This window comes from Syzygium oleosum, unplaced genomic scaffold (genome assembly GCF_021117445.2).
Source record: "Syzygium oleosum isolate NSW1041296 unplaced genomic scaffold, Sole_v2.1 Sole_v2.14, whole genome shotgun sequence".
NCBI lineage: Eukaryota > Viridiplantae > Streptophyta > Magnoliopsida > Myrtales > Myrtaceae > Syzygium > Syzygium oleosum.
This window is the reverse complement of record NW_026607498.1, coordinates 8,848,189-8,990,396: the sequence shown is the minus strand read 5'-3', so window position 1 is coordinate 8,990,396 and position 142,208 is coordinate 8,848,189. Positions and strand designations below refer to the sequence as shown.

At 40.9% G+C, this 142,208-nt stretch overlaps 19 protein-coding genes and 3 pseudogenes across 19 annotated transcripts; all 22 read left to right on the top strand.

Moving 5' to 3' along the window:
- The first annotated feature begins 4,940 nt into the window (after positions 1–4,940).
- On the top strand, positions 4,941–5,525 carry LOC115692285 (late embryogenesis abundant protein At1g64065-like). The gene has a single exon (XM_030619087.2). It carries the CDS (start codon positions 4,941–4,943, stop codon positions 5,523–5,525), a length of 585 nt encoding a protein of 194 aa, XP_030474947.2.
- A 2,706-nt stretch (positions 5,526–8,231) lies between these two features.
- LOC115692284 (uncharacterized) lies at positions 8,232–9,141 on the top strand. The gene has a single exon (XM_030619086.2). The coding sequence runs from the start codon at positions 8,391–8,393 to the stop codon at positions 8,985–8,987; it is 597 nt and encodes a 198-aa protein (XP_030474946.1). The 5' UTR covers positions 8,232–8,390; the 3' UTR covers positions 8,988–9,141.
- A 20,766-nt stretch (positions 9,142–29,907) lies between these two features.
- Positions 29,908–30,834, top strand: LOC115664269 (uncharacterized). Its single transcript, XM_030586221.2, has one exon. It carries the CDS (start codon positions 30,090–30,092, stop codon positions 30,684–30,686), a length of 597 nt encoding a protein of 198 aa, XP_030442081.2. The 5' UTR covers positions 29,908–30,089; the 3' UTR covers positions 30,687–30,834.
- Positions 30,835–32,552: 1,718 nt separating this feature from the next.
- Positions 32,553–33,555, top strand: LOC115692316 (late embryogenesis abundant protein At1g64065-like). The gene has a single exon (XM_030619124.2). It carries the CDS (start codon positions 32,723–32,725, stop codon positions 33,359–33,361), a length of 639 nt encoding a protein of 212 aa, XP_030474984.2. The 5' UTR covers positions 32,553–32,722; the 3' UTR covers positions 33,362–33,555.
- A 2,142-nt stretch (positions 33,556–35,697) lies between these two features.
- On the top strand, positions 35,698–36,621 carry LOC115692315 (late embryogenesis abundant protein At1g64065-like). The gene has a single exon (XM_030619123.2). It carries the CDS (start codon positions 35,809–35,811, stop codon positions 36,457–36,459), a length of 651 nt encoding a protein of 216 aa, XP_030474983.2. The 5' UTR covers positions 35,698–35,808; the 3' UTR covers positions 36,460–36,621.
- A 3,656-nt stretch (positions 36,622–40,277) lies between these two features.
- Positions 40,278–40,953, top strand: LOC115692271 (uncharacterized; annotated as a pseudogene).
- Positions 40,954–45,865: 4,912 nt separating this feature from the next.
- On the top strand, positions 45,866–46,758 carry LOC115692270 (uncharacterized). The gene has a single exon (XM_030619070.2). It carries the CDS (start codon positions 45,972–45,974, stop codon positions 46,620–46,622), a length of 651 nt encoding a protein of 216 aa, XP_030474930.1. The 5' UTR covers positions 45,866–45,971; the 3' UTR covers positions 46,623–46,758.
- A 6,220-nt stretch (positions 46,759–52,978) lies between these two features.
- On the top strand, positions 52,979–53,873 carry LOC115692291 (uncharacterized). Its single transcript, XM_030619094.2, has one exon. The coding sequence runs from the start codon at positions 53,097–53,099 to the stop codon at positions 53,745–53,747; it is 651 nt and encodes a 216-aa protein (XP_030474954.2). The 5' UTR covers positions 52,979–53,096; the 3' UTR covers positions 53,748–53,873.
- Positions 53,874–57,440: 3,567 nt separating this feature from the next.
- LOC115692294 (uncharacterized) lies at positions 57,441–58,312 on the top strand. Its single transcript, XM_030619097.2, has one exon. The coding sequence runs from the start codon at positions 57,551–57,553 to the stop codon at positions 58,199–58,201; it is 651 nt and encodes a 216-aa protein (XP_030474957.2). The 5' UTR covers positions 57,441–57,550; the 3' UTR covers positions 58,202–58,312.
- A 15,357-nt stretch (positions 58,313–73,669) lies between these two features.
- LOC130134373 (uncharacterized) lies at positions 73,670–74,583 on the top strand. Its single transcript, XM_030619098.2, has one exon. The coding sequence runs from the start codon at positions 73,781–73,783 to the stop codon at positions 74,423–74,425; it is 645 nt and encodes a 214-aa protein (XP_030474958.2). The 5' UTR covers positions 73,670–73,780; the 3' UTR covers positions 74,426–74,583.
- A 2,633-nt stretch (positions 74,584–77,216) lies between these two features.
- On the top strand, positions 77,217–77,983 carry LOC115692290 (uncharacterized). Its single transcript, XM_030619093.2, has one exon. It carries the CDS (start codon positions 77,314–77,316, stop codon positions 77,962–77,964), a length of 651 nt encoding a protein of 216 aa, XP_030474953.1. The 5' UTR covers positions 77,217–77,313; the 3' UTR covers positions 77,965–77,983.
- Positions 77,984–81,226: 3,243 nt separating this feature from the next.
- Positions 81,227–82,113, top strand: LOC115692295 (uncharacterized). The gene has a single exon (XM_030619099.2). It carries the CDS (start codon positions 81,311–81,313, stop codon positions 81,950–81,952), a length of 642 nt encoding a protein of 213 aa, XP_030474959.1. The 5' UTR covers positions 81,227–81,310; the 3' UTR covers positions 81,953–82,113.
- Positions 82,114–83,887: 1,774 nt separating this feature from the next.
- Positions 83,888–84,779, top strand: LOC115692293 (uncharacterized). The gene has a single exon (XM_030619096.2). The coding sequence runs from the start codon at positions 83,970–83,972 to the stop codon at positions 84,615–84,617; it is 648 nt and encodes a 215-aa protein (XP_030474956.2). The 5' UTR covers positions 83,888–83,969; the 3' UTR covers positions 84,618–84,779.
- A 5,989-nt stretch (positions 84,780–90,768) lies between these two features.
- Positions 90,769–91,642, top strand: LOC115692292 (uncharacterized). The gene has a single exon (XM_030619095.2). The coding sequence runs from the start codon at positions 90,875–90,877 to the stop codon at positions 91,520–91,522; it is 648 nt and encodes a 215-aa protein (XP_030474955.1). The 5' UTR covers positions 90,769–90,874; the 3' UTR covers positions 91,523–91,642.
- A 2,703-nt stretch (positions 91,643–94,345) lies between these two features.
- On the top strand, positions 94,346–95,278 carry LOC115692289 (uncharacterized). Its single transcript, XM_030619092.2, has one exon. The coding sequence runs from the start codon at positions 94,514–94,516 to the stop codon at positions 95,159–95,161; it is 648 nt and encodes a 215-aa protein (XP_030474952.2). The 5' UTR covers positions 94,346–94,513; the 3' UTR covers positions 95,162–95,278.
- A 5,950-nt stretch (positions 95,279–101,228) lies between these two features.
- Positions 101,229–102,025, top strand: LOC115692305 (uncharacterized; annotated as a pseudogene).
- A 10,627-nt stretch (positions 102,026–112,652) lies between these two features.
- LOC115692268 (late embryogenesis abundant protein At1g64065-like) lies at positions 112,653–113,673 on the top strand. The gene has a single exon (XM_030619068.2). It carries the CDS (start codon positions 112,953–112,955, stop codon positions 113,556–113,558), a length of 606 nt encoding a protein of 201 aa, XP_030474928.1. The 5' UTR covers positions 112,653–112,952; the 3' UTR covers positions 113,559–113,673.
- A 3,038-nt stretch (positions 113,674–116,711) lies between these two features.
- On the top strand, positions 116,712–117,622 carry LOC115666738 (uncharacterized). Its single transcript, XM_056317666.1, has 2 exons — positions 116,712–116,851; positions 116,891–117,622. Exons 1-2 carry the CDS (start codon positions 116,736–116,738, stop codon positions 117,477–117,479), a joined length of 705 nt encoding a protein of 234 aa, XP_056173641.1. The 5' UTR covers positions 116,712–116,735; the 3' UTR covers positions 117,480–117,622.
- Positions 117,623–119,962: 2,340 nt separating this feature from the next.
- LOC115666736 (uncharacterized) lies at positions 119,963–120,857 on the top strand. The gene has a single exon (XM_030588407.2). The coding sequence runs from the start codon at positions 120,109–120,111 to the stop codon at positions 120,700–120,702; it is 594 nt and encodes a 197-aa protein (XP_030444267.2). The 5' UTR covers positions 119,963–120,108; the 3' UTR covers positions 120,703–120,857.
- A 5,248-nt stretch (positions 120,858–126,105) lies between these two features.
- On the top strand, positions 126,106–126,953 carry LOC130139838 (uncharacterized). The gene has a single exon (XM_056317599.1). The coding sequence runs from the start codon at positions 126,209–126,211 to the stop codon at positions 126,797–126,799; it is 591 nt and encodes a 196-aa protein (XP_056173574.1). The 5' UTR covers positions 126,106–126,208; the 3' UTR covers positions 126,800–126,953.
- Positions 126,954–132,390: 5,437 nt separating this feature from the next.
- On the top strand, positions 132,391–133,552 carry LOC115666961 (uncharacterized; annotated as a pseudogene).
- A 118-nt stretch (positions 133,553–133,670) lies between these two features.
- On the top strand, positions 133,671–135,068 carry LOC115666960 (uncharacterized). Its single transcript, XM_030588605.2, has 3 exons — positions 133,671–134,201; positions 134,286–134,517; positions 134,605–135,068. The coding sequence occupies exons 1-3, from the start codon at positions 133,671–133,673 to the stop codon at positions 135,066–135,068; spliced, it is 1,227 nt and encodes a 408-aa protein (XP_030444465.2).
- Positions 135,069–142,208: the final 7,140 nt, after the last annotated feature.

Sequence of the window (142,208 nt, the reverse complement as noted above, 5' to 3'; positions counted from 1 at the left end):
TCACCAAATTAAGGTGTGGACCGTTCTTTTCTATATATTTTTTAAACATTTTCGGGGGTCATTACAGACATGGTGGACCAAGTCGTATTGATGGGAATCATAAGCAACGCGTGAAAATGGGGGAGGGGCATCTTATCTTCATCTAGAAGATGGGCTGCTGTTGAGTCCACTCTGGCTGTTGATGGTGGAGTTATACCTCACTCGAAGGCAGTCTTTGTTGACCGCTAAAGTCAAGTCTCTCCTAATTAGTTGCACAAGTTGGGTGTCCGATGTATGTTCGGACAGGGTCCGGTTGGGTTCGCTTTGGATCGGGACGGATTACCTGAAAGGAGGAGAAGCAGTGTTAGGTTGAAGGGAAGCGATTAGGGAAAAAGTATTGTAATCATTGATATCGTGTTAGAAAGAAATCGCAGCGACACTTTTTCAGCGCCTTATTATCAAATGACAATGATGAATCGCTTTTGAATGATATGTTGCTACTGATGTGGGTCTCGTCATGTAATAAAGTGGGATTTGAATAAGTGCAATTTATGTGGGTGTGCCTCCTTAATCAGGTGAAAGTGCATCACTATGTCTCACTTTTATCGAAAAGTTATTGCCGGCTTCTTATCATCTTTACATCATCTTTACATGGATATCAATCTTCCTTGGATTTTCCTAGAAGCTAGGTATATAACTAATTCTTTTACGTGATGGGTTTCATATGAATCCACTAATTTAACCTCCAAATTTAACTATATGCACGCATGACGCTTCAGAATGAGAAAAATCCATCTTAAGTAGGTAAGGTTTATGATCATGAAATACTCCACCACCCTTAGCAATCTCCGCAAAATGAGAGTCGCAGCCCGATTTTGTGATTGTGATTATTTGCGCTGCATCGTGTGATGGATCGAATCTATCGTATAGTCTACCTAATTCACAATTACAAAATTGCTCCTTCCCTAGCAAGTCCAACTACAGTGCGGTGGAGCTGGATTTGCTTGAATTTTATATATTCCGGTGGATTTGTCTGATTGCACGGTGGGTCCAAATTTTGGGACGTTGCGTACATGTTGCGATCCGGAAGAGAACATTCCACGGCGGATGCTTGGCCGAGGCAGCTGTCCATGACATCCATGTGTTTGTCAAAAGTCTCCCTAGACTATATGAATGGACTCATATTATTAAAAAAGATCAGCTTTGAAAATTCAAATCAATCAATCATAGAATAATCGCATTTTCCTCGCACGTTACCTTGTCCCCGCAATTGCACCACTATTCAATTTGTGCTTCTAGATGGAATCTTTACGCAGATTACTTTTTCAATGATGAAGCTAAGATGTTTTGGCCCCTCCCCTCTTACCAAATCTTCGTGGATTGCGTGAGTGGTTGGTGGAATAGTTCGCGAAAATGAGTTCAATATGATTCTTCGCCGCACCAAAATGCACAAACTATCCCGGGCCATACCTTTCGGATGCGATCTACAATCTACGCAATCCACGATGGCTGACGAGGCATGCACGAGTTTTGAGTTTAATTGGCCATCCAAGGGTTTGTTTGTTTGAAAGAAAACGTTTCTTTTTCGACTTTTCGGTATTTACATGACAGAACACCAATTGATATGTGGAAAACGTTTTTCATGGACTAAAAAATAATGAGCTTGGATTGGGAGAAAACGACTTCTCCTTCTAGCAAGAAGGAATCACTTTCTCTAAATCACCAAACGAATGAAAACTAATCATTTTCTTTGAAAGTGATTTTCATGTTTTCTGTAAATTGATTAGTTTTCTCCAAACTTGAGAAAGTTGGAAAACAATTACTCAAAAACAGTTTTACTTCAAACAAACGGTTTTTAAGTTGAAGTTCTTGGTCACTATAAAATAACGACAATGACATGAGATCACACATTTTTGACATAATAAACATTAGTATTGTAACGACATGGTCTGACGAGGGTGGGGACGTGTCGCCGGGTCTAGAGGGTCTGGACAATGAGCGGCTCTTAGTAAGCTCCTAAGATGGCGAATGGGGCAGTAATGAACAGAATTCTGCACCGAACAGGAGGAGTGACACCATTACTTCAAACTTGTACCAGTGTGACAAAAATATTCTAATCTACCACCAAAAACCCTAAAATTTACTTACAGTGACATCAGTAACCCACTTTTTTTTTTCCGTGTCATCAATACACTAAACTCATACCAGTGACAAAAGAAAAGAAGCTTCCGTCATAGTCCTGTCCAAGACGGCTTTCAAAAGCTAACATGCCGGCTCGCGTAAACAATGGTAGCGCATGGAGTTGACACGGATTTGACATCAGAGGCAAATAGCTGAAGGGTTTTTTGTATCACGTTAATATAAGTTTGGGGATTTTGGCAATCCAAAAAAAAGTTGGAGTATTGGTGTCACGATGAGCATAGTTTAGAATTTTTTGTGACACAAATGAAAAGTTTGGGGTACTAGTGTTACAGCGGGCATAATTAGGATTTTTTGTGGAATTAACCGCAGTTATTTGCACACGGAGATTGGCATTTCATGAACATCTAGTGGACATCTAGTGGACCCATATAAAACCAATCCGATTATTATGTTAGAGTAACAAAAAAGGATGTAGGATATAATATATTTGGCATCTTACAAGATCCATTGAATGCTTGAATCCATTCACAAAGGCCATGGTCAAAGCATAAGTATTTGCTTCTAGGCCCTTAAAAACAACACTTGCGATTTTTTCTATTACGAAAATCCGCGAGCAATATAATATTTGTACCCAAATATTTTTTTCCCCTCGTTTCTTGATTTGGGGACTAATTCGCGGAATCTGTCCCTTTCAGACCAAGGGCGGCGATATGCAAACATAGAAAGCCATTATTATAACCACCACTACTTTGTGCTAAACTTGTATAATGGAATTTCGCACGTTTGAAGACCAACAAAATGAAATGATTTGAAAATGTTACTGGACACCTATGTCTTTTAGAACATGTCAAAGCAAACAAGATAAAACAGCTACCGTTGTAACTCAATCGATAGGGACATCTCTTCACTCAAACTTAGGAAAATATTAATACCTTTAGAACATGTCAGAGCAAACGAGATGCACATGATACCCTCGTAACGCAATTGATAGGGACAAACCACACTCAAACTTACGAAAATATCGAATACAACGCATACTCAATTAATCTATTCTGCTTCCAATATTAAACCCCCGAATTTCCGAGCCAAAGCAAGGTTTCATGATTGACAATGCAAAAGTGATTTCACTTTCGGAACTCACATTCTAACCCTAAGGCATGTCGCAAACTTCTTTTAATCAATCAAGAATCGCACCATGTCCACTTGAGAGAACAATTTGAACTTTTGTGACAGAAGATCCATCTGCGACCTCCACTTGACAGCAATCTGGAACGTACCGTGTCCACAACCACATGTATCTGGAGCAAACAACAGTTGCATCTACGAAGAAGAACGCATAGGTCATTTTCATGAGAAGATATTTTCTCAATCGATTGATACATGCTAATTAATGACGCGCGAACCCGGACAAATGAAACCATTGCTTACTCATAGAGCTCATCCACAACTTTTTATATACGTGTCTAGTTTTAGTTTTCGTGTTGGGAAATTCTCGATTTTTCATATTCATTTTCGGTCTTTCAAATCGCGATAAATTAATACTGACAGGAAAATCGATTCGTCGAGTACTCTTTTACGATGGGATAATTGTCTAAAAAGTCCTAAATCTATTGTACGACAGCCAATTAAGTCTTAAACCTTTCAATTGTGTCAATTTAGGGTGCATTAAATTCGGCTTTCAGGGAATGTCTTTGGAAAAATACAAAGGCCTTTAAACTAAAGGGGTATTCCAAAATACAAGTAGTGTTTGGTAAAGTGTATTTTAAAAACACATTACCGCAACCCTAGGTGGTGGTCACTAGGGTTGCATGACCCCCAGGTGGCAATGGACGGGGTCGCGCGACCTCTCAGGCAGCAGTTGTTGGCCTATGTCCAGCTTCTCAGTGCAAATAGGAAAAGATGAACAATGCCAATAAACAGTGCCAAACTTGCATTCCGAGAATGTTATTCTTCAAAGGACCTCCGGACTTGCCTCTTGCTTAAGGCCTTTAGAGGTCTTTGGAAATGCAATTGCATTTTTCCAAAGTTCTCCGAAAAATTTGTCAAATGCCATTTGCATTTACCTAAGGGACTTTAGGACCTCAAAGCTCCTTGAGAATGCTGAACAAAACACACCCTTAATCCTAAACCTCTTGATGATTTGTCAATTTAGTTCTAAAACTTTTTTTGTGTTACTTAGTCTGCCAATTTAATCATAAACCTATTATCTTCTAAACTGGTAAATTATCAAAATGTTTGACTAAATTGCCAAATTTCAAAAGTTTAGAACTAAATTGACAAAATTGAAAAATTTAAAATTGAATTGATTTACGTACAATAGGTTTAAGACTTTTTAGATAATTTTCCATTGGCAGCATTAATTTCCTCTTAATTATTTAGTTTCCACATGGGGTTTCTCCTTTTCCAGCTCACTTAATAAGTAATTTAAGCGTGGCAGGCGGGGACATAAAAGTCACCAAGATATATATATTTTTTGGTCATGCACCAAGATATTTTACGAGGATTTCTACCCAAGATTGTCCCGTTGCTCCAAAAAGTCTTCACGGAAGTCACGACCGTTTACAAGTCAAGCTGGTCCAACCTCTCCGGGCAGTGTCTGGCGGCTCAAGCAAGCATCCTCAAAACCTCCCCGTCCATCCCTCCCTCTTACAAGAAAGACAACCTACGCACATCGCGTTATAAAAAACCAACCCACACAAACCCTAAAAGCACAAACAAGAAACCACCCAAGAGAGATCCCCACAAAAGAAGGAAACCCCATCTTTCAAAACACTATCACTCCCCCAAGTCCACACAAAAGCAAAGGAACCCTCATCTCAATGGCCGACAAGACCCGCAACGACGCCGAATCGCTCCCGACCCACGAGGAGAAGCGCAAGAAGAGGATGAAATGGGCCGTCTACATCGCCGCCTTCGCCGTGTTCCAGGTCGCGGTGATCCTCGTCTTCGTCCTCGTCGTCATGAAGGTGCGGACGCCCAAGTTCCGGGTCGGCGATCTCCAGATCCAGAGCTTGTACACGGCCCAGACGCCGTCCTTCAACGCGACCTTCCTCGCGCCCATCCGAGTCAAGAACAACAACTTCGGGCCCTACAAGTACGACGCCACCACCGTCAACTTCATCTGCGGCGGCGTCCATGTGGGCAACGTGACGATCCCCAAGAGCAAGGCCAACTTCATGTCCACCAAGAAGATCGACTTGAACGTGACTCTGAGCTCCGGGGCTTTGCCCAGCAGCGCTAATTCGACTCTGAGCTCCGGAGTCCTGACCCTGATGAGCGAGGCCACGCTGAGCGGGAAGGTGGAGGTGATGATCATCTTCAAGAAGAAGAAGTCGACGAAGATGAACTGCACGATGGAGATCAACGTCTCCGCCAAGACGCTCACGTCCGTGGACTGTAAATGAGGGACGACGACTCGTCTCGCCTAGCGCTCGATCGGGACTCACTGAGTCGCCATCGAGTCGACATGGGCGGAGAGCTCGGAGAATATGGTTGCAGTGAAGACGATGATACGCAAAGGATTTTCGAATTTTTCTTGCTTTTTCTTGTTCTCTGTTGTTTTTTTTTTTACTCGAGTGCGACTTGGTGTGAATGCGATAGGTGTCGGGCCATGTTGGCCTACCAAAGCTTGTGAGTCTCCATTATTGTGCATAAAGCTTTAGGAAAAATCTCAAGGCCAAGGGGGTCAAGATCGGCGGCCGAGAAGACTTCATTTTTTTTTTTCTATTTTTGTATTTTTGTGGGTATTATTATTATTTTTTATTTGGTGTACAATAGCTCGTGCTCTTTGGTCCTGCTTATTACGGCGTTATTATATTTTTAGCATGGGAATAATATGCGGTGATTATTTATTTTTAATACGAATCCTAGTCACGGTTGTCATCCCAAGGGAAAGCCAGTGTCTCGCCCCTTTATTCTCGTTCACTTTCGAAAGTAAATTTGAAAAATCTGCAAGAACGCCGAGGTTGTCATAAAGAATAAGGAAAAGATCTAAAATGACGACCCATCATGTGAACCCAAATCGTATTTATTGTTGGATGAAAGGTGTGCCCCACATGACACGCATCTGATCTAACGGTGCGTGTAAATTGGGTGGAAATGCTTCGAGCGCAGGCGATATCGACTTGGAGAAGTCTTCCTTTTGAATGGCTCCAACTTGTAATAATGATATGTCATTACCAATACACATGGGGCTACACATATTTCAACCATGGTGCATCATTAATTGCTGTAAATTAACTTATAGTTTAGCCACCCTAATTATCAGATAGATGCTTCTAACATGTGAAACCGATGGAGGCCGTCTATCTCATCATAAATATCTCAATAGGGGCTAATTGCTTAGGACAATAATGTATTATTGACTATTTAATAGTACCATTTATGTCTAACAGTATGGGGCAAGTGCGGAGATTCGAAGTATGCTACAGAGATACATGAATTAAAAGGACAGTTGAAGGATACATGCATTTGTAGAGTCTATAATTTTAGAATCAGCAAAAACAATATGCGTGTGTTGAGTTTAGTTAACAATAAAAGAAAAGAAAAGCATGTGAGTGGGGTTGGAGAGGTTTTCGAGACCCAATTAATGCTCGTCCAGCGACCCCTGCAAGCAAAGTTTTCGTCCCGTCGATGGGATCTCACTCCCTGAAGGGGCCCCCACTAACCTGCTTTGCTCGATAGGGGTCAGATTGGGTCCTATGGGGCAAGGACATGTCGTTACATATATCTAGCTCAAATGAAAGAAGAAAAATATTAAAGAAGCTGGAATTGGATAAAGAATAAACCAACTAAGGATATATAGGGGAGAGATATCGTGATTTGAAACTGGTTTCCAATTTGTACCAATATCTGCTCTCTAAGCTATCACAATCATTAATTAACCAAGCATCGTTAATTACTATAAATTAACATAATTTAGCCACCCAACTTAATTATTAGATATATGCTTTTAACATCTAAAACAGATGGAGATCCTCGATCTCGTTATGAGATCCCACTATGGGCTATTCGCTTAGGATGATAATGTATTAGTGACTATTTCAGAGTAACATTTGTGCTTAACATTAAGGGACCGAGCTTCGAGATTGAGTGTACGTTAGACAAGTTGAGATACATTAATCAAAAGGACGATGAAATGATACATGCATTAGTAGAAATTATAATTTTTGAATCAGCAAAAAAGATTTCAAACAATCTATTTTCCACAGCAATGCGCGTATTGAAGCCAATAAACAAAAAATAAAATAAAAAGGAAAATATGTGAGTGGGGCTACGAGGTTTTTCACACGCAATTAATCATTGCGTGGGGGCAAAGTTTTCATCCCCATTGATGGAATCCTACTCCCCATGGGGACCTCTCGAGCCAATGTGAGTGCGAGAGGATCCCTACGGGACAAGGAGATTTCGCTATGTATCTCTAGCTTGCGAATGAGATTCGTGCTGCAAATCACAATACTCAAAAAGAAAAACAGTGTGAACGAGGCCGGAATAAAGATCGATAACAGAGCAAGTAAGGAAATAAGGTGGAGAGATGTACATGATTTGAAACTCCTCCAATTGAGACCAATGACACTATCTCATCTCTAAGCTATCACAATCACCAGATAAAGAATCCAGAAACTCACTACCAATTGGAAGTATAAGCATAGCAGCAAAGAGAGATTTTAGGCATACCTTGGCCGTTGAGGCGTGATGATTGGCCACTGCTTACTCCCATAGGATATGAACTGCGGTTTCACTTTCGCTCTCAGCAAACGATTTTATTAAGAGGGGTGGTTCAATTGAGCAAACAAATTCCAGCCATCTACTCAGACGGTTCAGCTTTTATATTGCAGCCCTCCACCAGATAAAAATAAACATTAAACCGATCGAAGCTTCTATTGCTGACCGTTTATCGTAAATAAGAAAACAATTTCACTATCGAAAAGTCACGAGCATCTAGAAAGTCAATAAAAACCACCCCAAAAAAACTCGCTTTGGTACCGTGTACCAAAATCCTCTGACCGCTGTCCTAGTCCCACTACGATCATTTCCTTGTAAGATCCCTAGATATCTAATAAGATAAGGCAGTAGTACCCCTGAAAATGACTATATATAACCCGACATAGCCACCCAACCAAGCATCAACAATTCCTTCAAACACATCCGAGCACCTCACCCACGAAACGTAGCCGAGAAAATCTTGCTTTCCTGCAGGCAAACCATCGCTGAAACACGAGCTTTCAAGCACAACCAAAACCGAATATCACCCACAAACCAGAATCAAGATGGTGTTCTACAGGAAGGATCAGGAGTCACAGCAACTGACCGACGAGGAGAGGCGCAAGAAGAAGATGAAGTGGACGATCGGCATCACCGCCTTCGTCATCTTCCAGGTAGTCCAGGCCCTCTTCTTTGTCCTGGTCATCATGAAGTTCAAGTCCCCCAAGTTCAGGGTCGGCGAGTTCGACGTCCAGTCCCTGAACGTCGGCACTCAGGCCTCGCCCTCGTTCGACATGACCTTCATTGCCCCGATCCGGATCAAGAACACCAACTGGGGCCCCTTCAAGTACGACGCCACCACCGTTAACTTCGTCTATGGAGGCGTCCAGCTGGGACAGGTGGATATTCCGAAGAGCAAGGCCAACTTCAAGTCCACCAAGAAGATCGACGCCAGCGTGACCTTGAACTCCACGAACTTGCCAAGCGATTCGACTCTCGCGAGCGAGTTGAACTCGGGGGTCATAACGTTGAACAGCCAAGGCGAGCTCAAAGGGAAGGTGACGGTCATGTTCATGTTCAAGAAGAACAAGACCTCGCAAATGAACTGCACCATGGCCATTGATGTGACCGCAAAGGCACTCAAGTCCTTGGAATGCAGATGAGAGTTGAGAGGGTGATCTCTGTATTAGATTGTTCGTGTGGTTGCTTATTTGTTTACCTGAATTGTTTTTGAACTTTGTGTCCTATTATTATTCATTGGGTTCCGGTTGTGTGTATACTTAAAAATTTATACATTTTCTATACGCGTTATTTCCAGTCCCTATCACAATCGTCTATTCAGCTGCTTCGCTCCCATCATACTCTCTTAAAAAAAAATATTTTACCCAAATCAGATAATGAAAGTTTTTTAATTACATTAATAAGAGTATTACTTAAAACAAATATATATTTAGGAATACATTTCAATGTCATCGAGTGAGAAGCTCCAACTTTAGAATACGTCTTTTAAGTTGAATTGTTTCATGCTTGAGTCCTTTGTGCCTATTAAATTTCACCACTATCAATTTCAATGGTCTTTGAATGTGAATTTGATCCAAGATCTTTGCCTTTCAATTACTTGTTCGACTATATGGCCTTAAACCTTACAAGTACCGCATCTTTTCCCCTTTTCAATAATCTCAAATGCAAAAGGATCACATCATGTGGAAGTTGCTTCTACTTTAGTTTTTGAATTGGAGAGACGACCTTTAGAAGATGTAGCTAGGGGCTCATATAAGAAAGGATCACTTGCTTATACAAATTGCTCATTTTGCTTTCGAACAACTTCCTTTTTGGAAATTGGCCATTCTTGATTACCTTCTTTCTTCTTTTATTGGCAACAATTGACAACTCCTTTCCAACTCGTGAAGTAGCTGTGAAAATGAATTTTTTTCATTATTTTGCACAATATCATGACCCAAGAAAGGACCTTACATCAAGCCTCCATTGTTGATTAATTATATCTAGAGGTAAACCATCAGAAAACCTAAAATCTTATTTCATGTGCACATGGAAGGCCCATGGATTGCATAAAATGTGTGGTACAAGCAGGTAACTCTACTCTACTTTTAGCAATCTCATATTTCTTGTAGATCTTATTTGAAACAAATACTATCACCCCAGTAATCAAGTTCCTAAAAAGACGAGTATTAAGATGACGAGGAACTCTTTACCTTTTCATTTGACAATTTGGTTTTGATTTTTTTAAATTGATTTTCAACTGCAAGGCATATTTACTTTTTAACCTTGACTAAATTCCGCGTTGAAACTTGTAGATATGCTTTCAAAGTCGAAAGTGCCATTTCAGCTCTTGAAGTAACACGGCTCCTAAAATGCATGTACAGGTTTGGGTCTGTCTAAGCAGGCACAAAAAACTCTTTGAAAGGAAGCCATGTATTTTTAATGTAGTTAAGAACCAATGGATTTTCCTTACAACAATATTCAAATTCACTACAAAAAAATACGAAATTTGCGACGGAAATTTGCGACGAATATTTTTCCGTCGCAAATTTGTGACGGATTAATTTTCCGTCGGAAATTTGCGACGGAAAATACAATCCGTCGCAAATTCCGTCGCAAATTTGCGACTGAAAATACAATCCGTCGCAAATTCCGTCGCAAATTTGCGACGGAAAATACAATCCGTCGCAAATTTCCGACGGAAAATAAAACCGTCGCAAAATCCGTCGCAAATTTGCGACGGCATTGTAAGTCCGTCGCAAAAAACATCGTCTGTCGCGAATTTGCGACGGAATCGTAGTTTATCAGCCCATGATATTCCAACCCTATCTCTCTCTCTCGCTCTCTCTCGCTTTTCTCCCTCTTTCATATGTCTGAAATCAGCAAAATCCGCGCACACACATATTAATCTCGGTGAAGCTTTTGTACCGGTAAGTGTCATAGCTAGCTTCGTAACTATTCGTCGTTGCATTGTAATTTCTTTTTTTTAATATATGTTTATGTTTGTTTTTTTTGGTATCTGCATCACCGGTTTAACGATCGGCGACCGGCGACACCTCGCCGGCCTTTGGATGAGGCCGAACGGCCACGCCGTTTTGCGACGGAAATAGTTTCCGTCGTAAATTTGCGACGAATAAATGAAAATTCTGTTGCAAATTTGCGACGGATACTATGTGTCGTCGCAAATTTGCGACGGATACCTGATTCCGTCGCAAATTTGCGACGAATAAATGAAAATTTTGCGACGGAGTTCAGTATCCGTCGCAAATTTGCGACGGCACATAGTATCCGTCGCAAATTTGCGACGGATACCTGATTCCGTCGCAAATTTGCGACGAATAAATGAAAATTCCGTCGCAAAATTTGCGACGGATACTATTTTCCGTCGCAAATTTGCGACGGATACTTTCCGTTTCCATCGCACATTAAAAATTATTAAAAATGATTCTTAGGTGATTATTCTTTTTTGGGTATGTGCCTAATTGAAGGTCTCGCAATCCAAGTGGACGTTGCAATTCTCATCAAATTGATCACTTTCTCCTACAAATATTTCGGTCAAATATTTGGGTAAGTTTTCTTTACATTGTAATTTTTTCTATTTTTGCAATTTCATATTAATTGTTGCGTGAATAACAAAAATTATAATTTCCAAAATTTTATGGTTTTAATTAAGAACAATAGATATGATATTTTAAATATTTTACCAGAATTTTTTATTTTAATACAGACACAATGCAAAGAAAAAGGGCTTGGATGTATAATAAGAACTTACCTGGACGTCAAGGATTGACAGATGAGTTTCGTACTGGGTTGGAACTATTTTTAGACTTTGCTAGTAGTAAATATGAGTTTATGGATGGAAATAAGTTAAGGTGTCCGTGTAAAAAGTGCGGTAATGGTAAATTTCTTGTGTGTGATCAAGTTAGAGAACACCTTATTAGATTTGGGTTTACTCCGAACTATTATAATTGGACTTCCCATGGTGAACCATTTATATCTGATGAAGGATATGGAAGAAGTGACCAATTTTCAGTTAGGGAAGAATGTGGCTATTATGAGCAATTGAACCCATACGAGAGGATGGTGATTGATGCAGCTAGTTATAATTTTGTCACAGAATCAAATCATGCAAGTACTAGTTTTACTCCTACACGTGAACAAGTGGGTACTAGTCATGCTTCACAATTGGAAGATATAGGAGTAACGGGTTTTGAGGAGAATGTGTATAATGAAACTTTTCAATCTAATCAGTTCTGGGATGTCTTGAAAGCAGCAGATGAACCTCTATGGGCAGGTTGTGAGGACCACTCTCAGTTATCGGTGACAGCCCGACTATTAAATATCAAGGCAGAGTATAATGTGTTCATGGATTGCTTCAACTCTTTTGTTGAAGTAATGCGGGAATCATTGCCTCGTGATAACAACATGCCAAGTGATTTTTATGATATGAAAAAGCTAGTGGATAACTTAGGTCTTCCGGTTGTAAGGATTGATGTATGTAGTAGGGGTTGTATGATATATTGGAGAGATGATGAAAATGCAGAATCTTGCAAATTCTGTAGACAACTTAGGTACAAGATTAACAGGAGGCCGGGTCGTAATCAGAAGCGTAAACCATGCAAGCAAATGTTTTATCTGCCCTTAATCTCCAGATTGCAAAGGCTTTATGCGTCTAAAGCCACTGCTGAACACATGACTTGGCATGCAAATCATGAAACAGAAGAGGGTCTAATGTGTCATCCTTCAGATGCAGAGGCATGGCAACATTTTGATAGAACATACCCTGAGTTTGCAATGGAGCCTCGGAACATCAGGTTAGGTCTCTGTGCCGATGGATTTGCTCCATTTGGGAAAACAGGAAAAAGTTATTCATGCTGGCCAGTTATCTTAACGCCGTACAATCTTCCATCTGGTATGTGCATGAAGACACCTTATATGTTTTTGACATTGATTGTGACAGGGCCGTAAAATCCGAAAAAGTTGATAGATGTTTATATGCAACCATTGATTGAGGAGTTACAACGGCTATGGGTTGAAGGTGTCCCTACGTATGACGTTTCTACCGATCAAACATTTGTTATGAAGGCTGCCATTCTTTGGACGATAAATGACTTTCCAGCTTACGGAATGTTATCTGGATGGAGTACAGCTGAGATCTTAGGATGTTCGATATGTTTGGAGAGGACAAAGTCATTTAGATTAAAACATGGAAAGAAGCCTAGCTATTTTGACTGTCACAGACAATTTTTACCGCCAAGTCATCCTTTCAGAAGGAATAAGAAAGAGTTCAGCAAGAATAGGACTGAAAGAACGCGTCCACCATTGAGGTTGACTGGCAATCAAATTTGGGAGCGTGTGCAGGACTTTCCAACTGTTGTTGAAAATCCGCACGGCATGACTTTTGCGTACGGAAGTACACATAAGTGGACAAAATGTAGTATATTTTGGGAGCTACCATATTGGAAGGCCCATCTTATTCATCATAATCTTGACGTCATGCACATAGAAAAGAATGTTTTCGACAATGTCATAAATACTGTGATGGATGTCGCCGGAAAAACAAAAGACAACTTGAACGCAAGAAAAGATATGAGAGATATTTGCGATCGGCCAATACTAGCTGTGGATGCAAGCAGCAAGGGACCAAAACCGAAAGCAGTTTATACATTAGATAAGGAGCAGAGGCGAGTTGTTTGTCAATGGTTGAAATCTGTGCGGTTTCCTGATGGATATGCTTCGAACCTCGGGAGATGTGTTGATTTGAAGGAATGCAAGTTGACAGGTTTGAAGAGTCATGATTGTCACATCCTGATGGAAAGACTAATTCCAATAGCTTTGAAGGAAGTTTTACCGAACTTTGTATGGGGCGCTATTACAGAATTAAGCAATTTCCTCCATGATATTTGCTTGACAGTGTTAAAAGCATCGCACATGGAAAAACTAGAGAGAGATATTCCAATTATTCTTTGCAACTTAGAAAGGATATTTCCTCCAGCGTTTTTTGATTCGATGGAGCATCTCTTAGTTCACTTGCCTTATGAGGCCAAAGTTGCAGGTCCCGTCCAATTTCGATGGATGTATCCATTTGAGAGGTAATGTTTTCTTTAAAATACAGTTCAAATGAGTTTATCATATAATATGTCCCGATAAGCTTCTTTCTATTTCAACTAGATTCTTATATCATTTGAAGAAAAAAGTGAAGAATAAGGCACATGTTGAAGCTTTAATTTGTAATGCATATATTGTGGAAGAAGTGACGACATTTGCATCACACTATTTTGAGCCGCACGTTCAATGCAAGAGGCGGAGAGCAGGCAGAAATGATGAGGGCCCCATTGATCCCAATTGCACAGCATTCTCTATTTTCAATTATCTGGGTCGACCAAGTGGCGCATGTCAGTTTCGTTACTTATCAGGCGAAGAACTTCATGCAGCCCATACTTATATTTTACTGAACTGTCCAGAAGTCGAGCCATACTTCAAGTAAGTGTAAATTTGTAAATATATGTTTTGCGTGTCAAATATTTGCTAATAATGATATGGTTTTTAATATTAGGATTTTCCAAACTTCAATGTTTGGACTACAACCAAATGAGTTTGACCGTTTGTGCGATGAACAATTTGCAGCATGGTTCAAGACATATGTAAGTTGCCTATGGATCAAAACCAAGTTATTAAAATTATATACATCATTTAGTTAAATATATATTATTAACTTTGCACGTGTAACCTTAGGTTCACAGTAATTATGAACACTTTGGAGGGCAAGGATTGCTATATTATCTGTCATGGGGTCCACAGTTAAGAGTTCGAAGTTGGCCAGCATATTTCATAAATGGATATAATTTTCATACTCAAGAATATGAAATGGGAAAATCCACAATGAATAGTGGTGTGTCTGTTCGGTCATCCAATGGTGACAGTTCGAAAGATAATTTTTATGGCTTGTTGGATGAAATCATAGAGATAGAGTACCCTGGACCATTAATGATGCGGGTTGTGTTATTTAAGTGCACGTGGTTCGACCCCGTCAAAGGAATGAAGGTGCATACGAAGTTCAATTTGGTTGAAATAAATCACAAGAAAATGTATATGAAGTATGAACCATTTGTCTTGGCACAACAAGCAATTCAAGTATGTTATGCATCATATCCTAGTTTGAAACGTGACAAAGCTGATTGGTGGGCTGTATGTAAAATCAAATCATAGAGGCAAATCGAGGAACACTGGAAGGATAGAGCCTACCAACAGGAGGAAGTGTCTAACACGGTTGAAATTGAGGAATATAACATACCAACTTTACGAGATCCGTATGGAGCAATGATAGATGTGGATCCAACTGAAATTTGCGAGTTAAATGTACAAGAATGTTCAGAATCTGGTTTTCAGACAGATGACGAAGACGAGGACGAAGACGAAGATTAAAATTTTTGTCACAAAACACTACACATGTATAATTATTAATACTACAAGTGCTATTTTGGTTGTTATCATTATTGTTCTTGTTATTATTGTTATTGTGCTTTTTTATTATTGTTATTGTCGATTATTCTTTTTATTTTAATTGATCGTCCGAAATTTTGTCCCTAAATGCCGACAAGTCTAATATTATTAACGTGCCCTAACATTTCCGATATTCTAATTTCTATTGCAACATTTGAGATGCCTAAATTTTGGATTGAAAAAAAGATGTAGCAAATTTAGGACCTAAATAAATGAGATGCTAAATTTTTGACCGAAAAAAAAAAGTCACAAATTTACAACGTTCATGTAGTATGTGCATATTTGCGCCGGACTCAAGCTGTCTGTCGCAAATTTTGCGAGAGAATTTGTACCGTTCGAAATTATATACGGATAATTTAATCCGTCGCAAATTTGCAACGGAATTTTTTTTACGTCGCAAATTTGCGACGGATTTTTATGTCTGCTGGAAATTTTTTGTCGATCGCAAAATTTGCGACGGAAAGTTGATTTTGCGATAAGATTTTTACCGCTCGAAATTTTCGGCGTAAAAAAAATCCATTGTAAATTTGCGACGGACTAAGATGTCCGTTGCAAAATTTGTGACGATTATTTTAGTCCGTCGCAAATTTGCGACGGACTCAGCCGTCTGTCGCAAATTTTGCAACGGACTAAGATTTCCGTCGCAAAATTTGCGACGGACTAATATGTCCGTCGCAAATTTGCCGTTCAAATTTTGCCGTTCAAATTTGCGACGGAAAAATTAATCCGTCGCAAATTTTGCGACGGATAGCTGGAGTCCGTCGCAAATTTGCGACGGACAACCACAGTTCGTCGCAAATTTTAGGAGGGAAATTTTGCCGTTCAAATTTGCGACGGAAAAATTAATCCATCGCAAATTTACGACGGATGTTTAATTCCGTCGCAAATTTGCGACGGATTTTTGTTTTTGTCGGGAATTTTTGTCGGTGGAAAATTTGCGACGGACGTGAGCGTCCGTCGCAAATTTTCCACCGACAAAAATTCCCGACGGACCGAGCAAGTCCGTCGCAAATTTGCAATGGACGTCAGCGTTCCGTCGCAAATTTACATCGTTATTACCCCTCCCCCTTCCCCGACGCCGCCCCCTGCTCGATCTGCGCATTCCCCCCCGCTTGTCGCCGTCGCAGCCGTCGCCGTCGCCGTCGCCGGTCGCCCCGCAGGCCCCCGCCGTCGCCGGTCGCCCCCAAGCGAGCCCGCAGCCCCTCCCGCCCGTCGACCGCCCACCCACCGGTCGCGCCCTCGCCCCGCCTCGCCGACCGCCCCCGCCTCGTTCCGCCCTCGCCTTCGCCTCGTCGCCCGCCCCGCCTCACCGCCACCCCACGTCGCCCGTCGCCCGCCCCTGCCGGTCGCCCCTTAGCTCCGCCTTGTTGCCCGCCCCGCCGGTCGCGTCCCAGCGCGGCCGGCCTCCATCGCCGCCATCACCGGGTCCGCCAGGGAGCCGGCCGGCCCGCCGGCGACGCCGTCGTCACTTGTCGCCGCCGCCCGGCCGCCCGGTGCCGCCGTTCCGCCGCCGAACCAGCTGCCACCCGCCTCCCAATCGCCGGCCGAGGCTGCCGCCCGGCCCGCCGCCGCTGCTGCCCGTCGTGCATGTGCCCACGCCGTCGTCGCCCCACAGCGCCGTTGCCGCCGCCCGACACCGTCGCCGTCCACTCGACGCCGTCTCCGCCGAGCTCCGCCGTCGTTCGCCCGGTTGTGGCTGAGCACCTGGCCAACTAGTTACCATTTGAGCTCACGCTTGCGCTGGGACCGCCACTGTTCTATCGGCCGATTTTTATTGTCCTTGAACCAAGTAAGCAACTCTCTAAACCCTAGTTAGTATAATTAGGTAATTAAGGATTATTTAGGATCACTTTTCGTTGGCTAAGTTATGGGTCGATTTCAGGATTGCATGTGGCTTTGATCGATGATCGACTGGTTAATTTGTCTATTATGTAGATAATTAAGCGTTAAATGACGATAATGTGATTGATTAAGCGTTTTTACAGAAAATGCTTGAAAATTGAACAATTCTATAAAAAATCAAGGAAAATTACGGAAAATTAAAACAGCGGTATATGTTGGCAACAAATATGAAATTTGACCGTAAATGTTTTTTAAACTTTTTAAAAAACAAAAATTTCAGAATATCACAAAATGTCAAAAATTAATAGTGACCATCCATTTTCAATGAAATTTAGATTTTTTAACGTTCCGGGGAAAAAAATATTAAAAAATTAAAAATTTCCATAGCCTTATAAAATGGCTTAACATAAATGTGGTCACCCATTGTGAGGGAAATTTTTTTTTTTTGGGTGAAAAAAAATTAAAAAAATATAAAATTTCAATACTGCACAGAATTGCCTAGAAAACATGTGGCCATCAACTTGCAGTGAAATGTAAATTTCTTTAGATGGCCAAAAAAAAAATTAGAATTTAAAAATTTTCAAAACTTCACGGAATGACTTATAATACCTGTGGCCACCCACTTTTAGTTATATTTAATTTTTTTAACGTGTCCTAAAAATTATTAAAATAAATAAGGACAAAAATTTTGGAAACTTTACTTAATAGCTTAGACTACCTGTGGCCACCCAATTTTAGTATGGACAAATTTTTTTATTTCACGAAAAAAATTTATATTAAAAATGCTTAAAATTTTAAAATTTCAAAACTTCACAAAATGTCTTAGAATATCGGTGGCCACTAACTTTTAGTGAAATTTTTTTTTAGGGCCCAAAATTTTTTTTTGCAATAATAATAATTTTTTTCTTACAAAACTGTACAGAATGACTTAGAATACCTGTGGCCACCCACTTTCAGTGAAAGTTAAATTTTTGTACGTTGTCAAAAAAAATTTAATCAAAATGAATGCGATTCATATAGTGATGTTTAATACCTGTAGCCACCCAAATCGTTCTCATACATGGATGTTTCATATCAAAATGAATGGGATTTATAGTATATTTGTTTGTAGGAAATTGCACGTCATAAACACTCGACATTGGCTCATTTCAAGGAAACATTTTCTCAGTCTTTCCATCAAAATGGTAAGCTTCGTCATGTACATCATTATGTGTTCGTAATACGTGTCAATAGTTCTTTACATTTTCGCATAACCTTCCTACTTGTCAGTATAAACGTGGAGGTCACATGCCTAGAAGACAAGGCTCTTCCTCGTCCTCGTCCCCGTCCCTTTCCTCTTCCCCTGTCCCGGCATTTAACCCTCAACCACAGTATGGTCCGTCACAATATGGACACGTTGGCCCTTCCTCCAACACTCAACAACATGTTACGGGACTTGGCCACATGCGAACTGAACGTTCTCCAGTTCAATCTCCTTTAGCTCCCTCTCCTTCCGTTCCACCCCATTATTCGGCGGAACAATCGAATATTGACGGAAACAGAGGTCAAGAAGATAACCGATTCTTCATATGCCCATTTGAAGATTCGTAAGTACTTCATTTTTATTTTAGTATATGTAATATTTAGAGCTTTAGATATTGATGTCAATTGAATTGTCCATGTTGCACAATATTCATATGAATGCAGATTCACGGATGCTCCGTCTGTTGTGAGGGAATTGAACAAAATAGTAAGAAACTTTTGGATGGGAGAGTATATTACTTACAAAAATGTTCCACAAGAAGTGAAAGAAATGTGGTGGAATGAGTTCAAGGTAAGTTTTACATATTTTATTTTCTCACCAATTAAGTGTGGTGTAGTATATTGATGGTCAAGAATGATGTAAATGGATCAGAACAACTCTGTAGTTTTCGATACCTAAAGGACCAGATATTTTCCCCAACATGAACTTTACAAAATCTGTCTATATTTGTCTGGTGCATGGTTATGGATATGTAATCATCATAATAATTTTCAATTTGTGTTTTTATTCATTGCAGCGGAAGTTCAAGTGGGAGGAAGCGGAAGACAATGAAGTGAGAAGAATTTTCGATAAGAAAATAAGTGATTTTATGCGAAATGTCATGAATAGAGCAAAGAGCAAGCAAGCGAAGCCGTCTTTCTTTACAGCTGACAATTGGGAGGCAATTAACACATTTTGGGCATCTGAACAGAGTCGGCAACTCTGTGAGCAGAATAAGAAGAATCGATCTTCTAGTTCTAGTGATGGGTCAGCCACATATGCTGGGGGCTCTATCAACATTACGGAGCATTGCAAACGACTGGTAAGTCTGTTAAATGAGTTATAAGTTAATTTAATTCAATTACTCATGTTTACATTTTGTAGGCACATGAATTGGGGACGGAACCGACATTTGCAGCTACATTTGAACGCACATTTCAAAAGAAAAATAAGATATGGACTGGCGATCGAGCAAAAGCTGTTAAGGTATGTAAGGTTATACTTTGGCTTATATGTAAACTATAATGAAAACCGTGAATGCTTTCAATATTTTTGGTAGATATATATAGTGATTTTATTTTCATCTACATTTTTAATGTAGGAAAAATATGATGAACTTTTAATGAGCAGTGTTAGTGGTAGTGATGATTGTCCTGAGTCCCGGCCACCAGTTGATAATATGGCATTATGGATGGAGGCAACGGGTGGGGCGAAAAAAGGGAAAATATTTGGGATGGGATCATTATCAAGGATGTACATGCCGAATAGTCCTGGAAGTTCATCATCCACTGGGACTGAACGAAGGAGGTCACGAGCAGACGAGCAATTGACCCAAGAAGTGAATCGTCTGAATAATTTACTTGTTAAGAAGGATGAGCGAATACATAACTTGGAACAACAAATGAGAATCGTTATGCAACACCTTAACATCAATCGCTATGACGATCCTCCTGTACCTCCAGCCAATCCAGTAGGTGATGGGTACAATGATGACCAACACATTGATGCCGAGAATGCTGATGATGATGAAGATTTTCTCCGGTCTTTCTAGTTAAAATTCTCAAAATCGGGGGTAAGCTTGCTTCATAATCTTGGTTTTTCATAATTTCACTCATATTCATATGTAAGAACATTTATGTTTGTGATATCCTGAAAATTCGACCAAATTTGGTGATTTATGAAATGGTGATTTCATCGATGCTCTATTAGTTAATTCTCGCTCTGGCCTGATCACCTAGGGAATACTAACCAAAGGGGAAAGGCTATCGAAAAATTTATTTCTAGCAGCCGCCTGTTAGTTCGAGATAAACTATAGTTACGATTGATCTATTTCAGCCACGAATTATGATCCGATTTCGCGTGTCGAGTGCTCAAGGATATCACACCCGAACTATAGGACGTCGCCTCATAACTTTTACGAATTGGCCATCGAAAATTATTTGCTAACTTGCCCTTCTAGAAACCTCTTTGTTAGATTAAATTTTGGCCGTTGGATGGAATTATTATGCGTGTTTATCGCGGAAAACCTTCAGAAAATCTTATGATTAAGTATGGCACGGGTTGTGATTTTTGTGCCAATTGGTATATTTCGTGTAACCCGATTGGCCCGAGTCATTTGCGTGAGAATTCAGCAACGTCAGAAGGTTCTAGGGAGTACACGGTTCGGGAAATATGTAGAGGAATCTAGAGGATAAGGCATTGACCGAGTCAAAGCTTATCCTCCAAGCTTTATTAATTGGCCATTATTGTTCTTGACTTTGGAGGCCACCCTCATAATGGCTTGTATTGATTGCTTGGACTTTGGTGGCCCTTCATGATGTCTTACATTAATGAATCAAGACTTTAGGACCCTTCATCATGACTCGCATTAATGGAAGTTGGACTTTGGAGGCACCGTCATTATGACCAGCATTAAATGTCTTGAGTGGTGACCAAGTAAGGCTTCTATGTATAAATAGGAAGAGAGAGAGAGAAGGAGAGCCTCATGTGAAGGCCCCCTTCTCCTCTCTCACGCCTCTCTCTCCCTTCTCACGCCTTCCTCTCCTCCCTCACGCCACCACCCTTGAGCCCCGTAGATCGCCGTGTGCCGCTCACCGCCGTTTGCCGCTTGCCGTGTCAAGCCGAGGCCGCCACGGACAACTCGTGTTGTTGCCGTCGTCCTCGCGTTGTCGTCGTTTTTAGACGAGTAAGTTAACATCTAATCCTTTGTTTAGGATGTTTAACTTGCATTGGGTAGTTTGGCTAGTTGGTGTTTTAGTGTGTTTGAACTTCTAGAATGAACATTGGCGAGTCTTGATTGCTAGACTAAGTTGAAATAGATGTTGAATGTTGATTTGAACTCTTGGTGTGGTATTTTCATGGCTGAGAAGTGGTGGATCTCAAAGTTGAAGGCGTTTCTTGAAGTTTTTATCTTGATTTCAGAACTGATTTTTACTGTACGTCCCTGGTTTTCCATTTTTATACGGCATTTTGTGGTTAGAATCTTGAAAAGTGTTCTTCATAAAAGTTGTTCACAAGATCTTGATCTATAACATAGTCAAATTTCAGATTTTTCTGAACTCAAATGGGTTACACGAAGGCCCCATTTCTTACCGAATCAGAACTGTTTTATACTGTGGAATCCGTGACCTTCGTGGCTTCTCGAATTTTTATAAAAATTTCCAGTTTGATTTCGGCCATACTTCCTTCACAAGAATTGTAAACGAAATCCATGTCTACATCGTATAAAAATTTCAAAGTGTTTTGAGAGGATTTGGTTTGTAAAACGAGTATTTCTTTTGGTTCAATTCCCCTGTTCCGGCAGACCAGTTCTGGGTTGTTTCCGAGCCATCAAAAGTGATCTTTTTATAACGATTTTGGGATTGTGTTCTTCATGGAAAATATTTGTGAAGGTCTTTTTTTTATAACATATTCGAATTTTATAATTTTTGGAAACCAATTGCTATGCCTTTGAGATTGATTTCCCAAATCATGCAAATCTGTCCAGTTTTACTAGATTTCCATGAATTGCTGGTTCTTACTTGAAAGCATTAGTTTTTGATTTCTGACTTACTGGAAACAGTAACCACACTTATCTATAATAATGTTTATTTGGCATTGATCTGATGTCGAATGCTTTTGTAAATTCATGTTTTAAAATGAGGTTCACAAAGTTGATTGACCGTTTGCATGTGTGACCACTTGGTATAATTGTATGACATCAATGAGAGCACGATTCATGTACGCATGGGCTAATTGAAAAGATAATAATTGGCCGGAATGCTTGTGTGCTCGTGTGGTCACACGTCGGAGCCGTCTTGCTGTAGATCGCTTGACGATGCCTGATTTATCGGGGTCTTGCTGTAGATCGCTTGACAATACTCGATTTATCGGATGCCTGGAGATTATCTGGATTGTCGATACTTTGGATGCCTTGTCGCGGCCCGAGGCCGGACTCGATGCTCCTTGCGGGATACCATCTTACTGTAGATCGTTTGATGTTGCCGTATTGGAATGCCGTCTTACTGTAGATCGTTTGACGTAGCCGTGCCCGATGGGGCGGGACGGAGCCCGGTTATGCCGGAAGACTGCCATCTTGCTGCAGATCGCTTGATGTGTAGTGGCCCGAGGGGCATAATAACTGGAATACGTGTGATGCATAGTGCTTGATTATAGGGTAGAAACTGCTAGGCATGGTATGGGACGTGCCCAAGTGGATTCTGTCTTATAATCGAGACATGCGCGCTTGTGATGCATCGATGCATGGGAAATCTATTTAAATGTTTCAAGTATGTGACATGTTCATTTCATCAACGAGTGTACCAAGGCGAGGTAAGGATGCCTGTGGTTGTTTAATAATGTTGCTGTTGATGCTGTATTGCCTGGTTAGGGACCCCCGAGGTGAGTTGGCCTTCTAAACGGGGCTTAGGCGTTAACTTATTGAGATTTTTATCTCATTCGTGGTTGTTAAACATTTTTCAGGCCCTTAGCATGTTGATGCACCCAGTATGGTTCGGGGTGCGTGGAAGCTGACTTTTGGTGAAGTAGATTGACCCCCAGCCCGACATCTTTTCGTAGACTATGTTTGGAAATGCCTGAAGTGGGCTTGTAAAAAATGTTCCCAGGGGTTAATCAAGTAAATGTTAAAATGATGTTTTGATTTCGATGTTGTAAACCGTTTTCCTATCTATCCTTGTTTACTGTTATTGTCTGGGTGTATCTTTGTTTAGCTTCCGCATGCGTAACCAAAAGATAAAATGTTGGGTCGGCGACGCGTCCTGGGACGTCGCATCATAATGACCATTGCAGGATGTTGCGCGCTCGCGGGGTTCGGGGTGTGACAATGTTCGTCCCGAAACGTATTTTTGTTAACCCTTTTGTTATTTTACACCTAGTTCCACATCCATGCATAAACGCTTTTTTCATATTCTGGACTGATTTATGTATCGACATTTCGTCAGGTCTCGACAAAAGTGACTACTTTTGATGTCCTGCCATCGTACCAAAGCCGCGTCTTCTTCTGTATGGTTTTTTTGCGTCTTCTATGGTTGTCCCGTCTCTTAGTTCATGTTTTGACTGTATTGTAAGATTGGATATCAAATAGTATCATGTCAGACTCTACAACTTTCCTTTTGTTATTTGTTTCAATTATATGTCATTGTGGTTGGTTTGTCAGAATTTATGGTTTGTTCGTTTTTCTGTTTCAATTATATATCATTGTCTCCTTTGATTGATATGGACAAGAATTTATGGTCGAAATGATATAAAAATAGCGACGAATATTTTAAGCCGAATTTTGCTATCATTAAAGTTTGTCACTAATTTGCGACGAATTTTCTGACGAAATTCGCGACGAATTTTACGAAGATTTTGCGACGAAAATTGCGACGAAATTGCGACGGATTTTTGCGACGAATTTTGCGACGGATAGAGTTGTCGCATTTTGCGACGAAATTGCGACGGATTTTTGCGACGAATTTTGCGACGGATTGAGTTCGTCGCAAATTTGCGACGAAATTTGCGACGAATTTGCGACTGATTTTTGCGACGAATTTTGCGACGGATCGAGTTCGTCGCAAATTTGCGATGAAATTTGCGACGAAATTGCGACGGATATTTGCGATGAATTTTGCGACGGATCGAGTTCGTCGCAAATTTGCGACGAAATTGCGACGGATATTTGCGACGAATTTTGCGACGGACTATGTGCCGTCGCAAATTTGCGACGAATTTTTTTTCGTCGCAAATTTGCGACGAACTTGTGAATTTTTCGTCGCAAAATTTTGCGACGACCTAGTAGCGACGGAATTTTTTCCGTCGCAAAATCCGTCGCAAATTTGATTTGCGACGGATTTTTCCACATTTTCCGTCGCAAATTTCGTCGCTAATCCGGTGTTTTTTTGTAGTGATTGACAAATATTTTCACCATATTCCACTTTACTCTTGGTGTTCAGAACCTCGGACCAATCAGACATAAAAGAATCCCAATCCGTTCCTTCTTCAAACTGAAATTTACATTTTACCATAACATTCTTCTCAATGCGCCAAACACACAACAAATTTGCACTTCTACGAAATATGAATCTAACTGCATTCATCAATACCAACTCTCTATTAGTGACGATAGCTGAAGGTTGACAATCGACACCAAATACGTTGCTAAACATCGTCAAAGTCCAAACAAAATCTTCCTCTTCTTCCTTTCTAAAAAATGCAAAGCATGAGTAGAAAGAAGTATTAAAGTTGGGAACCTTCAATAATATCCAACAAAGGCATTTTGTATTAATTAGTGTTTTAAGTACAATCCATTACAAAGACACCTAAGAAGCTCTTCCTTAGTACCATAGAGATAGGATGAGAGAAAAATAAATGCGTCAGGTAACCCTTAGCATCATGTTTAAAATTATAAATGAATGCACCTACACTAAGATCCTCCAATAAAGCTTGGAGCATATTGAGACCATTCAGATATTCATGACAGAATTTTGCTTTCATGTTGTAAACATTTTTAGCAATAGCTTGAACTTTGGGATTACTTTGTCTCAAGGAAGAAAAAATTTGGAGAGGGGGTATGTCGGCTTTAGACATCTCCTTCACACGCGAAGCTTCAACTTCAGAAAAGCAATGACAAGGAGGATGTTCGAACATATCACTCGAATTATCATGATTGTATGATGCATTCAATATTTTGAGTGGCCATGATCCGTTCTTCTTTTTATAACAACGAACTTCAAAAGGACAATCAATCAAACGAGATCCAGTCTTTCTTCTCTAACGTGCAATAAAAATATTACGTTGATCATGATAATTACCTCCACTATCGCAATCAAGAAGAACATATTTGGCTCTTTTTGACCTTTTTATATAGACAACATAACCTTGTGCAAGACAACATAACCTTGAGCCAAAAAATGCTTCCGCACACTACTCAAAAGATCCTCTCATGTTAGAAACTTACTAGGTAAAATTTCTATTGAACTTGATGACATGATTGATTGTCTTTCTCCTTTCGCAGTTTCATTATAAATACATACATTGTAGAAATTTAGGTCCTTTTCAATATTGTCTTCCATAGTGAGTGCACTACAATATATATAATGAAAGATGAGTAAATTATGTATAATGCATATATCAACCACAATATTCAATCTTAGAGTAAATTCTCGTAAATTTGTATCAAAAATTGAATTCAAAAAATTCACAATCATGAAAATAATCTACATAAATAAAGTAAACAATTTACAGATAAAACCAACATTTCTTTACTTAATACATGATTAGTGCTTGCTCATATTACAACAATGGAAATGGTGTGGGTAGTTTTGTTTTTTAATAAATTGAAACAAAAGAAAATGAAGAAAAAAAGGGAAAAAATAATTTCAAACCAATAGTGGGACCCACAATGGATAATGTAGCCAAATCAATGAGATAAAGGGTGTCAAGAGGTGGAAATAGCGCATACCCTTGTTTATTGTATATTTTCCTTGTATATTAAAGGCACTATGTTTTTTTATTGCTAGATATTAGTTCCATAAAAATTTGTTTTGTCGAAAAGAGAAATTTCCAAGAAATCTAGTTCTTTTATACATTGTTGATCAAATTTATAAATATGATGTTAAGTTGATGAAATTTAATTAAATCAAAACATTCCATAGAGTAAGACATTGTTTTTGAAAATGCCAAAAAAATATCATTATTTTGAATTGACAAAAATTAATATCATTAATGAACTGTTTACAAAAAAAATATTAAGTCACCTTATTGTGCATATTGTTTTACTGTATTCCTCTAACGTCTTACATGCTTTGTATAAAAGTATCTCACCAATATAATAAGGAAGAAATATACATTCTTTGATATAGTAAATAAAGAGACTTGATATATATTTTAGACTAATGAAATTAATAAAAAGTTCACCAAGAAAGTGAGCTTTTGAGATAAGAGGGACAAAAAGAGATAAGTTATCACCACCGCCCGCAGCGGCTGCGTTGATTCGCGCTCTCTGCCCCTCACGAAGGGTGGGGAGTTCGAATCCCAGCCTAGTCGTTAGGGATTCTTAAGTGTGGCGCCGTGGTGGTGGATCCTGCGCTAGCGTCACCCCGGGTTTACGTCACCGGCTGTCGGCTGTACGGCGGTTCCCGGGTCATAAAAAAAGAAGAAGATAAGTTATCAATGGTGAAGAAGAGACTTTTCAATTTTATACTATATCAAAGGATGTCTTTTTTCCTTAGTGAGATAATTTTATGCAGAGCAAGTAAAATGTTATAGGAATATCTGAGAATGCACTTTTCTTTAATATGCTAAAAAACAAATATATGAAACGCTTAATTACGGTGATTATCCTAAATAGAAAAAGAAAAAAGATAGAAAAAGAAGAAGGGGGACCATCACTTTAAATTGCAATTGAAAAATTGAGGACGCATCTGCATTTTTAGTGTAAATGGGGGTGGATTTTTTTTGGTCGTAAAATGGGGGTGGATTTAGAAGGTGGAAATGGAGCTACCTTTTTGCCACCTAACTTAATTATTAGATATATGCTTTTAACATCTATAATCGATGTAGATCATCGATCTTGTTATGAGATCCCATTGTGGGCTAATTGCTTAGGATAATAATGGGTAGAAAGACACTAAAAGTGCCAAAAGTCATGTACGGCGCTCATTTTAGTGCAAAAATTTCTGCCGGATCGCTTAAGTGTCAAATCGGATAAAAAACGAATAGTTAAGTGCCAACGGCGAGATATTCTGGCCAAATTGATTACGTGACTTTTTAATTTAAAAACCAAGTCCACATAGAGTACAAAAATGACATCGGATTTCCGGCCTATGGGGCTCATTGAAAAGAAACGACATCACTTTGCCTTTGGCCAAAATGATGTTTCACAAAGCGGATCAAAATTGGGGCTTCGAGTTTCTGTTCCTGCACGATGCTGCGAACTCCTCCTTGTTCACTTGTTGTCGCTTGCCCTTGCTCGCCGTCGCTCTCACTCAGGTTTGTCATCTTTTCTCCCTTGCTTAGTTAGCTAGAAAAATTAGGGCTTCGAGGGCAAACGAAGGGCTCCGAAGGAAAAATTAGGGCTCAAAGGGAGGGAAAAGGGTTCTTGGTAACATCGTGGGGACGATGGTAGTAGAGATTGCAAGATTGAGTTGGTAATTTTGGGGGCAAATCGAAATAGGGAGTGAATTTGGGTTCAATGACCGGTTAGGGTTTGAAATTGTGGGGGTTCTCTTTCAATTTGGGGATTTAGGGTTCTTATTTGGGGAAAGGTACTACATGGCGTCGTTTTAGGGTTTGGATGCTGACTGGACTCTCCGGCGAGCCACATTAGCTTAAGAAACTAATAAAAAAAAGGCCACGTCGGATTTTCGGCTAAACAGGTCGGAGTTGGCACTGAAATGAGCGTTTTTCAAAAAAATTTGGCACTTAAGGGCGCGAATGATAACCATTCTGTTCCAGAAATAATTCCTTGAACATAAATAGATTTTTCTATTTCTGTTCCCAAGACGAGTTTTTGAGAAAAGAAACCCGTTTGATAACAGTATAAAATTTTTATTTCCCGGAACAGAAATCCATTTTTTTAGAACCCTTTTTAGGGTTTTTTAGGAGTTAAAACCCCTTTTAAATCCCTAAACTAAGGAGTCTTCAAAAATACCATTTGAGCACCTCAAAAAATTTAAATTTCACTCAAAGTGGGTGGCCACAGGTATTCTAAGCTATCCTGTGAATTTTTGAAAATTTTGATTTTTTGATTTTTTATTGAAAAAATTCACCAAATTTCCTATTTTCCCGAAATCTGACTTTTTTATTTTCTGGAAATTTTTATGAATTTTTCTGGAATTTTTCAATTTTTATGGATTTTCTAAATTTTTTTTGAGATTTTTAGAAATTTTCCGGATTTTCTAATTTTTTTTTATGAATTTTATGAATTTTTTCTGATTTTTCTGAATCTTCTAATTTTTTCATGATTTTTTAAAGAATTTTTTTAATTTTTCCACCGGGAATGAACCGGACCGAACCGGTTCGAATCGGTCTATCTAGGTTGGATCGAGGCTAAATTTAGGAAGAAATGTGTTTTGAAGTGAGAAGACGGGTTCTTTTAGAAATGATTTTCATTTCTCGTCCAAAAACAGAAAATCTACTTTTTTTTTTGTTCTGATTTTTGGTTCAGAACCAGTTCTGGAACAAAAAGTAGGTTTTCATTTGCACCTTAAGTGTTCCGGATGAAACTTTTGACATTAAAATGAGCGCCGTACACAACTTTTAACACTTTTAATGTCCTTCTCCCGATGATAATGTATTACTGACTATGGCAACATTGCTTAACATTAAAGGGCCGAGTGTTTGAGATTCAATGTATGTCACACATAATTAAAGCGTAATTTTTAAATCAGCAAAAAAGATTTTAAACAATCTATTTTTTGCAGCAATGCGCGTATTGGAGTAGTTAACAAAAAGGAAAAAGAAAAGGAAAAGCATGAAAGCTGAGCTGGGAGATTTTTATAACCCAATTAATCCTCACCCCTCGGCTCGTAGGGGCAAAGTTTTCATCACTATCGATGGAATCCAACTCCACGTAGGGACCCTTTCTAACCCCTACATCCCTTTGGGGCAAGGAGATTTTGCTATATATCTCTAGCTCGCGAATGAAATTCGTGCCGTGAATCAGAATACTCGAAAAGAAAAACACTATGAACGAGGCCGGAATAAGATCGAGAAAAGAGCAAGTACGGAAATAGGGTAAAGAGATGTACATGATATGAAACTCTTCTCCAAGCTGTCACGATCACCCGATAAACTCACTGCTAATTAGAAGTATAAGCACAGCAGCAAAGAGAGATTTTAGGCATACCTTGGCCGTTGAGGCGTGCTTATAGGCCACAAATCACTGGCTTAGCATATGAACTGAGGTGTAACTTTCACTCCTAGCAAATGATTTCATTAGGAGGGGTGATGCAATTGAGCAAGCAACTTCCAGCCAACTGCGTAGACGGTTCACCTTTTATATCAGAGCCCTCCCCCAGATAAACATGAACATTTAACTAAACGAAGCTTCTATTGCTGACCGTTTGTCGTAAATAAGAAAACAATTTCACTATCCAAAAGTCACGAGCATCTAGAAAGTCAATAAAAACGACCCCAAAAAACTCGTTTTGGTACCGTGTACCAAAATTTCTCTGACCGCTGCCCAGGTCCTACTACGATCATTTCCTCGTGAGGTCCCTAAATATCTTATAATATACGGTTAGTAATACCCCAAAATCACTATATATAATCCGACATAGCCACCCAACCAAGCATCAACAATCCCTTCGAACATCCGGGCACTTCACCCACGAAACACAGCCGAGAAAATCTTCCTTTCCTTCAAGCAAACCATCGCTGAAACACCAGCTTTCGAGCGCAACCAAAAACCGAATATCACCCACAAACCAGAATCAAGATGGTGTTCAACAGGAAGGATCAAGAGTCGCAGCAACTGACGGACGAGGAGAGGCGCAAGAAGAAGATGAAGTGGACGATCGGCATCACTGCCTTCGTCATCTTCCAGGTAGTCCAGGCCCTCTTCTTTGTCCTTGTCATCATGAAGTTCAAGTCCCCCAAGTTCAGGGTCGGCGAGTTCGACGTCCAGTCCCTGAACGTCGGGAGTCAGGCCTCACCCTCGTTCGACATGACCTTTGTCGCCCCGATCCGGATCAAGAACACAAACTGGGGCCCCTTCAAGTACGACGCCACCACCGTTAACTTCCTCTATGGAGGCGTCCAGCTGGGACAGGTGGATATTCCGAAGAGCAAGGCCAACTTCAAGTCCACCAAGAAGATCGACGCCAGCGTGATCTTGAACTCCGCGAACTTGCCGAGCGATTCGACTCTCGCGAGCGAGTTGAACTCGGGGGTCATAACGTTGAACAGCCAAGGCGAGCTCAAAGGGAAGGTGACGGTCATGTTCATGTTCAAGAAGAACAAGACCTCGCAAATGAACTGCACCATGGCCATTGATGTGTCCGCAAAGGCACTCAAGTCCTTGGAATGCATATGAGAGTTGAGAGGGTGATCTCTGTATTAGATTTTTCGTGCGGTTGCTTATTTGTTTACCTGAATTTTTTTTGAACTTTGTGTCCTATTATTATTCATTGGGTTCCAGTTGTGTGTATACTTAAAAATTTATACATTTTCTATACGTGTTATTTCCAGTCCCTATCACAATCGTCTATACTCTCTTACAAAAGAATATTTTACCTAAATGAGATAATGCCATTATTAGTTCGAGCTTATTATTCGTTCAGAGTAAGCAGACACCCATTTTAAAGATAAGCTGTTGGAGAGCGGGAAAGATCATACTTTAAGTCTCAAGCATGGACCGATTAATAAATAGTATTTGTAGAGCGTAAGTCGTCATTGACGCAAGTTCTCGGAAAAGAGAACTCCGATTTGGACCACCACATGGGAATCCTATACTCTGATTATGATTGGATGAGAATTGGGGTGGGGGAAGAAAACGAAGTTAGCGCTACGAGGAAAAAGGAGGAAAACGATTTCTGGGGTGTTGCTTGGATGGTAAACTGTCGGAAAAGCCCTAAACTTATCGTACGACGGATAATTCAGTCATAAGCTTTTTCAATTTTGTCAATTTTATCCTAAATCCTTTGACTATTTGTCAATGTAGTCATTTCGATTAATTTTGATTAAAAAAGTTTATGATTGAATTGGCTTCTGTGCAGTAAATGTGGGACTTTTTCGGACAACTATCCCATTGTTTGGAAATGGTAGAAATTTCGGGTGATGAAAGTATGCAAATTTTTTTTATCGTGTAATCGGGATTGGAAAATGAAAAGATATGTTAGCTAAAAGACCCTTTTGCCATTCTCATCATAGTATTCAAAATGAAAGGAAAAGACGGAGGGCATGTTAGGGGATTTCACAAAAAGGATAAGGGGTAAATTTGACCAAAAAAAAGTCGGTGCGAAAATGTCTCCATTTCCACCAATTTCTCCAAGTCCTCTTCCCATTTCGGGAGAGAACCCAATACGGCGGGCCCCTCCTTTTCTTTCGTTTTACAATTCTTCCCCTAGGCTTCTAGAAACCCCATCCTTTCCCGTCAATCAACCCATGATAAAAATCTCATAAATAATTTCTTCACCACGGTAAGATCTGAAATCGGACAAGCCCGCGGTGGATGGATTCCCTGTATACAAGTTGATATCATTTTTTTTTTCCTAATTTTCAAATTAGGAAAAAATAAGAGGGTATCGAGATCTCCCCCTAATTTAAGGACGTGCGTTTTTGCCTGTATTGGCTATAACGCTTTGTTTAACGATCCGATGGCCGGTCTACCAATACATCTCTTATTTCTCTCGTGTTATTTTTTTTTTCAGGAAGAAGTATGGAATATCCTCTTTTTTTGACATCCCCAGATTTGCATGGAGCCTTTTTAGGACCTACTCAGATACATGGTTGATTTCCTATGGACACATTGATATCATTTTTTTGCCCAATTTTCAAATTCCGCTCAAGAAAAAAAAAAATCACGAGCCCCACACAAAAGCACAAAATAGCCGAACAACGAGCAGAACCTATCAAATATCTAAATCAGTTCAAACCTTCACCGCCGGAGCCCCGGTTTGAAAAATCAGCGCGCCATGTATGACCAAGACCGAAGCTTCCGCTGGCGACCGTTGATGGCACACCATCGCCATGCAATTTCCTCCCCCACCCAAAAAAGTCACTACCATCTAGAAGTCAAGAAACACCCACCTTCATTATTAAAGTTTATTTGGGGTTTTTGCCGTGTAACAAAGGCTGCTGACCGCTGTCCTAAGCACGAATCGTTTTCCTAGGAAAAATCACTCCATGCCCCGACGCGCAAACTTCAATCGGGTTCCCCACTAGGACTATATATACGAACCACCCATCTTCAGTCCGTAGTACAAAGCATCAGCAGTTCCTCCCATATCTCCACCACTTTCCCAGGAAAGAAACCCAGAAATTCTCTCTCTCTCTCTCTGTTTTTTCTCGGGAAAGAAAGGAAGAAAGAAAGAATCGAAGAGAAACCCTCACCATAGAAACTGAGCATCCATGGCGGACAAGAACCAGAACCAGTACCACCCGACGGAGGTGAACGGCTACCACCGGAGCGACCAGGAGTCGCTCGAGGAGATCGAGGAGGCGAGGCGCAAGAAGAAGATGAAGTGGACCATCGGCATCATCGCCTTCGTCATCTTCCAGGTCGTCCAAGGTCTGTTTTTTGTGCTGGTCATCATGAAGTTCAAGTCCCCCAAGTTCCGGGTCACCGCGTTCGAAGCCCCGGACCTGAACTTCGGGACTCAGGCCTCGCCCTCGTTCAACATGTCCTTCTACGCCCCGATCCGGGTCAAGAACACCAACTGGGGTCCCTTCAAGTACGGCGCCTCCAACGTGAGCTTCACCTACGGGGGTGTCGAGGTGGGACGAGGGAACATTCCCAAGGGCAAGGCCAACTTCAAGTCCACCAAGAAGATCGATGTGAGCGTGGCCGTGAACTATCCTGGTTTGCCCACGACATCGGCTCTGGGGGACGAATTGAAAGCGGGAAATATAACATTGAACAGTCAGGGCGAGCTTAAAGGAAAGGTCACAGTCATGTTCATGTTCAAGAAGACCAAGATCTCACAAATGAATTGCACCATGGTGATCAGTACCTCGGCAAAGGCGGTCACATCCGTGCAATGCAGCTGAGGCCGTAGAGAGTCGAGAAGGGTGGTTCTCGGTCTAGAGCGCTTGTATGCTTTGCTTATCATATGGTTCCGCATGCTACAGAATCATATACATATACTCTATTTTTCTGGGGTTTCTTAACCCTTTTGGCTAAGTGATGATGTATTCTATTTTTTGTTGAATCTACGTACCATCCAAATCGTTTTTTCGTATTACCCACATGTTCGTCCCATGTTCATTCGTTCTGAAATCTTGAAATGATGAGCACAAATGAATGACACGACACCAAGAGAAACAGACCTACGGGGCACACGTAGGTAAGGGAAATATGTGCGATTGTGATTTGCGTCGATGCCGTTCTTGGGACTCTTGTTTCATATCAAAAGCAAAGGCCAAGTCAAGTCCACCGAGGCGGGCGGAGGTGGTCATGCTCCACTCCAAAAGTCATCCCACCTCAAATAAACCAAGCGCTTATTTTCTTCGATGTAGAGCAACCGTAGGTGCACGGGATTGATACACGTGAAGTCAACATCCTCCCTCAAATAGAGCCCCTTAGGCCTTAGGTTTTCAAGATCGAAAATGAAGATCTCTAGCTAGTAAAGGAGTCTATGCACATGAGCTTAGCAATGAAGGGAAACTTGAGCACAAGCCAAAATCATAAATCATGGTTAATTAAAGACCCCACGATACACACAGTCAATTTGTGCTTAAATGCCTTCTTTTGACGCTCTTCAGTTCTAACAATTTTCGTGGTGCCCCTCTAGTGCCTCCATACTAACATTGCGTTGGTCGATGTAGATGTCTCACTTGCTTTGGGCAGGGCCGCCTTGTAACTGTGATCCGTCGTGAGTTGTACCGGTATATTGTTCATTTTCCACCCGAGGAGAAATCTCGAAGTATAAACGCGAGAGCAAAAATTAAAGTTAGGCAAATGTGATTGGGAGGAAAACAAAGTTTTAGAAAGAGAATGAGAGTGCTCATGTAATTGAATGTCAGTTAGAGATACAATTTCAAAAGATTATTTGAAAGAGGGAAAAATGAGACACTGCCTACAAATAGAATTCGCTATGATTGGTCGTAGTATTTTTAGTATGGGATGATGACATCATATACTTTTGCCCTTTTTACAATCAAGTACATCATTTTTTCAAATGTGAAACAATATGAGACATCCGTTGAAATGACGGACGGAAAATGCCAACGTGGATACTAACATTGTCAAATAACCATAATTTTATCTATATTATCGTTTAGTGCAGGCTGTGTAACCCCTTGAAATGACACCATGCCGACATAAAAATATTGGACGGCTAAAATCATCCAAGTTGGCCCGCGCGTGCACACACTCTCTCTCTCTCCTCATCACTAGACTCCTAAATGGAGATCGCACAACTTTTGTTGAGTCGAGAGCTACTTTACCGGTCGTGCTTAACTTTTCCGAATAAGCGAGTCACATCTGTAAAATCACATAAAATGACTACATATTTAATGAAGGCCTCATTTTGAGCTAAATTTGAAAAGTTTAGGTACAATATTATATTCTCGAATTTGAAACAAGCAAAAGTTCTGGTATTTACTGTATAATTACTCATTTTAATTGTCCATTTAACAAAAATCTCTTAAATAGAAAGGCCCAAGGCCCATACAAAGAAAAAGCTTGCAGTTTGAGCTTTGCCAATCAACCCGGCCCTTAGCGACTCACAAACAGCTTTGCTGGATCACATTTCGATGATTTTTTTTTTGCGATCAACTCGTCAAATTTTGAGCCGAGCCCGAGTTATTCGAGTATCTTATCTAGCTCGAGCTTGTCAATATTTAGCCCGTGGGTTCGCGAGTAAAATCATGCTTGCTTTTACTTTCACGTTGAAAACTATTTATTTAGACATAGTATTCCTAAAGTTACACGATACACCCATATTAGTTGGGCAATTTCAAGATCAAGATCGTGCTCAAGTTCCTTCATCAATCGATCGTTGTCGAGTCGAGCCGCGCTCGAGTCTTTCGAGCATCAAGCAGGTGAGGCAAGTCGAGCTCGAGCTGCGCTCTGTATCGGCACGGCTCGGACCCGATTATACCCCTAATTGGGAAGTATTTACATGGGGGAAAAGATCAGTAATGGAAGCTTCTATCGGAATATATAATAAACCAAGATATCTCTTGCGTATCGCAGAAATTCCGTCCGGAAAGGTTTGCTCTAGAAGCCCATGTAATTTTCAAGGGGCAACACGGGACGCGCTTTGGCATCTTAAACATCGCCGTCAACCAAAGTAGGCTCATCTCCACTGTAGCTCCTTTGACAATACTCCATTGCAGGACTTAGCATACTGTATATAAACCTTCGCAGCACCCTCTCATTTCCATCACTCGCAGCTTCTCTCGCATCCAACTTGTTCAGAGAGAAAAGAAACTCGAAATCTCAAACACAAAAGAGAGAAGAAAAGGGTGGTTTTGCTACCAAAGATTAGCAAATGATGGCAGAGAAGAACGAGAACCAGTCCCAGCCCCGAGAATTGTCGAACGGCCACCACCGTACCGACGAGGAGTCACTGCTGACCATGGAGGAGGAGGAGGCCAAGCGCAAGAAGAAGATGAAGTGGACCATCGGCATCATCGCCTTCGTCATCTTCCAGGTCGTCCAAGGTCTGTTTTTTGTGCTGGTCATCATGAAATTCAAGTCCCCCAAGTTCCGGGTCACCGAGTTCGAAGTCCCGAACCTGAACGTCGGGACTCAGGCCTCGCCCTCGTTCAACATGTCCTTCGACGCCCCGATCCGGATCAAGAACACCAACTGGGGTCCCTTCAAGTACGGCGCCTCCACCGTGAACTTCACCTACGGGGGTGTCGAGGTGGGACAAGGGATCATTCCCAAGGGCAAAGCCAACTTCAAGTCCACCAAGAAGATCGATGTGAACGTGGCCGTGAGCTCTGCTGGTTTGCCCCTGACATCGGCTCTGGGGAACGAATTGAACGCGGGAAATATAACATTGAACAGTCAGGGCGAGCTTAAAGGAAAGGTCACAGTCATGTTCATGTTCAAGAAGACCAAGATCTCACAAATGAATTGCACCATGGTGATCAGTACCTCGACAAAGGCGGTCCAAACCTTGTCGTGTAAATGAGAGATGCGAGTGTGATTCCACGTTAGATGGACCGTGCTTCTTTCCTTTTTTTTTTCTTTTTGATTTTATACTTTTGGGTGGTACGCTTGTTTGTTTATTCGTTTTTCACATTGCTTCTTATCATTGTGATTTTTTCTTTATATTAAAGAGCGATTCTACAAATCACACGATTTACTATATTTACATATGAATGAATTGCTTCGAAATTCATGATGCGTACGTGATTAGATTTATCCAAAACTTCCTCAATTGCGTCTCATGTCGAAAATTATGGATCTTAATTTGCGGTGTGTCAATTGCTTTGAATGAATGGAGAAGTTGGGTGATGATGACTCTCACGAGAATGGACTTAAAGCAACAATTTCGCAAGTGGACGTGGGCCGGTGAGAAGAGTCAATATTTCCATGCCTATATTTATAAGAAGTTGTGCCTACGTTCAGACTATCCTTGACGAAAATTATATTCTTACTCAGCAAACCTAAGTAGATGACTAGGTCACAAAACATGCTTTTGCCATAAATTATGGTACTTACAAGGAAAAGCATACCAAGTTACAAACGCTCAGACTTTTTACATTAATTTTTTGTTGTTAACTCCTAAATCTTTTTACGGTTGTTATTAGTGCATTTTCTTTTGGGAAAACACAAAAACCCCAAACTTTGCCATATGTGAGACATTTACTTTTGTGACACCAAAAACCCAGACTTTTTACATTAATTTTTTGTTGTTAACTCCTAAATCTTTTTACGGTTGTTATTAGTGCATTTTCTTTTACATGTCCAAGCTTTCACGGCATGTTAAAAAAAGAAACAAGATTTTTTAGATTTGATAAATGCAATAATCGTTACGTTTATGATTGTACTTTGCTACCGCATGATTTGATTTGGACTATATTTGCAAAAGAGAAGAGGAGAGAAAAAGGAGAGAGTTATGTGACCGGCGGTGGCTTCATCATGGGGTAGCAGAGCCGGCATGGTTGACGACCGGGTACCGGCAGGTCCTCCACTACGGTTCATACTATCATACCACAAACACATTAAATCGCTCAAAAACAGGACCTAACCCAATTCAACAGGTCAACGGACCAATCCGTGCCGGATTGAACCGGGTGTGGACCATTTTATATATTAAACATATTAAGTTGCGTGTGTTTAATCCATTTAACTTGCTCTTTTTTTCCTTGAAAAGGCGTTTGCCTTTTTTCTTAGGGGGGCGTTTTAAGAAAGTCAAACTCGCGACTTCTTAGTGAGAGGACAGCAACCTCGCCATCTCAGCTGTGCATCACATATGTTACCATGTCGTTTACAACGATACATGATTCTCAAACATAAACGGGCCGATTCCACCACGCACATGTTGACGAGTAATCCGGTACGTTCTCCGGTGCGGTTTTCAAGACATTGCTTTTATCGGGTTGTGCCTCGAGCTTGGGCTAACACCGTGGTTGAACGCGTCCGGCCGTAAAAGAATTGGGGAGACAACTCATTGTCACCGAAGCTTCGTATTGTCAAGTCTTTGCATTCTCCTATCAAGAAAGGAGAGTTATCTCTCTTGCTTGTATTTGAGAGATGTTCCCACTAAACTGGCGTCCCTTAGAAGAGATGATTCGAACGCGGGACGCGCTTGGCGGCTGAGTTCCCACTTCATTTTCAGGGAAGCAGTCTCATATCACGTCTCCAGCACCAAGAATCGTCTATGTAAACGTTTGAGCCACCCCTCTTGGCAAATTACTCACTGAGGAAACAAACCGAAACATCAAAAACAAGTTCACGAAGAGTGTGTCAGAGTATGAGGTGATGGAAAGCTTGGTTGAGAATATGAATCAAAATTGTGTATTGCTTTGTCATAATAAAACTGTACGAGTACAATCCTATTTATAATTCATAGAGTCTATCTAATCCAAGTAAGAAATATTCAGAAAAAGGAAAAGAATGATTCTCTAATATACAATATTATAATTTCCTATCAATGAATCAATTGGTGGCAACCGTATCAATTAGACGATATCAATTACGTATCTTCAAACTACCCCTAAGCTCGTATCAATTAGACAATATTAATTACGTATCTCCAACACTCCCCCTCAAGCTGGTGGTCTACATACATCAAAGATGCCTAACTTACTTAGTAGATACGTATGTCGCCTCTGACATAAAGGTCTGGTGAAGATATTTGTAGGTTGCTCTGTTGTTCATATTCCTCTCATCTTGATCACTCCATCCTGAATCTTGTCTCTGATCAAATGACAATCAACTTCTATATGCTTTATTCTTTCATGAAAAATTGAATTCACTGCAAGTTTGAGCGTAGCATCATTATTGCAAAATAAAATAGTTGGTTCTCTTACCCATACACCGAGATCTCGAAGCAAACCTCTTATGCAGACTATTTCACAGCTAGTCTTTGTCATTGGCCGATATTCTGCTTCAGCGAATGATAATGAAACTGTTAATTGTTTCTTCGTTTTCCACGAAAGTAGTGAGTCTCCCAATTTGACACAAGATCTTGTAACTGATTTTCTACTCATAGAACAAATAGCGTAACCTGTGTCGCAATATGCCGTCATTTCCATGTTGCTATCCCAAGATAGTAATATTCATAATCCCGGACATCCTTTCAAGTACTTCACTACTTTCAATGCGGCATTCATGTTTTCTTTGTAGGTTAAAGGTTGGCATGTAGAAGCTAGATTGAGAAAAAGAGCTCTGATACCATGTTAGAATATGAGGTGATGGAAAGCTAGGTTAAAAATAGGAATCATAATTGTATATTGCTTTTTCATAATGAAATTGTATGAGTACAATCCTATTTATAATACAAGAGTCTATCTAATCCAAGTAAGAAATATTCAGAAAAAGGAAAAGAATGATTCTCTAATATACGATATTCTAATTTCCCATCAATGAATCAATCAGTGGAAACCGTATCAAGTATACAATAACAATTACGTATCTCCAACACTCCCTCTCAAGCTGGCGGTCTATACACTCCAAAGACGCCTTGCTTGCTAAGTAGAAACGTATGTTGCCTCTGACATAAATGTTTGGTGAAGATGTCTGTAGGTTGCTCTGTTGTTCTATTTCTCTCAACTTGATCACTCCATTCCGGATCTTGTCTTTGATGAAATGACAATTAACTTCTATATGCTTCGTTCTTTCATGAAAAAAGTGAATTCACTACAAGTTTGAGCACAGCATCATTGTCACAAAATAAGATAGTTGGTTCTCTTACCCATACACGAGATCTCGGTCTTTGCCATTGCCTGATATTCTGTTTTAGCGAATGATAATGAAACAGCTGATTGTTTCTTCGTTTTTCATGAAAGTAGTGAGTCTCCCAATTTGATGCAGAATCCTATAACCGATTTTCTACTCATAGGACAAATAGCATAATCTATGTCTTAATATGCCATCATATCCATGTTGCTATCGCGAGACAATTGTATTCCTAATCTCGGACATCCTTTCAAGTACTTCAGTAATTTCAATGCGGTATTCATGTTTTCTCTGCAGGTTAAAGGTTGGTGTGCAGAAGCTAGATTGAGAAAAGAATCTCTAATACCATGTCAGAGTATGAGGTGATGGAAAGCTAGGTTGATAATAGGATTCAGAATTGTATATTGCTTTCTCATAACGAAACTGTATGAGTACAATCCTATTTATAATACATAGACTCTATCTAATCCAAGTAAGAAATATTAAGAAAAAGGAAAATAGTGCTTCTCTAATATACAATATTCTAATTTCTCATCAATGAATCAATAAGTGGCAATCAATTAGATGATATCAATTATGTATCTCCAACAGAGAGTAGCAGCAATGGCAGAGAAAAACCAGAACCAGTACCACCCACCAGAATCGAACGACTATCACCAGAGTGATCAAGAATCGCTTCCAGCCATGGAGGACGAGGAGCCCAAGCGCAAGAAGCAGATGAAGTGGACCATCAACATCATCGCCTTCGTCATCTTTCAAGTTGTCCAAGCTCTGTTTTTTGTGCTGGTCATCATGAAGTTCAAGTCCCCCAAGTTCAGGGTTGCCGAGTTCAGCGTCCAGACCCTAACCTTCGGGACTCAGGCCTCACCGTCGTTCGACATGAGTTATATCGCTCTGATCCAGGTCAAGAACACCAACTAGGGTCCCTTCAAGTATGACGCCTCCACCGTTGCTTTCACCTTGGAGGTGTTCAGGTGGGACAAGCGATCCTCCCGAAGAGCAAGGCCAACATCAAGTTCACCAAGAAGATCAATGTGAACGTGACTCTGAGCTCTGCCAATCTACCTAGCGATGTTAATCGAATCTCGGGAGCGATTTGAGCTCTGGGGTCATAAACTTGAGCAGTCAAGGCGAGCTGAGAGGGAGGGTGACAGTCATGTTCATGTCCAAGAAGAGGAAGAGCTCCTTGATGAACTGCACAATGGCAATCAATACATCAACAAAGGCGGTCCAATCCATTGTTGGCCGTGAATATAGCACCCAAGATTTCCATAATTAGAATATTTATATCTTACTTTATTAGACTAATCCCGTAAAACGGTAAATTACAATCTCAATTAATGTAGTCCATATCAGAAAAACTCTTATATCCTTGTCACGTAAATGAGGGACACGAGAGTGTGATTTCCCATTAGATGGCTTGCATGCTTGCTTATTATTATTATTTTTGTTACCAATATGAAGTATTGATTCTGCATTACGGATTTGCTCAGAATGGAGAATCTTTTCTTTTGATGTTTTAAACCGTCTTCAACTACATGTTGTGCAAAGCACCAACCAAGCCCATATATGGAGAATTTACACACAATCACTATGGCAAGAAAAACATTTCCTTGACAGTGATATTTTGTTTCATTTCTTCTTTCTTGTCTTAAACGAACCAATTTCATCCGACGTCTTTGAGAACAAATTTTAATGAATATTATATATTATTTCTTGAGTTTGAGCTCACATATGAAATCCAACTGAATAAAAGTCTTGCCTATATTTTGGATGTCTTCAGACTTGGACTTTATCTTCAAGCAAATTCAGTGGAGTCTGATCTTAGATTCACAATACGAAGAAGACAACGGAATTCTACTCGAATACAACACATTAGGGCAAACAAGAGGAGTGTACGATTTTTTCTTAAAGTTAGCCAACTAGGCTAGCGCGTATGAGAGATAGTGAGATAACACTTGTAGGTTGGCTATGAGTGTCGTCTCAACCTAAGAAGCATTTGAGCGATTGTAACTTTGTTCTCCGAATATTTTTGCGGTTGGTTTTTCCCGTGAAGAAGGTACCAACACTCATATTGAGCCACATAAATCTCTAATCCTCATTGTTTTTTTGGGATTCATGACAAATTTTAGGACTTCCAATGTAATTGAGTCCTAAAACTTGCAAAAAATGCAATTAAGACCTAAAACTTATCTAATGGGTGCAATTGAGTCCTTCTGTTAACTTCGTCCAACTTGGCTAATAGAAAATGCTGACGTGGCTCTTTTTTAATATATTCTTTCTCCTACATGGCGATGACGCCGTTGTGGTCTAATTTTTATTTTTATTACAATTTTTATTTAATATAAATTAAAAAATAAGCTAATTTTTTTTAAAACGACGAAGAACCATGTGGCTGCTACCGCCCCACCATCGCCAAGAAGGGTCAACGATGGTGGGGGGATGGTCGGCTAGGGTCGCCAGCCCTCGTCCAATTTTGGCGGCCCTCGGCCAAAACACTCTCACTTGATTTGGGAGAGGGCCACCAAGCCCTCGCCTGCCTTTGGCGTGGGTCGCCGGGCTCCGGCAACCCCTACCGACCATTCCCCCACCATCGCCGGCCCTTCCCTTGCCGCCTGGTTCATCCCTTTTTTTCTAGCTTATTTTTTAATTAAAAATCATATTTGGATCAAAACGATGTCGTTTTAGTCACATCATTGTCACATAAGAGAGAAAAAATATTAAAAAAATCATATTAGCATTTTCCGTTAGCAAGTTGGACATAGTTAACGAAAGAACTTTTTTTTTTGGTCGGAAACGAAAGAACTTGATAAGTTTTAGGACTTAATTACACTTTTTGCAAGTTTTAGGACTGAATTGCTCTTTCGTAAGAAGTTTTAGAACTTCCAGTGAACATATCCCTTATTTTTTTGGTAATTTTTTCTTCTCTTGTTAAACTTGATTTTTGGGATTCGTGAGTTCCGCATCATTTCGCATTAGTATGGACGTCTCTCGGTCAATCAAGCTCCTAACTCCAGATTAACTTTGACTAGTTTCTCGGGTCGACATTCCTTTCACGTAATTTGCGGTATATACAAAGAGAGAGCATTCCCTAAGAAGCGGGACTCATATATATAACAAAGACATCTGCCAAATTACAGAATGCTACTGTAACATCTACGGAACATGTGGAATCAGTACAGGGAAGCAGCATGTGATAATTGACTTGGGCTCACGCGTACAGCCGGACAGAACAGGGGAGACGATTCACGTCGTCGAAGCTTCCAATGACAGAAGTAATTCAATCTTCTTATCAGAAGAAGGGCCAACGATCTCTCTCCTTTGCTTATCCAGAAATGTTCACACTAAGCTCGCCTTCTTATAGAACAGACTAATCAGACATCGGGACGCGTTTGGCGGCCGAGTTCTGGATATCATTTTCCTGGAAAGTGATTTCACTGTTTGCAATTGATCTTTGTTTTTCACCACAAGCTGTAATTTTAACTTACGCAAAACAATATGCATACAACTTTCCAACTTCAAAGGGCCCCATAAGTTTTGAAAAAACAAAAGGAGCACTGTTTTCCAAAATTAATTATTCATCTATATCTGGAAATAGCGGTGGATTCCAAAAAAAATTAGCTACATGAACAATGTACTTCAAATAAATCCAAGAAGAAACATACATCATTAGTCATATTATCTCAAGGCACATTTGTCATTTTAGCAATTAAATTGTTGGGTGTATGCAATAGAAACTCGATATCTTCGTGTGAAGAGATTGCTAAGAGAGAGTCTAAGTCCGAACTCATCAATATATCCAGTTAGATTCACTTTACTCAAAATTTAAACCAATAAGTTATGGGCCTAGATTTCTTCTCCCTTAATTTAGGTATCCTTCTATGTAAACATGTCTCAACTTGAATCTTCACTTTGTGGTTTTGTGAGGACCGTAACAACTGTTGGGCAGTGCGCAGCAGAAGTTCGATACATTCATTCAAAGAGATCACCAACAGAGAACTCAAGTATGAGCCCGTTAACATATTCAGTTGAACCCACATTCACTCAAAAGTTTAAGCCAATGAGTTTTGGACCAACTTAGATATAATGATTGTTATATACCACATCAATTCATCGATGTGAGACTTTTTTAATACAACTTACATGTGTATCTCAACAATCTATTCTTCACATGTAACTTATATGTGCATCTCAATAATCTCCTATTCACGTGTGAGCTCAGTGTTAGGTCTACTCCCCTATAATCTGGGTATCCTTTTGTATCGAGATATCTCAACTTAAATCTCCATCAACATCCAACTTCATCACTAATCTCTTCATCAACGCCCAAGTTCATCCCTAGTCTCTTTCTCCAGACTGAATTATGAAGTCTACCATCGAGCCCGCGTTGATGAGGGCGCACCAATTGACCATCGACTCTTATAACATTTGTTGAGAGCTCGCAGCAAAAGTCCGCTACCTTCGCTCAGGGAGATTGCCAAGAGAGAACCCAAGTATGAGCTTGTCAATATATCTAGTTGGACCCTTCTTCACTAAAAAAATTAAGCTAATGAGTTATGAGCCAACTTGGATATATTAACTACTGCATACCACACAAATTTTTCGATGTGAGACTTTTTTAATACAACTCATACGTGCATATCAACAATCTCTCCCTAACGTGTAACTCAAACGTGCATCTCAACAACAACAAAGCCCAAATTCACACTGTCTCGTTTACCGGGCCAAATTATGAAGGCTACCCTAGGTCTTTTTTGCAAAATCGAAGTGGGAAGATTGCTTGGAAATTGTGTTTGTCACGATATTCATTTCCTGAAATATTCACCAAACACCAATCTACCTTGAGAGTGGGATACTAATTAACCTTTGTCTTTGATAGCATTTTGTTGAGAGCACGCATCAAAAGCCGAATATTTTTCCTTAGGGAGATCGTCAAGAGAGGGCATAAGTCCGAGCACGTCAACTTATTAAATTAAATCCACATTTACTCAAAAAGTTAAGCCAATCATTATGGGCTAACTTGAATATATTAATTGTTTCACACATCACCAATTGTCTGATGTACGACTTTTCTAACACCATTCACAAATTCATCTCAATAGAAATGTTGCACATTTATTTTTCATAGTAATGAACCCGCCAAAATCTAGATCTCCAAGCGGCAAATATCCTTAACATTTTGTTTTACATGGAGTTAATGACGTAAATATCGAAGTGAATTTTCAATTGATTCATTGTCCGGCAAAAAAAATCATTTCATAAGTAAGGTTGAGGCATTGACATATATCCAATTTCTAAATTTTGTAACTGTATTCGTTGTATTAGTAAATGAAAATTTCCATTTCTCATATGCTTGTGTACTAATATTTCATTGCGGCGTTGTTGTGATATTTATGTAGACGGCCATCTGCAATGTTACTATCTAATAGTAACGAGACCTGATGATATAAATGGAACTTCATCTAGAAGAAGTACAATAAAGCAATATTATGAAATTGGACTTCGTATGGTAGTATGAATAGTGATGATAGGAGTTATTAAATATTGTCCAAAACTAAGATTAATTAAGGTAGGGAACATCGTGGAATACTTCATATAAGCAATCAAATGATTCGGTCATACCGAACTGCAGTCAAATATGTCCAGCCTTGATCTCTAATTAACGATTTTGTTTTTTAATTTCATGCTATCCGATCATCGACATTCCAAATAAATCATGTCAATTTATTTAGCGATATATTCTGCATGTATCACATGAACCGATATTTAATTTTGCCGTAAATATCGTCTGGATAATGATATTTTAGAAGTCAAAAGACACATGCTCTTGACGGGGCTTGCTTCTGTCCCCATTGTGCCTTAACCTTAAACTTTGGTTAGTATTCAGTGGGAAAACAAAAATGAGGAAAATAAGAATATGGTCAAGCACCCAGGGAGGCCAATCAATTCATGTGATCGAAGCTTCTATTGATAGAATAACATTGTCCAACCATAAAAAGGTGTGCTGCTTTATTGAAAAAGGCAATGTGCGAAGGTCATACTCACACCAAGTCGCGTACCTCTAGAACAACATGATGATTCCAACGTTCGGACGCGTTGGCGTCTCAAAGCAATCGCAGCTTCCTGGAAATTGAGTCTCATATCCACTTGGGTCGTGTCCCAAACATTGTATATATACCTCAGCACAACCAGGACTTCTCAACATTCTCAGCCTTCTCAGTTCTCACATATACAATTCCTTTAGCAAAGCAAAAACTCAAAAATCACAAACCAGCTCCCCTACAAGACCATCTAGCAATGGCAGAGAAGAACCAGAACCAATACCAACCATCCGAATCGAACGGCTATCGCCGGAACGATCAAGAATCGCTTCATACCATGGAGGATGAGGAGGCCAAGCGCAAGAAGAGGATGAAGTGGACGATTGGCATCGTCGCCTTCGTCATCTTTCAGGTAGTCCAAGCTCTCTTCTTCGTCCTGGTCATCATGAAGTTCAAGTCCCCCAAGTTCAGGGTCAGCGACTTTGCCATCCAGACTCTGAACGTTGGGACTCAAGCCTCGCCTTCGTTCGACATGAGCTTCGTTGCTCCGATCCGAGTCAAGAACACCAACTGGGGTCCCTTCAAGTACGACGCCTCCACCGTTGACTTCACCTATGGAGGTGTCCAGGTGGGACAAGTGATCATTCCAAAAAGCAAGGCCAACTTCAAGTCCACCAAGAAGATCGACGTGAATGTGGCTTTGAGCTCTGCCAATTTATCCAGCAGTGTTAAATCTAATCTAGGGAGCGACTTGAACTCGGGGGTCATAACATTGAACAGCCAAGGCGAGCTTAAAGGAAAGATCACAATCATGTTCATGTTCAAGAAGACGAAGATCTCGCAAATGAATTGCACCATGGCAATCAATACCTCGACAAAGGCAGTCCAATCCTTGTCGTGTAAATGAGGATAGTGAGCGTGATTCTCGGTGATTCATGCTTTGTGAGCCCGCTCATATATGCTCTTCCCACAAACTTTCGTGGATTAAATAGCGAAATTCATGTATTTCTATCTTATAGTTGATTGGGTTATTCGTTTGTTTATTCTTTATTTGTTGTGTATACATGTCACATAACGTACCAGCACTGTGTGCTTTGGATTTTTCTTCTTTTTTCCCGTAGAGAATACTGTTTTCATCATGAGGACGACTGGTCCACTGTATTTCTTTCATTTGCCTTGCCATGGTTTAGAATTTGTGCGGCCATCTTGGGCTGAATCTCTTAACAATGAAGTGGACGGAGAGCTCCACATGTTTTCCGCTTAGGGACCACAGGGACGAATTGACGGTGCTTGATGATGGGCTTTGCCGACGGATCATTGTCCGTCCGTAATGGTTCCTACTAGCTACAGCCTACAGTCATATCCCGTCGCCAAGGGTCACTGGTGATAGTTTTTCAGCTTCCCATAATAGCTTTAGCCGTCGTCTGAGATTTTTACTAGTGGAAAGTCAATTAGTTTTTCAGCTTCTAGGGGCTAATTCAAAAAAAAAAAACACCAATTTTACTTTGAATATTAATTATGGTCAGAACTTTTTGGATACCTACTATGTCTTCGAATGACAATGCTGGAAGTAAAATTAAAAACTAGATGTTCTTTGATTGACCGACGATGTCTTCTACAAACTACGATTCAAATATTTATACCTACTATTGTCACTTCACAACGCTCATAAAAAAATCAAACACATTCTACGGGACTCCTACAACCAAACAATTCCTATCTACAAGTGGTTACTTAGAGATAATTGTTGAGAGTGTGCAACAAAAGCACGATACCTTCATCCAGGAAGATCATCGAGAGGGAGCCTAAGTCCGAATCCATTAACATTTTAAGTTGGACCCACCTTCATTCAAAAACTTAAGCTAATGAGTTATGAGGCAATTATAATATATTAACTGTTGAGCACCACATCAATTTTTCGATGTGTGACTTCTATAACACAACTCACATTTATATTTCAATAATCTTTCCCTCATATGTGAGCTCAGTGTTAGGTATGCTCTCATTTAATTTAGGTATCCTTTTTCATTAACTTATCTTAATTTGAATCTCCAAGTCATTGCAATGCACTCGCAAATATGCAAAACAACCATCATCAAGTCATTGTAATGCACTCACAATTATGGACAACAACTATCATAAACTCTGCTAACTTGGAATTGCATTATCCATGGTCTTTATCTCGCGTCACTAGACCCACTGTCCATGAACTCTTCTTGTCAACTTGCATTACGGACTAACTGTCCATGGTCTCTTCTCGCCAGACAAGCCGTGATGGCAATTTCCACCTAAAACAAGTGTCGATCATGAGTATTCTTTCTTGAGATATTCACCAAACACCAAAAAACAAATTGGGTTGGAGCATCAATCAAATCAACCATCGGTTCTAATACCACATTGGGAGTTTGGGAGTTGGGGTGTGCAAAACGGACTGCCCAAACTGGGAACCACTCGGACTGGATAGGAATGACCTGTTTGGTCCGGTTCTCGGGAGTGTCGGTCCCGTTCCCGGTTCCTAAAAGCGGAACCAGTGTCCGGATGGTCCGGTTTCCGGTTCCAAAAGAAACCAGACTAGACCGATTACATATATATATTTTATTTCTTCAAAAAAATTAGTAAAATGTGAACTAAATCTTAAGTGAAGCATTTTTTTTATGTGTCTTTTCAATTTGAGGATCATTGCATATATATCACTTAATTCAATACGAAAAGATGGCATCAAGTAGTAGGAAAAAAAAGTGATCGATTCCATTGGACTGGACAGGAACCGGACCGGACCGGTGGTCTGATCCGATTCTCGGTTCTAGGACTAACCGGTCTAGTCCTTGGTTCCCAAATTGGGAACCGATCGTCCCAGTCTGGTTACCGATCCACCTCGGAACCTCGGAACCGGACCGCATCGAGAACCGATCACCCCTAATTGGGAGTACGCAGTAAAAGCACAATACCTTCATCTAGGGAGATCATCAAGAGGGAGCCCATGTTAGAGCAAATTAACATATTCGGTTGGATTCATATTTACTAAAAAATTTAAGCCAATGAGTTATGAGTCAATTATAATATACTAACTGCTCAACACTACACTAATTCTCCGATGTTGGACTTCTCTAACACAACTCACATGTATATTTCAACATTAATAAACTCTACTACTCGATGGTTGTGTCTTCTCCACTTCTTCACCGTTGCCATTACAAATTTCTTCGGGATGTTCGCCTCCTTGACGGTTGCGCCAGATCTACTTCTTCATGGACGCCTCTCTGACGGTTACTTCTAAAATAGTTAGCTCCATCACTTGATAGTTATTTCATTTCTACTCCGCCGACGATTATGTGGATCATCGCCCTTCAGTTGCTCAAGCTGATCTTCATTTATTGACGTTGTGCTTTAAGACATGGCCATTTTCATCCATATCCTCTGTCGGCTAAAACCGTATTCTTTTGTCGACCAATTAGCTTTGTCGACCAAAGGCTCCAAACACTTTGGTGATTTGTTGTCTGTGTATCGTCTTACTCGGCCTTGCTAGCTGAGTCGTTGATTGGAGACTTGACATTTTTTGGTGTTAGGAGCGGAAAACTTTAATACATGCGAACATAATCACCTCGCAATATTTTTGTGCAAAAAGTGTTCTATAGATAGTTTCTTCCCACAAGGCACTCTATGCCACATCTAATTTTACAATCTCTTTTGTTAATTAAAATTTAGAAAAGTAATGAAGCTGTTATGGTTTAAGCTTTTTCTCTTTTAGCGGCCTTTCCTTCTTCCTGACAACCTGCCAAGTCTGCCAAGGTGGGCGGAAGACTCGATCTGTATTTTAGATTAGCTTGGAGTCAACTGATAAGTCATCAAGTTTGGTGCATATTCTAAACTGGCACGTCAACATTTTTGAGGCATTATTTGGGCTATGAGGTGGTGATTCTGCTTGTGATCAATTCAATACGTTCTTAAAAGAAATACTTAAATACCAATCTGATTCATGTTATCAATTCAAGAACGCAAGATGCCTTGCTTTTCCAGGGTAAGAAAGGATAGAGAAAATACCCCGATTCAATGCTCGAGTACCAAGGGCTACGACATGAATTTACAAAGAAGAGAATATGACTCACATGTATAAGAGGGCAAGAGAAAATCTACACTATTATGCTTATGTAGCTTGGAATACAAATACAGCATAGTCTAACTTATTAAATGTGTCATCCTTACTATGTATGCTAAAAAAACGAATGCTCGATTAGATATTCGGTATAATATCACGATAATATGTTAGGTGATATAAGTATTGATTAAGATATTTGCTCAAGAAATGCACCCTAGCCATTGTATTTGTGGTGGCAAAGGTATAATGACGTGTGCAATAGGACCCATTTAAGGGGTATATTTGTTGCCTCCTCAGAGAATGACACATCAGCACAACATTTTGGACGGTCCAAGTTAATTGATTCGCCATTTCCTTTATGTGCCTTTCATTTTCATTCTTTTCGACCCTTTTCTGGTTTTCCCAGTATGACCTTCTTCCTTCCACAACTTAACACCGTGCACGCTGAGGTCGACGAGTTCTTCTTAGGCTAGACATCGAACTGCATAAGATACATATTTACTTACCATATTAGACTTTCAGACTTACCCTTTTAAATAAGCATAAAGCAATATAACTTGACTAATTTCAAATGATTTCTAAGCATCTTCAATAATTTAAGCATATAAACGGATAATTTGTGAAAAGGCAACAAAGAATGGCTCTTGGACCTTAACTAATCAAAAAAGATATGTAAGCAATATGCACTTGAAATGAAACATATAATAATAATGCACAAAGAATCAAAACTTGATTGGGACGTCACGTTAAGATTTAAAAATTATAAATTCTAAAAATTTAAGTTATTAAGTGATAAAGTAACATTGATAAAAGGTCGATAAATCAATAAAGAAGCCTAGCTATGAGATAACTGTACGCTTGTTATCCTTCAGAATCAAAAGTCAAAACAATCAAGCTCTAGGAGACGCCTCTGTTCTTGTTGCTGAAATATTCCCGCTAAAGTCGCGTTCCCCTATGAGTGAAAATTTTGGATGACGCGTTTGACATTGATTTCCAAGAAAGTGGCTCTCTTTGTCCACTGGATGCTTCTTTCCTTTGGACATACTCTCTCTCCGAACTCTTTTTATAAAGAGAAAATGACATAAATAATTCATAAATTTTGACTTAATATGTAATATGGTCACTGAATTTTTAATTTGTTCAATATAACTCATGAAATTTATTCCAATGTATCCCGAATTTTTAATCATTTTTAAGGAAAAAGTAATCATGATATTATGATAAATCCCTCGATGGTATCCCCTTTAGAATCATTAATTTTTCTCTTTAATGTCCTCTTTATAAATAATAATTTAAAAATCAGATTTTTTCAGCATAAAATATTTGACTCAAAAATCATTTTCTTAAACATATATGTCTAGATATTTCGTTGACGATGAAATATTTTTTATTCATTCATTTTTGTTTTTGAGTATAAAAATGTTGCACAATCATATTTTATGGCAATTGTTAGAGTAATAAAATATTAAACCACACATTTATCTACAACCTTAAACTTGTAGAATAATTGGCAGTGGCTACATGAAATTTTACATGAATTAGAGCATGAGGTCCTGACAGAAAGTCCAGACTTGCCTCCTCATTATATAAAGTTCAACCTATGCATGAGAGGGGCTCTTTATAGTATTTAAATATAAGACCATGCCTTAATCTACAAGTTTAAATTTTTTGAACAGTTGGTAATGATTTCTAAAAATTTTTACTGCAATGACCCACAAAATCGGGATCTCCAAGTGAAACATATCCACAATATTTTTTTTATGTCGAGGATAATTGTCCAAGAAATCCTAAACCTATTATACGACGGCTAACTCAATCTTAAACTTTTCAATTTGGCCAATTAATATGCCAATATAGTCTTTCCGACCAAAATTGGTAGGAAATTGCTGACGTGGTCGTTTGCCGTCTTATGTGGCGACATCGGCACTAACATGGACTATTTTTATTTTTTTTAATAATTCATAAATTTTTTATATTTTAATTTTTCACCGCTCTTCTTCCCAGAAGGGACACCGTAGGATGGCCCGCAGCCATGTCAACGATTTCCGGTCATATAACAGGTTTATGATTTTTTGGACAATTTTCCCTAATGACGTAACTATCCAATTTGCTTAATAGATTTTTATTTGATACACTAGCGGTCAAAATAATAATTTCATAAGTAGGGTTGAGACATTGCCATGTATACAATTTTTTTTTGGTAGTTATATTCATGTCTTTAGCAGATGAAAATTTCCATTTCTCATATTCTTTAGTAATCTGGCGTAGTTTTAATTTTTGTTTATGTAGACGGCCCTCTGCAATGTTACAATCTAATATTAAGGAGACCTCGTGATATAAATGAAACATCATCTAGGAGAAGTACAATAAACTAATATTGTGAAATTGGACCGTGTATGGTAGCATGAATAATAATGATAGGATATTGAGTTATAAAATATGGTCCAAAACTAAGGTCAATTAAGGTAGGGAACCTCGTGGAATACTTCATATAAGCAATCACACGACTCCTCCACACCTAATTGCAGTCAATTATGTCCAGCCTTGATCTCCAATTAAGGTGTTTTTTTTTTTTTGTGTGGTTATATAGCGACGAGGTATCTTAAGTTAAACTTGACATATCACACCAAGTCCTCAAATATAATCTTTGTAAATGGGCTTGAAGATTAATTTGGGTAGGGCTAAAAAAGGATGTTTAGTTCTTGGGTAATATTTCAGTTAAACTTAAGATCACAAGATGTGCAAAACTCTCTAGCTAATTAAGCCAACTTTACAAGTAAAATTTTATTTCAAGCTATCGGATTATCGACGGTCTCCAAATAAACCATCTAAAAACTTTTTGCAGTATATCCCGTATGAACCTAATGTATTCAGATTTAATTATTAGATAGTAACGCGGGAATAAGGATATTTTGGAAGTCAAAAGACACATGCTCTGCAATAAGGATATTTTGGAAGTCAAAAGACACATGCTCTGGACTGGGCTTGCTTCAACGAAGTATTGAAAAGCAATGTCCGAAGGTCATACTCACACCAGGTCGCATTCCTCTAGAAGAACATGATGATTCCAACGTTCGCACGCGTTTGCGTCTCAAATCAATTGCAGCTTCCTGGAAATTGAGTCTCATATCCACTTGGGTCGTGTCCCAAACATCGTATATCTACCTCAGCACAACCAGGACTTCTCAACATTCTCAGCCTTCTCAGTTCTCACATCTCCAATTCCTTTAGCAAAGCAAAAAACTCAAAAATCACAAACCAGCTCCCCTACAAGACCATCTAGCAATGGCAGAGAAGAACCAGAACCAATACCAACCACCCGAATCGAACGGCTTTCGCCGGAACGATCAAGAATCGCTTCATACCATGGAGGATGTGGAGGCCAAGCGCAAGAAGAGGATGAAATGGACGATCGGCATCATCGCCTTCGTCATCTTTCAGGTAGTCCAAGCTCTCTTCTTTGTCCTGGTCATCATGAAGTTCAAGTCCCCCAAGTTCAGAGTCAGCGACTTTGCCGTCCAGACTCTGAACGTTGGGACTCAGGCATCACCTTCGTTCGATATGAGCTTCGTTGCTCCGATCCGAGTCAAGAACACCAATTGGGGTCCCTTCAAGTACGACGCCTCCACCGTTGACTTCACTTATGGAGGTGTCCAGGTGGGACAAGTGATCATTCCAAAAAGCAAGGCCAACTTCAAGTCCACCAAGAAGATCGACATGAATGTGGCTTTGAGCTCTGCCAATTTACCCAGCAGTATTAATTTGAATCTAGGGAGCGACTTGAACTCGGGGGTCATAACATTGAACAGTCAAGGCGAGCTTAAAGGAAAGATCACAGTCATGTTCATATTCAAGAAGACGAAGATCTCGCAAATGAATTGCACCATGGCAATCAGTACCTCGACAAAGGCGGTCCAATCCTTGTCGTGTAAATGAGGATAGTGAGTGTGATTCTCCGTGATTCATGCTTTGTGAGCCCGCTCAAATATTTTCTTTCCACAAATTTTCCGTGGATTAAATAGCGAAATTCATTTATTTCTATCTTATAGTTGATTGGGGTTATTTGTTTGTTTATTATTTATTTGTTGTGTATACTTTTCACATGATGTACCAGCACTACGTGCTTTGGATTTTTCTTCTTTTTTTCCCACAGAGATTACTGTTTTCATCATGAGGACGACTGGCCCACTGTGTTTCTTTCATTTGCCTGGCCACGGTTTTGAATTTGTGCAGCCTATCTTGGATTGGATCTCTTAAATGTGAGTGGACAGAGAGCTCCCCATGTTGTGTCTTTGGGACCCCTCGGGACGAATTGACGGTCCTACATGATGAGCTTTGGCCATGGCTCATTTGCCATCCCTAATGTCTCTCGACATCAAGGTATACGCATACGTACCATCCCATCGGTGGCTAGCCTAGATACACGCCACGGACATGTCCCGTCCCTAAAGCTCGCTCGCTCGCTCGTGAGTTTTTCAGCTTCTAGCAACAGTATTAGCCGTTGCTTGAGAGTTATATTTGTGATAAGTGTATTGGAAGTCGTAAAATTTATCACAAAAGTGCAATTGAGTCCTAAAATTTCAAAAAGTTTTACTAAATCTTAAAATTTATCAAATTGGTGCAATCAAGTCCTAAAACTTGTGAAGTTGGAGTAATCAAGTTCTAAAGCTTGTGAGTCAAGTTGGACGAAGTTAATGAAAAATTGATAAATTTTAGAACTTGATTCCACTTTTTTAAAGTTTTAGGACTCAATTGTACTTTCGTGACAAGTTTTAGGACTTTTATTACACTAATCCCTTGTTTTTTTTATTAGTGGAAGGTCAATTAATATGTAATTAAATCGAATCGTCACATTTTACACTGTATAACTATGATAGTATACACAAATGAACTTGTCCTAGAATTCTGCTCGATTGAACCATAAGATTGGTTCTTAACACTCTAATCAAAATACATTTGTACGTTTGTATTTATAGCAAAAACCTTTAAAGCCTACAAACACAATCAACTCGTAATAGTTGAAAGGCATGCAACGTAACATCTAATTTTACAATCTCTTGTAGTAATTAAAAATTGAAAACTAGACTTGTCAAAATGTGTCATGAAACTATTTTTTAACCAATATTTGATGGATTAAATTGATATTTTCAGTAAATGAGTCATAAATGAGTTTAGTATGGTAAAGCTCAAAATAATGAGTATTAAATGTGTTCACAACTTTCTTAAATTCAATCCACTTTTATGACTCTTTTGATCTTGCTCTCACTAGCTCTACACTCTCACGTCAGTTAATTTAGTTTAAATATAGAAGTGTTTTAGCAGTATAGATCAGGTCGGGAGTGAGTCACTAAATTTATAATATGAAAATAAATCAAAACGGATTAAATGTTTTAATTTAGATCAAATTATTTTTTATTCGACTCACCCGTTCGGTGGGTTTATTCAGAAGTAATGTACTGTTATGGTTCAAGCCTTTTCCCCTTTTAGCGGCCTCTTCTTTGTCCCGACATCCTGCCAAGTCTGCCAAGGTGGGCGGAAGACTCAATCCTGTCCTCCAGATTCGCTTTGAGTCAAGTCAACTGATGAGTCATGAGTCATCAAGTTTGTGCGTCAATATTCTCGAGGCATTACTTGGGGGATTGACAAAGAGGAGAGTATGCCCCACATGTATCAGAGGGCCGAGAGAAAATCTGTACTATTATGCTTGTACAACATGGTATGCAAATATGGCATTATATATCTTATTAGATGTGTTATCCTTTCTATATGTGCAAGAAAAAAGAAAGAAAAAATACTCAATTGAATATCCTGTACAATATCACGGCTGGATGTTAGGTGATACTAGGATTGAATAACATATTTGCTTGAGAAATGCAATCTAGTCATTGTACCAGTGGTGGCAAAGGTATAGTCAATGTTCGGAATAGGATCCATTCAGGGGAATATTTACCTCCTCAGAGAATAACACATCGGCACAGCACTTTGGACAGTCCAAGTTAAATGATTCTCCATTTCCTTTCTTTGCCTTTTATTTTCGGTCTTTTTGACCCTTTTCTGGTTTTCCCTATATTCCTTTCTTCCTTCCACAATTTAACATTGTGCACGCTGCACAGATTGCGGGCCAGCCACTATTGACCAGGGTCGCTACCCAATTATGACATGAAAGAAGTGGTGATATTATGATAACTCCCCCCATGGTATCCCGTTTATAATCTTTAATTTTTCTCTTTGCGGACCACTTCCATATAAAACAGTGAATTAAAGATTTAGATTTTTTGAAAAATGAATAATTCGAAAATTATTATTTTAAAGTGATTGTTGGCATCATTCATTTAGGTCAATAAAAAATGTATTCATTATTAGCAATATACATTTAAAATTTCATTGATGGTGAAAATATTTTTCGTTTATTCTTTTTTCGTTGTTTGAGCACGGAAATGTTGCACAATCATATTTCAGGCGCACCCCACCTAAATTTGGATCTCCATGCGGCAAATGTCCATAACATTTTGTTTTATGTCGAGTTAATGGCGGAAATATCAAATCTGTTTAATGAAATTTTATTTTACACATCGGGGGTGGTCGAAATAATCATTTAATAAGTAAGATTGAGACAATGCCATGCATACAATTTTTTATTTTCGAAGACGCTTTCATTTCTTTAGTTAATAAAAGCTTATGTGGTTATATGCTTTTGTAAACAATATTTAATACTAGCATTGTTTCAACTTTTAATATTTATCTAATATTAATGAGACCTCATGATATAAACGGAACATCATCTAGGAGAAGTACAATAAAGCAATATTATGAAATTTGACTGTGTAGGGTAGTATGAATAGTGACGATAGGTGTGATTAAATATTGTCCAAAGCTAAGATCAATTAAGGTAGGGAACATCGTGGAATAGTCCATATGAGAAATCATAAGATTCCTCCATACCTAACTGCGGTCAAATATGTCCAGCAATAATCTCTAATTGAGAATTTTTTTATAGTTGTTCTGTAGTGATGAGGTATCTTGCAATCTTCACACATCACGCTAAGCATTTTTACTTGAATTCAACAGCACGAGAATATATGCAAATGCTTTTGCCAGTTAAGCCGACACCTTATTGGTTTCTAGATTTCATTTGATTTCATGCGATCTGATCATTGATGGTCTTCAAATAATCCATGTCATTCCCTCATGTATCACATGAATTGACGTTTAACTGTAGGATCAAGTAACCTGTGATTAAGTAATTGGGGTCGGCATCGTGGGGATAATGATATTTTAGAAGTCAAAAGATACATGCTCTTGACTGGGTTTGCTTCTTGTCCCCATTGTGCCTTATCCTCTAGTTTAGCACCCAGTTGGACAATTATATATGTTAAAAGCACTCGGGGAGGCCAATCAATTCATGTGATCGAAGCTTCTGTTGATAGAATAATATCGTCCAACCATAAAAACGTGTCCTACTTTTTTGAAAAAGCAATGTCCGAAGGCCATATTCAAATTAAGTCGCATTCCTCTAGAAATACATGAAGATTCCGACGTTCGGACGCGTTGGCGTCTCACAGTTTCCCGCAAATTGAGTCCCGTATCCACTTTTGCTGTGTCCCAAACATTGTATAAATACCTCAGCATAACCAGGACTTCTCAAACATTCTCAACCTTCTCAATTCTCGCATCTCCAATACCTTCAGAGAAGCAAAAACTCAAAAATCACAAACCAGCTCCCCTACAACCATCTAGCAATGGCAGAGAAGAACCAGAGCCAATACCAACCACCCGAATCGAACGGCTATCGCCGGAACGATCAAGAATCGCTTCATGCCATGGAGGACGAGGAGGCCAAGCGCAAGAAGAGGATGAAGTGGACGATCGGCATCATCGCCTTCATCATCTTTCAGGTAGTCCAAGCTCTCTTCTTCGTCCTGGTCATCATGAAGTTCAAGTCCCCCAAGTTCAGGGTCGGCGACTTTGCCGTCCAGACCGTGACCGTCGGGACTCAGGCCTCACCTTCGTTCGACATGAGCTTCGTTGCCCCGATCCGAGTCAAGAACACCAACTGGGGTCCCTTCAAGTACGACACCTCCACCGTTTACTTCTCTTATGGAGGTGTTCAGGTGGGACAAGCAATCATCCCCAAGAGCAAGGCCAACTTCAAGTCCACTAAGAAGATCGACGTGGACGTGACTCTGAGCTCTGCTAATTTGCCCAGCAGTATAAATTCGAGTCTTGGGAATGATCTGAGCTCTAGGGTCATAACGTTGACCAGTCAAGGCGAGCTTCGAGGAAAGATCACAGTCATGTTCATGTTCAAGAAGAAAAAGACCTCACAAATGAATTGCACCATGGCGATCAATACCACAACAAAGGCTGTCCAATCCCTGTCGTGTAAATGAGCATGCCGAGTGTGATTCTCGGCGATCGATAGTTTGTGTGCTCGCTTCTATGTTTTCTTTCCATGAGTTTTTCATGGATTAAATAGAGAAATTTATGTATTTCTATCTTAATCTTGATTGGGTCGTTCGTTTGTAAATTCTTTATTTGTTCTGTATACACGTCATGTAGCGTACCGACCCCAGGTACTTTTGATTTTTTCTTTCTTCTTTCCTCATAGAGAATACTGCTTTCATCCTTTGGCCCAAAAAACGTATCATGAGAATGACTGGTCCACTGTATTTTTTCCATTTGGTTTGCCATGGTCTAGAATCAGTGCAGACATCTTGAATTGGATCTCTTAACTATGAAGTGGACAGAGAGCTCCACACATATTGTGTACTTCGGACCCCTAGGAACAAATTGACAAATCCTTGATGATGGGCTTCGGCCATGGTTCGTTTCCCGTGCCTAATGGCTCGACAGAAGGGTACAAGTATGCGTATCGTCCCCATTGGCATCTAAGCGTAAGGGTGACTAGTCGCCCATGTCTAGTTGTTGAAGCTCACTGGTGATAGTTTTTCAGCTTGCAGTTACAGTAGTCTCATTTATCGCTTGAGAATTTTTTTTTAGTAGTGGAAGGTCAATTAGTATAAAAATACATAACTATGATAGTATTTACAAATGAATTATCATAAAGTTCTGCTCGTTGGACCGTAAGATCAGTTCGAAGCACTCAACCAAAACCAATTTCTACCTTTGTATTTACAGTGGAGAACTTTAATGCATCCTAACACAATCATCTCGCAATAATTTGGGCAAAAAGTGTTCAATATACTGTTTGTTCACACAAGGCACTCTATGTGACATCTCATTTTACAATTTCCTGTGTGAATTAATAATGGAACTGTTATGGTTTAAGCTTTTTTCTCTTTTAGCGGCCTCTTAGGGTGCGCATGAATACCATTCTGTGCCCGGGAACTATTTCTGAACAGAAATGATTTTTTTTTATTCTGTGCCCGGAAACAATTTCTGAGTATTTTAAGGCGTTTGATAAACTGTCCAAAATTTCTATTCCTAGAGTAGAAAAGAACAGAAATGCGTTTGGTAACTACACAAAATTTATGTTCCCAAATAATATTTTAATAATATTTTGAATTGTTTAATTTTTTTTTTCTTTTTACCCATTTTCTTCTTTGGCCATGGCCGGTCGCCGGCGACCGGCGGCCGGCAACCGGCCACAGCCCAGGGCCGGCGAGGGCGTCACGGCCCTCGCCGGCCGCCGCAGAGGCGAGGGTTGCCCTCGCCGGCGAGGGCGAGGGCCGGACCTCGCCGCCCGGGCGAGGCGACCTCGCCCGAGACGGCGAGGCCGAGCCTCGCCATCGCGACCCACGGCGAGGTCGGCTCGCCAGGTCACGACGGCGAGGCTCGGCCTCGCCGATCCGGGCAAGGCCGAGCCTCGCCGTCTCGGGCGAGGCCGACCTCGCCGTCGCGACCGACGGCGAGGCTCGGCCTCGCCCAGGCGGCGAGGGTCCAGCCCTCGCCCTCGCCGGCCCTGGGCTATGGCCGATCGCCGGCCCAGCCCAGGGAAGAACAGCACAAAAATAAGAAAAGAAAAAAAAAAGAAGAAAAAAAACTGATTCTCAAAATTGTGCCGAGAAACAAGAAGCAACTTTTTTTTACTTTTTGTTTCTCTTCCAAAACTGTTTCTCGGCACAAATTTTTGCAAAAATGTGCCCAGGAACAAAAAGTTTACCAAACGCATTTCTGTTCCCAAACTATTTCTGGGAACAAAAGAACAGAAATTTTCACTATTTGGTACGTTACCAAACGGGCCCTTATTTGTCCTGATATTCTGCCAAGTGTGCCAAGGTGGGCCGAGGACTCAATCCTGTTTTTCAGATTAGCTTTTAGTCAATGGATTTTTAGTTATCAAGTTTGGTGCATACTCTGAAGTGGCGTGTTAGGGTGCATTTGATAATCATTCTGTTCTCGAAAATAATTTATACTCAGAAATGATTATTTTTTATTTCATTCCCGGAAATAATTTTTAAGCATTTGAAGGCGTTTGATAACTACCCAAAATTTCTATTCTTGAAATATAAAAAGAATAGAAATGCGTTTGGTAACTGCACAAAATTTCCTTTTATTAATAATATTTTAAATATTTTAATATTTCTTTCTTTTTATTTTTCCTTTTAATTTTTCTTTTTCTTCCCCTTCCTTGGCCCATGGCTAGGTCGCCGGCGTCGACGACCGGCCACAGGCCAAGGCCGGGGAGGGTTGGACCCTCGTCGCCGCCCCCGCCGCCGCTCTTGCCAAATCAGGTGAGGGCGGTAGCGAGGGTCGCCTATGCTAGATCCGACGAGGGCGGCCCTCGTCTAGGTGGTGAGGGTCTAGCCCTCGCCCTTGCCGGCGAGGGTTGCGACTCCCTCGCCGGCCTTGGCCTGTGGTCGGTCGCCGGTGGCCGGCAATCGGCCACAGGCTAGGAAGAAAACGAAGAAGAAGAATAAGAAAAAAAAATTCTTTACCATTTATGATTTTTGTTCCCAAAATCAAGAAGTAACTTTTTTTTGCTTCTTGATTCTGTTCCAAAATTGATTTTGAGAACAAATTTTTGCCCAGGAACAAAAAATTTACTAAACGGATTTCTGTTCCAAAACTGATTCTAGGAACAAAAGAATATAATCAGTTACTATTTGACCAGTTATTGTGACATTCCGAATTTTGACCCATTTTTGGGATTTATAGAACGTTTAATTCGTCAGTGCGCTTATAATAGAATCTCGCCTGGGAACTGATCACTCTCGGGTTCTTGTTTTAAAAATAGAGATTTTGCTAGAATCGCACTCGATCGAATTTGGCCGTTATTTAGAGCCCAAACTTTGGTGTCGAATTTCTTGGAGTTCCGGGACGAATTTAATTGGACGGTGTCGATATTATTGTGGCCAGCGTCGGTATTACCCGGAGTATGTGAAAAGTGGATTTTTGACCGGGTGCGAATTTAGACTGGTAGACCTCTCTCGTGGTGTTTTGGCTTATTTTATTTTGGCCATTTTCCTATATTATTAATTAGGATTATTGGGGACCGTTATATCATTTTCGGATTCGAACCGTGTCCGTTGGATCGCACTCGAGTAAGAGGTTTGACTTTGAGTCTCTCTCTCTCCTCTCTCCTCTCCTTCTGTCGCGCCGAGACTCCCTCTGCCCGCACGTCTTCTCTTCTTTCTTCCCCGTGCGTCTGTCCCATCTCTCCTTCCTTCTCTCTTCTCTCTCTCTCTCTCTCTCTTCCCCTGCATGCAACGTCCATCACGCACGCACACTTCCCCCCCTCTGACACACCCCATTCTCCCTCTCTCTCCTTCTTTTTCTTCTTTCTTTCTTCTTCTCTCTCTTCTCTCTTCTCTTTCTTCTTCCTCCCCCAGCCGACTGGTTCTGCGTCGTTTCTGCCCATGCTCGCCGGCTGCCATTCGACCGCCCATCCACCTCCGCCCGACGCCGACCCCACCAGCCGCCGATGCAGCCGTCCTCCCCGCGCCGTCGTCGCGCCGCCGCGTCGCCTGGTAGCCCCGCCCGACTCTGCCTTCTCCTCCTCCCGAGCGCGTGAGCTCGGCTCGCCGCCGTTCCCGCTGCCGCGAGTCGCCGCCGCGTCGCCTAGCCGCCCCCGTCGTCGCTGCTCGCCGGCCAGCTCGCCCGTCGCCAGCTCGTCCGGCCAGCTCGCCGCCGGTCCGCCACCCCCCCTCAGCCCCAGCCTCTTCTCTCTCTCCCTCTCGCCCCCACCCCCGGCCGACCTCCACCCTCCTGCAGCTCGCCGTCGCCGTCGCCATAGTCGCCGCCGCCGCCGATCGTCGCCCTGACCAGCTAGCCAGCCAGCCCCGGCCAGCCAGCCAGGCTGTGGCCAAGCAGCTCGGGCCAGCCCCGGGCCGTAGCCAAGCAGCCCAGGCCAGCCCGGGCCGTGGCCGAGCTCGCCCGGCGCCGTGCCCGTCCGACCAGGCGCGTCGCCCATCCGACCAGGCGCGTCGCCCGTCCGTTCGCCCGTGCGCCCCCTGGCACGCCGCACGGCCATCGCGCCCGCGCGCCAGGCACGCCGATCGGCCATTGTGCCCGCGTTGGCCGGCCACCGCGCCTGTTGGCCCGCGCCCGCGCCCAGTCCGGTACTGTTCACCCGGGCCATTTTGGGCCCGAGCCGACTTTTCCCGGGCCAAACTTAGGTAAGTGACTTCCTAAACCCTACCTAGTACTTTGGGTATTTTTAGACTTGTTTAGGGTGAAATTTAGTACCGGCTTAGGACTTTAATTAGGCGTGGGCTAATTAGACTGATTGTGCTTAATTGGTGAATTATTGTGGCGATAATTGTGCGGCTGATTTAGTGATTGACTGAGATAAATATGCCTGACTGAATTGTCGTGGCGCTTGTGGGTGAATTGGATTAATTGAATGTGCCGACATGAATGTCGGGTCGGTGGACCGATGTGGGGAGTGTGAATTAAAGTGGTTGTTAGAGTGTGTCAGATTGACATTGGTGTGAGCTTGGTAATTTGATTGTGAAATGTATGACGTGTTAGATGACAGATTGTGTGGTGGTGCATGTGCATGAGAGAAATGTCCCGAGGCGTGGTTACGCGGACCGAGCCCGGCTTGATCTCGAGGCCGCCAACCCGAGGCGTGGTTACGCGGGTGTGGCTAGAAAGGCAAGTAATGACCTGAGGCGTGGTTACGCGGGTCGAGAGAAATGTCCTGAGGCGTGGTTACGTGGGACTGGGCCCTGCTTGATCTGAGGGCTGCTAACCTGAGGCGTGGTTACGCGGGTGTGGCTAGAAAGGCAAGTAATGACCTGAGGCGTGGTTACGCGGGTCGAGAGAAATGTCCTGAGGCGTGGTTACGCGGGACTGAGCCCGGCTTGATCTGAGGGCTGGCTTGAGGCGTGTTGACGCGGGCCGTGTGAAAGGACCTGGGAGGTCGTGAGAAAGTTGCTCGGCCACGTATGCGAATTGAGTGTGATTGAATTGGCTGGTTGAATTAGTTGGATTGATTGAGTGAAAGCGTGGTTGGTGTTTGAGCGATTGTGATGTGTTATTTAATTACTATTATTGCATTATCACGTGACGACTAACGTGTAGAGTTGGCATGGGCTTGATGACGAGGTAAGTACAATGATGCGAATTTTATATGTTATGGGGTAGATTGCATGTATGATTTGTCTGGGTACGCATTGGCCTACGTGGGGTTTAGGAGGTTGCTTATTGAGACTCGTTCTCATGGTTATTATATAACCATTTCAGATCCACGACCGTAATCGATTCGGAGATGCCGCCAGAGCACTACAGGGATTGAAGAATAGATCATTTACCCTGTCTTTTGAGTACCTTTTGTAGAGGAGATAAGCTTGTCAACCACCGCCCCCTTTTGAAAATTGTGGTTCTAAATTGGTAGCCCGAGTTATCGTTTTGTATAGTGACTACTTTATGATGGTATGCAATTATTGTTTCGTGCTATCCCTTTGTCATTGTTTATTGTCTGGGTTAATTAATTTCGCTTCCGCTTGCCTTTATTGTTGGGTGTTTCGTTTGGGTCGGCGACGCGTCCTGGGACGTCGCGTTCAATGATCGACCATCGAGGGATGACCGCGCGCTCGTAGGGTGCGGGGCGTAACATCCCTGTTGATTTGGTATCAAAGCAAGGTCAGCTCGATCCAAGTGGTCGAAACCTGGAGTGATAAGGAGCGATGACTTTGGGGTAGTCAGTTAGGGAGTCTTGTGTGTCATGCGTATCCCAGACTGTATGATTGTGATTGCTGAGTGGTTTTTATGCAATATTATGTGAGGTGCAGGTACGTCAGGACTTGAGGTAAGTGCACGAACTCTGTTGGTTGTGATTGGTTGTCGGTTGTGATTGGCTGCCTGCTTAGTGAATTGTGTTGTGATTCACTGCCTAGGGCTTTAGACTGGTATAGTTGGCCTAGGTCTTTAATTCCCGAGGGGAATTATAGCAGGTAAGTGGGTGGTGTGAATCTTGTGAGTAAGAGTAGCCGAGGAAGAGGTCGAGGTCGAGGTCGTGTAGGTCCGCAAGTTGGAGTTGTGGGGGATCCCAGATGGGATGAGATTTTGAGGGCACTCGAGGAAGTTGGAGTTTTAATGGGAAGGCAGACTGAGCAGTAAAATGCGACTATTGCTACTAATGCTGAGGCCGCTGTTGTCGCTGCCAATGGAAATAACGGGAATCATGGGCATAATAGAAATGTTGGGAATCAAGGTCAAGGGCAAGTTAATGCAATCATAAAGATGCGTCAGCTGGTTGGAAAATATTTGAAATTGAAACCTCTGAAGTTCGATGGTAAATGTGACCCTGAGGCTACATTGCTTTTGAGGTATTCGGGTGCACTGGTGAGGAGAAAGTGACCATGGCCATATATCAACTCTAAGGAAATGCAAAGGATTGGTAAGAGGGCCCCCGAAGTGGGATATTTCAGAGGGCATATTTCCAAGCTGGGGTGTCGTTATCGAGGCCTTCAATGGGAGGCACTTTCAGAGAGTGCGTGAGGACAGAAAATGACAGAGTTTCTTTGGCTTCGCTAAAATTGAATGTCAGTCGATCAGTACGAGGTCGAGTTTGTAAGGTTGCCTAAGTATGCACCAAGGATAATCAATGATTGTGTGGATAGGACAATAAGGTTCCGGGATGGACTGAAACTGAATCTCCGCAGTCAGTTGATGCTAATGAACTTAAGGGATTGTAATGAGCCGTATGACAAAGCTTAAACGGTTGAAAGGGATATGAATGAGAGGGTTACCGTATAGGGATTGCGGTACACGCCAGCTTGGGAAGAAGTCTATGACAGAGAATATGAGACTTGTCCCTCCGGTAAGGAAGAACTCTCGAAAGCTGAACTATTGCTCCAACGCCGCATGTAGGAATGGCCATTGCCAAGGTAGAGGTGGAGCATGTTGTGGATGTGGACAGTAAGGTCACCAAGTGAGAAATTGTTAAACCGACAGGTTAGGTCACTAATGCAATCGCAGCGACCGCAGGTAGGACATTAAGCGAGAGCTGCCCCGCAGATTAATCAGAGTCGGCTAAGGACGTAAGGAAAAGTGTATGTTGTGGCTGAGAAGGAAGTGAGTGATGTGCCTTGAAAGTCTAGATGCGTTATGAGATGGTATTAGGTACAATAGGAGATGATTTTGAAGTTATCGCTTGAGTGGTCAGGTAAGACTTATAATCAATTTTATAGTAGATAGGCGCAATCGGCTTAAGGATTTCTAAATTACTGACGATATTCTTGGACGAGTTTGGAATGATGAGTTATGCTTGGAAATTTCGGATTTTATAAAGAACATGGGTGATTTGTTTTGGGAGACTGTTGGATTGAAATTGGATGGATTGAGCTTGTCTTTGAGGTGTATAAAGATAATTATTTTGTGGTTGACTAGTTGGTTGAGGAACCAAGGCTAAAGGACATAGCCGAGGTGTGTAATCTTCCCGATGTCTTTCCTCGGGGATTGCCGGGATTGTCACCTGATCGAGAAGTGGAAATTGTAATCGAGTTAGCCATTGGGACGGAACCAATCTAGCGAGCACCCTTTTTGGATGTCGCTGTCAGAATTGAAGGAATTGGATGTTCAAATGCAGGAGTTATTGGATAAAATTTTTATTCGTCCGAGTGCGTCTCCATGGGGAGCGCTAGTGTTGTTCGTGAGGAAAAAGGACTGGTCCTTGAGATTGTGCATCGACTATAGACAGTTGAATCGGGTGACCATTAAGAATAAGTACCCACTACCAATGATTGATGACCGGTTTGACCAGTTACACGGGGCGTCAATGTTTTCTAAGATCGATTTGAGGACTGGCTATTACTAATTAAGGATTAAGAAGGAGGATGTGTCGAAGATGGCATTTAGGACGAGATATGGGCACTATGAGTTTACAGTGATACCATTTGGATTGATTGACGCCCCAGCTACATTCATGGATTTGCTGAATCGGGTGTTTAGGGAATTCTTGGATCAGTCGTTATTGTATTCATCGACGACATCTTAGTGTATTCAAGGAGCCTTGACGAATACGAACAACATCTACGGATGGTTCTATGGATTTTGAGAGAACACGCACTTTATGCCAAGTTTAGTAAGTGCGAGTTCTTGCTAAATTGGGTAGCATTTCTTGGACATGTGACTTCTGGGAATGGAGTTTCAGTGGACCCGACAAAGATTGAGGCAGTTACGAATTAGCCCAGATCGACGACAGTGATAGAGGTTCGAAGTTTCTTAGGTCTGGCAAGATATTACAAATGTTTCATGAAAAGGTTTTCGACAGTAGCGACACCGTTGACGCGGTTATAAAAGAAGGAGACGAGGTTTGAATGGACGGACAAGTGTGAAAAGAGTTTTCAAGAGTTAAAGCGGAGGTTGATGACCGCACCAGTGTTGATAATCTCGTCAAGACTGGGAGGATATGAGATTTACAGTGACGCGTCGTTAAGAGGATTGGGATGCGTGCTAATGCAACACGGGAAAGTAGTGGCATACGCATCGCGACAGTTGAGGCCACACGAGCAGAACTATCCGACGCATGACTTAGAATTGGGCGCGATTATTTTCGCTCTTAAGATTTGGAGACACTACCTGTGTGGGGAGAAATTTCAGATTTATACGGACCATCAAAGTTTAAGGTACTTGTTCTCCCAAAAGGAATTAAATATGAGACAGCGCCGTTGGATGGAACTCCTTAAGGATTACAACTGCGAGATTATGTATCACCCCTCAAAAGCTAATAAGGTAGCGGATGCACTGAGTCGGAAATCGAGCATCGCGCATATGATGGTCAAGGAGTGGACTCTGTTGGAGGGAGTTCGGGATTCGGAATTTAAGTTTGAAGTGAGTCATGTCTCGAGTCTACTTGCAGCGTTGAGGATTGAACCAGAAATACAGACTAAGATTAAGGCTTTACAATCGACGGACCCGGAGACTGAGAAGATTTTGAGTATGGATGCCACAAAAAGGAAATCGGATTTTCAGGTATTCGAGGATGGAATTCTAAAGTTCCGTGGACGGTTATGTGTACCCAGTGATACAGAACTGAAGGAAGAGATTTTGTCTGAAGCACACCGTAGCAATTACAGTATTCACCCGGGTAGTACGAAAATGTATCAGAACTTGCGACAGCATTATTGGTGGAACGGCATGAAAGTGGACGTAGCCAAGCACGTTGCCAAGTGTTTAACATGTCAGCAAGTGAAGACACAACATTGTAAGCCGGGTGGAATGTTGCAGCCATTGGAAATCCCTGAGTGGAAATGGGAACACATCACAACGGACTTTGTAATGGGATTGCCGAGAAGTCAGAGGGGTCATGATTCGATCTGGGTGATAGTTGATCGGTTGACAAAATCAGCACATTTTCTACCGGTGCAAAAAGATTTCGCCTTGGAAAGGTATGCCGATTTGTATGTGCGACATATAGTCCGTCTCCATGGAGTACCAGTGACGATCACTTCGGACCGTGATCCTAAATTTACTACCGCCTTTTGGAAAAGTCTTCATATGGCACTAGGAACGAAGTTGCAGTTTAGCACGGCCTACCATCCCCGGACGGATGGCCAGTCTGAAAGGACGATTCAGACTTTGGAGGATATGTTGCGAGCATGTGTTTTAGATTTTAAGGGTGGTTGGGAGGAACAGCTACATTTGGTTGAATTCGCCTACGATAATAGCTATCAGCAGAGTATCAGAATGGCACTATTCAAAGCACTATATGACAGAGTTTACATAACACCGGTTTGATGGGATGAAGTGGGTGAGAGGAGCATCACGGGTTCCGAGTTGGTTCGGCAGTCAATCGGAACAGTTAAGGTGATTTGGGAATATCATGGGACTGAAGGTTCGACACGGAAATGCGAAGAGTTGATGCGACACCAATACCCCCCATTTGTTTGAATAGTTGGGTTGGATTGTAAATTTCGAGGATGAAATTTTTGTAAGGGGGGAAGAGTTGTGACATTCCGAATTTTGACCCATTTTTGGGATTTATAGAACGTTTAATTCGTCAGTGCGCTTATAATAGAATCTCGCCTGGGAACTGATCACTCTCGGGTTCTTGTTTTAAAAATAGAGATTTTGCTAGAATCGCACTCGATCGAATTTGGCCGTTATTTAGAGCCCAAACTTTGGTGTCGAATTTCTTGGAGTTCCGGGACGAATTTAATTGGACGGTGTCGATATTATTGTGGCCAGCGTCGGTATTATCCGGAGTATGTGAAAAGTGGATTTTTGACCGGGTGCGGATTTGGACTGGTAGACCTCCCTCGTGGTGTGTTTTGGCTTATTTTATTTTGGCCATTTTCCTATATTATTAATTAGGATTATTGGGGACCGTTATATCATTTTCGGATTCGAACCGTGTCCGTTGGATCGCACTCGAGTAAGAGGTTTGACTTTGAGTCTCTCTCTCTCCTCTCTCCTCTCCTTCTGTAGCGCCGAGACTCCCTCTGCCCGCACGTCTTCACTTCTCTCTTCCCCGTGCGTCTGTCCCATCTCTCCTTCCTTCTCTCTTCTCTCTCTCTCTCTCTCTCTCTCTCTCTCTCTCTCTCTCTCTCTCTCTCTTCCCCTGCATGCAACGTCCATCACGCACGCACACTTCCCCCCCTCTGACGCACCCCATTCTCCCTCTCTCTCCTTCTTTTTCTTCTTTCTTTCTTCTTCTCTCTCTCTCTCTCTTCTCTTTCTTCTTCCTCCTCCAAACCGACCGGGTTCTCGTCGTTTCGCCCATGCTCGCCGGCGCCATTCGATCGCCCATCCACCTCCGCCCGACGCCGCCCCACCACCCGCCGATGCCGCCGTCGTCCCTCGCCGTCGTCGCGCGCCGCCGCGTCGCCCGTAGCCCCGCCCGACTCGCGCCTTCTCCTCCTCCGAGCGTGTGAGCTCGGCTCGCCGCCGTTCCGCTACCGCGAGTCGCCGCCGCGTCGCTTAGCCGCCCGTCGTCGCGATCGCCGGCCACTCGCTGTCGCCCGGCTCGTCCGGCCACTCGCCGCGGCCGCCACCCCTAAGCCCTAGCCTCCTCTCTTTCTCCCCTCTCGCCCCACCCCGGCGACCTCCACCCTCCCGCGGCTCGCCGTCGCCATCGCCATAGTAGGCCGCCGCCGGGTCGTCGCCCGACCAGCTAGCCGGCCACGGCCCACCCACCCGGCCGGGCCGTGGCCAAGCGCTGGGCCGCCCCGGCCGTAGCTGCGGCCCAGCCAGCCCGGCCGTGGCCGAGCTCGCCCGCGCCGTGCCCGTTCGACCAGACGCGTTGCCCATCCGACCCGGGCGCGTCGCCCGTCCGTTCGCCCGTGCGCCCCGGCACACCGCACGGCCATCGCGCCAGCGCGCTGCACGCCGATCGGCCATTGTGCCCGCATTGGCCGGCCACCGCGCTGTTGGCCCGCGCCTCGCCCGGTCCCAGATCTTGTTCACCCGGGCCATTTTGAGCCCGAGCCGACTTTTCCCGGGCCAAACTTAGGTAAGTGACTTCCTAAACCCTACCTAGTACTTTGGGTATTTTTAGACTTGTTTAGGGTGAAATTTAGTACCGGCTTAGGACTTTAATTAGGCGTGGGCTAATTAGACTGATTGTGCTTAATTGGTGAATTATTGTGGCGATAATTGTGCGGCTGATTTAGTGATTAACTGAGATAAATATGCCTGACTGAATTGTCGTGGCGCTTGTGGGTGAATTGGATTAATTGAATGTGCCGACATGAATGTCGGGTCGGTGGACCGATGTGGGGAGTGTGAATTAAAGTGGTTGTTAGAGTGTGTCAGATTGACATTGGTGTGAGCTTGGTAATTTGATTGTGAAATGTATGACGTGTTAGATGACAGATTGTGTGGTGGTGCATGTGCATGAGAGAAATGTCCTGAGGCGTGGTTACGCGGGACTGAGCCCGGCTTGATCTGAGGGCTGCCAACCTGAGGCGTGGTTACGCGGGTGTGGCTAGAAAGGCAAGTAATGACCTGAGGCGTGGTTACGCGGGTCGAGAGAAATGTCCTGAGGCGTGGTACGCGGACCGGGCCCGCTTGATCTCGGGGCCGCAACCCGAGGCGTGGTTCGCGGGGTGGCTAGAAAGGCAAGTAATGACCCGAGGCGTGGTTACGCGGGTCGAGAGAAATGTCCCGAGGCGTGGTTACGCGGACCGAGCCCGGCTTGATCTCGAGGGCTGGCTTGAGGCGTGTTGACGCGGGCCGTGTGAAAGGACCTGGGAGGTCGTGAGAAAGTTGCTCGGCCACGTATGCGAATTGAGTGTGATTGAATTGGCTGGTTGAATTAGTTGGATTGATTGAGTGAAAGCGTGGTTGGTGTTTGAGCGATTGTGATGTGTTATTTAATTACTATTATTGCATTATCACGTGACGACTAACGTGTAGAGTTGGCATGGGCTTGATGACGAGGTAAGTACAATGATGCGAATTTTATATGTTATGGGGTAGATTGCATGTATGACTTGTCTGGGTACGCATTGGCCTACGTGGGGTTTAGGAGGTTGCTTATTGAGACTCGTTCTCACGGTTATTATATAACCATTTCAGATCCACGACCGTAATCGATTCGGAGATGCCGCCAGAGCACTACAGGGATTGAAGAATAGATCATTTACCCTGTCTTTTGAGTACCTTTTGTAGAGGAGATAAGCTTGTCAACCACCGCCCCCTTTTGAAAATTGTGGTTCTAAATTGGTAGCCCGAGTTATCGTTTTGTATAGTGACTACTTTATGATGGTATGCAATTATTGTTTCGTGCTATCCCTTTGTCATTGTTTATTGTCTGGGTTAATTAATTTCGCTTCCGCTTGCCTTTATTGTTGGGTGTTTCGTTTGGGTCGGCGACGCGTCCTGGGACGTCGCGTTCAATGATCGACCATCGAGGGATGACCGCGCGCTCGTAGGGTGCGGGGTGTAACAGTTATCAAACGCAATCTTAATGTCCCCGAGGCATTATTTGAGTGATGTACAAAGAAAGGAGTGGAGAAAACATTCATAGGTTTCATAGAGCCACGTATGCGATCGATGAGATAGGCATTATTTTACTTACCACCACTCATAAATTAACAAGTGTCAAAAAAAAATTTCCCCTTGTCCAGCCATGGAAGTCCTTTCACTTGTAGCACCTCCCCTCATTGTCGCCACCAGCAAAGTTGCCAGAGCTACGTCCTGTGTGTCCAAGCCGAGCCACCCCTTTTGGTGTCGCTCGCGGTCAGCTTGAGCCACCCCCTCCACCGAGCCATCCCTTCGGCTCCGTCCATAGCTGAACACTGAATCTCTAGATCTGGTCATCCATGGCTGAACGCATTTAATCTAGCCATCCCTTCCAGCGTTGCTCATGGTCTGCCAGAGCTACCCCCTCCGGCTCCGTTATGGCTGAATGTCAAATCTCCAGATCGTACATAGCCGAACACATTTAGGCATTGCGTCACGTCGCTTGTCCATGGACCAATGCTTTCAGGCGTCATCGGGCATTGCTCGTCCATGGTTATCATCGGCGTTGTTTATCCATGACCGTCGAGATGTCGAGCTCGCCATCAAGGCTTGTGCCCATGGATGATCCACGATCGCCGGAGAGGTAGAAAATGAGAAGTTGATGGTTGAGGAGAGATGGAAATGGAGGAATTGCTTGCCAGGGAAATCTCTGTGTGTAGATGAAGAAGTTAGAGTGCGTTTGGTTCGGCTTTGCCAAAGCTCTTTGGGACCTCAAAGCTCCTTGGCCAAATGCAAATGACATTTGGCAAAATTTTTGGAGAGCTGCACTTTAGCTTAAGGGAAGTCCCGAGGTACTTTGGAATTGTGATGCCTCATAACGTTACCCGCGACACATATCCTTTTTAATTTATCTTCTTGTTATTAATAGAATGCAGAAGCTCAACAAAATTTTCACAACATCCCTTACAAGAATTTGATAGAGTTTAATAAATATAAATACGATTCTTTATATTAACACAACTAGTTACCAACTTGATATAGTATTAAAGCAAATGCAATACATCAGATAAGTCTTGGGAAGGGTTAGGTCACCTAAAACCATCACACCACTCCTCCACCAAAAACTTGCCTATACAAAAGTCACATACTAAATTACGGATCGATAACCACGCCCTTAGACATGCTATCGCTGTCGAAACCAAAGGGACAATCGAAACCCCTAAGTGGTGCAACAAACTCCTTATCGATTCATATGGTGGAACTACACTTAGTATATATTATTGCCGATTCATGTATAAGCACAACTTGGCATTCACAATCAAAATATATAGGAACTCCAAACCGTAGTGGTGGAGGGTGATCCATCCTACAAAAGTGAAAAATAAGGGGTGAGCCGAAGTCTAGTAAGTGATCATCTTACCACTCAACCTTGTATCAACAAAAAAATTTATCGTGTATGACAAATGCATAAGCAAATGCTTTATCTTTACTATTATGATATGCCAATAGAAACTATTAATAACATTGTATAAAATCATTCACTCAAATGCAAGCAGATGACATAACATATAGTGTCGCATGATTATCACCAATTAATTCATTAATAGACATATATGAATATATGCATTTATACATAAACATAGACATGCATCATATTCATTATTAGCTTATCATCTCATCCTGACACCTAGGGCATCCCAACTTTATTCGGTGTGCAATTCGGTTTATTTTAGCCCCTTTTGTGATCTTAGAAGCCTACCATGAGCCATTCCTTGTTCAAGCTCTCTGGCCCCGACGATCACTCCCTGCCCTTATCAGACTAGGTTGTTACAAGCCCACCAGCTTCCGCCCGGTTCGTCGAAAATCGTTGATGTGGCGGTGTGTCATGATGGGCGGTTACTGGATTGTCACATTAGTAATTTTCAGCGAAAATTGACCGGAATGACTATATTGAAATTTAGCGCAAAAATTTAGGACTAAATTGAAAAGATTGAATAGTTTAGGACTTAATTGGTGATCACATAGTAAATCTAGGACTGATTGGTAATTTTCCTTCAATCATTTTATAACATAAATGAATTATCCATCAACAGACGAAAAGGAATGCTCGCGAGCCGGCGTAACGCGCAGGCATTTAACTAACATAAAATAAATATATAAGAACTATACACATGGAAAACACATTTAATATTATTATACGAAGCACCATAACTTAACGCTCGCGTCACGTTAAGAATTAAAAGTATCGATTTTAAAAGTTTTGGTTATTAAGTCGATAAAGTAACATAGATAAAGGGGTCTGTAAATCAATCTTAAGCGTCGCTACGACATAACTACACGCTTGCGATTCTTCAAAAGTCAAACATTCAAGCTCTAGAAACGTAGGAGAAAGGATCCTCTACTCGGGTTGCCGAAATATTCCCACTAAACTCGCGTTCCTCTAGAAGTGAAAATTTCGACAACGCGTTAGACAATAATTCCAGGAAAGTGGCTCTCTGTTGTCCACCGGATGCTTCTTTGGACAAACTCTCTCTCTAAACACTATATAAACCTGAACCACCCACCTCTCTTCTCCATCCTCACCGCGTTCTCACATATCCAATTTCTTCACAGAAACACCTGAATTCATTCCTAGTTTTACGGAATATTACCAAATGGCGGAGAAGAGCCAGAACCCATACCAACCACCAGCATCGAATGGCCATCACCGGGGTGATCAAGAGTCGCTTCATACCATGGAGGACGAGGAGGCGAAGCGCAAGAAGAGGATGAAGTGGACGATTGCCATCATCGCCTTCGTCATCTTTCAGGTCGTCCAAGCTCTCTTCTTTGTCCTCGTCATCATGAAGTTCAAGTCCCCCAAGTTCAGGGTCGCTGAGTTCGACGTCCAGAGCCTGTCCGTTGGGACTCAGGCCTCGCCCTCATTTGACATGAGCTTTGTCGCTCCAATCAGAATCAAGAACACTAATTGGGGTCCATTCAAGTACGATGCTTCTACTGTGAACTTCACCTATGGGGGTGTCCAAGTGGGACAAGCGATCATTCCGAAGAGCAAGGCCAACTTCAAGAGCACCAAGAAGATCGATGTGAATGTGACTCTGAGCTCTGCTAATTTGCCTGGTGATTCGAATCTCGGGAGCGATTTGAGCTCTGGTTTCATAAACTTGAACAGTCAAGGTGAGCTCAGAGGAAAGGTAACAGTCATGTTCATGTTTAAGAAGAGGAAGACCTCCCAGATGAATTGCACCATGGCCATCAACACAGCCACGAAGGCGGTCCAATCCTTATCATGCAAATGAGAATGAGGACGGTGATTCTCCATTAGATGGTTCCGGAAGCTTTCCCCGGATTATGTGAAATTATGTATTATATATGCCTTGTCATTCTTTTGCGAGTTCTTTCATTCTTTTGTACAGATTGCGTATTGTTGTGCGAAATTTTTTTCTGTTGGTTTTCACGGATCATTGTTGTGCAGTAGTTTCATCATTTGACAGGTTTATGCAATGTGATTTATAGATGAAAAGATGTGTGGTAGATTCACAAATTTTCATAAACAAACTCACGAATTTGTAAATTCATCAAAAAGAGGCCATTACTCTAGCCATGCCAGTCGCGTTATAGATTCCGCTTAGTTGAATGATAAGATGAGTTCATATCACTCGGTCAAAAAGAAAAATCTTTGACTGATTATTTGTGTTGTAGATTCAGACCCCTTTTCATTAATTGAAATGCAAAAGTAGCGGTGATGTTGTGATTACTCCGTCGACAGTATCCCTCTATAGTCATTGATTTCTGTCTCTAACGACCTCTTTCGTATGAGAAACTAATTTAAGGATCCGAATGTTTTGGAAAAATGGATGTTTCGGAAAACTTTTTTTCCAAGAATGATTATTTGTATCACTCAGAAAAATTGGTCAACGGAAAATATTTTTACCATTAACAAAAATATGTCCAAATATTTCATTTATGGTAAAAAAAAAAATCGTTTGTTCATTTTCGTCGGAAATGTTGCACAATTATGTTTCGTTGCAATGAATTCGTGAAAATCAGGATCTCCGAGCAGAAATGGCCATAGATTTTTAGTTTTATGTGGAGTTAATAACGTAAATATTCAATTTGTTTAATGAATTTTTGTTTGATACACCAACGGCAAGAAAAAGTACATTTCATAAGTAGCGTTGAGGCATTGACATGTATACCCTTTTTAACTTGTATAGGTGCGTTCATTTCATTAGTAGATGAAAGTTTCTATTTCTTATATGCTTGTGGAAACATTATCTTATACTTGGATTATGGGAAAAGTGCCAAAAAAGTCCTAAACCTTTGGCATTGGTGCCAATTCAGTCCTAAACCTTTTGCATTGGTGCCAATTTAGTCATAAATCTTTTTTTGGTGCTAATTCAGTCCTAAACCTTATACATTGGTGCCAATTCAGTCTTAAACCTTTTGTTTTTGTGCCAATTCAATCATTTTGGCTAATTTTGGCCGGATTTTGCTGACATGGACGCTGACCAACCGGCGGCCGATCACCGGCGCTGACGTGGACAACTTTAATAATATTTTAATATTTTTTGAATTTTTTTTCTTTTATTTTTTGTTCTCCCTCCCCTTCCTCCTTCCTCCAGCCGGTCGTCGGACCGGCGACCGGCCAGAGGCCGGCGAGGTCGATCTCACCGGCCACGGGCGAGGTCGTGCCTCGCCCAGCTGCCGGCGAGGCTCGACCTCGCCAAATTCGACGAGGTCGGGCCTCACCATGGCTGGGCGAGGCCCAACCTCGCCGGTGGCTGGGTTAGGCACGACCTTGCCAGATCTAGCGAGGTCAAGCCTCGCCTTTGCCGTCGCTGGCCAGGGTGAGCCTCGCCAGCAGTTGGGCCAGGCCCGACCTCACCGGATTTGGCGAGGTCGAGCCTCGTCGGCGGCTAGGCGAGGCACGACCTCGCTGGATCTAGCGAGGTCGGGCCTCGCCTTCACTGTCGCTGGCGAGGTTGTGCCTCGCCCAGCGCGAGGCCACCCTTGCCAGTGGCCGGTCGCTGGTCCGGCGACCGGCTAGAGGAAGGAGGGAGGGGAGGAAAAGAAAAGAAAATAAATATTCAAAAAATATTAAAATATTATTAAAGTTGTCCACATCAACGCTGGTGACCGGTTGTCGGCCAGTGGGCGTCCACGTCAGCAAAATCCGGCCAAAATTAGCCGGAAGGACTGAATTGGCATAAAAACAAAATGTTTATAACTGAATTGGCACAAATGCAAAAGGTTTAGGAATGAATTGACACCAAAAAAATGTTTATGACTGAATTGGCACAAATGCAAAAGATTTATGACTAAATTGACACCAAAAAATGGTTTATGACTAAATTGGTATCAATGTCAAAGGTTTAAGATTTTTTTGGTACTTTTCCCCTTGGATTGTTTTAGTATTTGTTTATGTAGGTGGTCATCTGCAATGTTACTATATAATATTGATGAGACCTCGTGATATAGAAGGAACATCATCTACGAGAAGTACAATAAAGCAATGTTATAAAATTGGATTGTGTATGATAGCATGAATAATGATGATAGGATATTGAATTATAAAATTTTGTCCAAAACTAAGATAGGTAGGGAACATCATCGAGTACTCCGGAAAAGCAATCACACGATTCCGCCATGCCTAAATGCAGTCAAATAAGTCCAGCCTTGATCTCTAATTAAGGAGGTTTTTCTTTATTTCTTGTGATCTGATCATCGTGGGGATGATGAAATTTTGGAAGTCAAAAGACACGTGCTATGGACTGGGCTTGCTTCTTTCCCCATTGTCCCTTAAGCTTTGGTTTAGCACCCTGTTGAAAAAAGAAAAAAAAAAGAAGAAAAAAGGAAAATAGAATATGGTAAAGCACTCAGCATGTGATCGAAGCATCTATTGATAGAACAATAAAGTCGCAATGTACGAATGTCAGACTCATCCAAAGTCGCATTCCTCTAGAAGAACATGATGATTCCAATGTTCGGACGCGTTGGCGTCTCAAATTTATTGCAGTTTCTTGGAAATTGAGTCTCGTATCCACTCGTCTTGTGTCCCAAACATAGTATATATGCCTCAGCATAACCAGGACTTCTCAACATTCTCTGCCTTCTCAGTTCTCACATCTCCAATAAGCAAAAACGCAATAATCACAAACCAGCTCCCCTACAAGATCATCTAGCAATGGCAGAGAAGAACCAGAACCAATACCAACCACCTGAATCGAACGGCTATAGCCGGAACGATCAAGAATCGCTTCATACCATGGAGGATGAGGAGGCCAAGCACAAGAAGAGGATGAAATGGACGATCGGCATCATCGCCTTCGTCATCTTTCAGGTAATCCAAGCTCTCTTCTTCGTCCTGGTCATCATGAAGTTCAAGTCCCCCAAGTTCAGGGTTGGTGACTTTGCCGTCCAGACTCTGAACGTCGGGACTCAGGCCTCCCCTTCGTTCGATATGAGCTTCGTTGCCCCTATCCGAGTCAAGAACACCAACTGGGGTCCCTTTAAGTACGACGCCTCCACTGTTTACTTCACTTATGGAGGTGTCCAGGTTGGACAAGCAATCATCCCCAAGAGCAAGGCCAACTTCAAGTCCACTAAGAAGATTGATATGAACGTTTCTCTGCGCTCTGCTAATTTGCCTGGCAATATTAATTCGAATCTTGGGAATGAATTGAGCTCTGGAGTTATTACATTGGCTAGTCAGGGTGAGCTTAAAGGAAAGATTACAGTCATGTTCATGTTCAAGAAGAAGAAGACCTCACAAATGAATTGCACCATGGCAATCAATACGGCAACGAAGGAAATCCAATTCGTGTCGTGTAAATGAGGATGCTGAGTGTGATTCTCGATGACAAAGATATATGAAATTACAATTAAGATACGCATTGGAATTTAATCGACAACGAAATATCTGAAACTACGACTAAAGTATAGGAATTTAAATTGCAAAAAAAAGTAAATTGCAGAAAAGTAAAGATAAAGATAAATTTGCAAAAAAGTTGAGTTCTTTGATTGATTGACAAGGTTTACATAGAGTACATTTGGGATATTTATTACTTTTACAAACGGCAGTTACACATGGTAGTTACTAAATTTGAAAGAACAAATAACTCAATACTTCGCAAATGGATATGCCATAACCAACCAACGGTTATCTTTATGTTGATTGCTCGCCGTCGATATCGATAACTTTGTTGAGAAACTTTAAGACTCTCGTTGATAACTTCATGTTGTGTTGTCGATGACTTCACTGGCGAGTTGTTGCTTCCCTTTAAGTTATTGGTAATTTTGTTCATAAATAATCAAACTTTACTCTCATGGACTAAGTCTATCACTGGTCGATAATGACCAAAAGTTGGTCATTTTTTGGTGTAAATAATATGTGCACAAAACGATTAATCGATGGGATCTTGAATAATATCATGTCCGCATGTTAGGTGATATAATGTATATGCTTAAGAAATGCAATCTTGTCATTTTACTAGTGGTGGCAAATGTATAAACATGTGCGAAGTTGGATCCATTCCTCCTCAAGAGAGCAACGCATTAGCACAGGGAAAAGTGTCAGAAAAGCAGTAAACCTATGTGTCAATGTAGTCCTAAATCCCTTTTTGTTGCAATTTAGTCGTAAGCATTTTGAACTGGTGCAAATTAAGTCTTTTTAGCTAATTTTGGCTAGATTTTGCTGACGTGGACACCGGTCGGCCTACATGGCACCGCTGGCACTAGCATAAATAATTTTTAATTTTTTTCTATTTTTTAATTATTTTTGTTAATTATTTTTTTTCTTTCTTCCTCCCTTTGCCGGTGATCGGCCACTGGCCATCGGCCAAGGCCGGGTGGGCTACCTGACGTGGCCTGGGCGAGCCCTGGCAAGGGTTCCCCTAGTAAGATCTAGCGAGGTTGGCCCTTGCGTACGCCACGGCGGCCTCGCTGGGCGTTGCCTTGGCGCGGGCGACGTCGCCCTGACCTGCGCGAGGGTTGGCCTCGCCAGATCTAGCCTGGGCGAGGCCGACCCCTGCCTGCACAAGGGGGAGTCTCGCGCTGACCTGGGTTAGGCTCGCCCTTGTCGGATCTGGCGAGGGTCGAGTCTCGCCAGCCATGGCGAGGGCTCGAGCCTCATGTTGGCCAGCGGGGCTCGCCAGAGGCCCCCTGGCCTCCAACGAGCCTTGCGCTGGCGGGCGAGGCTCGACCCTCGCCAGTGACCAGCGGGGCTTTCTAGAGGCCCCCTGACCTCCAGCTGGTTGCCGGTTCGGTGACCGGCTGGAGGAAGAAGAAAGGGGAAAAAAATAGAAAAATATTATAATATTATTAAAAGTTGTCCATGTCATCGCCGGTGGTGCCATGTAGACCAACCGGCGTCCACGTCAACAAAATCCTGCTAAAATTAGCCGGAATGACTAAATTGGCACAAAAACAAAATGTTTATAACTGAATTGGCACAAAAAAAATGCTTAGGACTAATTGACACTAATGCAAAATGTTTAGAACTGAATTGGCACCAAAAAAATGTTTAGGACTAAATTGACACTAATGCAAAAGGTTTAGGACTTTTCTATCACTTTTCCCCATTAGCACATCATACAGTCCAAGTTAATTGGTTCTCTATTTCCTTTTTTCTTCTTTTATTTTCGGTCTTTTTTACCCTTTTCAAATTAGGATAATGACACAAATGGTTCATGAACTTTGGTCCAATGTACAATGTGGTATCTGAATTTTTAATTTATTTAATGTGGTCCCTAAACTTTATCCCAATGTTCAATGTGATTCCTGAATTTTTAATTTGTCCAATGTGATCCTTAAAGTTTTGGTACATGTTCAATATAGTTTCTGAACTATATAAAAATATCTAATGTAGTCCTTGATCTTCAATTAGAGGAAATGACTACATTGAATATGTACCAGTTCAGAGATTACATTGAATATGTACCATTCAGGGATTACATTAAATATGTACCATTCAGGGATTACATTGAACAAACTAAAAGTTCATGGACCACATTTCACATTGGTTAAAGTTCATGAATCATATTGCACATTATGCTAAATTTCAAGGACTATTTGTGTCATTTCCTTTTCTGGTTTTTCCAAAATGCCCTTGCTCCTTCCACAATCCAACGTTGTAGACGAAGCACGGATAGCGCGAACCACCGTAAGATGTCGCTACCAACCCGCACAAAAAGGCATTGAAAACTTTGCCTGCCATCCTTGACCCCGTCGTATACTCTCCTTTGATTCGTGGATAGAGATGCAGAGGTGGAGAGATAGTTGGAGGGAGGGGGATGCGAAGGGTAAGGGCCACCAAGAGGCGACAACTGTGAGTGCCGAGCAGTCACAAAGACGTAGCACAGCGGTTGCAGCCTCGGAAATGGCAAAGGTAGGGCGGCAGAGATATAGATAAGAGTGGTTCTCAAGGTTCAGATGAAAATTAAAAGGTTAAAAAAATTTGTCAGTCGAAGCACATTAGAGCCGGTTTTATGTCAATTACTGTTCAAAATTTTGTGACTTTTAGGCTCCCCTTTTAAAAAAGCATAATCCAAATTTAACTTGACTAATTTCGAATAATTTTCAAACATCTTCAATAATTTATGTATATAAATGAATTATATGTGAGAAGCCAAAAGCGAATGCTCCTGGACCTGTGTAAAGCACGAGCATTTAACTAGTACATAATAAATATAAGAATATAAACTTGAAATGAAACATTTAATAATAAAATTTAATGTCAACAGCAAAACTTGACTCAAAACTCATGTTGAGATTTGAATTACCGATTCTTAAAGTTTAAGTAATTATGTAGATAAAGAAACATGATAAAAGGTTGCAATAAATCAGAAAACAAGCCTTGCAATGAGAAAAAACCATAAGCTCGTGATACTTCAAAAGTCAAAACAATCAAGCTCTAGGAGACGCCTCTATTCTTGTTGCAGAAATATTCCCGCTAAACTCGCGTTCCTCTAGAAGTGAAGATTTCGATGACGCGTTTCACATTGATTTCCAGGAAAGTGGCTCTCCTTGTCCACGGGATGCTTCTTTGGACATACTCTCTCTCCGAACGCTCTATATAAATCTGACCCACACACCTCTCTTCTCCATCCTGACTATATTCTCACATATCCAATTCCTTCACAGAAACACCTGAATTCATTCCTGATTTTGTAGAATATTACCAAATGGCAGAGAAGAACCAGAACCAATACCAACCACCTGAGTCAAACGGCTATCACAGGAGCGATCAAGAATCGCTCCATACCATGGAGGACGAGGAGGCGAAGCGCAAGAAGAGGATGAAGTGGACGATTGGCATCATCACCTTCGTCATCTTTCAAGTCGTCCAAGCTCTCTTCTTTGTCCTGGTCATTATGAAGTTCAAGTCCCCCAAGTTCAGAGTTGCCGAGTTCGATATCCAGAGCCTGTCCGTTGGGACTCAGGCCTCGCCCTCATTCGATATGAGCTTTGTCGCTCCTATCAGAATCAGGAACACCAACTGGGGTCCCTTCAAGTACGATGCTTCTTTTGTGAACTTCACCTATGGAGGTTTCCAAGTGGGACAAGCGGTCATTCCGAAGAGCAAGGCCAACTTCAAGAGCACCAAGAAAATGGATGTGAACGTGACTCTGAGTTCTGCTAATTTGCCTAGTGATTCGAATCTCGGGAGCGATTTGAGCTCTGGGGTCATAAACTTGAACAGTCAAGGTGAGCTCAGAGGGAAAGTGACAGTCATGTTCATGTTTAAGAAGAGGAAGACCTCCCAGATGAATTGCACCATGGCCATCAACACGGTGACAAAGGCGGTCCAATCCTTATCGTGTTAATGAGAATGAGGATGGTGATTCTCCATTAGATGGTTCCGCAAGCTTTCCACGGATTATGTAAAATTATGTAAATCTGCCTTGTCATTCTGTTGCGAGTTCTTTCATTCTTTTTGTATGCACTGCGTATTGTTGTAAGAGAATGTATTTTGTACGTTTTTTGCTGATTATTGTCGTGGTGGAGTTTGATCATTTGATATGTTTATGCATTGTGATTCATTGTATAGTTGAAAAGATGTGCGGTAAATTTACTCTAGTCAAAGCAGTCGCGTCATAGATCCAGCTTGGACGAACCGTAAGATGTTAATGTAAAAACTGGATTATATTGCGGAAAATTAATTATTCAGAAAACATTATATTAAAATTGATTTTTTATATCACTAAATATTTAACAATTAATATATGTCTAAATATTTTGTTTATGATGAAATATTTTTGGTACATTCATTTTTTATCGTTTGAGCAAAACAATGAGGCTTAATTGTATTTCATGGCAATGCCCCCACCAAAATTTGGATCTCCAAGCGGCAAACATCTTAACATTTTGTTTGATGTCAGTTTAATGACGTAAGTATCCAATTTGCTTAATGAATTCCCTTTGATACACTAGGTGTCAAAATAATCTTTCCATAAGTAGAGTTGAGACATTGCCATGTATACAATTTTTAATTTTTGCAGTTGGATTCATTTCATTAATAGATGAAAGTTTCGATTTCTCGTATACTTGTGTAAACATTATTTTATACTGGCATTGTTCTAATATTTGTTTACGTAGGAGGCCATCTGCAATGTTACTATCAAATAGTAATGAGACCCCATGATATAAAAGGAACATCATCTAGGAGAAGGACAATAGAACAATATTATGAAATTGGACCGTGTAAGTTAGTATGAATAATGATGATGGTATATTAAGTTCTAAAATATTATCTTTTTATTTATTTATTGAAAGTTGTAAAATTTTGTCCAAAAGTAAGATTTATTAAAGGTAGGGAACATCATGGGGTACTCCATATAAGCAATCACACGTTTTCTCCATTACTAAATGTAGTCAAATATGTCCGACCTTGATCTTTAATTAAGGGCCCTTTTTTGTAGTTATATAGTGATGAGGTATCTTTAGTCGACCTTGACATATCACATCAAGCCCCAATAAATAATCTTTGTACCTAAAATCTCAAAACATTCACCTGGTCATTTACATCTCATGGGTCTGATCGACTAGGGTTGCGCTCGGGCCAAATGAGGTTGAAGATCAATTTGGGTAGGGCTAAAAATAGCACATTTAGTTTTTAAATTAATTTTTTACTTGAGCCTAAGATCAGAAGAAGATGTATAAAACTATTTTGCTAATTAGGCCAACACCTTTATGGTTTTACATGTTTCGTTTTATTTTATAAGATCTTGATTGAGGGTCTCCAAATATATCATGTCAATTTTTTTAGCCATATATCCCATATGTATCACATGAATTGACATTTAATTATTGGATATTGTACCTGTGATTAAACAAGTGGGGTCAGCAGCACGGAGATAATGATATCTTTTGGAAGTTAAAAGAAACATGCTCTGGACTGGGTTTGCTTCTGTCCCCATTGTGCCTTAACCTCTGGTTTAGCACCCAGCTGGAGGAAAGAATATGTTAAAAGCAATCAGGGAGGCCAATCAATTAATGTGATCGAAGCTTCCATTGATAGAATAACATGTTCATCCGTAAAAGGGTATCATTCTTTATCAAAAAAAGCAATGTCCGAATATCATACTAATGCTAAGTCGCATTCCTCTAGAAAAACACGATGATTCCAAGGTTCGGATGCGTTTGGCCTCTCTAATCAATTTACACTTTCTAGGAAACTGAGTCTCGTATTCCCTTGGGTTGTGTTCCAAACACTGTATATAAAGTGGAGCATAACCAGGACTTCTCAACAGTCACAGCCTTCTCAGTTCTTACATCTCCGATTCCATCAGAGAAGAAAAAACTCAAAAATCACAAACAAGCTCCCCACAAGACCATCTAGCAATGGCAGAGAAGAACCAGAACCAATACTACCCACCCGAATTGAACGGCTATCGCCGGAATGATCAAGAATCGCTTCATACCTTGGAGGATGAGGAGGCTAAGCGCAAGAAGAGGATGAAGTGGACGATCGGCATCATTGCCTTCGTCATCTTTCAGGTAGTCCAAGGTCTCTTCTTCATCCTGGTCATCATGAAGTTCAAGTCCCCCAAGTTTAGGGTTGGCGACTTTGCCGTCCAGACTCTGAACGTGGGAACTCAGGCATCGCCTTCGTTCGACATGAGCTTTGTTGTCCCGATCCGAGTCAAGAACGCCAACTGGGGTCCCTTCAAGTATGACGCCTCCACTGTTAGCTTCACTTACGGAGGTTTCCAGGTAGGACAAGCAATCATCCCCAAGAGCAAGGCAAATTTCAAGTCCACCAAGAAGATCGACGTGGATGTGACTCTGAGCTCTGCTAATTTGCCTAGCACTATCAATGCGAATCTCGGGAGCGAATTGAGCTCTGGGGTCATAACTTTGAAAAGTCAGGGCGTGCTCAAAGGAAAGATTACAGTCATGTTCATGTTCAAGAAAACGAAGATCTCCCAAATGAATTGCACCATGGCGATCGATACCTCGACAAAGGCGGTCCAATCCTTGTCGTGTTAATGAGGATGCTGAGTGTGATTCTCGGCGATGCATAGTTTATGAGCTCGCTTGTATATCTCCCTTCCACGAGTTTTCCGTGGATTGAATTGAGAAATTTATGTATTTCTATCTTCTTGTTGATTGGGTGGGTCACTCGTTTGTAAATTCTTTCATTGTTTTGTAGACATGTCCCATAATGTGCCTGACACTATGCGCTTTGGATTTTTTGTTTCTTTTTCCCCACAGAGAATACCGTTTTCATAGTGAGGATAACTTTTGGCCGGAAAAAAAATCACGAGAATGACCGGTTACTGTATTTCTTATATATGGATTGCAATGGTTTAGAGTTAGTGCAGACATCTTGGATCAGATCTCTTAGCTATGAAGTGGATAGAGAACATTACGTGTGGTATAGTTAGGAAACCGAGGGACGAATGGACGGTCCCCGACCATGGGCTCTGGCCATGGCTCATTTCCGTTCACCCAATATTTTCTCCACTAGTGATAGTTTTTCAGCTTTTAGTGACAGTCTTAGCCATCGCCTGACAATTTTTTTTTTTAAGTGGTGGAAGGTCAATTAGTATGAAAGTGGAACCGCAACATTTTATGCTATACAACTACGATATAGTATTGACAAATAAATCTGCTCGGTTGAACCATAAGATCAGTTCATAGCACTGAATCTAAATTTATTTCTAGTATTGACAGCACAAAACTTTCATGCATGCCAACAAAATCGCCTCACAATATTTTTTGTGCAAAAACATATAGTTATTCCTGGAAACTGAGTCTCATATCCACTTGGGTTCTATATGTCTAGTTTGCTCGCACAAGCACTTTATGTGACATCTAATTTTACAATCTCTTGTGTTAAGTAAAAGATGAAAAGTAATGAAACTGTTATGCCTTAAGCTTTTTCTCTTTTAGCAGCCTTTCATTGAGGAAGAAAATATTAGGTAGTCTCAGCCTGCTCCATCATTATGCTCCCCTGCCCTTGAAAATGCGACACGTATCAAGTGGGGCCCACTTTTTAGATCTACCCCCTCTCTCTATCTCTCTCTCTCCTTCGTTAATAATTTGCTTCTTCTCCTTCCTTTACACGCCGGGGTTCAATTGCGTGACGGAATCAGAGCTCGTCCATAGCCATCGCAATTTGTTAACATCTGTTTACAATGCGTGCTTGTGTGCTTACTCTGTTTCATTTTCATAGGAGAGAGAGAGAGAGTAAATCTGTAAAGCGGACCCCACTTGAAACATATTGCATTCTCAATGACATGGCAGTCTAGGACTAACTAATATTTTCTCCCTCTCCTAGATCTACAAAGCTTGATTGTTTTGACTTTGAATTATCATAAGCGCATAGTTGTCTCATAGCTAGGAATTTTTCTTGATTTATTGTAACCTTTTATCCATGTTGTTTTATCTATTTTAAGAACTTAAAATTTCTGAATTGATACTTTTTAATCCTAACATGATGTCCAAGTCAAGTTTTGATTTTTTATGCATTATTATGAAATGTTTCATATCAAGTGTATATTTCTGACATTTATTTATACTAGTTTCGTGCTCATGTGTTTAAACTAGAGGTGACCATGGTCTAGGTGAGGGATCCCACCTTGGAACCGGAAATCGCCCATTAAGGACCGATTCCAAAAAATTAGAACCGGGAATTGCCCGTTGATTCCATGGACCCACCCGGGAACAGGACAGTCCGATTCCTGAGTGGGTCCATGGAACCGGTCCTACCAAGCTTCCTTGGACAAATCAAAAAATGGGTCAATCTAAGTCTCACGGCTCATGGAAGAAAGCATCTTTGTGGGTTGTGTTCATCACATAATTTTCACTATGGTTAAGATGCATAACAAGAATGAAAGACATGTACAGAGTGAGAGAGAGAAAGAGTCAGAGATGGAGAAAAGGGAAAAATTTGCCTGCTTTGCTTGTTCTAGTACTTCCAACCCATGTGGGCTATTCTTCACATTTCCCTGGTCCCATGTTTATGTTGTATGTGTGATAAGAGAAAGAAGCCCGTTATATTGATCTTTTCTCGCCCTTTGCAACTTTTCAAGCTTTTGCACAATCTGCTGCAAGCCTAAAGAGGCACTCATTTAAGCTAACAAGTTAAATCAGCCTAAGACCCTTAGAAACAATGATGCAACACACAAGTAAGTTTTTCGAAACCCAATAAATTAGTATTCTCATAGGCATTCTATCAAACACGTTATATGCCGGTGAGCTGTCCGATTCGGGTGAGCGGTTCCACACCTAGCACCGGACCGGTACTCACCGGTTTCGGTAAATTGAAATCGGGAACCGTCGGTTCTAGGCTGATTCGATCTTGTTCCAAGCAGTCTGGGTGATTCTCGGTTCTTTTGCACACCCCTAGTTTACACAGGTCAAAGAGCATTCTTTTTTGCCTTTTCACAAGTTATTCGTTTATATACATAAATTTTTGAAGATGTTAGAAAGTTATATGAAATTAGTCAAGTAGATATCTAACATATAGACTTGTCAAAATGATTCATAAACACAATTCTTAACCCATATTTGATGGGTTGAATCCTTTTATGGGATAGCTATGTTCAATAAATGGGTTTAGAATGGCACAACCAAAAAATATAGGGATAAGTGCATTAGAAGTCCTAAAACTTATCACAAAAGTGCAATTGAGTCCAAAAACTATCAAAAAGTGTAATTAAGTTCTAAAACCTGTCAGAAAGTACAATTGAATCCTAAAACTTTCAAAAAGTGCAATCAATAAAATAACTTGATTTCATCAATTTGATAAGTTTTATCACTTGATTGCACTTTCGCGACAAGTTTTACTTTATTGCATCTTTTAAAAGTTTTAGGATTTGATTGCACTTTTGTGACAAGTTTTAAGAATTGATTGCATTTTTGTGACAAGTTTTAAGAATTGATTGCACTTTTTGAAAGTTTTATAACTCAATTGCACTTTCATGACAAGTTTTAGGACTTTCAATGCACTTATCCAAAAAATATATGGATGTTAAATGGATTCACAGGTTACCTAAACCCAACACACATTTGTGACCCCCTCTTCACCCTCTATAAGAAAACAATGGACTCTTTGGACTATTCCAAGTTCAAAGAAGTCTTGATGGAGCCGACTACACCCTTATTAAAAGTATTAAGATGGCTTCTTTTTTTCTCCATCATTTTTACTTTTATTTATATTAATCTTGTAAGTTTCTTCTCTTAGTTATTAGAATATATATATTTCTTTGGTTGCATTTAGCATTGTTATTTTTATTTAATATTATAATCTTAGTTCTTGTCATTGCTAATCCATGGTCAGAATAAATATCTTCTTCGGTATCTTACATTTCATTAAATTAAAATTTCAATACCTCCATGTTATTCGTTGGCGTAATTTCATAAATCAACTACCAAATACTAAATTTCTCTTATTCATCATCATGAATCAATACAAAATTGAAAATTCTATGCAATGTCGAATGTCAATTCTTTAACATCTTACCGTCAAAATAGTAATTTTACCCACATGAAGAGCTTAAACTGGGTTAACAAAGTGGATATGGTTTTTCCTGGGTTGGATTAAATATAGAAGTACTTTAGTAAATAGGTTGAGTCGAGTATATATTGAATATGAGTCACTAAATTTGTATTGAATATAAATGGGTTAAAACGGGTTAAATGGGTCAATCTAAGTAGGATCATTTTCTACCCAAACCAAACCCGACTCGACCCACCCATTTGACGGCCCTACTAGCATCCTAAGGTGATATTACACAAGATATCCAATTGGGTGTTCTTTCTTCTTTTTTTTTTCTTGCATATATAGAAAGGATAACACATTTAATAAGATGGATAATGCCATATTTTTATTCCATGTGTATAAGAGAATAGTATCTGATACATGTGTGGCATACTCTCCTCTTTGCAAATCCCCCAAATAATGCCTCGAGCCACTTTAGAATATGCAAAAACTCGATAACTCGTCAGTTGACTCAAAGCCAATCTGGAAAATAGGATCGAGTCTTCCGCCCACCTTGGCAGACTTGGCAGGCTATCAGGACAAAGAAAAGAGAGACTACTCTTGTTGCTGCCATATGCCCACCAAACTCGCGTTCCTCTAGAAGTGAAAATTTCGATGACGCGTTTGACATTGATTTGCAGGAAAGTGGCTCTCTTTGTCCAATGGATGCTTCTTTGGACATACTTTCTCCCCGAACACTTTGTATAAACCTGATCCGCACAAGCTTATAGCAACACTCTGTTTTTACCCGGCCAAGCTTACGTCTTCTCGACGCTTTTAATTCTGCAATTTATTGTCAAGATTTATTGAAATCACCTATAAACCCCCCTTTAGGTGATCATTAGCCAACTTCACATTTCATAAATAAGATTGACGCATTGACATAAATACAATTTTTAACTTTTATAGGTGTATTCATTTTCATAAGTCGAGGAAAGTTTCTATTTCTTATATGCTCGTGTAAACATTATTTTACACTGGCATTGTAGATTATTTGTTTATGTAGGTGGACATGAACATTGCTACTATCTAATATTATTGAGACCTCATGATATATATGGAACATCATCTAGGAGAAGTACAATAAAGCAATATTGTGAAATTGGACTTCGTATGGTAGCATGAATAGTGATGACAGGAATGATTGAATATTTCTCCAAAACTAAGATTAATTTAGGTGGGGAACCTCATGGAGTACTCCATATAAGCAATCACACGATTCCTCCGTACCTAACCGTAGCCAAATAGGGAAAAGTGCCAAAAAAGTCATAAATATTTTGTATTGGTGCCAATGTAGTCCTAAATCTTTTTTTGTTACCAATTCAGTCCTAAACCTTTTGCATTTGTGCCAATTTAGTCCTAAACTCTTTTTTGGTGCCAATTCAATCCTAAACCTTTTGTTTTTGTGCCAATTCAGTCATTTTTATCAATTTTGGCCGGATTTTGCTGACATGGACGCCGGTTGGTCACTAGCGCTGATGTTGACAACTTTAATAATATTTTAATAATTTTTTTGAAATTTTATTTATTTTTTTCTTTTTTTCTTCCCCTCCCCTCCCTCCTTCCTCCCTCTAGCCGGTCGCCGGACTGGCGACCGGCCGGAGGCCAGAGGCCGGCGCTGGTGAGCCTCGCCCTCGCCGGCCACTGGCGAGGTCATGCCAGCCGCCGGCGAGGCTTGCCTTCGCCGTCACAGGCCTATGGCCTCTGGTCGGTCGCCAGTCCGGCGACTGGCTAGAGGAAGGAGGGAGGAGAGGGGGAAAATAAAAAATTCAAAAAATTCAAAAAAAATTAAAATATTATGAAAGCTGTCCACGTCAGTGCCGATGACCAGCCGCAGGCCGATTGGCGTCCACGTCAGCAAAATCCGGTTAAAATTGGCCGAAAGGACTGAATTAGCACAAAAACAAAAGGTTTAGGACTGAATTGGCACCAATACAAAAAGATTAGGATTGAATTGACACCATAAAAGAGTTTAGGACTGAATTGGCAACAATGCAAAAGGTTTAGGACTGAATTGGCACCAAAAAAAGGTTTAGGACTAAATTGGCACAAATGCAAGAGGTTTAGGACTTTTTTGGCACTTTTCCCTAGTCAAATATGTCCGGCCTTGATCTCATAATAAGTGTTTTTTTGTGATTATTATTTCATACTATGTAATCATCCACGATCTCCAAATAAACCATGTCAGATATTTTTAGCCATATATCCCATATGTATCACATGAACCGATATCAAATTGTTGGATCTAGTACGGTGACTAAAACTTGGGTTTAGCATCGTGGGGATAATGACATTCTAGAAGTCAAAAGGAAACATGCCCTGGACTGGGTTCGCTTCTGTCCCCATTGTTCCTTAAGCTTTGGTTTAGCACCCAGTTGCAAAAAACCAAAAAATAAAATAAAATAGAAAATTGAATATGATTCGGATAGGAATTCATGTGGTCGAAGCTTCTATTGATAGAACAATACGTCCAACCCTACAAGCACTGTCCGAAGGTCATACTCGACCAAAGTCGCATTCCTCTAGAACAACATGATGATACCAACGTTCGGACGCGTTGGCGTGTCAAATCAATTGCAGTTTCCTGGAAATTGAGTCTCAGATCCACTCGTCTTATGTCCCAAACATCGTATAAATACCTCAGCATAACCCGGACTTCTCAACATCCTCAGCCTTCTCAGTTCTCACATCTCCAATTCCTTCAGCGAAGCAAAAACTCGGGAATCACCAAACCAGCTCCCCACAAGAGCATATAGCAATGGCAGAGAAGAACCAGGACCAATACCACCCACCCGGATCGAACGGCTATGGCCGGAATGATCAAGAATCGCTTCATACAATGGAGGATGAGGAGGCCAAGCGCAAGAAGAGAATGAAGTGGACGATCGGCATCATCGCCTTCATCATCTTTCAGGTAGTCCAAGGTCTCTTCTTCGTCCTGGTCATCATGAAGTTCAAGTCCCCCAAGTTTAGGGTTGGCGACTTTGCCGTCCAGACTCTGAACGTGGGGACTCAGGCATCGCCTTCGTTCGACATGAGCTTTGTTGCCCCGATCCGAGTCAAGAACGCCAACTGGGGTCCCTTCAAGTATGACGCCTCCACTGTTAGCTTCACTTACGGAGGTTTCCAGGTAGGACAAGCAATCATCCCCAAGAGCAAGGCCAATTTCAAGTCCACCAAGAAGATCGACGTGGATGTGACTCTGAGCTCTGCTAATTTGCCTAGCACAATCAATGCGAATCTCGGGAGCGAATTGAGCTCTGGGGTCATAACTTTGAAAAGTCAGGGCGTGCTCAAAGGAAAGATTACAGTCATGTTCATGTTCAAGAAAACGAAGATCTCCCAAATGAATTGCACCATGGCGATCGATACCTCGACAAAGGCGGTCCAATCCTTGTCGTGTTAATGAGGATGCTGAGTGTGATTCTCGGCGATCCATAGTTTATGAGCTCGCTTGTATATTTCCCTTCCACGAGTTTTCCGTGGATTGAATCAAAAAATTTATGTATTTCTATCTTGTTGTCAATTTGGTGGGTCACTCGTTTGTAAATTCTTTCATTGATCTGTAGACATGTCCCATAATGTGCCAACACTACGTGCTTTGGATTTTTTCTTTCTTTTTCCCCACAGAGAATACCGTTTTCATCGTGAGGATGTCTTTCGGCCGGAAAGAAAAATCATGATGATGGGCTCTAGCCATGGCTCGTTCCGGTCGTAATGACTCTTGACTGCAAGGTATAGCCTAACGGTGACTAGTCGCCATATGCCTCGTCACCGAACCTCTCCAGTGATAGTTTTTCAGCTTCTAGTGACAGTCTTAGGCGTCGCTTAAGATTTTTTATGGTAACGAAAGGTCGATTAGTATAAGAGTGGAACTGCCACATTTTATAAACTATATAGTTGTGATATAGCATTGACAATTGAATTGATCATTAAATTCTGCTTGGTTGAACCATAAGATGAGTTCACAGCACTGAATCTAAATTTATTCATCGAGAGAAGTGCACAAGAAGTCCTAAAACTTATCACGAAGGTGCAATTGAACCTAAAATTTTCAAAAAGTGCAATCAAGTCATAAAACTTGTCAAGTTGGTGCAATCAAGTCCAAAAACTTGTCAGCATTTTCCGTTTGTCAAGTTGGACGAAGTTAATACAAGGACTTGATTGCACCAATTTAACAAGGTTTAGGACTCGATTGCACTTCTCAAAAGTTTTAGGACTCAATTGCACTTTCGTGACAAGTTTTAAACATCCATTATACTTATCACATTTATTTATAGTATTTACAACGCAAAACTTTAATTCATGCGAACACAATCACCTCGCGATAAAAGTGTTCTATATATAATTTGTTTGCACGAGGCAATCTGTGTTAGGGGTGAGCATGGTTCCAGTTTCTACCTGGAACCTGAGAACCTAACTGGTGGGAACATGTAGGTTCCAGATTTCAAGGTATGTAGGGTAGGTTTCAGGTTCCAAAAATTGGGGAACCTATTTCAACAGGTAGGTGGAACCTGAAACCTAAACAAGTTTTTTGTGCTTTTTCTTGGTCTAGGCATTCGCACGATCTTGTGGTGTTTCATGACGTTAGATGATGAGTGTACAATCTAGAATCACTAGTCTACACTTTCATTTTACGACTTGTTAATGTTTCATATTCTTCGTGTGTCTAAATATAAGTTGTGGTCAGTGGATCTTAGTAACAAGTGGTGATCATTAAAGGTGATGATTCATTGCAATTGTTCAATTAATAATATATGTGGAACCTAAGTAGACCCTGAAACGACTTGAAATCTGTGATAGGGTATGCTCTAGATTCAAAAAAATGAAGAACCATAATTCTCATGGGTAAGTTCCAGGTAGAACTCGTACGGAACATAGAACCACTTACCCCTAGTATTGATTCACGCAATGACTTCTCATTTTAATTGTATTTATTTGAACCGTAATGGCATGAAAACTAGTCTTTTGTATTATCTTTGGTTAATGACAAACATGTTCCGTATTGTTGATCATTTTTCATTTTGTTTAACTAAAAATGAAATAAATAAATAAATAAGAACCTATTAAACCCTGGAACCTACCCTAAAATTAGGTTCCAGGTTTTGACGAGTAGGTTTCAGATTTTAGGTAAAATTTGTAAGAAATCTGCAACCGCTCATCCATAATCCGTGTGACATCAAATTTTACAATCTCTTGTGTTAAGTAAAAGTTTAAAAAGTAATGGAACTGTTACAGTTTAAGCATTTTCTCTTTTAGCGGCCTTTTCCTTGTCCTGACCGACTGCCAAGTCCGCCAAGGTGGGCGGAAGACTCGATCCTGTCTTCGAGTCGATATTTGGGGGATTTACAAAGAGGAGAGTATGCCCCCACATGTATCAGAGGGCCACGAGAAAATCTATATTATTATGCTTATACAACACGGAAAACAAATGCGGCATCATCTATCTTATTAACTGTGTTATACTTTCCATATATGCAAGAAAATAAAAAGAGATGAATACTCAATTTGATATCTTGTATAATAGCAGGTCGGTATCTTAGGTAATACGAGTATTGAATAAGACATTTGCTTGAGAAACGTAGCCATTTTACCAATGGTGGCAAAAGTATAATCATGTGCGGCAGATTAAAAAAAGCAAAGAAAAACGGAAATAAAAATAAAAATAATTATAAAAATTATAAAAAATATTCATGTCAGCGTCAGTGTTTCCACATAGGACGACTGGCATCCACCTTATTGATTTTGAGGTTTCATTTTCTTCATGCTATCTGAGCATCGACGGTCTCCAAATAATCCATATCAATTTTTTTTAGCCACATTTTCCTCATGTATCAATGAATTGAAATTTAATTATGAGATCAAGTACCTGTGATTAAACAATCGGGGTCATCATCGTGGGGATAATGATATTTTAGAAGTCAAAAGACACATGCTGTTTGCTGTGGACTGGGTTTGCTTTCTGTCGCCATTGTGCCTCAACCTCTGGTTTGGCACCCGGTTGGAAGAAAGAATATGTTAAAGCAAGCACTCAGCGAGGCCAACCAACTGATTTGATCGAAGCTTCTATTGATAGAATAATATTGTCCGACCATAAAAAGGTGTCCTTTATTGAGAAAGCAATGTCCGAAGGTCATACTAATAATAAGTCGCATTCCTCTAGAATTACATGATGATTCCAACGGTCTGGACGCGTTTGGCCTGTCTAATCAATTGCAGTTTCCTGGAAATTGAGTCTCCTATCCACTCGTGTTGTGTCCCAAACATCGTATATATACCTCAGCATTTCCAGGACTTCTCACCATTCTCAGCCTTCTCAGTTCTCACATCTCCAATTCCTACAGAGAAGCAAAAACTCAAGAATCCCAAACCAGCTCACCTACAAGACCATCTAGCAATGGCAGAGAAGAACCAGAACCAATACCACCCATCCAGATCGAACGGCTATCGCCGGAATGATCGAGAATCGCTTCACACCATGGAGGATGAGGAGGCCAGCCGCAAGAAGAGGATGAAGTGGACGATCGGCATCATCGCCTTCGTCTTCTTTCAGGTAGTCCAAGGTCTCTTCTTCGTCCTGGTCATCATGAAGTTCAAGTCCCCCAAGTTCAGGGTCGGCGACTTTGGCGTCCAGACTCTGAACGTTAGGACTCAGGCATCGCCTTCATTCGACATGAGCTTTGTTGCCCCGATCCGAGTCAAGAACACCAACTGGGGTCCCTTCAAGTATGACGCCTCTACTGTTAGCTTCACTTATGGAGGTTTCCAGGTAGGACAAGCAATCGTCCCCAAGAGCAAGGTCAATTTCAAGTCTACCAAGAAGATCGACGTGGATGTGACTCTGAGCTCTGCTAATTTGCCTAGCAATATCAATGCAAATCTCGGGAGCGAATTGAGCTCTGGGGTCATAACTTTGAAAAGTCAGGGCGTGCTTAAAGGAAAGATTACAGTCATGCTCATGCTCAAGAAGACGAAGATCTCCCAAATGAATTGCACCATGGCAATCGATTCCTCGACAAAGGCGGTCCAATCCTTGTCGTGTTAACGAGGATCCTGAGTGTAATTCTCGGCGATCCATAGTTTGTGAGATCGCTGTTATATTTCCCTTCCACAGTTTTCCTTGGATTGAATAGAGAAATTTATGTATTTCTTTGGTACTGTTGATTGGGTCATTCCTTTGTAAATTCTTTATTTGTTCTGTATACATGTCACATAATGTGCGGGACACCATGTGCTTTAGTTTTTCTTTACCTTTTCCCCACAGAGAATACCGTTTTCATCGTGAGGATGACTTTTGGCTGGAAAAAAAATCATGAGAATGACCGGTTACTGTATTTCTTTCATATGGATTGCCATGGTTTTGAGTTAGTGCAGACATCTTGGATCGGATCTCTTAGCTATGAGGTGGATAGAGAACATTACGTGTGGTATGGTTAGGACACCGAGGGACGAAGGGACGGTCCCTGACGTTGGGCTTTGGCCATGGCTCATTTCCATTCCTAAGGGTGACTAGTCACCACATGTCTCGTCTCTGAACCTCACTGTTAACAAAATAGATCCACCCAATATTTTCTCCACTAGTGATAATTTTTCAGCTTTTAGTGAGAGTCTTAGCCATCGCCTCACAATTTTTTTTTTAAGTAGTGGAAGGTCAATTAGTATGAAAGTGGAACCGCCACATTCTATGCTATATGACTACGATATAGTATTGACAAATGAATCTGCTCGGTTGAACCACAAGATCAGCTCATAGCACTGAATCTAAATTTATTTCCAGTATTTACAACACAAAACTCTCATGCATGCCAAGAAAATCACCTCACAATATTTTTGTGCAAAAATATATAGTTATTCCTGGAAACTGAGTCTCATCCACTTGGGGTCTATATGTCTAGTTTGTTTGCACGAGCACTCTATGTGACATCGAATTTTACAGTCTCTTGCGTTAAGTAAAAGATGAAAAGTAATAAAACTGTTACGATTTAAGCTTTTTCTCTTTTAGCGGCCTTTCCTTTAGGGAGAAAAAATTTGGTAGTGTAGCCCTGCTATAATATTGTGCTCCCGTGCCATTGAGAATGTGACACATATCAACTGAAATCCACTTTTCAAATTTACTCTCTCTCTCTCCTCTCTGAACTTCTTAGCAGTCTCTCTCTCTCCTTGGTTATTAATTTGCTTCTTCTTCTTTTACACATCGGGGTCTCAATTGCGTGACAAAATCAGAGTCCGTCCATGGCCATCGCAATTTGTTAACATTTGTTAACGAAGCATGCTTGTGGGCTTTACTCTGTTTCATTTTCAGAGGAGAGAGAGAGTAAATTTGTAAAGTGAACCCCACTCCACACATGTCGTAGTGTCAATGGTGCGAATAGTCAGATTCTTCCGAAATCAAATTCTTGCGAAATTGATTTAGGAATTCTTGCGAAATTGATTTACGGAGGAGAAATCTGTTTGGTAAAATATGACTAATTCTGCTCGAAATTGATTTGGAATAGAAATCTATTTTGATTTGTTGATTCTTTTTGCACCTAAAAAAATTTAAATTTTACTCAAAGTGGGTGGCCACATGTATTATAAGTCATTCTCAGTAAAGTTTTGAAATTTTTGATTTTTTAAATTTTTTGGGCACCTAAAAAATTTAAATTTCACTCAAAGTGGGTGGCCACGCGGTATTCTAAGCCATTTTGTGAAGTTTTGAATTTTTAATTTTTTAATTTTTAATTTTTTAATTTTTTTGGCACCTCAAAAATTTAAATTTTACTCAAAGTGGGTGGCTACGGATATTCTAAGCCATTCTGTGAAGTTTTGAAATTTTTTATTTTTTTTATTTATTTTTGCATCTCAAAAATTTAAATTTCACTCAAAGTGGGTGGCGCGTATTTTAAGCCATTTTGTGAAGTTTTGAAATTTTTTATTTTTTTATTATTTTTCTTTTTTGGGGCACCTCAAAAATTTAAATTTCACTCAAAGTCAGCTGTAGGTACATGTATTTTAAGCCATTTTGTGAAGTTTTGAAAATTTTTGATTTTTTGGCACCTCAAAAATTTAAATTTCACTCAAAGTGGGTGGCCACATGTGTTTTAAGCTATTCTCAGTAAAGTTTTGAAATTTTTGATTTTTTTATTTTTTAAAAAAAAATTCACCAAATTTCATATTTTCCCTAAATCTGACTTTTTTTTATTTTCTGGAAATTTTTATGAATTTTTCTAGAATTTTTCAATTATTATGCATTTTCTGAAAAAAAAATTGTGAGAAAATAGGGAGAATGCATTCGAATCAAGAAGCTACAAAAAGTAGCTTCTCTTTTCTTGCCAAAAACTCATTCCGGAATCAAAAATGCATTCTGGAATCAAGAATGCATTCGGAATCAAGTATTTTTAACAAACGCATTTTTATTCCGAATGCAAAAATCGCTCCGTAGAATTCCGTTAAATTTTTAACAAACGCCATTACTTCGGAATGCATTCCGAACAAATTTTTATTCCGAATGCATTCCATGCGCACCCTCAATGGCGCGGGAGCATAATGATATGGCAAGCTAGGCCTAACTAATATTTTCTCTGTAAAATACGGGTTATAAAGTCAAAAGGTCAAACGAAAAAAAAAAAACAAGAGAAAAAGGAAAAAGTGGAAAAAGTCAATAAAGAAGCTATAGTTGACTTCTGTTCTTTTTATCATGAGACGGAGAGCTCGTGGGGAGAGAGAAGAAAACAAAGAGAAAGAAAGGAAAGAAAGAAAAAGAAAAGGGATTTCGCGCTATTCATCACGGGAGCCTTGCCAAATCTGAGTTACTTCGTATGGCAACGCCCCGTAAGTATTCGCACCTCTCGTTCGTCCAATTGGAGTATTTTTCGGAATTATGACACAATTTCAGAGTTTTGTGAAAATCAAGCCGCGAAATCCGATTTTTGAGTCGTTGAGCTATATATATAGAATTGGTAGTTTAGGATGTTGTGGAGCCGTGGGATTTTATAGAACTCGATTAGGATTTACCATTTGCCTAGAAAATTTTTTTGAAGTTGAGCGCACGTGAACAGTGCACGACCGGCAGCTTTTAGGCCAATTTTCATAGGTTTTCGGCTCGATTTTGGGACTGCCAAGTTGAGGGTCTTGTAGTTGTTTGAATGAGCTTTCTTTTGACTATAAACTCGCTTGGAACGGAGTTCGATGGAAAGAGTTTTGGTGCAACCAAGTTTCACACTCAAACTCCGCGTTGCAGACGGTTTGGATAATCGCTTGGAATGAGCGATTTGTGGGCGCATTTGAGTTATCTTGTTAACGTTTAAGCGTCGTTTAGCCGTTTCATAGTTATCGTAGTATTTTACTTGGTTTTAACGTCGATTCTCATTTACTTGTTAGGATTACGAGATCGTCGGTTTGAGTGATCGTCGTTATTTGATTTTTGGGGATTCAAGGTAAGTGGTGCTATCTCTTCTTTAGTTTTGTAAAACTAATGCCTTGAAAACTTAAAATAACATTGTTATTGTATAAAAGCCTGGATCGGGCATTTACTACTCCTTAGTCATTTGATAATGGTTTTAAGAAAGATATTGCGTGTGGATATATATGTATAATATTGCGAACTGATTTAAGGAATGAGTTTTAAGATGATTTGAGAAATGTTTTATGAAAAACGTTACAAAATGTTATACATATCGATTTGTGAAATTGATTTATGAATGATTTGAGAAATGGTTTGAGAAATGGCGGATGAGCTATGTTGTGAAAAGTTAATTGTTTGGTTTATGGATTTGCATTATGGATTATTGAAGAATGATTGTTTGATACTCAATATCATTATGAGCCAATTGAGGGGCTTGGGAGTATGCATACCGGGTTAAGATATCCTTATGGGCCGAGCCACCGGCTTTGTAGGTGGAGACCTTGCCAAGGGGGAATCTTGGTTGTCTTGTCACAAGACGTTGTGTCGTGATCATGGTTTGATATTGAGCAGTAAATTTGTCAATGGAATGGACATCGACGTGTTATGTGATATGAGATTCATCAATGGAATTGACCATTGATGTGTGATTTGAGATTAGTCAATGGAATGGACCATTAACGTGGTTTTTAATAGAGATTAATCAATGGACTTGACCATTGATGTTTGTCTTGTAATGGTGATTAAATGAATATTTATTATTGATATAAAGCCTTATTGAAATGAAACAATTCGTATTTGATTTGATATGTATTTAAAGAGTTGGTTTGAAGTATGAGTTTCTGGTATTGCTTCATGTATACAAACATAGTGGTTACTCGATCTGCTTGGAAGAGATACGCACTGCTTACTGAACTGTGGTTGCTCACCCTTCTCTTTCCCAATTCTTTTTAGGTTCCTTGGTTAGTAGCCATTAAAGCAAGAGCGATATCAACGGGAATCTTTTGAGAGTTTGTTCTTTGATTGTGATTTCGGACTGCGTCCTTCAAGTGGAAGGACAGCGAAGGACGGTCGTGTCTCCTCCCGTTCTGGTAGGTTTCAGGGTGTGACATTCTCCCTCTCCTAGATCTCTAAAGCTTGATTGTTTTGACTTTTGAAGTTTCATAAGCGCATAGTTGTCTCATAGCTAGGTTTTTTTCTTGATTTATCACGACCTTTTATCCATGTTACCTTATCTATTTAAGAATTTAAAATTTTAGAATTGTTACTTTTATATCTTAACATGATGTCGAATTCAAGTTTTGATTCTTTATGCATTGTTATGAAATGTTTCATATCAAGTGTATATTTATGACATTTATTTTATACTAGTTTTGTGCCCGTGCGTTTACACAAGTCCAAGAGCATTCTTTTGTGCCTTTTCACAAATTATTCGCTTATATACATAAATTTTCAAAGATGTTAGAGAGTTATATGAAATTAGTCGAGCAGATATATAACATAGTAACATACTAAGGTGATATTATACAGGATATCCAACGGGAGTGAGCATAATTCCAAAGTAGAACCTGAAACTTAAGGACCGAACCGTGGGTTCCGGGTTCCAAGGTATGCAAGGTGAGTTCCAGATTTCAAAAATTAAAAAAACCTATTTTGACGGTAGGTTACTGGTTAGGTTTCAGGTTCGAGGTTGGTGGAACCTGAAACCTGAAACTTATAATAAGTTTTGTATTTTTTTTTTGTCTATATCTTCGTGCGATCCTGCGGCATTTCATGGTGTCCACTGATGAGTGTGTAATTAGAAACTACTAGTCTGAACTTCCATTTTATGACTAAGATTTTTACTTTGTTAATGTTTTATATTCTTCATATGTCTAAATATAAGTTATGGTCAATGGATTGTAGCAACAAGTGATAGTCATGAAAAGTGATGATTCACTGCAATCGTTATCGTTAATTAATAATACAAGCAGAACCTGAGTATACCTTAGAACCAATCCTGAAACTTGTGACAAGGTAGGTTCGAGTTAAAAGGCATGCAAGGAAGGTTTCAGGTTCCAAAAAATGAAGAACATGTTTCACTCCTAATTGTTGCGTTCATTTTTGTTTTGCTTAACTAAAATGAAAAAAAAAAAAAGAATCTGTTAGACCTTGGAACCTATGACAGGGTAGGCTGCAGGCTCTCAGGTTCCGACAAGTATGTTTCAAGTTCCAAAATGTGAGGAACTTGTACCCGCGGGTAGGTTCCAGGTTCTAGGTATAACTTATAAGGAACCTGGAAGAATCTGAAACCGCTCACCCCTTATATCCATTTGAGTATTATTTTTTTTTCTTGCATATATAGAAAGGATAACACATTTGATAAGACAGATAATGCCATATTTGTATTCCATGTTGTATAAGCATAATAGTACAGATTTTCTCTTGGCCCGCTGATACATGTGTGGCATACTTTCCTCTTTGTAAATCCCCCAAATAATGCCTCGTGCCACTCTAGAATATGCACAAACTTGATAACTCCTCGGTTGACTCAAAGCTAATCTGGAAAACAGGATCGAGTCTTCCGCCCACCTTGGCAGACTTGGCAGACTTATCAGGACAAAAAAAAGAGAGAGACTCTTCAACTCTTGCCGCTGACATATTCCCACGAAACTCGCGTTCCTCTAGAAGTGAAAATTTCGATGACACTTTTGACATTGATTTCCAGGAAAGTGGCTCTCTTTGTCCACCGGATGATTCTTTGGACATACTCTCTCTCCAAACACTTTATATAAACCTGACCCATTCACCTCTCTTCTCGATCCTAATTACATTCTCACATATCCAGTTCCTTCACAGAAACATTCCTGGTTTTGCAGAATCTTACCAAATGGCAGAGAAGAACCAGAACCAATACCAACCACCTGCTTCGAACGGCTATCACCGGAGCGATCAAGAATTGCTTCATACCATGAAGGACGAGGAGGCAAAGCACAAGAAGAGGATGAAGTGGACGATCGGCATCATCGCCTTCGTCATCTTTCAGGTCATCCAAGCTCTCTTTTTTGTCCTGGTCATCATGAAGTTTAAGTCCCCCAAGTTCAGGGTCGCTGAGTTCGACGTCCAGAGCCTGACCATTGGGACTTAAGCCTTGCCCTCATTCGATATGAGCTTTGTCGCTCCGGTCAGAATCAAGAACACCGACTGGGGTCCTTTCAAGTATGATGCTTCTACCGTGAACTTCATCTATGGGGTTGTCCAAGTTCGACAAGTGATCATTCCCAAGGGCAAGGCCAACTTCAAGAGCACCAAGAAGTTCAATGTGAACGTTACTCTGAGCTCTGCTAATTTGCCTAGTGATTCGAATCTCTGGAGCGATTTGAGTTGTGGGTCATAAACTTGAACAGTCAAGGCGAGCTCAAAGGAAAGGTGACAGTGATGTTCATGTTCAAGAAGAGGAAGACCTCCCAGATGAATTGCACCATGGCCATCAACACCACTATCGCGACCTACCCGTCTCGATCGGGGGATCTAAAATTGATTGAATAGGTCAAGAGGTATTTGACCTACCCGTCTCGATCGGGGATCTAAAATTGATTGAATAGGTCAAGAGGTATTTGTCGATGAATGTGAACATTGATTGATTCGTTTGAAGGACAAACCAAACAGTTCATTAATCCAAGGACCGAGGCACTCCCAAGCCTCATACCTCATGCAACGAGAATTGTCTAAACTATGCATTCAATTGGAGTCGCCACTAACCATGATTAACGGTTGGCTAGAAACCTAATCAAGATGCGGGAGTGTTATCTCGATACATGTGAAAATCAGAGATTCTAAAGATCAAGGATTTGATTACACTAGTGATCTAACTAGTATCCTTTCGGTACCTAAACTTGAACGTTCGTAAACTAACATACCGGGCAACCTATCGAAAAAACTTAAGATTCGACTTAACTGTTCTAAAATTGAAAAATAACAACCAATGTATTAAAAGTGCGCAACCAGATAATCATGAAGAAAATAAACAACCAGCAACCTAACATCGTCTCTAAAAAAGAAGAGGCAATCAAAAGCCCTAAAGTAAATCCCTAATGGCTTGTTCAAATTTTTGGGAAATTTTTTAAAGTTTTTCTCAATTTTTATAAGTTTTAAACTAAGTCTAGAATGAGATAAACGCTAATATCTAGTGAAATTAAGCCAAAAACTGATTTCTGAACATTTCCTTATTTTCTGGGTTTTTTGGAATTTTTCTGATTTTTTAATTTTTTATTTATTTTTTAAATTTTTTATTAATAAAATAACCATTCCGGACCGGGTCCCCTGACCCGATCCGACCAGGCTCTCTGACCCATCCGAATTTTCAAATTTTGATTTTTTTCCATTCTTTTCTCTCTCTTTTTCCCTTTGGCTTTTTCTAATTTTCTTTTTCCCCTATTTCTTTTTCACTTTTCCCCTTTTCTGGCCTTCTTCCCTGCACGTGATCTTCTTCCTGAACTTCTTCACCGAGACTTCATCACCGAGGCCACGCCGGAGACATCTCTTCACCTCCGACCGTCCTTACCGGCAGGCTCCTTCGCCAAGAGTCTGCCATGCCAGACAAGCTCTCGCCAAGGCCCCGGCCACTCCAACGTTGGGCACCACGTCGCCCCCGACGGCCACCACTCCAAACATTACCGGATTACTTCCGGCGACATTAACGCCACCGAAAACACACACAGGAAACGAACTCCATCCCAGCAAATCAATCACACACACGCGTATTAATGCAAGGTAAAGGACTGACCGTGGCGGCCTCTAACCGCGGGCACACCTCCAGAGAGGAGAGACGGATTTTCTGGCGAGGAGACGTTCGTCCATAGCCGACTCGGGAAGACGATTTTCGTGCCACAAAATCACACGAAAGCACGGAGCAGTACAAATCAGTCTCGGTTTACAATGAAACACTAACACTCATCACAGCCAAATTCGACTCCAAGCCTATGTTGTTTCATCGAGACATTTTATCGAGAAGGTGCTGTGCGGCTAGAGTAAGGGCTTCAGATTCGAGTTCTATGCAATTTTCCATTTAGACGTGTTGTGTTACGCTCTAAATAAACCTTGTTAGTCACAAAATAGCCTTGGTTTCAAACAGACTCGTCGGCGGAGCTCGGCACCCTAAACTCGGCCAAAACCGGGTTAAAAAAAAGGGACATTGAGGAGGAGAATTACCAGTCAGAAATGGAGCGAGAATCGTAGTCGGCGTCAACAGGAACGATAGCGACTGGACTCCTCAACGAAGGCTCTTTCGTGTTGTGCGCGACGGACGCGTGTACCGTCCTTTTGAAGAACTAAGAAGCTCGTACACAAAAGTTTCAGATTTCTGGCTCAGCCTCCGGCGTTGATGGACGGCTCAGTGCGCCGAGAAGAGGGAGGTGATTTGCCGGCACTCCTGATCTCAGGAGCCGGAGCGCTTCCCTCTGAAAAACCTCTTCCGGCTCCGGTCCCTCTCTGCCCGAAAACGAGTTCTCTCCTCTTCAGCCAAGAGCTCCTCCATCGCGAGGTCTCTCCCCTTTCTTTCTTTTTCAGTGAAACATTTGCTGCCATTGCAGCTACTGTAAGCGAAGAACCGCCACCACGGCAAAGGCGGTCCAATCCTTGTCGTGCAAATGAGAACGAGCACGGGGATTCTCCATTAGATGGTTCCACAAGCTTTCCATGGATTGTGTGAAATTATGTATTTCTGCCTTTGTCGTTCTTGTACAATTTCTGTCATTCTTTTTGTACACGTTGCTTTTTGTTGTACGAGAATATTTTCGGCTAGTTTTTTGCGGATCATTGTTGCGCAGTAGTTCGATCATTTGATACGTCTATGCATTTTATTCATTGTATAGATAAAGAGGTTTGTAGATATACAAATCTACGAAAAGAAACTTACAAATTTATTGGAGGAGATTAGATCAATTTGTAAATTCATAAAAAAGATGCTCTTACTCTTGTCATAGCAGTCGCGTTATGAATTCAACTTAGTTGAACCTTAAGATGAGTTCATGTGAGTCTATCAAAAAGGAAATCCTTTAAGTGATTTTTCATGTGTAGTCGTATTTCAGGCCTAGAAAATGTTTACAATTTTGCTAATTGCAAGGCACTGTGTGTGACGTAGTAATATTTCTGACCCCTTTTCGGTATTCAAGTCAAAAAGTGATAGTGATACTATGATAACTCCCTCGTATTAGGAGTACGCAGTAGAAATCCGATACCTTCATCCGAGGGGATCGCCAAGAAAGAGCTCAAGTCTGAGCCCGTCAACATGTCTCGTTGGACCTACCTTCACTCAAAAATTTAAGTCAATGAGTTATGGGCCAATTTGGATATATTAACTACTCCACACTACACCACTTATCTGATGTGGGACTTTTCTAATACAACTTACATGTGTATTCACCAAACACCGAAACAGATTGGAGGCCCATCAATCAATTATTAGCTATGATATAATTTGTTGGAAGCACGTAGTAGAAGTATGATACCTTCATCGGGGAAAATCGCAAAGAGGAAGCCTAAGTTTAAGACCCACCTTCACTCAAAAGTTTAAGTCAATGAGTTATGGACCAACTTGGATATATTAACAGCTCCACATCACACCACTTATCTAATGTTGGATTTTTTTAACATAACTCACACGTGTACTTCAACACCTCGATGGAGTCCCCTTTATAATCATTATATTTTCTATGCAATGATTTTATTCCTACAAAATATAAATTTAACGAGCAGATTGTTTTACGAAAAATGAATGATTCGGAAAATATTTTCCTAAAAGTGATTGTCAATATCACTCTGAAAAAATAGTTAATGGAAAAAGCTATCATTATTAAAAACAATACATGTCTAAAAATTTTTGACGATAAACATATTTTTTATTCATTTAATTTTTTAAATGATACAAACGATCTTTATTAAGAAAATATGTTTTGAAATAATTGATTTTCTTGCAAGTGCCCGGCTACAAGGCGAGCGCAAGTCATACTTGCAATGAGGGTAATTCAGACTTTCTACGTTCACAGAAAAGAAGTCAGAGTTGCTACATTTCACGGTAGCTTGTTGACTTGACTCATAGTCACTTTGAGTTCATATGTGCGTGGAAGATATTAGCAAGAAGAAAGGGAAAAGTGAAGGTGATATTAGTTATGTGAATTCAAGAAAGACAAAAAGGTAGGAGAGGTGGAGTTGCAAATAATCCTCTCTTTGGATATGTTTGGAAAATGAGGGAAAAGGGAGGATATAAGAATTTGGGAAGGAAACGATGAAAAAAAAAAAAAACTTTGTGGGAAGGGAGATGAGAGAAGAAAGTTTGAAGTTCTTGTGAAGCCTTATGGGAGTAATGCCAAGACTTAAGTGCGAAACAATGTGATAATAGAGGTGAACAAAGAAATTTGGAAAGATTGGACTCGGGATTTTCTGCTCCGCGAAGTTTTGTAGAACTACTGTCAACTAATTTAAAAGCTTAATTCTTTGTATAGAGGTCTAGTTTATTATTTAGATTTCGACGATTTCAAATACCAATTATGGGTGGTTCTCGATTTTGGTCCACGATTTCTCAAGTTATAATTGAATATATCTCATGCCTAGAAGATCTCCAATAATTATACTGCTCGATGAAGGTTATTGTACATAAAATCAGGTAAATTCCTTTGATAAAAAATGTGCAATCAATTTAACATATGTATTTTTTTTTTATGAAAAAGAGTATTTCAAATTGAAGAATGTCGCGACTGCCTCCCCATGGAGTGCGCGTAGCCTGGATGCAATAAGTCTAGGTCTGAGACTTAACTTGGGATCTACCAAGCCCATATCATATCGCGACTTGTGGTTTAGGTTTTTAACATGCAAGTGATTTTTACCTAGGAGTCGCTACTAATCAGTTTATGGTGGGTCAATTAGATATCCAAGTAAGGCAATGGGAGAATTGTCTTACTTCTGCTAACCAGAGATTTAATGAGTTCGGGGACTTGGTTACACTAGTTAAGTGATTAATGTCCTTTTGGTACATTTTATCCTGTTCATTTCAAAAAATATTTATCAAGCAGTTTGGATTGATTTTATGACCTATCTCTTAATATGTGAGGTGATCGAATGAGTGCACAATCATTAAATTAAGGGTTAATACCATGAAAACTCCAAATTGATACATCTGTGATAAATTTACCCCAAACTATTTTTTTTACCACAAAAAACCCAAAACCGGTACATCTATAACAATTTTACCCCGAACTATTTTCTTACTACCAAAAACCTCACACTGGTACACCTGTGACAATTTTATCCCGAACTAATTTTTTGACTACCAAAAACCACAAACTGGTACACCTGTGATAAATTTATCCTCCGTTAGTTTCCGTTAAATTTTACCGTCAAATTACTAAGTTTGATGACACGTGGTAGTTGACAGGTGTATCAGTTTGGAGTTTTACCCATCTGTTTGTCACAAGTTTACCAATTTGTGATTTTTCGTGATATTAATCCAATTTAATGGACACTAACGGAGGGTAAATTTGTCGCAAATGTACCAGTTTGAGGTTTTTAGTGGTCAAAAAATTAGTTTGGGGTAAAATTGTCACAAGTGTACCAATGTGGGGTTTTTAGTAGTCAAAAAAATAGTTCGGGATAAATTTATCACAGGTGTACTAATTTGGGGTTTTTTGTGATCAAAAAATTAGTTCAGGATAAAATTGTCACAGGTGTACCATGGTTTTTCGTGGTATTAACCCTTAAATTAACGATCAGCAGTCAAGATAGATATGCAGCTTAGGGTTCTAATCCTAACTAAGGAGACGGCATTCAACATATCGAAATTATGCAATTAAATTGTTGACACCTAAATTTTGATTTTCCCACGTTGTCTTTTATCACATATAACTTAGGGGTTGAAGCCAACCGTCAAAAAAAAAAAGGAAAAGAAAGAAACATTGATACCGCATTGTTTCAATTTGTTGTATTTATTTGCATTAGGCACTTATAGTATTTTAGATTAACATATTTAGCATTATGCATATTTGCATCAAGTCAGCCATGGGTGCTCGTATTAAATTCCAAAATTGCTGAAATTTGAATGAAACCTTGATCAAAGATTTCAATCAAATTGAGCTGGCTGAATTTGGGGATTTTGAGAAATACTTGGATTCTAAAGATCCATCAGTGAAGCTTTCAAGGAAAAAGAATTTGGAAATGAGGATAGAGATTGGCCGAGGGATCTTGCAAAGCGTGATTGGAGAAAGAGAGTGTATATCCTTGGATGCTCTTATTCTAGCAATGAAAAAAGACCATCATGAAGGCAGTAGCCTCACGCCATTTTGGGAAGGGGATTTTCTTGCTACAAATCAATCGGAGAGATCTTCTCTCTGGCCAGCTAAACGGAAGAATTCTTGGGATATTTTTCCATGAATGTTAAGTTCACGGCTGAAGACAAAGGAAAGTGCGGCAATTGAGAGGCAAAATCGGTGAAACGGACATCAATAAAAGGATGAAATCAAAGTAAGGAGCTGATTGGAATGTGCAAATGGGCTGGCCAAAATCGTGGAATGTCGTGAATCAAGGGAAGAGAAAAGGAAACTTAAAAGATTTGCAAAGAAAGGGAGGTGTCTAGAGCCACTATAAAAGGGTACTTCTCTCAAGAACCAAAAAAAAGAACGGTGAGGTCTTTATCATGGTCATCAGCTTTCCTCTAGGAGTCCAGATTGTGGGAGAGAAGCGATCGTTAAACAAGTGAGGAGACAATCGTGAAGACAGAAAATTGGAGAGAGGCCAAAAATTCCTTCTTGCTGAAGGTCACCTCCACCACTAGAGAAGCCCATCAACCCCATTTCCGTTTTTCACCGTCTCCTACAGAGCTCAATGTGGAGCACGCGAGACGTTAACTCCAAACCACACTTGCTCTGACCTTCCACACGCTCCCGAAGTGGAAATTGGCGAAACAAAGTTCCAGTCACTTTGGCCGTCGGTGACTCTTTTTCAGTGACGATGTTGCGATCGTGAAGGAGCCTTGACGTCCATATTGTCTTGCCGCAAGTCATCACCATCCATAGCACTCACCAAACTCCGCCGTTCTAGCATTTTTTTCCCAGCGACGCTGAACTCTCAGCCCCTGCTCATCCGCGGTCCCTATCACAATCCAGCTTGATTATCACCGGCCCTGACGTCGTACCTGACAAGCACCCAATAGTCCTTCCGTGCCTCGGTAGCAAGCCCCGCTGCCGTGTTCCGCGTTCGCCAAGAAAGTCCAACCTTCTCGTTTTGTTGCAGGTCTCTTGGACGAAACCTTCATCACGTTAGTAGGCCATCGAGCCCACCAATCTGTCGTGGTCTCAGTCCAATTGCTCTTCAATCATCGCCTAGTGTTCTTCCAGTTTCGCTAGTTCCAGTAATCCTCAGGGAAGCTTCGCCATTGGCCAGCATTGAACCGCCGTTATAGTGTTCCTCACGTTGCTTGGGATTCCTCTTCATCGGTCTCGTTTGGTTTTGTGCAGGTAAGTGGAGTTGTGTTCAACTTTCTATGATAATTCTTAATTGCATGTTATTAGTTGACAGAGCCTTAGGTTATCATGATTTGGTTAGGTTATCATGATTTGGTTATTTTCCCGTGTTATGTAAGGCATATTACGCCTCCAAACCTTTAGACACTTAGGTCGGATCCTAATATTGTCTCGCATGACTTGTTATGATTGATCTTGATATGATGTGTGTTTCATTACACCACAATATTATCAATCGTCATTGCAAGTCGTTTGCATTTTGGGATTTTCATATTTAGGGCATGCATAATTAGTCTTAAAATGCACAAATATTTTGAAAAAAAAAATGTCCTTAGAATCATTTAGATCGCAAGTAGACCTCTAAGGTTAATTAGGCTCACATCATAAAATGCATGTAATTTAGAACTAAGTTTTAATAATAGTATTATGTAGATAGTTTTAATTATTACGTTACTTGCATCGATTGTATAATTCAATAATAGTGGATAGGTCACTAGGTCACATTAGAGTCTTAGGTTTTAAACTTGCTATTTTCATAAAATAAAAAATATATATAAAAATATATAGCTTGCATTATAGAATAAAAACATGGTTTCTTTTAGGTCATTCATACATATTAACTAACTTAGAATTACATGCATGTATTATCTTATAAATAAAACTATGTCATCTCACACGTAGGATTTAGATTGCATTTTCATTAATCATATAGATGCAGGGTTAGGAATCATTTAAGTTGTAGACTTTTAGGATAATTTGTCTTTAATGATGAATAATATCAAAAATTAAAATTAGAGAGTCGCATGTAGATTGCATATTAGTTAGTCATTATCCCGTGCACGATCATGCATAATATTCATGCATTCTGTTTGCATATTTTTCTAAAGTAAAAGTTTGCAGAAATCTCGTGGTGATGGGTAGTGATACGCTTTGCTTGCTTAGTGCGTCTAGGTTTTTAAAATCGTATGCAATCTTTTAAATGTTTTGATCATTGGGTTTTACTTTCTTGAGTGCGCACGTGCAAGATCACTCCTTATATGTTAGTGGCATAGGTTAAAAATGGATAAAGACTGCATGCAAAATATTTTCGAAATAAAGAGAAAAGTTACCGAAATGGCGTTAGATTAATCTAGCGTAACATAGTCCCCGAATTCATGAGTTTCTGGTTTGCATAAGTAAACTGTATTCCCACATTTTACTTGGGTGTCTAATCGATCCAAAATCGGTTAGTGGCGGCTAAAAAAAAGTAAGTTTAATCATGATTGAATTGAGTACCAATTTGCGGTCAGATGGGCTTGGGAGAGTCCGCACTAAACGCGAGTGATAGCCTCATGAAAGGAACTTTCGTTACCGTTAGTAAATCAGTTAGCCATCCCCTTGTGGTTTACCTCCGGAAGGGTCGCAACATAGATAATGATCAAAATGAATTGCACAAATAATGACATGACATTCATTTTTAGGACATTCAAAATCCTATGGTATAGCCCTAAAGGCTTGTTCAATTTAAGCACAAATTTTTTCGAAATATTTTCACATATTTTTAAAGAAAATTACTCAAAATCTAGCTATTTAAACTATTTCCTATTTTTTAAAAAATAATATTAAAATATTAAAATAATCATATTTGGGTCGGGTTGTCAGATCCTGGTCAAGTCAAAATTGACCCGGGCCCATAAAATCGACCAGAATTGGCTGACCCAGGTTGTCGACCCGGCTTCCCCATTGGGCCAAACCCGGTTAGGGTCCAGTCTGATGGAAAAGGACAAAAAAAGGCTGGCCCAAAGGAGTCGAATCGGTCGAATAGGGTTTGCAGATTAGTTCAACCGGGACTGCGGACCCGATTTGACCGGGCATCTTGTGCTCCTCAAGCACGGGGCATGACTAGCCGAGCAAAATTTCGACGATTTGCTGGCTATTTTACTCGGCTTTAGGCACCAGCCTCCTCGGCACTTCAAGTCGAGGAAGTTGCAGCCTGGCTGGCCACTGGATGACTGCCCAGGATGGTGGTCGGTCGAGCTCTGGCCGGGGCTCTTCAAGCGCAAAAGTCGGTCGGAGTTTGGCCGGACGACCCAGGCCAGTCTTTGACCTCCTCAGGCTTTCGATGGCCACTACTAAACTTCCCTAAACTACCCAACTCTTCAGCTAGTCTCGACATCGCCGACCGAAGATCAAATAAAACAAGCTTCTTTTGGTCATTTTATCGAACAGTTGCCATTCATGGCCAAAACGGGGGAACTCCAACCTATTTCAAGGCCCAACCTCCTTCAATGACCTATACTCACCTTCAACAGTGACGTGTAGACTATGGGAAAGATTGGTATGGGCCGGGATTCACGCGAAATGGTCGGTGCAAGTCCCGCCCAACCTGTGAAGCAAAACAAGGGATATTAGAGGCCGGAGAAAGCTTACCAGTCAAGTTGCTTCTGGGGAACCTTCGGCCGGCTTGCTGATGACAGCGAGGTTGACTGGCTTCCCTTTGCAACCTGCAAACACTCAAAGCTCGTTCTTTTACTCTTTATTACTCTCAAACTCTCTTAAAATCTCTCGATCTCTCTTTTGCTCTGTTTTGGCCGACCATTTCTCTCTTTTCTTTGCTGGCTTATATAGCGGCCGTCGGCCACTTCCTAACCGCACACCGCTCTACTCTCTCTACTATGCTTCCTCCTTCGCTTGTTTTTTACTTGGTGGAGTAGTGCTCTACCACACCATCGGCCTTTGGCTGCCACAACGTTCACCAAGGGAAGGAGAGAGGGAGCTCAGGGATAGGAAGGCATTCAATGCCCTGTACTGGGTGCTCCCCCTCTGTTTGCTCTTGCTTGGGCGGAACGGCGAGGACGTTCCACTGTTTGTTCGGTCAACGGCAACGTAGGGGAAGGAGAGAGGAAGGAGAGTTGACTCGAACGGGGGAAAGAAAGAGATCGGGCCGGGCTTGGCTCACGCGGGTGAGTGGGCTGGGCCCAGTTCGCGAGGAAGGGGAAAAAAGGAAAAGAAAAGAGAGGGGGCCCGGGCCCGGGCCCGGGGGAAAGGAAAGAGAGGGCCTGGTCGACCTGGCCCCAACCTAGCCCAATCCCAATTTTTTTGCAATTTTTCTTCTTTTCTTTTAATTAATAAAAAAAGTTAATTAGTGCAATTAATACTAATTTATCTAATGTCTACATGCAATGCAATTGAATAAAAGTATTTTTTTTGTGGGTTTAGGAATTGAAGAAAATCAACTCCCAAATTTTGTGCAATTTAATTGGACAATTAAAAAAAAAAGGTGTCAATAAAGAATTCAGGAATCCTATTGAATAAGTTAAAAGTTCAAGGACAACATTTCATAATAAATAAATGTTCAGATACCATTTTTGTCATTTTCCGTTGTGAGAAAATAAAAATCCAATCTTTATACAGGGTCAAGCTAAACCGTAAACATCGGACACGAGACACATACTTTGAAAGTTCAAAACCTTCAAGAAGTTTTTGATCTGCTTCGTCCAATTGGTCGTCCTCCAGTGGCGACGTGGCTGAAATTGTACGGTGATGACTTTGGAGCCGACTCACGTAATCGAAACTTCTATTTGACCATAAACAGGCCAAAGAAAGGAACAAAAGAAAATCCTATCAGCCGAATATGAATTTCACATTATGAAACAAAACATCTCTCTTGTTGCTGGTTCTTTTTCTCCGTAAACTCGCGTCCATCTAGAAGTGAAATTTCCAACGTCTGACAGACGCGTTTAACCTAGTAGTCCCAATACCATTTTCCACGAAGGTGGTCTCATTTCTGCTCTTCCTGGTTCGACACACTCTTGTCCGATCTCCGAGAGACTTTACATATAAAAAACCTCATACTGACCCCCGCTTCTTCAAATCCTCCCAGACACTTCTCACTGATACTCAACCCAACAATCATTCCTATCCTATCTAGAGAAAATTTTAACGAGAACCTCGAATCAGCTACTGAGTTTTCCAAGTCGTCGTCGATGGCGGAATCCAACCACAATGGCAGGATGGATGAAGAGGCGTTGCTAATGATGGAGGAGGCGAAGCGCAAGAAGAGGATGAAGTGGACGATTGGCATCATCGCCTTCGTCATCTTTCAGGTAGTGCAGGGTCTCTTCTTTGTGCTGGTCATTATGAAGTTCAAGTCCCCCAAGTTCAGGATCAGCGACTTCAATGTCTCGACTTTGGACTCTGATCAATCGTCGCCCTCATTCAACATGAGCTTCATGGCTCCGATCCGTGTCAAGAACACCAACTGGGGTCCCTTCAAGTATGATGCTTCTACCGTTGATTTCACCTACGGAGGCTTCCGAGTGGGACAAGCGATCATTCCCAAGAGCAAGGCCAACTTCAAGTCCACCAAGAAGATTAATGTGAACGTGACTCTGAACTCTGCTAATTTGCCTAGCAATTCGAACCTCGGGAGCGATTTGAGCTCTGAGATCATAAAATTGAACAGTCAAGGCGAGCTTAGAGGGAAGGTAACGGTCATGTTCATGTTCAAGAAGAAGAAGACCTCGATGATGAATTGCACCATGGCAATCAGTACCTCAACAAAGATGGTACAGTCCTTGTCATGCAAATGAGCATGCCTGGGAAAGGTGGTTCGGCATCATATTATGGCTTTGTATTCTCGGTTTTATTTGTTTTCAATACATTTTCCGTGGATCAAAATCAAACTAAGTATTCTATCTTGTTAAATTTGCCCTACTTTTTTGTACACCTCACATGTGTACTGCACTCGGATCGAAGCTTTAGCTTGGTGTTCTTAATTATGTTTCTCCCCTAAACAAAAAAACTACTACTGTTTATCATATCGATCGTCATTCTTGTGTCGGTTCGCTTCACATGCATGTACGAAGAAGGCATACCGATCTGTCAAAGATCGCATACAGACGGAATAAGTTATGTAGTTTGGTGTAGCATTGATCTGATTACTTAGTAATCTGCATTTCTTGCACTTGTGTCCTCCGTTCATCTGGGGGGGGGTTGGGGGTTGTAGTGAATGTTGTTTTACCCGCACTGCATTTTCTGGAGGACTAAAAGAGAAATAAGACAAACATAGTTCACACGACCAATTCACAGCACATTGATGCCTAGATTTTTACATTTCGTACTTTGACTTATAGCCTTGTCGGGACTTAGTCATCTAGTGCGCCATTATCGCCGGCATTATACATCTGTAATTTGTCCGTTTCGAGGGACAATCCCAACTTTTGGGTAAATTATTCAATTTAATCCCAGAAATTTTTATTCGATTTAGTCCTAATTGTATTTCTTCGTAATAGCAGAATTTAGGCATCCTGTTGATTTTGCTATCGGAAATTGCCGATATGATCGTCCACAGTTGTCGTGGCTGTTAACTCGCTATTATGGTCGCCACATCAAATGAGTGGGGCCCACAACTGTCGACATGTTGAACCACATTAGCAAAATAAAAGGAAAACTCCAAGTGAAAACCATTGCTAAAGTCTCGAGCAAGAGCAATCGGCCCTCGAAGCTGAGATAGTCTTGGTCCTATGAATCTGACCGTACTTCCCAAGCCCGAGGGTCGAGCTGCATCGAGCTCCTCTTCTCTGATTCTATTAACGTTGTCAATGCGAAATGCTGACGATTCTCTCATTTCCTTTCTTCTAGCACTTGACTTGGGATGGCACTATCTCGCTAAGCTGGAAATAGAGTGGTTAGGAGTTGCGTTCCTAGGCTAGGATTTCATGGTAGCGAGAGGAGCGGAAAAGGGCAGTCCAGGATGGCCAACTTGCCCTTGCTCAAATTCGAATGGGGGCAAGAGCGTTGTCACTGCAATCACCGTGTCCATTGAGCGAGGGTCGATTACAAACCTATATATAGCCACATCGAGTGACTATTGCACTCCATCGTATTCTAAAATTGAAAATAGAATGAGATACCGACTTCAATAGGGTTGTCATCGAAACATCACCATGGTTTCAACATCAAGATCAGGAAACTTACATATTGTTTTGGAAGCATCGTATCACCCATCCACCCATTTAATTATGGATTTTGCTAACATAACAGTCTTTCGGTTATTTTAAGAGTAATAGCATGTTGTGAGCCATAAATTCTTGAAAGAGTAGACCTCATAATAATTTCTAACATATAAGTTAATTAGATTAAAGACTACACTTAAAATGGCGAATCATTAGATTAAATTATGATTTAACAACTTTTCTTTATTCTGACGTATTAAGAAGTTCATTGAAAGCAAAGCCTTCTCAAAAAGTCAGCCAAGGCAGGCGAAAGAGTCACGACGCCGCTCGTCTTAATTCTCCGGCAATACAACTTTTAGGTAAGCTTTTGGTCAAACTCATCACCTTAAGTCAACATCAATTCTCTTGCCAAGATCATAATAAAATATATATATCATAAGATAATTTTCTCAACCTTCTAGATGAGCGTCCACGTCACAAAACCATCATTTCCATCAAAGAATCTTATTATAGATTTAATCGGCGACAAAAAAACCAAATTTATGGCTAACGAAAAAACTACCGATAGAATTTCTTATTAATTGTTTTTTGCAGCCACACCAAGCGCGGGTGTGAAAGCCCAAAACTAGCCAGACACCTAAACTTAGGTCATTTTTTTTGCAGACTAACCAAGATAACCTTAGATCGAGGATGGGGTAGGGAACCGAAGCCGTGGCCTTCGGCTTGCTAATCGAGTTTCAGACCACTCGATGAATCACTTGATTGGGAAAAATTGTCCAAAAAGTCCTAAACTTATTGCACTTTTGCCAATTCAGTCATAAATCTTTTAAGTTTGCTAATTCAGTTTTAAATCTTTTCACTTTTTGTCAATTAAATCCATCCAGCCAATTTTGACCGGTCGGCACTGACGTAGCTGTTGGCTGTCCAGCAAACGCTGACGTGACAATTTTTAAATATATTTTTTAAAAAAATTTAATCTTTTTTTTCTTTCTGACTTCTTCCATCTAGCCGGTCCGGCTACCGACCAGAGGCGAGGGCCGGCGAGGCTCACCCTCGCCGGTGGCCAGCAGGGGCTAGCTTCACTAGAGGCCGGCAAGGTCGACCTCGCAGGCCCTCACCTCTGGTCGGTCGCCAGTTACCGGACCGGCCAGAGGGAAGAAGTAAAAAAAAAAAGATTAAAAATTTAAAAAAAATATATTAAAAAATTGCCACATCAGCGTTGGCCAAACGGTAGACGGTCATGTCAACGCCGGACGGCCGGCGCAGGCCGGCGACCACGTCAGCGCCGGTCGGCCAAAATTGGCCGGATTGACTCAATTGGCAAGAAGTGAAAATGTTTAGGATTGAATTGGTAAAAATACAATAGATTTATGACTTTTTAGATAATTTTCCCCACTTGATCGGTATTATTGATGGGTGTTGAATATGATCCACTTATATTAATATTCAATCTAATAAACCGAAGTTTAAATATCAATCTCCATAAACTTAGTATTGCTCTCTCTTTCGTTCTTTTCATTGTCTGGGGCTACATAGGGCCCCACACGCTTGCGCAGTTCTGGCATTATCTGCTTTGTCAGTTTTTCTAACTTGAAAACGTTTGTAGAGACCGTACGGTAAAGATCCCGGAGACTATTCCTTCATTCGAAGTTTCGATGGGTCGATGTTTCGTGTTAACAACCCCCGCTCGTTGCTGACAAATTCCTGCTCCGGGTTTCCTCTAGGATTGAATATTCCAAGGACGCGTTTGGCGACCCTGAATCAATCTAACTTTTTCTAGGAAAGAGCCTGCCTCCATTTGATCATGGCAATATGGAAATCAAATCCTATATATACCCTACCAATGCCTCATTTCAATCTTCACAGCTTCTCCAATCTCCAAAGTCTTCAACAAAACCGAGTCGAAATCACAGAAAGCAAAACAGAGAGAGAGAGAGCCTTTCTATTCTTCCATCTATTCCAAAGAAAGAAGAATCAGCAATGCCGATGGGATACATGGACGAGGAGGCAAAGCGCAAGAAGAGGATGAAGTGGACGATCGGCATCATCGCTTTTGTTATCTTTCAAGTAGTCCAAGCTCTCTTCTTCGTCCTGGTTATCATGAAGTTCAAGTCCCCCAAGTTCAGGGTCGGCGACTTTACCGTCCCGACTCTGAACGTCGGGACTCAGGCCTCGCCTTCGTTCGACATGAGCTTCGTTGCTCCGATCCGAGTTAAGAACACCAACTGGGGTCCCTTCAAGTACGACGCCTCCACCGTTGACTTCACCTATGGAGGTGTCCAGGTGGGACAAGGGATCATTCCAAAAAGCAAGGCCAACTTCAAGTCCACCAAGAAGATCGACGTGAATGTGGCTTTGAGCTCTGCTAATTTGCCCACGACATCGAATCTTGGGAGCGAGTTGAGTTCGGGGATTATAACGTTGAACAGTCAAGGTGCGCTCAAAGGGAAGGTAACGATCATGTTCATGTTCAAGAAGACGAAGACCTCCCAGATGAATTGCACCATGGGAATCAATGTAGCGACAAAGGTGGTCCAATCCTTGTCGTGCAAATGAGGATTAGCGAGTGCAATCCTCCATTAGACTGCTTGCTGGCTTTTTTTGGCGAATTAGATAAGATTTTGTACTACATCTTAGCTTTTTTCGATTGTAATTTGTTATCACATATTATTGAATCCTAGGATATGACCCTTTGATTATTCTGTTTCTTTTCTCAATTGGAACTTGGGAGCAAGAAAAACTTTTACTAAACATTGGTATTTTCTTGAACCCCAAAAAAAAAATTATCAACCAGCTCAAAAATTTACTTATTAAAGAGTGAAAAAAGTCGCATGTTTTTGGGAGCCTATCTAATTCGACAATGATAGACATTCCATTCAATAAAATTGGACGGTCGAGATCGTTATAAATTGATTTTCACTATCTTCATTCTTAATTGCGGTTGGCTGTGATCAACTCATCAGTCATCAATGCTCATAGTTAATGTCCAGGAATAGTATCAAGAAAAATCTTAAACCTATTGTATCGATACCAATTTAATAATAAACCCTCAAATTGGACCAATTTAGTCATAAACATTTTTAAATTAGTACCAATTCAATTCATTCAGCTAATTTAAGCCAGAATCGCTGATATGGACGCCAGCCATCTTACATGGTATGATCGGCGCTGACGTAAACATTTTTCAATTATTTTTTATATAATTTTTTGCTGTTTTTTCTTTTATTTTCTTTATTTTTTTCCTTCATTTTGCCCAAGCCCTCACCGGCCGCTGGCGAGGGCCGCCTCACCCAGAGCCGGCGGGGTCACCTAGGCCTTGGGTAAGGGCCTTCGCGGCTGCGACGGCTGCAAGCGAGACCGCAAAGGCCCTCACCTAAGGCCTTTGGGACCCCGCTGACTCTAGGCAAGGCAGCCCTTCCTAACCAAAATGAAGGGAAAAAAATAAATAAATAAGAAAAAAATGCAAAATATAAAATATTATTAAAAAATATCCATGTTCGACGTTCACGTCAACGATTTCTGGCCTAAATTGCCCGGATAGACTGAATTGGTACCCATGTGAATAAGTTTAGGACTAAATTATTTCAATTGAAAGATTTATGACTAAATTAATACAAATATAATAAATTTAGGACTTTAGTGGTACTTTTTTCTGTTGACGTTTCTCGGGTCAAAATTGTGTCATAGGCATTATTCGTTTGAGAGTGTGTGGGACCAGGAATGGCAAAGGGATGCAGTGTCTGGCAGATGAGTAAAGCCAACCAAGGTTGAAAGTTTTTTCCAATTTTCAAATGAGAAATAGTATGTAAATTTGCTCTTACAATATACTTGATTTTGTATGTTTCCTTTGTTGAATAGATGTTGCTCGAGATATATTTAAAAAAAAATTAAGGTACTATGGCATCTATTACAAGCCTTGATGCATCGATCGATAGTACTACTAGTGTGTCGATTCAAACCATTTGCTATCAAATTATTTATCTAACTAGTTTAATCAAATCGTATACATTAATAGTTTGTGATTGATTGACAATATTGCAATGCTTTCAAATGTTGCAACCAGGAACCTACTATCAATAACGTAGAACATAACTTTAGATGTGTGCATATTTCGGTATAATATGTTGGTAGCGTACAACAGAATCCTTATTCCTTCACCTAATAAGATCACCAAGAGCGAGTCCAAATCTGAACCATTAACGTGTTCAGTTTGACTCATTTTAACTCAAATTGGAGTTACCCATCTCGACAGAATCGATTGCCTCCACTCCACCAGACTTTGACTTTTCCATACATATGAGCAATTCAAGAAGATACATCAATTCCACTAGTTGTTTTTAGGTGGAGGGTATCTGACAAATCTGAGGAGGCTAAACAAAACCCATCCGCTGTTTGTCGCCCTCTGGGCTCTACTCCTCAAGCATGCAGCCACCCACATGGTGCCGCCAATGCGGACATGGACATGGTCAGGATGTCAAACCTCACGTGTGTATCACATTGGCAGAGCTTCTCTCCTACCGTTCAGAAAAGAGAATGAACCTGCAAATGCGTCGGCTCGTGATGAGTCAAAGAACTCCACCTCTCTTGCTTTTTGTCCGTTTGTACCACGAGCTGGCAGGATTATTACATAAGACAGTGGCTACAGAATACACCGTCGGTCGGCGTAAAAGTAACTTCTACAACCTGGTCAATCATCGGTTCTATAATTAGTAAGAAAGTAAATGGTTAAAACCCTTGTAATTAGCTGTCGGCCGCATTATTGATCGCAGAACTTGCCTGTAAATTTTTCTCTGATCGTGGTGTGCGTTTGTGTGTTAGCGCGTGATTGAAACCGCACAATCCGATCATCGAAGCTTCTATTGTAAACAGATCGTTGCGTATTACGGAAATCTCTCTGTTCCACTACCAAACTCGCCTTCGTCTCTGGCTAATAATATAAAAAGATTCTCATTCGTCTAGAACTGACTTTCAACTGACGCGTTTGGCGACGGGAACAACATCATTTCCTAGGAAGAGCCCTCCCTGATCATTCTCACACCCATTTGGTACCAAATCCTATATAAACACCACCTTATCATTTCAGTTCCTCACAGCTTCTCCAATCTCCAAAGTCATTCAGACAACCAAACCTCATTGACAGCACAAAACCATAGAAGAGAGCCCCTTTTTTTCCTTCCATCTAGCAATGACAAAAACCGACCACGAATCGCTGCAACAAATGGACGAGGAGGCCAAGCGCAAGAAGAGGATGAAGTGGACGATCGGCATCATCGCCTTTGTTATCTTTCAGGTAGTCCAAGCTCTCTTCTTTGTGCTGGTTATTATGAAGTTCAAGTCCCCCAAGTTCAGGGTCGGCGAGTTCGATGTCCAAACCTTGAACGTCGGGACTCAGGCCTCGCCCTCATTTGACATGAGCTTCGTCGCCCCGATCCGTGTCAAGAACACCAACTGGGGTCCCTTCAAGTATGACGCTTCTACTGTTAGCTTCACCTATGGAGGCGTCCAAGTGGGACAAGCGATCATTCCAAAGAGCAAGGCCAACTTCAAATCCACCAAGAAGATTGATGTGAGTGTGACATTGAGCTCTGCGAATTTGCCAAGCACATCGAATCTTGGGAACGAGTTGAGTTCAGGAATCATAACATTGAACAGCCAAGGCGAGCTCAAAGGGAAGGTGACGGTCATGTTCATGTTCAAGAAGACGAAGACCTCCCAAATGAATTGCACCATGGCCATTGATACATCAACCAAGGCAGTCCAGTCCTTGACATGTAAATGAGGATGCAAGAGCGTGTGATTCTCCGTTAGACGGCTTGTGCTTTGTCACAAACATTTTGTGGATTAGATAAGATTTGTAATTCTACCTATTCTTTCTGTCATTTGTTATCACCTTGCTTCTGTTGGAATTTCACGCATTTATTGTTGAATTGAGGACATGAGCCTCTTATTTTCTATTTCTTCTTAGCTTCCTGAACTCTTGGCTCGTTTTTTTCTATATAATGAGGAACGGAACCGGCCAAGCCACCTTCTATTAATACGATGACACGGAGCTCCTAACGTTATAAGTAGGTGTGAGTCGAGGCAAAAGATGTAAACATTCAACTAATAAACTTCGCCAGTTCTTTCCACTTAATTACCTCTTTCATATAAAAAGTTATTGACTATATATTAAAAAGGTGAAAAAAACTTTTCTCCATGGAAAAATTACTAACCCATTCACTCGTGTTTAGTAACACCTCGGTGTGTTCGAGAACCTTTTTGTATAAAGAAAAGTAAGAAGCAATATATCAGGCAATTTTTGTTAGTCCTTTTCGTGATGGTTAGTAAGCATTTCACCCTTAGGAAAGGTATGTACGCATCAATTATTAGTAATTTAGTTGTCTAGATTAGTAATTTTCATACAAAATAACATTTAGCCTGTCACTCATAATCAACTCACAGACGTGATTAGTATGAAAAAGTAAGGGGAAATTTTCAATTAAGGACCCAAAGTGGGTCTCTTTTTTCAAAAAAGGACCTCAAGTGGACAATGTTTCAATTAAGGACCCAAAATGCCCAAACTAGTCTCAAATAAGGACCCGCTCGCCGGCCGGCCAAATGTTTGCCAGCCGGCGACCGTGAGACATTTTCCGGCGCCGGAATAGGGGCAATTTTGTCTTTTTCTTTCTTTTTTTTCTTTTTCCTTTTTTCTTTTCTCTCCTCCTTTTTTTTTGTCTTTTTTTTCTTTTCCGGCGCCTGGGCTGGCGAGGATTGTGGCGAGGGCCGCCCTCGACCTCGCCGGCCTAAGGCAAGGACCGCCTTCGCCGGTGTCGGGCGACGGCCGCCCTCGTCGGCGTCGGACGAGGGTCCCCCTCACCTGGGCAAGTGAGACCCACCCTCGCCCGACGCCGGCGAGGCCAAGGGTAGCCCTCGCTGCAACCCTCGCCAGCCCAAGTGAGGGCGTCTCTCACCCGCCCAGATCTGGCGAGGGCCCCCCTTGGCCTCGCTAGCCCAAGTGAGGGTTGCCCTCCCCAGCGTCAGTCGAGGCGACCAACGCCGACGAGGCCAAGGGCGGCTCTCGTCGCAACCCTTGCCAGCCCAGGCGAGGGCAGCTCTCACTCGCCCAAATCTGGCGAGGGCCGTCCTTGGCCTTGCCAGATCTGGGCGGGCGAGAGATGCCCTCACCTGGGTTGGCAAGGGTTGCGGCGAGGGCGGCCCTCGGCCTCGCCGGCGTCAAGCGAGGGTCGCCCTCACCCTCGCCAAATCCGGCGAGGGCTGCCCTTGCCTTGGCCGGATCTGGCGAGGGCGAGGACGGGTCTCGCCCGCCCATGCGAGGGCGACCCTCGCCCGATGCCGGCGAGGGCGGCCATCGCCTGACCCTGGCGAAGGCGGCCCTCGCTGAAATCCTCGCCAGCCCAGGCACCGAAAAAGAAAGAAAAAAGGAAGAGAGAAAAGAAAAACGGAAAAAGAAAGAAAAAGACAAAATTGCCCCTATTTCGGTGGCGGAAAATGTCTCACGGTCGCTGGCTGGCGAACATTTGGCCAGCCGGCGAGCTGGGTCCTTATTTTGAAACATTGTCCACTTGGGATCCTTTTTTGAAAAAAGAGACCCACTTTGGGTCCTTAATTGAAAATTTCCCAAAAGTAAGGATATGCCCATCAACGCAAATAGCAATTGTGTTATTTGATTTCTAAGTTATCGTAATAGAAGATAAGTTTGAACTCTATCGGTAATTAGTAGCTTGTCCACATGGTTGGTGACTTTTGTCATGATAACTCAAAATTAAGTATTGATTTATCTGTTTTGCGGAAAAGTTACTGATGAAAAACCGTTCTAAGTATATGGATCGATAAGTAAATCGACAAATTTAAAGGTCCCAAACGTTTGGGACCGGCCAAGCTACCTAGCTACCTCTTTTTCTGCTTGTGATACTAGTCCTCTAACTAATAAGTAAATTTACTTTCCACTATACTGACGATTACTTAAATGTTACATCGACTCCTCTACACTGACGATTATATCAACTCGACTACTTTGACAATTACATCTTTGACGATTGCATCCAAGATTATCGACTTCACTATTTGTCATTTATGTTCCCTCCACTTCTTTATCGGTTGCATCTAAGATTGTCAACCGAATACTTGGACATTTTCTCGTGTCAACATATGCTCCTTTAAAAAGAATTAAATGATTTGTTGTTTGGTCGACTAATGTAAATTAGATAATCAAGGATTGTCATATGCCCCCTTATCGTCTACAAATTTATTTTATTTTGGTCAGATTCATCATATAACTCATAGCTTTTTCCATTGAAGTCACGCTTTGTGTGAAGTCTTCATATGGTCATTTATTTATGTATTTAAGCATTTGCACATACCTTGATACTCTTGTTGCCAATTAAAAATAATCGGCAAACTTTTGGCCTTTAATTCTTTCTCTTAAATTAAATTTCAATCTATTAAAGGCCAAATTTGTAAATTTGTTTTAAAAGAGTGAAATAAGGCGAACAGCATCCGAAAGATGATGGAAAATGGAAGTCGATGAAGAAGCCTTTGGAAATTCTGGAAAAGACTGAGTAGATGAGTGCAATTGACTAAATCAGAAATCAGAAATAGAGAAGAGAGAAAGAGAAAGGACTTAGCTCTAATTCTATAGCAACGATCAGATAAGGAGCAGAGAATGAAGATATGTAGTTTGATTGAACTTCGATTACGACAGATCTAAAGAAGCTTCAACCGGATATAATGAGTTCAAGAACCATTAAAGATGGAACCACCGCAGAGATTTGTCACTCTGTGGCGGTAGGAGTTGATCCGGTGCTACCCCATAATGGTGATGAAGTTGCAACGGCTAATATGGTGACGCAATGATAGTGCAAATTAGGTGACGACAAGCCTCAACGGAGAAGACAAAGTGGTCTCCAATTTCCACAGAGGAGGAAGCATAGTCGAGCCGAAGGGATCCAACTTTTCTTGAGATATCTCGTAATTGCCACCATAAACTGCCCACGAATATGTGATACTTGTTCTTCACCATCTCCAAGTCCTTGTTCAATTCCAACAGCAGTGGTAGCAACAGAGTTCCAATTTGGGAATCCATAAGGCAATTATCCTTAAGATTGTTAAAAAAATATTAGATAATATGAAAATTAAGAATTGTTGGAAATCTATTGAAAAAGATGAGAAAATAAGATCAAATTATCTTAGGCGTGCAAGCACGGTCCTTAAGAATAATTCCGCCCCTCAGAGTACAAAACTCGGCACAATAAGCTTTAACAGCTATCCTCTTAAGAAACAATGGACCTTTTTCTTTATTCCACACAGAATAAAAGAAGGAACAGGAACAACATTTATATATAACTTAGCAAAGAAAGGAAAGACATGAGAAGAAAAGGAAAATTCTCTTTTTTGATTCGATGTATCCGGAAGGATTGTGGTTTGAATTTTTATTTTATGTCCAAACAAAAGAGAGAGCCATTAAGAAACCGTTATAAAACAATTGGTAATTGTTAAAATGATAAACGTTATAAAGCTGTTATAAAATGGAGGGTTTATGAAGAAATAAATAAATATTACAAAGTCGTTATAAAGCCATTATAAGATGATGGCTTTCATGGAGGTCATAGCCATTACTTTAAATATTATTTCTAAATTGTTGAAATATCCAACACTCCAATAAATAGTATCAGAGCCAATAGTAGATTTGTGGGCCCCCAATCTGTTTCGGTGTTTAGTGGATATTTCGATAAAGGAATCCAGTGACACGGTTTCTAGGCTTTCTAGCGTAACAATGCAAGACCGATGGCAAACTTCAAAGTTCAGTCTCAAGAAAGAGACCAGGAATGAAGTTAGGCGTTGATAAAGATTCAAATCGAAAAATCTTGATGCAGAAGAATACTTGAATTAAAGAGGGAGCATATCTAACACTGAGTTCAGACATGAAGGGAAGATTATTGAGATACACATATGAGTTGTGTTAGGAAAAGTCTCGTATCAGATAATTGATGTGGTATGGAGCAATTAATATATCCAAGTTAACTCATAACCCATTGACTTAAGCTTTTGAGTGAATATTTATCCAATTAGATATGTTGACAGATTCAAAAATGAAGTCCCTCTTGGCAATCTCCCCAAGTGAAGATATCAGACTTATACTATGCGCTCCCAACAAATAATGGGCCCCATTTGTCAACCAGGGAATGCAGCGGCCTACCAATGGTGTTGAAAGCTAAGCCTACCTAATATTTTCGTCTCTCTGTCCGTGTCGATTTAGAATTTTGAAATGAAGTAGTTATTGTTTACTGATTTTGAGACTGTTTAACTACTTTCCCATCCTACCATACGAGTTGATTATAAATCAAACTTAATTTTTTTTCATATGTGAGCCATATTCAAAATGATTTATCAAATTACCATATTTTAGGTCAAGGCTAGTCAACTATTTGACAATATTATAGTTACCAAACAAACCCTAAGTCATCTTCTACCCTGTCATGAGTTGCTTGATTACATTGCAGCGTGATTAAGAGATCAGGACCTACACTGCCATATGGAGGTTAATCATCGTGCCCTTTTACCAGCTAAAACCCGAGTCTAGCAATAGAGCAGACTTTTTGTTTTGCGTATTAATCAGTTGGTGCGCAAATTAAATTTGGTACAGTGAAATGGAAGAATCCGAACATTCATGTTTGAGGTTAAGACAAAGGTCAACAACTAAACTAACTAATTAAATAATTCAAATTATAGTAACAATCGTCACGCGGGTATGGCCAGCATTGGCGGACCTCAACTAAGTAATTATTTAACTTGAGATCAACGAAGATTATCTTATCATAATCAACGCAAACACGGAGTTAACTGTTCCCTTTGCTACGGTGACGAAAACTTAGAGTGCTCAAACATCCTGAACGTTTGAAAAGTCAATAAACTCAAGCTTTCTCCACCTGCTTTTGTCCGTTTGTACCTCCGGGGGTTTGCTTCAGCGTTGTGGTTGAGACCGCACAATAAACGAAGCTTCTAATTGTCAACAATATATAATTCCATTTCATATTAGAGAAAAAGGAATCCACGTATAAAATCACGTTCGTCTAGAACGTTAGAATTTTCAACATTGGGTGCTTTTGGCGTGTGGAGGGAGCCTTTGGTCATAATAACTCGTCTTGGGTACGCGCCATAATCTATATAAAACCCACCTCCTCGATACAATCAATCCTCACAGCTTCTCCAAATTCGTTGAGAAAACACCCAACTGAGATCACACAAGAAGGAAGAAACAGAAAACTTCCATCAGTTCAGAAGAGACAATGTCGAAGGACAATGAATCGCTGCACTACATGGACGAGGAGGCAAAGCGCAAGAAGAGGATGAAGTGGACGATCGGCATCATCGCCTTCGTCATCTTACAGGTAGTCCAAGCCCTCTTCTTCGTCCTGGTCATCATGAAGTTCAAGTCCCCCAAGTTCAGGGTCGGCGAGTTCGACATCCAAACCTTGAATGTCGGGACGCAGGCCTCGCCCTCGTTCGACATGAGCTTCATCGCTCCGATCCGGGTCAAGAACACCAACTGGGGTCCCTTCAAGTACGATGCTTCTACTGTTAGCTTCACCTATGGAGGCGTCCAAGTGGGACAAGCGATCATTCCCAAAAGCAAGGCCAACTTCAAGTCCACCAAGAAGATTGATGTGAGTGTGACATTGAGCTCTGCGAATTTGCCGAGCACATCGAATCTTGGGAACGAGTTGAGTTCGGGGATCATAACATTGAACAGCCAAGGCGAGCTCAAAGGGAAGGTGACGGTCATGTTCATGTTCAAGAAGACGAAGACCTCCCAAATGAATTGCACCATGGCCATTGATACATCAACCAAGGCAGTCCAGTCCTTGACATGTAAATGAGGATGCAAGAGCGTGTGATTCTCCGTTAGACGGCTTGTGCTTTGTTACAAACATTTTGTGGATTAGATAAGACTTGTAATTCTACCTATTCTTTTGTCATTTGTTATCACCTTCCTTATGTTGAAATTTCACGTACTTATTGTTGAATTGAGGATATGAGCCTCTTATTTTCTATTTCTTCTTAGCTTCCTGAACTCTTGGCTCGTTTTTTTCTATATAATGAGAAACGGGACCGGCCAAGCCACCTTCTATTAATACGATGACACGGAGCTCGTAACATTATAAGTAGGTGTGACTCCAGTCAAAAGATGTAAACATTCAACTAATAAACTTCGCCAAATCTTTCCACTTAATTACCTCTTTCATATAAAAAGTTACGGACTATCTATTAAAAAGGTGAAAAAAACTTTTCTCCATGGAAAATTACTAACCAATTCACTCGTGTTTAGTAACTCCTCAGTGTATTCGAGAACCCTTTTGTATAAAGAAAAGCAAGTAGCAATATATCAGGCAATTTTTGTTAGTCTTTTTCGGATGGTTAGTAAGCATTTGACCCTTAGGAAAGGTATGTACGTGTTGACACCCAAAATTACCCCTGGTGGGAATAGGCCATTCACAAGTTACAGAAGATATAAAGTACGGCCCACATGGTAAAAATATGAGAAAGGTCGTAAGTCAGGCCCAGAGGTAGTTGTCGACAGGACACGTCATAAAGTTGTCGACAAGTTTAAAATCACGAGCTTTGCACGTGATGTCGACAAATTTAAACCTTGCACGTGACGTCGACGAATCCCAGATCACGAGCTTTACACGTGGCGTCGACAAAGTTCAAAATCGCGAGTTTTGCGCGAAATCATGGTAATATGAGATGAAAAATTCATTTACACGTGTCAAAAGGTAAAGACACGACGTGGGCATCAAGAATGACAAGAAATAAAGTGACACGTGGAAGAAAATTAGCTACTACGTGATGCTCAAGGAGCGTAAGCAATATCGACAAGTCAGGAAACAGTTAAAGCACGAAACGTAAGGAAGTGGAAAACGACTTTCAAGGAACGGTTGTCAAGCTGGTCTATAAATACTCAAGGACTTCCAACGTAGAAAAGACCCTTCTTCAACAACACAATACATCCTTTATTTAACCTTTATCTTTAAGCACATTAGGAGTAGTATTAGTTATAATCTTCAGATTCTGTGTCGTAGATTCAATTTCGACGAGGGTCTTTATCAGGTTCAGCATTGTTGATTAAATTCTAGTGTTAAGCCACTAGCTCAGTGTCGTCGATTAAATTTCGGCCCTGTGTTTGGAGTATAGCTGTTGATTAGATTCCAGCCGTATTCATTCAAGTTACGTCATTGATTAAATTCTGACGTACTTTGAAGTTGTGTCGTCGATTAAATTCCGGCATAGCTTAATTTCAACATTTGCAAGTTGTCGTTTCATGGTTAGTATTGTCGAGTTCTACATCATATCGAGTCAGGGTGTAAGATCTACATCAGATTAATAAACGCATTTGACATTCTCTATCCAAGCTTGATTCAAGACCCTAGTCTCCTCTAATAAAATCCGAAACACAGCGTTCGGTGAAAGATTTTTCGACGGAGTAACAAACTGGCGAAACATCTTTTTGGCACGCCCGGTGGGACAACTATTGAGTTAAGTCGAAAGAGTGCTATGCCACGCACCTGGAGTAGAACCAACTCGGATAATACTACTGATGAGCACGCTGTATCGATGGTGGAAGATAATAACCGTGCTGAGACATCATCTGCCCAATTTCTTCATACCGAGGTGGCAAACCAGTCTCGAGAAGAGGTCGCCGACATATCGAGGCAGTGTGTTGAGGAAAGAAGGCAAACTGAACTCACACCAGTTGTGCTTTCTACCATGAGGCGAACTATTGAGGAAACTCAGAACGAGCTCGCTGATTATCTGGTAAGGCGTATGACTGAAGTGGTTAGGCCTTTGATTATTAACACTTATCATGAATGCACACAAGGTCAACATGGAGGGTCCATTGCACCAACCCAACTGAGAACAAGGTCCCCATCAGCATTGGGGGGTCCTGCTATACAGTTCGGAACAGTGATGCAAACTACTTCTACAATCCTACCCATTCGTATATTACCAAGGGGGGAAACCTTGCCAATAGCAACCAGCGAAGGTTTACTGTATGCTAGCGCAGACCCGAATGGAGTAATTACTCGATAGTCAGGGATAGACGAAAACCTCTAAAGGGGACATCAGGTTGCTCAGATACAAGGCCCATCTGCTATCCAGGCACCCCAGCCTGTGGCACTTAACGTGAATCAACATTTTCCACCCCCTATGGGTCCAAATGTTGAAGTCCAGCAACCATTGCCAGCACAGTTAAACCTACTGGTTAACCTACCTTTCGTTGCTCACAACGTACCACCCCAACAGCAGCCACAGTTACCACAGCAGCCGCCCTACCAATTACCTCATCAAAATCTGAATCCGCCATTGCAACCCAATTATGTGGTAGCTCCTGCGCCCGTCGCTGGTCCAGCACGAAATCAATTAGTAATGGACCCTGTAATGAGGGGATATGGCTATGATGCGGGATACCTCCAAAACATTTATAGGAAACCATATCCTGATTAGATGGATACAATACCATATCCAAGAGGTTTTAAAATGCCAGAATTTACATTGTTCACTGGAGAGGAAGACCATTCCACTTTTGAACATGTTAATCGTTTTCTGGCTCAATGTGGTGATGCGGCTCACGCTGATTATTGGAAATTGAAGTTATTTCCTTTGTCATTGTCGAAAACTGCTTTTACATGGTATACTGCTTTACCTGCGAATTCGGTTACATCATGGGAACAAATGGAAAGGTTATTTCATTGTCAATTTCAAAGGGCCGTGCCGGATTTGTCTGTAGCTGATCTCTCGACCATGAAACAATTAGCTAATGAATCTGTCGATCAGTTTATTTCCAAATTTAAGAGGGCAAGGAATAAGTGTTTAATCCCTTTACCTGAAAAGACTTTTGCGGACCTCTCTTTTAATGGATTGAAGTTTGAAATCCAAGAGAGAATGGTTGGACAACCATAGTTGGATCTGTTCCAGTTGTCAACTATAGCTACCAAGCATGAAAGTCTCCTCCAGGAAAAAGACAAAAGGTATGGTCGACGGGGTGAAGTTCGTTGGGCCGATGCTGATGAGAGCGAGGATAAAGCGGAATCAATAGATATAGCAGATATGGCTCTCGCGAAAATGGTGATTGATAAGCCGTACATCTGCAAAGCTCTAAGACCAGCAAGAGTCAGAGAAAAATCTAACCTCATGTCAAAGGCTAAGGAACCTATTTTTTATTCTTTCGATATCAACAAGACAGAGGAAATATTTAACTTATTATTAGCTGATGGACAGATTAGGGGCGCGCATGGTAACCATTCTGGTTCTGTCCAGAACCGGTTTTTTGTTCCCGGAATCAGTTTTGGACCAGAAACCCGTTTGGTAACGTAATTTTATTTTTCTATTTCCGGGACAAGTTTTGTCCCAGAACCGGTTCTGAAACCAAAAATCAGAACCTAAAAAAAGTTGGTTTTTTGTTTCTTGAACAAAACTCAGAACCATTTCTGAGGAACTCATTCTCTTCAAAACATCTGTCTCTCGTCTCCTCTCATCTCTCTCTCTCTGATCTGCCCGTCTCTCTCTGTACTCTCTCCGTCGCCGTCGAGAGGAAGCCAGGCCGCTCGTTCGCTCGCTCCGACCGAGAGGAAGCCGGGGCCGCTCGCTCGCTCGCTCTTGCTCCACGTAAGCTCCGATCCCGCCCGCATCTCCTCTCATCTCTCTCTTTTCTGGATTTGGAAGTCGCCGTGATCGGGGGGGTCAGCTTCGGCCTCGCCATGGCCGGCGGTCGACCTCGCCGTGGCCCAGATCTGGGCGATGGCGAGGTGGACCACCGGCCATGGCGAGCCGCTCGGCCTCGCCCGGGTGCGGCGGTCGACCTCGCCATGGCCCGGATGCGGGCGACGGCGAGGTCGGCCGCCGGCCATGGCGAGGCCGCTCGGCCTCCCCACCGAGCGGCCTCGCCATGGCCGCCGGTCGACCTCGCCATCGCCCGGATCCGGGCGACGGCGAGGTCGACCGCCGGCATTTCACCATTTCCATGGAGGTTTTTTCCCCCTTTTTTTTGTTCGTTTAATTTCGGAATGGGTGCGTGCGAACGAGGTTGATGTCTCGAAAAGTCGCCGGTTTTTTTACGTGGTGGGTTTTTGCTCGCGCGCAGGGCCTTCATATCTCCTGCAGGAAGAAAGATCGTGAAAGAGATCACCCCTCCTCCCAGGAGTCTCGGCGTCCGTTGCTTTCCCTCGGTCAGTTTGGGAAAAATTCGGTTGTTTTTAGTGTTTGATTCGGGGCGATCTTTGTCGTGATTGCTTTGTATGTGTCCCTGTTTTTTCGATTGATTGAATTCTTTGTCCGTGGGATTTTAGAGTGTAACATGATCTGTTGGGCGTTCGCAAGTCAAGGCGATCGAAGCGAACTTTGTGACATCGGTCTTCTCTTACTTCAGTGGATATCAGATAAAGCTGATGCTACAAGCATCAAGTTCGAATTTCACTTGAATAGAACTTACTGATGGTGATCAAAAAGCCCGAACTATTTGTGTTCCTACGCAAGAAAATCACCTAGACCAATTTTTTTTTTTAGGGGATGATGGAAAATCACCTAGACCGAGCTATATGCTTATGTTGATTCCTTTAGTTGCACCTTCAAAAAAGTCAGGTGATCGATTAGTATGCTATGTTTAAACCCATTGCTAAAAACCTGAACGAGCTATAATCACTCTATATTTGGAACTTTGTCCACATTGGATGCCCTGAGCATGTCTTCAACTGGTTGGGATTTGATGGTGTATTAGTTAGTTTGATTGGCTGTTGCCACTTAACTGTAAACCAATTTAACTTGATGAAATTGCTGATTATGCAGATTGTATATTTAGTTTACTTGTTTCGCTTGTGTGATGAGTTTGAGACAATGTAAAAATGTGAAAACTCCTTTTGCACTTTCGAACAACAATGTGATCTTAAGCTTCAAAACCACAGAGAGCAACAAACGTAATCCTCCTTTTGTTTTCCTGGATAAAAATCATTGGCTGTAGTGTTATCTCCTAGGTGATCATGTAGTTTTAGTTTCGGGATTTTATTTTTGCAATTCTTTGTTGCGAACTAGAGTTCGGTCGCTCTCACCGCTTTGCAAGTGAAGTCTATTTGAAATTTGGTGTGATTTTCAACGATCGGTTTTTTGTTTATCCCCTTTGTTGTAGTTGCTTTGTACTAGTAGCAACTTCTTGTCTATGCTTCGTTGTTTACAAGGACATCCAAGTCTTTTACCGGTGAATTCCGTTTTACTTATCTTATAGAAAATATAAACAAGAAGAAAAAGTTGGCTTTATGTGCAAAAGTTATTACTAGCTGCCATTGCAGAACTCTATTTGCCGCTGTAACTTGCATATGGTGCTGTTCTTATGGCATGTGAACCTTATTGAATTTCAAGAATGCTGAAATATGATTGATGACTAGTACTATGCCATTTTCTCTCTTATACTTTTCTGCATTTGAATTGGTACACCATATGATGTGCTTCATTTGATGTTCAACCAGTTAAGGGTAAATGGCATCTCAAAAAGAGACATTTGTGGCAAAGTGGACTGAGCCTTTAACCAATTTGCTTGTAAGCTTAATGGTTGAAGAGGTAAAAAGAGGAAATCGCACCACTACTACCTACAACAAAGTAGGATGGAATAACATAGTTACCGAGTTCAATAAACAAACAACACTCCAGTTTACTGTAGTTCAGTTGAAGAACAGGACAAACAAATTGAGGAGACAGTATGGGAGTTATAAGAAGCTTCTTTCACAATCTGGATTTGGATGGGATCATGTTAACAAAACGGTTATTGTGGAGGATCCAAGTGTATGGGATGATCACATCAAGGTATCAGTTTACTTGGGTCATTTTGTTCTTATTGTGGATGTGTGTTTCGATTATGTTGCTGACGTATGTCACTATTTTTTAAATTGCAGGATAACATCGAATGGGCTAAATTCCGAAAGGATGGGTTTCCTCAATATCCCGATCTGTGTATCGTGTTTGGCGATACATATGCTCTCGGGGATTACGCGGTGGGAAATGCGAGAATACTTGGTGGTGTCGGAGGGAAGACGATGGTAGTGGTGGTGACAATGGTGGTGGTGCTTTGGTAGGTGATCCAAACGAACTTAGTGATGGAGTCTTCACACCTGACGTGAGTGCCACGCAAGTTCGTGAGAATCACAAGTTGGATAGGACTCCAAATTCCAAGAGGAGGAGAAAGAGTAGCACATATGATATTGCTGGCACCTGCAAAGCCATTCAAGATATGATCAAGTCCAAGGCGAGTCAATCAACAAGTGGCTCCATCACCTCACATGTCCCCCCACCCGAGAACCCCTACTCCATGGGAGCCGTGGTTGCCATCTTAAATGACATGCTTGACTTAGAGCAAAATCTTTACAACAAAGCTATGAACCAAGCATGCCTTAGTGCCAACTGGAGAGAGGGTTTCGTCCTATCTTTACCTGAAAGGAGACGCGGTCTTCTTGAATCTCTTTGAATAGATGTTGAGAACTACGATGACTTTTTCATGTTTGCTTTATTTTCACTTAATGACTTGTGTCCTTGAGATACTTTGGTTTGTTTTTATTTATGGAACTATGATGTCTTTGGTTTGTTTTTAATTATGCAACTATGATGACGTGGCTATTGTTAATTATGGAACTATGATGACGTTGTGACTACTGTTGATTCCTGACTTATTTGTTGTGTTTGTGTTCTTCGTGCGAGGGCATAGGTAATATGGAGGGGGTTGAAAGTAGCAGCAATAATGGTCCAATAGCATCAGTTGAACCAATTGAACAGGTCTTCGATGATTTTGAACTTAATATACTGAAAGCATGGATGTGTACTGTTTCGGTGAACATGTCTATGCATACGAGAGAACCTATTAGGGACGATAAATTGTCGGGGCCTGAATGGATAAGAGAGATTCTTTTTGGACATTCGGATAGGATATATGAAACTTTTCGAATGGAGAGGCATGTTTTTCTCAACCTTTGTGATTTAATGAAGGCGAGGGGTTGGTTGGCAGATAGTCGATATATTAGGGTAGACGAACAAGTTGGGATATTTTTATCTATGATTTCTCACAAGAACTCGAATAGAGATTTATGTGAGAGATTCCAACATTCGGGACAAACTATCAGCAAGTACTTTGCTAAAGTGTTGCAAGCAGTTCTGAATTTGGCAAGAGAAATTATCGTACCACCTTCATTTGATGTTGTCCCAGAAGAAATTCTTATCAATCCTAAATATAATCCTTACTTCAAGGTAGGATTTGCATACATTCCCTTACACCGTCATTTACATTTTATTGATAATCTTGTATAATGCTAGTCTTTGCTGAAATGACAGGGCTGCATAGGCGCTATTGATGGCACTCACATTCATGCTTCTGTACCAGTGTCGAAACAGATCCCATTTAGAGGCAGGAAAGGAATTACCACTCAAAATGTGATGTGTGTTTGTTCATTTGATATGAAATTTACATTTGTGTATGCTGGTTGGGAAGGCTCTGCCAACGATTGTCGGGTGCTCTCGGCAGCACTCGAGACACATCGCTTACAATTTCCTCGACCTCCACCAGGTATTTGCTTGTTTTTCATGGGATAATTTTCTGTATAATTGTATTGCAATTGCGAATCATGATCAATATATGAATACCTTTTGCTAGGCAAATACTACGTGGTAGATTATGGTTATGCTGCAACTCCGGGATTTTTGACTCCTTTCAAAGGGGAACGGTATCATATTAATGATTTTAGGGGTAGAGTGAGGCAGGCAACAACAGCAAGAGAATTATTCAACCATAGGCATTCTTCACTAAGGAATGTTATTGAGAGATCATTTGCGGTGTTAAAGAATCGCTTTTTCATTTTGAGACACATGCCTTCATTTTCAATTCAAAAGCAGTCATGTATTGTAATTGCATGTTGTGCTATTCATAATTACATCCGTGATCAAGACAAGATGGATAAGAACTTTTCTCAATATGGTGATTCAGAGTATCCGTTTGGAAATGCACAAGATGAGGTTATTGACGATACATCGACTGAGGAGGATATCGAGATCAACATGCTTAAGAAAAGAATTGCCAATCAATTGGCAATTGATAATAATATGGCGGAGATTCCATGAAAAAGTGTTTCCGACTTTTCTAATGTAATTTCTTTATTTTGTATTTGAGGATTTTTTATGTTGGCTCTTGTAATGTGATGTGGTATTTTGGGATCTCCTATATTGGCTCTTGTAATGTGATGTGCTTGGTTTACTTTTCTCCATAAGCATTTGGGATATTATGAGGAACGATGCATACTCACAAATATTGAGAGCAAATATCGAGAACGATGGTGGTTGAATGTTGAAGACCCTTTCCAGTGCTTGGCCATTTGCATTAATTTGACTGGAATTTGTGTGCGGGCATACGTAACGTTACGAATTTAACGTAAAATTAATTTTTTTAGGTGTCGAAATAATTAAAAAATTAAAAATTTCAAAACTTCACGGAATGGCTTAGAATACTTGTGGCCACCTATTTCGAGAGAAATTTAATTTTTGAGATTCCCCAAAAAATTAAAAAATCAAAAATTTCAAAACTTCATAGAATGGCTTTGAATACTGTGGCCACCCACTTTGAGCGAAATTTTAATTTTTAGCTGTCGAAAAAATATTAAAAAAAATAAAAAATTTCAAAACTTCTCAGAATTGCTTAAAATACCTGTGGCCACCCACTTTGAGTGAAATTTAATGTTTTTATAGGTGACGAAATAAAAATTAAAAATGCAAAAAATCAAAAAAACCATTTGGGCACCTCAAAAATTGTATATTTCACTCAAAGTGAGTGGTTAGAAGTATTCTAAGCTATTATGTGAAGTTTTGAAATTTTTGATTTTTTATATTTTTTTTTGCACCTAAAAAAATTAAAATTTCGCTCAAAGTAGGTGGCCACAGGTATTCTAAGCCATTCTGTGAAGTTTTGAAATTTTTCATTTTTTTATTTTTTGATTTTTTTTTGCACCTAAAAAAATTTAAATTTCGCTCAAAGTGGGTGGCCACAGGTATTCTATAAGCCATTCTATGAAATTTTGAAATTTCTAATTTTTTTATTTTTTTTGGAAATCTCAAAAAAATTAAATTTCTCTTGAAATGATTGGCCACGGGTATTCTAAGCCATTCTGTGAAGTTTTGAAATTTTTAATTTTTTAAAATTTTTTTTGGGCATCCCAAAAAAATTAAAATTTACTCAAAAAGTGGGTGGCCATAGGTATTCTAAGCCATTTTGTGAAATTTTTTTTATTTTTTTTATTTTTTATTTTTTTGGGCACCTCAAAAAATATAAATTTTACTCAAAGTAGGTGGCTATATGTATTCTAAGTAATTCTGTGAAGTTTTGAAATTTTTGATTTCTTGATTTTTTTTTAAAAAATTAAACAAATTTCCTATTATCCCAAAATCTGAATTTTTTTATTTTCTCGACATTTTGATGATTTTTTCTGGAATTTTTCAATTTTTTGGGATTTTTTGAATATTTTTGAGATTTTTATGAATTTTTCGGAATTTTTAATTATTTTTATTCTATTTCTAAAAAAATGGATTTCTCTTCCTGGAAATAGAATTTTCTGTTGTTTATCAAACGGGTTTTTGTTTCAGGAAATAGAAATTTTGTGCTGTTATCAAACGGGTTTTTGTTCCAGAACTAGAAATTTTTTGTCGTTATCAAACGGGTTTTTTTTCTCAGAAACTCATCCAGGAACCAGAAATAGAAAAATCTATTTCTGGTTCAGGAACTCATTCTGAAACAGAATGGTTATCATTTGCTACCTAGGCTGACGGAAGGTCAGGTTTTACCCACCAAAGAAGAATTAGCCGGAAAGAAGTATTGCAAGTGGCATCATTCATGGAGCCATGCCACTAATGACTGCCTCGTATTTAAAAGAAACGTCTAGGAAGCTATTAAACAAGGGAAGATAAAATTTTCTGAAGACAAAGGCAAGTCCCCAATGGAAGTTGATATCGATCCTTTTCCCATAATGACAGGAATGGTGTCATTAAGGACAAACACCAGGGGGCATCAGCCACGTCGTTTTTGCGAAAAGTGTAAGTGACTTTTGGAACAAGAGAAACATTACTCCAAAAGTCGAAGACTTCTGCCTGGTAAGGTTGTCGATGAATTTTGTGATTTGGCCCTCATTGATTCATATGATGAACAAACTCCTTCTAAGGGTACTAATCATCATAGAGGTCGTCGAGGCCATAATAAGGCTATTAAGTCATTCAAGCAAAGGTATGAAGAAGGTGATCCAACTATTGGTACCTTGGGAGAACCCAGTGGTAAATATGATTATTATGTAAGTTATGCTCAACCACCTTCATACAATGCGAAGATCGAGCCAAGTGGATGGGGTCCTGATTTCCCTGATCGGGAAGATCTTCACACAGACTCTCATCCACCATATCGACGAACTCTAAAGGAGCCAAGAGACCCACTTGTAGGTCAATGGTATGAGGCCAGCCAAACTCGAAATCACAGTTCAAACCTAACGCGGACTCAAAAAAGGAGAATGTTGCAAAAAAGAAAAGAATATCAACTCCAACAACGAGTAAATCAAGTTCACATCAAGCAGGTGAAACTAGTCTTGATTACTGAGCAAAAAGCCAGGCCAAAAAATCCTAAGCGTGGGAATTTAGTCTGGAAACGAAAATCAGGAATTCAAGCATCGACATCTTGTCGACCTCAGCAATCTTCACCAAAACAAGACATTGAGCCTGCGCGGTTCGAACCACAACAAATGTCAAGATCAATTTCATCGTTGAGTTCTTGTATGGTTCGAGTATGTCTTCCATCGAACCTTCAAGTAATGACGATGGAGTCAGATCGTCCGGCAGAGGGTATAATGGAAGAAAAAGAAAAAGCAGAATTCCACTTTGACATGGAAGAGGTAGTGGAGTTTGAAAAACCTCCACTCAGGGGTTCAAATCATTTAAGGGCTTTGAATATCAACGCAAGAGTTAATGGTCGACCGGTATCTAGAGTGTTGGTAGATGGGGGATCTACACTAAACCTCATCCCATATCGTTTCTACAAAAGACTGGAAAGATTAGATGAAGAGATTATTTCGTCGAACATTCAACTGTCCGACTTTACTGGAAAAATCTTTGAAGTTAAAGGTATTTTCATAGCCGACTTAACCGTGGGTACCAAAACTTCCAGAACGTCCGTTTGCGTGATTGATGCAGATGGATCTTACAATTTATTATTGGGCCGAGATTGGATCCATGGTAATCAATGTGTAGCATCAACCCTCCATCAGATGCTAGCATTTTGGAATGGGGATAAGGTAGAGTACGTCAAAGCAAATACCAAATCGTAGGTAACATATGCACACGCGTCTCCAATCTGTCAATTAACACTAGAAGACGGTATATCAATCAGCAAGCCACCTCTCATTGACCCCAATAGTATTGCATTCTGCCGTTTTGACAAAGGGATCGTTGAATGGGTCCCAAAGAGTCAACTAGCAGCACAATTAAATGAGGTTGTCTATGGAGAACCTTATATTGTCAAAAGACCTCACTGAGAGGTATTCGGCCTATCAGGTCGAACTAGCAGAACAATCCGCAGAGGTTGTCAACGGAATCCTTGAATTTGAAGAGTCACCCATAAAAGAAACCGAAAAATCAATTAAAGCTCGAGACCCGTTACAGGAAATCGACCTCGGGCTAGGTAATGAGCACCGTCCTGTTTATATAAGTTCATTGATCGATAGCAACTTCAAAGCTCAGTTGGTAAGACTCTTGAAGAAGTATAAGGATTGTTTCGCCTGGGACTATAAAGAAATGCCAGGATTAAGCAGAGATGTCGTCGAACACCGACTACCCATAAAAAAGGGGTTCAAGCCTCATAAACCGCTGCCCAGACGATTCGCCCCGGAGGTAATCCTTAAAGTAAAAGAGGAAGTTGAGCGATTGCTGGCAGTAGGTTTTATTATGACGGCCTGGTACGTGGAGTGGTTGTCTAATATAGTCCCAGTAAAGAAGAAGAATGGGAAGCTGCGTGTCTGCATTGATTTCAAAGATTTAAATGCAGCTACCCCCAAGGATGAGTATCAGATGCCAATGGCGGACATGCTAGTTGATTTAGCTTCTGGAAACGAAATTATGTCATTAATGGATGGTTATTCAGGTTACAATCAAATATTCATTGCTAAAGAAGACGTCCATAAAATTGCGTTCAAGTGTCCTAGGGCTATTGGTACTTTTGAATGGCTCGTCATGCCATTTGGATTAAAGAATGCAGGGGCAACTTATCAAAGGGCCATGAATTTTGTTTTTGATGACATGATCGGAGAATTTATGGAAGTCTACATCGATGACATCATTGTCAAATCAGACCAGGTATGTCATTTAAGCTATTTAGAGCAAGCTTTTATTAAGATGCAAAAATTCGACCTAAAAATGAATCCATTAAAATGTGCTTTTGGAGTAAGGGCTGGCAACTTCTTAGGGTTCCTGGTTAATCAGAGAGGGATTAAAATCGATAAGAATAAAGCTAAGGCTATCTTAGAACTGCCACCCCCCACGACCAAAAAGCAACTTCAAATGATTTTAGGGAAGATAAATTTTTTGCATCGATTCATCTCTAACCTGCCAGGAAAAATTGAGGTGTTTTCCCCATTGTTGAAGTTGAAAAGTCATGAAGAGTTTATATGGGAAGACAAACATCAACATGCTTTTGATCAAGTCAAACGGTATTTGGTTAATCCGCCAGTCTTGATGCCGCCAAGAGCAGGTCAACCATTGAAATTGTACCTGGCCGCTACCGATACTACCATCGGATGTATACTGGCACAGGAGAATGGTGAAGGCAAAGAGCAAGCGGTGTATTATTTGAGTCGGATGTTGAATGATCCTGAAACAAGATATACTGCGATTGAGAAACTATGCTTGTCATTGTTTCATGCATGTACAAAATTACGTCATTATATGCTGCCGACTACGGTACATGTGATATGTAAAACAGACGTGATTAAGTACATGTTGACTCGGCCTATTGTTAAAGGCCGAATTGCCAAGTGGGCATTTGCTTTGACCGAAATAAATCTGGTCTATATGCCACTTAAAGCAATAAAAGGACAAGCCATAGCAAATTTTATTACGGAATATCCTGGAGCTCGAAATGAAAGTTGTGAGGAATACGTTCACGTGGTCCCATGGAAGCTTTATTTCGATGGATCCAGTACCTCCGGATCTGTTGGGGCTGGGATCATGATAATATCCCCTCATTGACAGAAAACGAAACTTATGTTCAAAATGAATTTTGAATGCTCCAATAACCAGGTCGAATATGAAGCCTTAATTGTCGGCTTAAATATATTGGCCAATATGAAAATACGTTTCGTCAAAGTTATGGGGGATTCTCAATTGGTGATAAAGCAATTATCTGGAGAGTACCAGTGTCTTAACGAGAATATTATATCTTATTATTCATTGGCCAAAGAGCTCCTAAATCACTTTGACGATTTTGAGTTGATCCATATTAAAAGAGAGCATAACACGGAGGCCAATGATTTGGCACAAATGGCTTCCGGTTATAAAATATCAAAAGAGCTTGTTGACCACATGATTACTCAGACCAAGATCTTACCATCAATGGACAATCGAGTCATGTTTACACAGTCGACAGAAATTCTTGTCGACGACACAACTGTTGACAAAATGGTAATCCAAGATTGGAGAGCTCCATTTATAGAGTATCTCAATAACCCAGTCTCTACTGATAGAAATTTCAAAAGAAAAGCCTTCAATTATTTAATGATTGGAGACGAATTATATCGTAAGACTGTGGATGGGCTATTGCTCAAGTATTTGGGGTGACAAGAATCTGTAATAGCAATGGCTGAGGTTCATGAAGGCATATGTGAGGCCCATCAACCAGAGATAAAAATGAAGTGGTTAATCCGTCGACATGGTTATTTTTGGCCGACTATTACCCGAGACTGCATAAGTTATGCTAAGGGGTGTGAAGCTTGCCAAAAGTATGAACCTATTCAACATGTTCCTGCAGCCGTAATGAAACCTATTATCAAACCTTGGCCGTTTAGGGGCAGGGCTATGGATATAATAGGAAAAATCTACCCCCCTTCGTCAAGGAAATATAGCTTCATTCTGGTTGCTACTAACTATTTCACCAAATGGGTTGAAGCAGCCTCGTATAAGAATATAACACAAAAAACAGTGAAGGAGTTCATCGAGGAGCGTATTATTCATCGATTTGGCATTCCAGAATCTATAACTACGGACCAAGGCACGGTTTTTACTGGGCAGGAGGTGATTGATTTCGCCAAGTCTAGAGGTATTAAAATGATTCATTCAACTCCTTATTATGCCCAAGCCAATAGTCAAGCTGAAGCCTCCAACAAAGTTATCATTGCATTAATTAAAAGACATCTGGAGGATAATCCCAGAAAGTGGGATATGTTGTTTTTCGACTGTATTATGGGCCTATAGAACGTCCAAAAAGACTGCTACCGGAACTAGCCCATATATGCTTACTTATGGACAAGAAGCAGTCCTCCCTGTCGAAATTACGATTCAGTCTTTACGAGTCAGACTTCAGAATGACTTGGCCAAGGAGGAGTATGACGAGTTAATGTTTGCCAACGTCGATGAATTGGCGGAAAACATAGCGATTGCCCTAGAAAAGCTAATCCTCCAGAAAGATAGGGTCGCCAGAGCATATAATAAATATGTGAAGTGTAAACAGTTTGAAATTGGCGACTTAGTATGGAAGACCATTCTACCGATGAGTTCGGATAGCGAAAAGTTTGGTAAATGGTCACCAACTTGGGAAGGACCATTTGTGGTAACCGAAGCATTTGTTGAAAATGCCTATCGACTAATGCATATTGACGGGAAGGAATTTCCTCGTACTATTAACGGCAAGTATTTGAAGAAGTATTATCCTACTATGTGGGAAATGCGAGATATGAAAGAAGAAGAGACTGAAAATTCTGAGTAGGTTTCATTCATAAAGCCAAAAACATATTAAAAAAAAAAAAATCCTACGTCCATCTTCTTCTTCTTTTCCTTCTCCTTCTTCCTTCCTTCCTTCTTCTTTTTCTTCCTTCCTTCTTCTTCTTCTTCCTTCCTTCCTTCCTTCTTTCTCTCCTTCTCCCCTTCCAAACCCAGACCTGCGAGCCATCTTCACTCTCCCAGGCCAAGACCAACGTGCTCTCTAAAACGGACCACGAAGTACTGCATCCACTCTTCTAAGCGCTG

Excerpts from the sequence above, each read along its gene's own strand:
- LOC115692315 (XM_030619123.2), top strand. The coding sequence starts at position 35,809 with ATGATGGCAGAGAAGAACGAGAACCAGTCCCAGCCCCGAGAATTGTCG.
- LOC115692291 (XM_030619094.2), top strand. The coding sequence starts at position 53,097 with ATGGCAGAGAAGAACCAGAACCAATACCAACCACCCGAATCGAACGGC.
- LOC115692290 (XM_030619093.2), top strand. The coding sequence starts at position 77,314 with ATGGCAGAGAAGAACCAGAACCAATACCAACCACCTGAATCGAACGGC.
- LOC115692292 (XM_030619095.2), top strand. The coding sequence starts at position 90,875 with ATGGCAGAGAAGAACCAGGACCAATACCACCCACCCGGATCGAACGGC.
- LOC130139838 (XM_056317599.1), top strand. The coding sequence starts at position 126,209 with ATGTCGAAGGACAATGAATCGCTGCACTACATGGACGAGGAGGCAAAG.
- LOC115664269 (XM_030586221.2), top strand. The coding sequence starts at position 30,090 with ATGGTGTTCAACAGGAAGGATCAAGAGTCGCAGCAACTGACGGACGAG.
- LOC115666738 (XM_056317666.1), top strand. The coding sequence starts at position 116,736 with ATGGAAATCAAATCCTATATATACCCTACCAATGCCTCATTTCAATCT. Across the intron at positions 116,852-116,890 it reads CACAGAAAGCAAAACAGAGA|AGAAGAATCAGCAATGCCGA; the intron begins GAGAGAGAGCCT and ends TATTCCAAAGAA.
- LOC115692284 (XM_030619086.2), top strand. The coding sequence starts at position 8,391 with ATGGTGTTCTACAGGAAGGATCAGGAGTCACAGCAACTGACCGACGAG.
- LOC115666736 (XM_030588407.2), top strand. The coding sequence starts at position 120,109 with ATGACAAAAACCGACCACGAATCGCTGCAACAAATGGACGAGGAGGCC.
- LOC115692270 (XM_030619070.2), top strand. The coding sequence starts at position 45,972 with ATGGCAGAGAAGAACCAGAACCAATACCAACCATCCGAATCGAACGGC.
- LOC115692316 (XM_030619124.2), top strand. The coding sequence starts at position 32,723 with ATGGCGGACAAGAACCAGAACCAGTACCACCCGACGGAGGTGAACGGC.
- LOC115692295 (XM_030619099.2), top strand. The coding sequence starts at position 81,311 with ATGGCAGAGAAGAACCAGAACCAATACCAACCACCTGAGTCAAACGGC.
- LOC115692294 (XM_030619097.2), top strand. The coding sequence starts at position 57,551 with ATGGCAGAGAAGAACCAGAGCCAATACCAACCACCCGAATCGAACGGC.
- LOC115666960 (XM_030588605.2), top strand. The coding sequence starts at position 133,671 with ATGGAGGGGGTTGAAAGTAGCAGCAATAATGGTCCAATAGCATCAGTT. Across the intron at positions 134,202-134,285 it reads AATATAATCCTTACTTCAAG|GGCTGCATAGGCGCTATTGA; the intron begins GTAGGATTTGCA and ends CTGAAATGACAG. Across the intron at positions 134,518-134,604 it reads ATTTCCTCGACCTCCACCAG|GCAAATACTACGTGGTAGAT; the intron begins GTATTTGCTTGT and ends ACCTTTTGCTAG.
- LOC115692289 (XM_030619092.2), top strand. The coding sequence starts at position 94,514 with ATGGCAGAGAAGAACCAGAACCAATACCACCCATCCAGATCGAACGGC.
- LOC130134373 (XM_030619098.2), top strand. The coding sequence starts at position 73,781 with ATGGCGGAGAAGAGCCAGAACCCATACCAACCACCAGCATCGAATGGC.
- LOC115692285 (XM_030619087.2), top strand. The coding sequence starts at position 4,941 with ATGGCCGACAAGACCCGCAACGACGCCGAATCGCTCCCGACCCACGAG.
- LOC115692268 (XM_030619068.2), top strand. The coding sequence starts at position 112,953 with ATGGCGGAATCCAACCACAATGGCAGGATGGATGAAGAGGCGTTGCTA.
- LOC115692293 (XM_030619096.2), top strand. The coding sequence starts at position 83,970 with ATGGCAGAGAAGAACCAGAACCAATACTACCCACCCGAATTGAACGGC.